General features: G+C 40.9%; 4 protein-coding genes across 5 annotated transcripts; 3 read left to right on the top strand and 1 right to left on the bottom strand.

Moving 5' to 3' along the window:
- The first annotated feature begins 2605 nt into the window (after window positions 1–2605).
- On the top strand, window positions 2606–28341 carry LOC139174439 (B-cell receptor CD22-like). The gene is made up of 11 exons (XM_070764805.1): window positions 2606–2727; window positions 6550–6607; window positions 6692–7105; window positions 10257–10544; window positions 11615–11887; window positions 14034–14303; window positions 15493–15906; window positions 19152–19445; window positions 23695–23970; window positions 26546–26809; window positions 28102–28341. Exons 2-11 carry the CDS (start codon window positions 6574–6576, stop codon window positions 28152–28154), a joined length of 2580 nt encoding a protein of 859 aa, XP_070620906.1. The 5' UTR covers window positions 2606–2727; window positions 6550–6573; the 3' UTR covers window positions 28155–28341.
- Window positions 28342–34139: 5798 nt separating this feature from the next.
- On the top strand, window positions 34140–67643 carry LOC139173877 (B-cell receptor CD22-like). Its single transcript, XM_070763751.1, has 13 exons — window positions 34140–34173; window positions 41409–41801; window positions 44188–44517; window positions 46543–46812; window positions 49984–50238; window positions 50924–51190; window positions 53343–53612; window positions 54767–55027; window positions 56542–56641; window positions 58174–58237; window positions 60215–60372; window positions 64173–64257; window positions 67105–67643. The coding sequence occupies exons 1-13, from the start codon at window positions 34140–34142 to the stop codon at window positions 67276–67278; spliced, it is 2661 nt and encodes an 886-aa protein (XP_070619852.1). The 3' UTR covers window positions 67279–67643.
- A 10579-nt stretch (window positions 67644–78222) lies between these two features.
- Window positions 78223–79170, top strand: LOC139174341 (G-protein coupled receptor 42-like). The gene has a single exon (XM_070764639.1). It carries the CDS (start codon window positions 78223–78225, stop codon window positions 79168–79170), a length of 948 nt encoding a protein of 315 aa, XP_070620740.1.
- A 14679-nt stretch (window positions 79171–93849) lies between these two features.
- On the bottom strand, window positions 93850–98368 carry LOC139173818 (free fatty acid receptor 2-like). 2 transcript variants are annotated; one of them, XM_070763659.1, is made up of 2 exons: window positions 98292–98352; window positions 93850–95095 (listed from the first exon to the last, which is right to left on the bottom strand). In XM_070763659.1, the coding sequence occupies exon 2, from the start codon at window positions 95082–95084 to the stop codon at window positions 94041–94043; it is 1044 nt and encodes a 347-aa protein (XP_070619760.1). In that variant the 5' UTR covers window positions 95085–95095; window positions 98292–98352; the 3' UTR covers window positions 93850–94040. The 2 variants fall into 2 exon arrangements, 1 of the variants encoding a protein (XP_070619760.1); XR_011560230.1 differs by lacking the exon at window positions 93850–95095 and adding an exon at window positions 96017–96100 and having other exon boundaries at window positions 98292–98368.
- Between the last annotated feature and the right edge of the window lie 25835 nt (window positions 98369–124203).

The raw sequence follows: 124203 nt of genomic DNA, 5'->3' as shown, positions 1-124203 counted from the left end.
AGTCTAGTCTCGTAGGGTATTCTGTTTCGAATGGAGGAGTGAATGGCTCTTCTGGTGAAGTATCTTTGGACATTTTCGAGGATGTTAATGTCTGAGATGCGATATGGGTTCCAAACAGCTGAGCTGTATTCGAGGATGGGTCTGGCAAAAGTTTTGTCAAGAATCATGTGGTACAACACTTAATGACTGTCATAGGGGTTAAATAAGCAATGAAGAAACAATCAATATTAATAAAAATCTTAGGATACAAGCAACACGTTACAGTCATACAGTCCTAAGTGGGAGGAAAGGGATGATAGGAATGATTCAATTTATTCAATTCAATTTATTAGATTTGTATGCCGCCCCTCTCCGAAGACTGATGAGAAAAACCTAGTAGAAATAGAAGTGTAGATTTAGTAAAAGGTCTGACAGTGTTGAGGGAATTATTTGTTTAGTAGAGTGATGGCATTCGGGGAAAAACTGTCCTTGTGTCTAGTTGTCTTGGTGCGCAGTGCTCTGTAGCGACGTTTTGAGGGTAGGAGTTGAAACAGTTTGTGTCCAGGATGCGAGGGCTCAGTTGATCTCTCTCACTCTGTGGAATTGCCCCTTGGCTATCTCTGGCGTAACATGTATACATGTACAGTATGTCCTGGCAGCAGAAGCTGCACATACTTTCAAGAGGACCTGTGGCTATTTCAGGTCAACCGTGTCCCTTTGATTCTGATGTTTCTCCTTTTGTTAATGATAACTCCACTGTTTGTTTTGTCAGGGCTCCAAAGAAGTTTGGGTTGAGGGAAGGAAGACTGCAAGAGCTGCATAATGGAGAAGATATTTTTTTAAAAAATATCTTAAATTGTAAATTATTAGATTTGTTATGAACTGTTTTTATTGAGTTGTGAGCCGCCCCGAGTCTACGGAAAGGGGCGGCATACAAATCTAATTATTATTATTATTATTATTATTAATAATAATAATAATAATAATAATAATAATGATGATGATGATGTTGTAGACAGTGATGGGCTCCTACAAGTACGGTCAGGTGTGCAGAACCGGTATGCCCACGTTTCACCAACAGTCTGCAGTCTGCATTGGTTGCCGATCAGTTTCCGGTCACAATTCGAAGTGTTGGTTATGACCTATAAAGCCTTTCATGGCATCGGACCAGAATATCTCCGGGACCGCCTTCTGCCGCATGAATCCCAGCGACCAGTTAGGTCCCACAGAGTTGGCCTTCTCCGGGTCCCGTCGACGAAACAATGTCATTTGGCGGGACCCAGGGGAAGAGCCTTCTCTGTGGCAGCCCCGACCCTCTGGAACCAACTCCCCCCAGGGATCAGAATTGCCCCCACCCTCCTTGCCTTTCGTAAACTTCTCAAAACCCACCTCTGCCGTCAGGCATGGGGGAATTGAAATATCTTCCCCAGGCCTATATAATTTATGTATGGTGTGTTGTGTGCATGTTTTTTAAATTATGGGTTTTTAACTTCGTATTATTAGATTTGTATTGTACATTGTCTCTATCACTGCTGTGAGCTGCCCCGAGTCTATGGAAAGGGGCGGCATACAAATTTAATAAATAAATAAAATAAGAAAAAAAATTGGTCAGGTATGCAGAACTGGTAGAAAAAAATTGATTTTTCTTCTTTTTTCCTCTCGGGGCTCTGGGTATGTTTTTCCTATCGCAGTAGGATACCTCGTCTTACAAACCCCTTGTCATACAAACTTTTCGAGATACAAACCTGAGGTTTAAGATTTTTCTGCCTCTTCTTACAAACTATTTTCACCTTACAAACCCAATGCCCGCCTCCAGACTTCCGTTGCCAGCGAAGCATCCGTTTTTGCACTACTGGGATTCCCCTGAGGCTCCCCTCCATGGGAAACCCCACTTCCAGACTTCCGTGTTTTTGTGATGCTGCAGGGGAATCCCAGCAGCGCAAAAAATGGGCGCTTCGCTGGCAACGGAAGTCCGGAGGTGGGGTTTCCCAGCGAGGGGAGCTTCAGTGAAATCGCAGCATTGCAAAAACTCATAGGTCTGGAGGTGGGAGGGGAGCCTCAGGAGAATCCCAGCAGCGCAAAAACGGGCGCTTCGGCTGGCAAAAGGGGTGAATTTTGGGCTAGCAGGCATTAATCGCTTTTCCATTGATTCCTATGGGAAACAATGTTTCGTCTTACAAACTTTTCACCTTAAGAACCTCGTCCCGGAACCAATTAAGTTTGTAAGACAAGGTATCACTGTATTTCTGTATGTAATAAAAACATTAAAACCATACAGCTCACTCATACCATACACAAAACTATAACATTCTATAACTATAACATTCCTGATCACGCATGCATGTGTTGGGGAGCATGGGGAAGTCGTGCATTTATGCATGGGAACATAGGCAGTATGGGGTGGGTGTGTCACAGGCGCATTGAATTATGGATGCCGGCATGCACATGTGCTGTCGTGGGCATGTGCGCTTTCGGCACGCGACAACAAAAAAGGTTAGCGGTCACTATTTTAATTTCTTCCTCTTCCATTTGAAAATATAATGATCTGATATAATGCCAGCTATTTAGTTGCCAATAACCGTCCTTGACTTAAGCACTTAAATGTTCCCCAGATATACAAACATTTGATTTAGGGGAAAAAAACATGCAGATGTAAACACACCACGGAACTTCCCTTTGCTGTTCTGTCCTATTTGCTAAATCTTCATTCCCAGAAAAGGACAGTGGATCTGAAATTCTGTTTCGCCGGTGAGTTAGTTCACCTTCATTTTATTTTACTTTCCTCCTGATAATCCAGTGTCCCACTAAATTATAAAAATAAGAGAATACGATTGGGAGGGCAAAGGTGAATTTGAGTTGTGGAAGCGTTCTCAGCATTTCCTTTCAACTGATCCTATTGGATGGGATGGATCAGATACATCAGGGTATTCAATACTATCCTATACTGTATAATATTTCATTTGTAGAAAATAGAAAGTTAGAAACATAGAAGACTGACGGCAGAAAAAGACCTCATGGTCCATCAAGTCTGCCCTTATACTATTTCCTGTATTTTATCTTACAATGGATATATGTTTATCCCAGGCATGTTTAAATTCAGTTACTGTGGATTTACCAACCACATCTGCTGGAAGTTTGTTCCAAGGATCTACTACTCTTTCAGTGAAATAATATTTTCTCACGTTGCTTTTGATTTTTCCCCCAACTAAATAATTTGAGAGTGTTTTATAGAAGATCTGGTGAATAATTCTCAGGCTGTTTTGCAGTTGAAATTTTCTAAATCTCATGTCATCTAGTGGAGAATAGAATAGAATAGAATTCTTTATTGGCCAAGTGTGATTGGACGCACAAGGAATTTCTCTTTAGTGAATATGCTCTCAGTGTACATAAAATAAAACATACATTTGTCAAGAATCATGAGGTACAATATTTAAATAATTGTCATAGGGGTCAAATAAGCGAAGGAAACAATTAATATTAATAAAAATCTTAAGGATACAATCAACAAGTTACAGCTATAGAGTCATAAGTGGGAGGAAATGGGTGATAGGGATGATAATAAAAAAACTAGTAGTAATAGCAGACTTAGTAAATTGTTTGACAGTATTGAGGGAATTATTTGTTTATGTCCAGGATGCGAGGGGGTTTGTAGATATTTTCGCAGCCCTCTTTTTGACTTGTGTAGTATACAGGTCCTTAATGGAAGGCAGATTGGCAGCAATTGTTTTTTCTTCAGTTAGAAGCCTGTAGATCAGTGTTCCTCAACCTTAGAAATATTAAAACATGTAGACTTTGATTCCCAAGATTCCCTAGCCACCAATGCCAGCTAGGGAATTTTGGCAGTTGATGTTCACATGACTTAAAGTTGCCAAAGTTGAGATATACTACTTTAGACTTTGATATATTGGATTCCAACTCTCATTATCCCTGATCATTGGACGCAATCAACAGAGCTTCTGCTTGTCTATGAGTGTCCATGACAGTCTCAAAATGGGTGAACAGTGCAGTCAGGCGGTAGGGAAAGCAAGTAGGATGCTTGGCTGCATAGCTAGAGGTATAACAAGCAGGAAGAGGAAGATTATGATCCCGCTATATAGAATGCTGGTGAGACCATATTTGGAATACTGTGTTCAGTTCTGGAGACCTCACCTACAAAAAGATATTGACAAAATTGAACGGGTCCAAATACGGGCTACAAGAATGGTGGAAGGTCTTAAGCATAAAACGTATCAGGAAAGACTTAATGAACTCAATCTGTATAGTCTGGAGGACAGAAGGAAAAGGGGGGACATGAGCGAAACATTTAAATATATTAAAGGGTTAAATAAGGTCCAGGAGGGAAGTGTTTTTAATAGGAAAGTGAACACAAGAACAGGGGGACACAATCTGAAGTTAGTTGGGGGAAAGATCAAAAGCAACATGAGAAAATATTATTTTACTGAAAGAGTAGTAGATCCTTGGAACAAACTTCCAGCAGACGTGGTAGATAAATCCACAGTAACTGAATTTAAACATGCCTGGGATAAACATATATCCATCCTAAGATAAAATACAGAAAATAGTATAAGGGCAGACTAGATGGACCATGAGGTCTTTTTCTGCCGTCAGACTTCTATGTTTCTATGTTTCTATGCAAATTTTCTTTTTTCTTTGTCTCAATCACAGAAAACAAGAGTGGAGACAAATGGCAAGATTCCTAGATTTTTGTAGATCAGGAATTCCAGTTTAGCTCATAAGATGACTGCTTCCTTGCATTCATCGGTTAGGTTCATAAATCACAGTAGGGTATAATATGATTTCTTTGCTTGGAATCTGGAACAATTCCAGAACTCAACTGTACATCATGAAGTAGGTCTTAGGTAGTTAAGCTCATTCTTGTTTTCTTTATAGTGTTTTCCTGAGACATTGAGACATACTGTACAGCTATTGTTGTGCTGAGATAATAGCAATGTGTTTTATAATAGGCAGGTTTGATATCACTTCAGCAAGATATTATAGACATTATAAGTCACTAGGGAGATGATTCTAATTCTCAGAGCTTTGAAGAATAACAGGATAATAAAGAAACTCAGAGATGCTTTCCCCCAGCTAATATTTTACAGAAAATCTGCATAATTCTTTCCATCAGCATTAGTGAGTTGTTTAGTTTACAGCATTCATTGAAAATATTATTAATATATTGTGTAGTTCAAGACTAATGGAATACATGTGCTTATTTTATTTATTTTTATTTATTTAATTTTTATTTATTTATTCTTTGTCCAATATACAATACATATGGAAGAGAATAGACATTAAGTAATATATATATCATGGCACTGGACCAGAATACTGTATCTCCGAGACCGCCTGCTGCCGCACGAATCCCAGCGACCGATTAGGTCCCACAGAGTGGGCCTTCTCTGGGTCCCGTCAACTAAACAATGTTGGTTGGCGGGCCCCAGGGGAAGAGCCTTCTCTGTGGCGGCCCTGGCCCTCTGGAACCAACTCCCCCCGGAGATTAGAACCGCCGCTACTCTCCTTGCCTTCCGTAAGCTCTTTAAGACCCACCTTTGTCGTCAGGCATGGGGGAACTGAGACATCTCCCCCGGGCATATACAATTTATGAATGGTATGTCTGGATGTATGTTTGTTTAGAAAATGGGGTTTTTAAAATATTTTTAAACAGTAATTTAGATTTGTCGTAAATTGTTTTTCACTTTGTTGTGAGCCGCCCCGAGTCTGCGGAGAGGGGCGGCATACAAATCTAAATAATAAATAAATAATAAATAAATAAATATAAAGATAGTGGGTAAAAAAGAAGAGAAGTAGATGAGAGGGAGAGAATATATATGATATATGAGAAAAGGAAAGACAATTGGACAGTGGACGTTAGGCACATCAGTGCACTTATGTACGCCCCTTTTACTGGCCTCTTAGGAACCTGGAGAGGTCAATCGTGGAGAGTCTAAGGGAGAAATGTTGGGGGTTGGGAGTTGACACTATTGAGTCCGGTAATGAGTTCCACGCTTCGACAACTCGATTGTTAAAGTCATATTTTTTACAGTAAAGTTTGGAGCGGTTAATATTAAGTTTGAATCTGTTGCGTGCTCTTGTGTTGTTGCGGTTTAAGCTGAAGTAGTCGTTGACCGGAAGGACGTTGCAGCATATCATCTTGTGGGCAATACTTAAATCGTGTTTTAGGCGCCGTAGTTCTAAGCTTTCAAGACCCAGGATAGTTAGTCTATTTTCTTAGGGTATTCTGTTTCGAGTGGAGGAGTGAAGGGCTCTTCTGGTGAAATATCTTTGGACATTTTCGAGAGTGTTGATGTCTGAGATGTGGTGTGGGTTCCAGACAGATGAGCTGTATTCGAGAATGGGTCTGGCATAAGTTTTGTAGGCTCTAGTCAGTAGTGTGCTTGTTTAATGATTTTTCTTGTCAAGGTTCCAGCAGAATTGCTGCTGTAGTAGGCAACACTTTGTTAAACATTTCCTTTTTAGCTAAACTTATGAGTTGGTCAAAATCACCTATCAGTGTATTCGCCATGAATGATGAAGGCCTTTGTCCACCATATGCTTTTCTTTCCCCAGAATTGGGAATTACATGATCTGACAATGAGGCATTTCCTTTGGATTTTGTTCTTTCAAGGTAAGGAAGCATATATTATATATAGGATTTATGTGTCAATACCAAAAAGTTGACCATGATTTGCCCTGTGTTTCTCCATTGTAGGGTTTTGCTGTTATGAATCCCCGCTGAGGATAAATCCCAATTCCTTGAAAGCCTGGGTAGGATCCTGTGTCTTAATCCCATGTCAAATTGAGGAAAGAATATATTCCAAGAAAATTGTTGCCACCTCTATAGTTTGGTATTTTCAGCCTGTTTTGAACATGACTTTATTTGACTACGTTGGCGGCGTCTTATACAATAATTCCAGAATCCCAAACGAGCAGGCAAACTTACCAAGCCTTGATTTTCAGGGGCGAGTGAGGTTTGTTGGGGATTTAACAAAAGGAAATTGCAGCTTGATGATTACTCAGCTCCAGAAAAAAGACCACGGCACATATGGGATAAAAGTGACTGCGATTGTGGAAAATCAAGCTTCTCCACAGATACTTTATACTTCAGCTACACTGAATGTTTCTGGTAAGAATTTTGCAGGATGCTTTTCATTTCTTCTCTGAACTTTATAGATATTGCGCCTTGATTTGGATATAATCTCCGTCATCTTGAAGTCTTGCTTGCAAGGTCTCCACTGAAGGTTTTCCACTCAGAAATGATGTTGAATTGCTATCATCAAGCAGAGAATGGGCATAGAAGCAGTGGAAGTGATGTGCCAGTGCCTGGAGGCTGTTGGGGTCTGGATGGGTGTCAACAGACTCAAACTCAACCCAGACAAGATGGAGTGGCTGTGGGTCCTGCCTCCCAAGGACAATTCCATCTGTCCATCCATAACCCTGGGGGGGGGGATTATTGACCCCCTCAGAGAGGGTCTGCAACTTGGGCATCCTCCTCAATCCACAGCTCACATTAGAGAAACATCTTTCAGCTGCGGCAAGGGGGGCGTTTGCCCAGGTTCGCCTGGTGCACCAGTTGCGGCCCTATCTGGACCAGGACTCACTGCTCACAGTCACTCATGCCCTCATCACCTCGAGGTTTGACTACTATAATGCTCTCTACATGGGGCTACCTTTGAAAAGTGTTCGGAAACTTCAGATCGTGCAGAATGAAGCTGCGAGAGCAATCATGGGCTTCCCAAGGTATGCCCATGTTACACCAACACTCCGCAGTCTGCATTGGTTGCCGATCAATTTCCGGTCATAATTCGAAGTGTTGGTTATGACCTATAAAGCCCTTCATGGCATCGGACCAGAATATCTCCGGGACCGCCTTCTGCTGCACGAATCCCAGCAACCGGTTAGGTCCCACAGAGTGGGCCTTCTCCGGGTCCCGTCGACTACGCAATGTCATTTGGCGGGACCCAGGGGAAGAGCCTTCTCTGTGGCGGTCCCGACCCTCTGGAACCAGCTCCCCCCCAGATATCAGAATTGCCCCCACCCTCCTTGCCTTTTGCAAGCTCCTTAAAACTCACCTCTGTCATCAGGCATGGGGGAATTGAAATTTCCCTTCCCCCTAGGCTTATAGAATTTATACATGGTATGCTTGTATGTATGAGTGGTTATTTAAATTGGGGTTTTTTAGATTATTTTTAATATTAGATTTGTTTACATTGTCTTTTATATTGTTGTTAGCCGCTCCGAGTCTTCGGAGAGGGGCGGCATACAAATCTAATAAATACAAATACAAATAGAGGGCTACTCATAGAGTAGAAATGCATTGGTCTACACCTTGCTGCAGACTGGCAGAAGTATGTGATTTATGGAGTTGCTGATGTTCAACGAATTTCTTCTTGTCTAATAGAATAGAATAGAATTCTTTATTGGCCAAGTGTGATTGGACACACAAGGAATTTGTCTTGGTGCATAATCCCAGCGGCCGGTTAGGTCCCACAGAGTTGGCCTTCTCCAGGTCCCGTCGACTAAACAATGTCGGCTGGCGGGACCCAGGGGAAGAGCCTTCTATGTGGTGGCCCAGACCCTTTGGAACCAGCTTCCCCTGGAGATTAGGATTGCCCCCATCCTCCTTGCCTTTCGTAAACTCCTTAAAACCCACTTCTGCCATCAGGCATGGGGGAACTGAGATATATCCCTTTGCCTATGTAGTTTTATGTATGGTATGTTTGTGTGTATGCTTTTTAAATATTAGATTTGTTACTGCATATTGTTTTATTACTGGTGTGAGCCGCCCCAAGTCTGCGGAGAGGGGCGGCATACAAATCTAAATAATAATAATAATAATAATAATAATAATAATAATAATAATAATAATATGCTCTCAGTGTATATAAAAGAAAAAGATACATTTGTCAAGAATCATGAGGTACAATACTTAATGATTGTCATAGGGGCCAAATAAGCAACGAGGAAACAATATTAATACAAATTTTAGGATACAAGCAACAAGTTACAGTCATACAGTCCTAAGTGGGAGGAAAAGGATGATAAGAATGATGAGAAAAAACTAGTAGAAATAGAAGTGCAGACTTAGTAAAAAGTCTGACAGTGTTATGGGAATTATTTGTTTAGTAGAGTGATGGCGTTCGGGAAAAAACTGTTCTTGTGTCTAGTTGTCTTGGTGTGCAGTGCTCTGTGGTGACGTTTTGAGGGTAGGAGTTGAAACAGTTTGTGTCCAGGATGTAAGATAGTGATTTCTGACAGTCTCAAAATGGGTGAGCAGTGTGGTCGGGCAGTAGGAAAGGCAAGTAGGATGCTTGGCTGCATAGCTAGAGGTATAACAAGCAGGAAGAGGGAGATTGTGATCCCCTTATATAGAGCACTGGTGAGACCACATTTGGAGTACTGTGTTCAGTTCTGGAGACCTCACCTACAAAAAGATATTGACAAAATTGAACGGGTCCAAAGACGGGCTACAAGAATGGTGGAAGGTCTTAAGTATAAAACGTATCAGGAAAGACTTAATGAACTCAATCTGTATAGTCTGGAAGACAGAAGGAAAAGGGGGGACATGATCGAAACATTTAAATATGTTAAAGGGTTAAATAAGGTTCAGGAGGGAAGTGTTTTTAACAGGAAAGTGAACACAAGAACAAGGGGGCACAATCTGAAGTTAGTTGGGGGAAAGATCAAAGGCAACATGAGAAAGTATTATTTTACTGAAAGAGTAGTAGATCCTTGGAACAAACTTCCAGCAGACGTGGTTGGTAAATCCACAGTAACCGAATTTAAACAAGCCTGGGATAAACATATATCCATTGTAAGATAAAACACAGGAAATAGTAAAAGGGCAGACTAGATGGACCATGGGGTCTTTTTCTGCCGTCAGTCTTCTATGTTTCTAAGATCAGAGCAAGAGCTTGAAGTCAATAAAGCAAATCCTAAAATATCTTGTTCTACTGGCTTTGAGTCTTTCCATCCCTTTCAACTTGATTACATTATCCTGTTGCATTAATAAACACACCATTTAGCATATTTGTTTGTTTGCTTGATTGATTGATTTATATGCCACCCTCTCCGAGGACTTGGGGCAGCTTAAGACATATAAAAAACAATTAAATATCTTACATCCAATTTTAAAATATACTGTGTTATTACTGTTGTGAGCCGCCCTGAGTCTGCGGAGAGGGGCGGCATACAAATCCAATAAATAAATAAATAAATTTATCAAGCCAGAGGTTTTTCTCCCTGTTTGTATCCTATTTTTTATTTTCTGGATGCAGATTTGTTTCCAAGCCCCACATTGGACATCTTGAAATGCCAAGAAAGATGGGCCCTGCGAGTGGTTTGTTCTGTGCCTTCCCATTGCCCAGAAGACCCAATAACAATGCATTTCAAAGGCCTAGAGAAATATTATTTGGCTCCAGTATCTATGACGATGGAGGATGGTGTACTGCGGAAGACAGTCACCATTCAACCAACCATGAGACCTCGGAAGAAAATAACCTGCCACTTGAGCAACAAGGACATGTCACAGAAATCATCCATCACTCAAGAGATAGACATTAAAAGTGAGTGTGAAGTTGGGAAGAAATGAGCAACCTTGGGTGGGTTTTTCTGACAAGAGTAGGAAGTTCAAAGCACATCTCATCAAGCTTGATTCCTGATTATGAACATGATCATGAAGTTACTTTTTTAATAACAGCTGAGATAGCATTTGACATGGTCTCTTTCAGATACTTTTTTTAAAAAATTACAGAATGACTGCAGATTTGGGAATACTGTACAGTAATATCTCGCTACTTCACGGTTCATCCTTTGCGGATTCGCTATTTCACGGGTTTTCAAAGGGTATTTAAATTCATTAAATCCATTAACAATTTTAAATCCATTAAAAGTGCATAAATTCTACAGTACTACTGTACTCTATTAAAGAAACTGGTAGGCTATCACATGTAGTTCCATTTGAGAAACATTATAGAATGACCGTTTAATGCAAAGGATGGGTTTTAAAAGTCCAAATATTCATTAAATACATAAAAAAATATCTTTCCTCTACTTCATGGAAATTCGTTTTTCGTGGGTGGTCTTGGAACGCATCGCACACGAAAAACGAGGGATCAATGTGTACATTATGTCCTGAAATATTACCACTGTTTTATCTTCCATTATTATTTTTTTTATTTTTTTTCTCCAACACAGAGTTAAAAACAATACATCGTTTCCAACACAAAATCAAGCTTATTGTCAAACATATGCAATTTTTTTCTTTTTACTTTGTAATCATTCAATGGAGTCTCTTATATTTCTTTTAAAATATAGCTTTTCTCTATCTAATATTAAAACATTACAATAATCTTTACATTAATCACTGGCTATCAAATTCACTTCTTATTTGAGTCTTACAAATCTGTTGAGCTCATTATTCCAAAAAGCAATTTTCTTATACAGTAATCCTTTAAACCAAGTAGATTATATATAAAAATAATTCTTTATAGTACAGCAAAAAATCTAATTAACCATAATTCTATATGTCTAATAAAATAGTTATTCCGATAAGAAAGTATATCATTATATAATAATATGTTTCATTTTCTATACACAATCTCCCTCTTTGACCTGTTGGCTTTTTCCTCTCCAGATTGTCCCAATGATGTCCAGGTTTTTATTGAGAATGATCTGCCCATAAGAGAAGGTGATAATGTCACTTTGAACTGCTCTGTGGGTAGTAGTAGCTCTAGCACCATCTGGTACAACTGGTGGAAGATTGATCTCCATGTAGCTATTTATAAATACAGCAGTTTGAAGCTGTTGACCTTCCCTGCAAGGTTTGGACCAGTGATATCTTATAAATGTGAAGCATGCAATATTTATGGCTGCACGTCATCTCCACTGCTCATTGTGGATATCTTCTGTGAGTATTGCCAATTAGTTAATTAGTGAAAAAGGTCTTTGTTCTGTCGGGCTCTCTGGTAGAATCCTCCCAAAAATGCACAGGTACAAATTTCAGACACACACACGTTTGAAAATTCAAAACAATGTTCTTTATAATGAAAATTCACTTAAACCAAGCCCTCTTTTGGGATAGCAAAGAGCACTCGTCTCCAAACAAACTGGTAATTTATACAAGTCCCTTATCAGTTCTGAGATACTTAGCTTGCAGCTGTGAGGCAACTCACAGTCCTTCTTCTTTCACAAAGTGAAACACACTTTGCCCTGGTTTAGTTTCAAAGCGGGGAAAAATCAGCACACAAAAGGTCAAAGTCAGTAAAGCAGTCACGAAACACAATGATCAGATAATCCTCCACAATGGCCAAACCCACAGTCTGCTATTTATAGCAGCCTCATTAATTACAACAGCCCCACCCAACCACATGTGGCCTCATTTTCTTTGATAATCTCTCAGTTGTTGTTGCCTATGCATCGCTCTCTGCATGCGTGGCTGTATCATTAACTCTTGTTCTGAATCCAAGGAGGAGCTAGATAATTGATTTCCTTCTGAGCTGTCTGCCCCACTCTCCTCCTCCCTGTCACTCATTTCTTCTTGGTCAGAGGAGCCTTCATCATCAGATTCCACCAGGGGCAAAACAGGCCTGCAGCATGTGGATGTCTCCCCCACATCCACAGTCCTTGGGGCAGGAGCTGGGCCAGAGCTAACCACAACAGTCTTGAAACATCAATTACTGGCAAATACATACATGTTCAGGAGATAAAGCCGCTAGAAGAGGGAGATTGTAAGTACTTCTCAATCAGTGGGAGTTAACTGGCACCCAAATGCAACCGGATTTTCCTCAATCTATTTAGATAGCAGAAAAATCGCAACATATCATGGGTAAAAAAAAATTAGAGGTTTATTGTTCTGCCTGGAGAGACTTACCTGGCACCTGTACTGTCTCTGTGTGTATGGGTGTTTTTGACTTATTGTTGACTCTTGGTTTCTACCTGGACTACTACTTGTATTTTTCTTGACAAAATTTCAGAAGAGTCTTGCTCAATGATGGGCTCTTACGGGTATGGTCAGGTATGCAGAACCGGTAGAAAAAAAATTGAATTTTTTTTTCTTTTTCCCCCCTTCTGGGCTCTGGGTATGTTTTTCCTATCGCAGCAAATGAGGTTGGATGTGTATAATTTTAGAAGAGCTGTGCGTACACTTTTTCATTTCATTTCATTTCATTTTATTGGATATGTATGCCGCCCCTCTCCGTAGAACTCGGGGCGGCTAACAACAGTAATAAAAACAGCGTGCGACAATCCAATACTAAAGAAGCTAAAAGCCCTTATTTTAAAACCAATCATGCATACAAACGTACCATACATAAATTGTGGAAGCCTACGGGGAAAGAATATCTTAATTCCCCCATGCCTGACGACAAAGGTGGGTTTTAAGAAGCTTGCGAAAGGCAAGAAGGGTGGGGGCTATTTTAATCTCTGGGGGGAGTTGGTTCCAGAGGGCCGGGGCCGCCACAGAGAAGGCTCTTCCCCTGGGTCCCACCAAACGACATTGTTTAGTTGACGGGACCCGGAGAAGGCCAACTCTGTGGGACCTAATTGGTCGCTGGGATTCATGCGGCAGAAGGCGGTCCCGGAGATAATGTATATTTTTGTGTGCCTGTATGTAACATGCATGTACATAGAATTAAATGATATATTTTGGATGTTCAGTAATAGTAAACAGATAGGAAAATTGTATCTCTTTGAGGTACCCTAACCCTAACCCAAACCCAATTTTTGGTGTGAGTGACATCAAGTTGGCCACATTTAAGACAGTCACATGACCTTTAAGCCACCCCCGATCACATGATCACCAAGCCAAGACCCATTGGGGGGTGGGGTGGGATGGGGTGGGGTGGGCAGGGTCAGCCAGTCCTTGCAACTACCGGTTTGAGAAAACCAGATGTAAAATGAACATCTAGTTCACCTGAACCAGTCCTAACTGGCTGAATCCCATCATTGGTCAGGGCCAACTCGTCGTTGGCCCCCAACGCATGAAACGCAAGCGAAAGAAAATGTATTTGCAGTTGGTGATGCTAATCTGAAGCCTTTGTTTTATTTCGCTCCAGTTGCTCCCAGAGATGTCAGCATTCAGAAAATTCCAGGAGGTCAGATTGATGAAGGCATGAACGTTGTGTTGCATTGCAAAGTGGGTGAAGCGAATCCCGCCAATCTCACTTATACGTGGTATAAAGGTGGAGAAATGATTTTGTTGGATTCTCCCCATGCGTACTTGAACCTTACAAACATAGACCCAGCACAAACCGGCAGCTACTGGTGCGAAGCCACTAACAGTGTGGGCAAAACATGTTCTCCAAGAATCACACTTCATGTTATCTGTGAGTAAAATCACTGTATGGCAATGGATGTAGGATCAAACCTAGTTCCTGTTAGTAATCTCTACTGGTGGATGCTTGTGTAGCTTTAGTGGGAGTTCCCTTTCTTGGCCGCTAAGGCAGGAATCATAACTTATTGCTTAAAAATTGGCAGCTGGTGGATGGAAGTCACATTTATTGATCCAAGATGGCACCGTCAAAGGCCGCCTTGGTGAAATGCTCTCAAATGATTTCTTCATTTTCTTCTTATGTACACTGAGAGCATATCTACCAAGAGAAATTCCTTGTGTGCCCAGTAAGACTTGGCTAATAAAGAATTCTATTCTATTCTATTCCATATTCTATCCTATCCTATCCTATCCCATTCCATTCCATTCCATTCTACCCTACCCTACCCTACCCTACCCTACCCTATTCTATTCTATTCTATTCTATTCTATCCCATTCCATTCTACCCTACCCTACCCTACCCTACCCTACCCTACTCTACTCTACTCTACTCTATTCTATTCTATTCTATTCTATCCCATTCCATTCCATTCTACCCTACCCTACCCTATTCTATTCTATTCTATTCTATTCTATTCTATTCTATTCTATCCCATTCCATTCCATTCCATTCCATTCTACCCTACCCTACCCTATTCTATTCTATTTTATTCTATTCTATCCCATTCCATTCCATTCTACCCTACCCTACCCTATTCTATTCTATTCTATTCTATTCTATCCCATTCCATTCCATTCCATTCTACCCTACCCTACCCTATTCTATTCTATTTTATTCTATTCTATCCCATTCCATTCCATTCCATTCTACCCTACCCTACCCTACCCTATTCTATTCTATTCTATTGGAAATGTTTGAATATACAGTACGTGTCATCAGGATTTGAAAAACCTTTTGAGTTTGTGATTTTCAAAGGCAGAGAAAGTCATACAAAGAGATATTTCAGAACCAGCGCATTGCAGTGTTCCCTACTGTGAGAAAAGACTATCATCAACAGTAAACACAGAACACCATTGGACTGTGTCAGGCATTCATCTCTAACATCTTATGAATTTTGGCCAAGGATACATTAAAAAAAAAATTAAGACACGTCATGTTTTCAAAAGTTTCCTCTTCTTAATGCGCAACGTTTAAGATGGATGACAAAAATATTTGTCAATCATAATCATTTCTCTAATGCAGGTTACCACTGTGATGAAAATCCAGTAAGCATAGTTCCTAATTCTTTGTTAGCTTGGGAAAAATCCTGCGTGGTGATTCCATGCCACATCAATCGAATGCTGAGTTTGGGAACAGTCAACATCACTGGCGTAGTGTGGAAATTTAAGCCCTTTGGCAACCACATCTCGAACGAGGAGAGAACCATCCTGTTGTACAACAGTTCTCAAACCTCTAGAACCATCACCACTGTATCTGACAATGCTTTATCGAGCCGGACGTGGTTCGTTGGGAATTTAACAAATAGAGATTGCAGCTTGCTGATCAATCGAGTGCGAACACTCGACAGTGGCACCTATGAAGTCAAGGCGATTGTTTCCGTTGACAAATACCCATGGCAATTCAAGCGGTTCCTTACTGCTACACTAAACGTTACAGGTAAGAAATGCTCAATGTGAGTCTCACCTGAAAGAAAATTCTGTTTTTTTCCCTTTTTTAAAAAAAGTACATAGTCATATTTACAGATGAATCTACATCGCATATACATTCCTATCAACATTGTCTTCTAGTTACTTTTAGATTTCTTGATGTTTTATTCCAATGCTTCTTTTAAGTTTCTTTTTTTTGTCCATTGGTACCATTTTGTCCAGGTTTCATAATAGTCCGATTCTTTTCGATTATTAAGTTCCATTGTCAATCTGTCCATCTCTGCACAGTCGTATATTTTCTTGATGATCTCATTGTCTTCAGGTATTTGCGGATTTTTCCAGTGCTGTGCAAATACAATTCTTGCAGCTGTTGTAATATGCAAGCTTAAATATTTTACGTTTTTAGAATAGTTACCTCTCATAATAGAAACATAGAAACATAGAAGACTGACGGCAGAAAAAGACCCCATGGTCCATCTAGTCTGCCCTTTTACTATTTCCTGTATTTTATCTTACAATGGATATATGTTTATCCCAGGCATGTTTAAATTCGGTTACTGTGGATTTACCAACCACGTCTGCTGGAAGTTTGTTCCAAGGATCTACTACTCTTTCAGTAAAATAATACTTTCTCATGTTGCCTTTGATCTTTCCCCCAACTAACTTCAGATTGTGTCCCCTTGTTCTTGTGTTCACTTTCCTGTTAAAAACACTTCCCTCCTGAACCCTATTTAACCCTTTAACATATTTAAATGTTTCGATCATGTCCCCCCTTTTCCTTCTGTCTTCCAGACTATACAGATTGAGTTCATTAAGTCTTTCCTGATACGTTTTATACTTCAGACCTTCCACCATTCTTGTAGCCCGTCTTTGGACCCGTTCAATTTTGTCAATATCTTTTTGTAGGTGAGGTCTCCAGAACTGAACACAGTACTCCAAATGTGGTCTCACCAGCGCTCTATATAAGGGGATCACAATCTCCCTCTTCCTGCTTGTTATACCTCTAGCTATGCAGTTACCTCTAGCGTATATTCTTTTTTTGTATTTGTTATTTGACACAACCAATTATTTATTTTTTCCCAGTATTTTCTTGTCTCTGGACATAACCACCATAGGTGAAAGAAGGTGCCTTGAGTGTTTTTACATTTCCAATACATTGGGCTGTAATTTTTGTGCATTTTAGCTAGTCTTTTGGGTGGAAGATGCCAACGGTATAGCATTTTATATTGGTTTTCTTTATATATTGTGGATTTTGTTAATTTAATATTTCTCTTCCAAATCTGTTCCCATTCCTCTCTATATATATTATGGCCAACATTTTTCGCCCAGGCAATCATTGTACCTTTAACTATCTCCTCTGGTCTTTCATATTCGATCAGATATTTATATATTTTAGATATTGCTTTTTCTTCCGGGCCTGTCAATAGTTTATCTAGTGGTTGGGTAATTCTTTCTATACCTGATTGTTCCATATCCTTTTTATATCTAGATTGAATTTGTAGGTATGTCCACCAATCTATATTTATATTTTGTATTATTAATTCTTCCCTACTTTTGAGTTTACAGTTTGTATCTAATATTTCTTTAGTATTTAATTTTTTTTGTCAATTCTATTGTATTTGGGTATATTAGAGCTTCCATTGTGGATAGCCAATTTGATATTTTTATATAGTGTTTATGACTTATCTCTTTCCATGTTTTGAGTAAAGACTGTCTGATTAGATGCCTATTAAAATATTTTGGTATTTTATCTCCTATGTCCCATAAGTAGGCATGCCAACCTTTATCCAAATCATGACCTTCCAATTGTAAAATTCGTTTATTATCAAGATTGATAATATTGGATTTATATGCTGCCTCTCTCTGAGGATTCGGGGTGGCTTACAACATACAAAAGAAACATTATTGTTGTTGTTGTTGTTACTATTATTATTATTACTATTATTTATTTATTTATTATTAATTAGACTTGTATGCTGCCCTTCTCGGGAGAATACAATAGAATATAATAGGCTAAATCCAATTAATTAAACTAAGTAAACTGGTTTAAAATCGCCAATTATATTAAAAATCAATCATAACCATTCAAACAGCAGCCATTTATTTATTTATTTATTCATACGGCAGAAGGCGGTCCTGTATTGTTGAGAGATCCCAGTGCTGACTTTGCAAGGGACTTTGTTTCCTACTCATCATGTACCAAGTCTCTGGGTGCTTTTGAGAATTAAAGTTTGGGTTATTACATTTCTCAGTTTCCTAAGTGTGTTTGTTTTGATCCTAACCCAGTTTGGCCTTGCACCTCTGTTTGAACAGATACAGGAAAGGACCACCCATTGTGCTCTTTATTGATAAGTACCATTGTTGAATAGTTTTTACTATTGAGAAGTTTTTCCAAATCTGAAATATTGGAGATAACGCAACTCATGAATTTTTCCTCATTCCTTTTCCCTAATAATAGTTTCATTACTTGGTGTTATGGTTGGCTCTGGCCCAGCTCCTGCCCCAATGAATGTGGAGGTGGATGCAGGGGAAACATCAACATGTCATAGGCCTGTTTTATTGCCGACAGAGTCAGGCAGTGACGTTTCCATGGAAGAAGAAGAAGAAGGTGGGAGTGACTTGGAAGAGGGGAGTTTGGCAGACAGCCCAGGAGGAGATCAATCATCCTTATCATCCCTGGATTCTGAACAAGAACTTATGACACATCCACGCATGTGTAGAGTGATGCATAGGAGAGAACAACTGAAGGATTATTACAGGAGATAAGTGTGGCCACCTGTGGTTGGGTAGGGCTGCTGTAATTAGTGCTACAGATAAAAGAGCAGCATGCTGGTTTAGCCTTGTGGCAGTTTATTTGATTCATAGTTTCATCAAGGTCGTGGTTTTTGCTGTTCAAGACTGTGTGTGGACTTTCTGGACTTTAGAATTGGACTCAATTTCCCAGTTAGTGGGTGAGCAATTGGATTGCATTTAACCTATGCCTTGTGTGTACCAGAAAATCCCTTTGACATTTAAAAAGGGAGCTGTTTCTGTTTTTCTGTTGATAAAGACTTTTGGTTTTCCTTCTATCGTGTGGTGTGTGTCTTTCTGGACTGATTACCCTGTAATTACGGGTGGTTGGGACACGCCGGCAGAACAACTTGGAGAGGAGTTTTATAGCCTCCTCCTTTATATTCCCTTCTTCTGATTCTAATTTCGGCTTCTTTTGTGCTCAGTCTAAAAGTATGCTATTGATTTTGCATTTTTCATTTGCAGAGTTACCTCCAGAGCCCATCCTGAAAATTGTTCCTGTGAACACCCAGGAGAAGAAGATAACCCAAGTGATATGTTCGGTACCTTACCACTGCCCTCATAAGATAGTAAACTTGACGATCAGTGGTTTAGAAGGGGAACACGTTCCACTACAAACAAGAACAGTTAGAAATGGAGTGATTCAGACTGCTCTGAGCTTTGAACCAACGTGGGAAGACAACGGCAAAATGCTGAGCTGTTTATTCAAGTCAGGAGCAGAAGTGTTATCTCAAAGCATGGTGAAGTTGGATGTAAGATGTAAGTGTACAGTGGGGAAGGAAATTGTCCTTTTGCACGATTTATTTATTTATTGGATTTGTATGCCGCCCCTCTCCGGAGACTCGGGGCAGCTAACAGCAATAATAAGACAGCGTATAACAATAATCCAATACTAAAAACAATTAAAACCCATTATAATAAAAAACCAAACATACATACATACATACCATGCATAAAATTGTAAAGGCCTAGGGGGAAAGGGTATCTCAATTCCCCCATGCCTGGCGGCAGAGGTGGGTTTTAAGTAGCTTACGAAAGGCAAGGAGGGTGGGGGCAATTGTAATCTCTGGGGGGAGTTGGTTCCAGAGGGCCGGGGCCACCACAGAGAAGGCTCTTCCCCTGGGTCCCACCAAGCGGCATTGTTCAGTTGACGGGACCCGGAGAAGACCCACTCTGTGGGACCTAACTGGTCACTTGGATTCGTGCAGCAGAAGGCAGTCCCTGAGATAATCTGGTCCGGTGCCATGAAGGGCTTTATAGGTCATAACCAACACTTTGAATTGTGACCGGAAACTGATCGGCAACCAATGCATTCTGCGGAGTGTTGGTGTAACATGGGCATATTTAGGAAAGCCCATGATTGCTCTCGCAGCTGCATTCTGCACGAACACTTTTCAAAGGTAGCCCCATGTAGAGAGCATTACAGTAGTCGAGCCTCAAGGTGATGAGGGCATGAGTGACTGTGAGCAGTGACTCCCGGTCCAAATAGGGCCGCAACTGGTGCACCAGGCGAACCTGGGCAAACGCCCCCCTTGCCACAGCTGAAAGATGGTTCTCTAATGAGAGCTGTGGATCGAGGAGGACGCCCAAGTTGCGGACCCTCTCTGAGGGGGTCAATGATTCTTCCCCCCAGGGTAATGGATGGACAGATGGGATTCTCCTTGGGAGGCAAGACCCACAGCCACTCCATCTTCTCTGGGTTGAGTCTGAGTTTGTTGACACCCATCCAGGCCCCAACAGCCTCCAGGCACCAGCACATCACTTCCATGATGGTGCTATCAGGACAGGATTTGGGACTAGAAGCTTAGGAATCCACTCAGCAAATGGACCAAAATGTCTCCAAGAATAGCATGGATAGTTCTGAAATTAATGTAGTCATATGCGTATGAAGAGGGGTCAACCAATAAAGAACATAATTTTGAACTATTTTTTTATTTTGTCCAATACACAATAATATACAATGAATCTTATAGAGATATAGTAGAGAAGATATAGGAGATATAGGAGAGACTACAGGACAGGGGACGGAAGGCACTCTAGTGTGCTTATTTACTCCCCTTACTGACCTCTTAGGAATCTGTAGAGGTCAACCGTGGATAGTCTAAGGGTAAAGTGTTGTGGGTTAGGGGATGATACTACGGAGTCCGGTAATAAGTTCCACGCTTCAACAACTCGATTACTAAAGTCGTATTTTTTACAGTCAAGTTTGGAGCGGTTAATATTAAGCTTGAATTTGTTGTGTGCTCTTGTGTTATTTTTATTTTATTTATTTATTTATTTTGTCCAATACACAATGAGAGTTTTAGTGGGTATACAGTATATATATATATATATATATATATGCACACACACATAGTAAAATACATGATGAAGGTTATAGAGGAGATACTCATAGTAAAATATATCTATGAAAGAATAGAAAAGAAGATATAGTAATAGAACATATCAATGAAAGAATAGAAGAAGAGATATGGGAATAGAAGAAAGGAATAGGAGATTGTTGTTGTGGTTGAAGCTGAAGTAATCTTTGATAGACAGGACATTGCAGCATATGATCTTGTGGGCACTACCTAGATCATGTTTAAGGCGTCGTAGTTCTAAGCTTTCAAGACCCAGGATTGTAAGTCTAGTTTCGTATGGAATTCTGTATTTTGGCTGATTTGGGGAACTGAGAAAGTTCTACTCAAGATGAGTTAAATTTCATGACTTTTTCAAACCTAGCAAAGTAGTAAGTCTCTTTAAAGTTGAGTTGACTCCAGTTGACTCTATTCACATATTCACACAATTTTCTAAGCAGCACTCTGCAAATAGTTTGCTAATTCTTCATCTAGTACACGGAGGTTGTCTGAGTTCTTAGTCTAGTGTACAATTCTGAACTTGACTTGGATGTCCAAGTGCCGCCTCTATGTTGGTTGAGGCAAGCAAGATTCCCTTGGATATAGTAGACAAGATATAGTAGACAAGATATAGGAGATATAGGAGAGACTATAGGACAGGGGACGGAAGGCACTCTAGTTCGCTTATGTATGGCCCATACATTTGTTGGGGGTCAAGGGAAAGGGAGGATTTTGCCTTCTCTTTCTGCTCAAAATCCCCATGTACAATTGGTGGGCCACTGTGTGACACAGAATGCTGGACTCGATGGGCTTTGGCCCGATTCAGCACGGCTCTTCCTATGTTCTGATATTTCAAAGATATCCCCCATCAGACTTATAAAAAGGCCTTTACACAGCCCTCATTTTTCAAGATCTGCTAAGGTCAGTAAGCATTACTTTCTACCGGGACTTCAGTGAGCTTGTACAAAAACCTGAAAGCTATGAAGCTCCAAGAATGAATCCTGCAAAGCTCAATGATATTGATAGTTCTCTGTATATAAAAAAGAGCTCATGCATACGCTATGCTAGATGTTCTGTTACAATTTAGTTCCTAAATTGGGGAAATAGCTTAGAAAGTGAGACGGTTTTTAAAAACACCATTTAAGCATAGTTCTCTTTTCCCATAATCTCAACGCGGTTCTCTTTTCCTGTACCGTAATCTCATCATATATGGGTTTTGCATTTGGCAATTTTTTTTCTGATGGGTGTAGACCAGGGGTCCCCAAACTTTTTACACAGGGGGCCAGTTCACTGTCCCTCGGACTGTTGTAGGGCCGGACTAAAAAAAACCACTATGAACAAATCCCTACGCACACTGCACATACCTTGTTTTAAAGTAAAAAACAAAATGGGAACGTACTATTTAGAGGGGGGAGAAGATCTGAAATTCATAAATGTTTATGAATTGTTTTTAATTTTCTTTTTTTAACATCTGATTGGCTATACAAGGTTTTCTTGGTTTATAGAAAAATGTATAAAGAAAGAAGGAAGCACTTTGGCATAATGGCTAATAAGTTAGAAATATAATATAACTTTTTGAAGGAACATTAAGGAGGGAATTTAATTAAAAGGAAATGAATGTAACTGGGAAAAAAAACCTTTTGCAACTTTTTTGATGATTGACATTAGTTATTAACAAAATACCACATTTTATTCATGGAAAATTAGATGGTACACTGTGTTGTTAGAATGTATGTTGAGAGAAAAATTTAAAAAAATTACCCCCCCCCAAAAAAAACAGTCCTTCCTTCCTCTGTCCCTCTATTCATTTCATTCTTCCTTCCTTGTTCCCTCCATTTCTCCTTCTTTCCTTCCTTCCTTCCCTCCTTCATTCCTCTCCAATTCTCCTTCCCTCCCTCTCTTTCCCTTTTCTTTCTTTCTCTCTTTATTTTCCCTGTGCTCTTGTCACTCACTGGCGAGCCGGATAAGTGGCCTCAGTGGGCCGCATGTGGCCCGCGGGCCGTAGTTTGGGGACCGCTGGTGTAGACCATAGAAGTTACGGTGAAGAAGGCAATGTGGGTTAAAAGGAGGATTTTTTTTTAAAAAAATTCAATCTCGACAACTCCCTTCAGCCACAATAATACACGGGCAAATAACAGATATAAACTCAAAGTAAACTGCTCCAAACATGATTGCAGAAAATACATCAGCATGAGTGGTCAATGCCTGGAATACACTACCTAACTCTGTTGTTACATCCTCAAACTCCCCAAGCTTTAACCTAAAACTAACTACTGTGGACCTCACCTCATTCCTAAGTGCATAAGTACACCAGCGTGCCTACCGTCCCTGTCTACTTTTCCGGTATTTGTAATTTCTTATGCATGTATTTTACCTGTTTATATTTACCTGTTTATATCTTATGTTCATACTTATAACTATTTTCTCATACATGCTTAACAGACTAATTAAATAAAAATAATAAAACTCAGCTGATCTTCAACACGTCTGCTGGGAAGTTCTGGGAGTTAAGATCCCAGATATTTTAAAACGTGGATTTAATAGGGAATCGTTTCAACTAGTTTATTTTTGCCAGGCAATGCATATTTGTATATTTATTAACATTATAATATATTTGTAACATATTGATGTCTATTTCCTCTACCAAAAGATGTATTGATTTCATTTTTCAGATGCACCCAAGGATGTCCAGCTTGTTATTTTAAATGAGCTGCCCATTAAGGAAGGAGATATCATCAGGATGAATTGCACTTATGGCAGTAGCAAGCCCAACAATAATTGGTACAACTGGTTTAAGTCAGATCCCTCTGTGATTGAATATAAATATAGTGGTCCAAAGGAAATGAACTACCCTGCAACATCTGGACCTTACAACACTACTTATGAATGTGAAGTATGCAACAGGATTGGCTGCACTCCATCGCCAGTAGTCACATTGGAGGTCCTCTGTGAGTAACACTCATTAATTGACAGGTTTGAGAACTTGAATCACCAAAGAAAGGAAATACAACAATGCTCCCTAGAACAGTGATTTTCGACGTTTTTTGAGCCGTGGCATATTTTTTACATTTACAAAACCCTGGAGCACATTGAGCGGGGGAGGGGGGGGCTAAAAAAAGTTTGGACAAAAAATTATCTCTCTCTCTTCCTCCTTTTTGCTCTATTTCTCTCTCCCTCCCTCTTTCTCTCCCTTCATCTTTTTTTCTCTCTCTCTTTCTCACTCTCTCTCTTTTGCTCTCTTTCTCTCTATCTTGCTTTCTTTCTCTCTTGCTCTCTTTCTCTCTCTCTCTTGCTTTCTTTCTCTCTTTCTTTCTCTCTTTCTTTCTTTCTCTCTCTCTTTCTTTCTCTCTTTCTCTCTCTCTCTCTTGCTTTCTCTCTCTCTCTCTTCCTTTCTCTCTTTCTCTCTCTCTCTTGCTTTCTTTCTCTCTCTCGTTCTCTTTCTCTCTCTCTTGCTTTCTTTCTTTCACTTTCTCTCGCTCTCTTTCTTTCTTTTTCTCTCCCTTGCTTTCTTTCACTCTCTCTTTCTCTCGCTCTCTCTTGCTTTCTTTCACTCTCTCTCTCTCTCTTTCTTTCTCTTGTTTTCTTTCTCTCTCTGAGCTTCGCGGCACACCTGACCATGTCTCATGGCACACTAGTGTGCCGCGGCACACTGGTTGAAAAACATTGCCCTAGAAGACATACGGTTTTGCAGGGAGGAAAGTTAAACCAGTTAGAGAATGCATAGTTAAGGTCAGTAGAAGCAGGGGTGAAATTGTTATTATTATTTATTAGATTTGTATGCTGCCTCTCTCCGTAGATTCGGGGCGGCAGCAGGTTCCAGCAGGTTCCGACAGATTCTGGAGAACTAGTAGTGGAAATTTTGAGTAGTTTGGAGCAGTGTTTCCCAACCTTGGCAACTTGAAGATATTTGGACTGCTGGCTGGGGAATTCTGGAAGTTGAAGTCCAGATATCTTCAAGTTGCCAAGGTTGGGAAAAACTAGTTTGGAGAACCAGCAAATACCACCTCTGGCTGGTGCCAGGGTTGAGAATGGATATTTTTCAATATTCTTCTGCCAGGAGTGGGAAGGGAATGGGGATTTTGCAGTAAAACCTACCTTGGAGTAGGGTGGGAACAGAGACTTTTGCGGTGGCCTTCCCCTGTGTCAGGCTGCTTCAATCGGAATTTAAGAAGAATAAAACTCAGAGTCCAGGTTGAACTTCAAAAGTGAATTGATCAAAAATCAGAACTGAAAGCAACGAAAATAAAGCAAAGACTGAGAAAAAGGCGCAATACAAGCACCTATCAAAGTATCCCACTTGACCCCCCCCTTTGGAGAATAGCCAATCCCTAGTGTCCATTTCTGTCAAGTGGACACATCTTCACAACCACGTCACACTTATGGAATGCGACTTCTAACTGTCTCCTCCTGGACACCTGTTTTCCAGGAAAATGAAAGTTATCCCACTCTATGTTAGGAAAGCAAAACTTATCAGGGCCTCCTGAAACCTTCCCCTCCCAAAAACCCCAAACCCACCCCCCTTTACTCATGGCAACGGAAGTATAATAGGAGTGTAAAAACATGTTTATTTTTACGTGAAAGGACCACCCTTTGCTTGCAGCGCCGCTGCGGTGTCCTTTCACGTAAAAATAACAATGTTTATTTTTACATGAAGACCTCCCTTTGAAGGAGCTGGGGAATCCCTCCCACGAAGAGATTCTGGGAGCGGAGTCTTGACGTCACTGGCAGGTTGCTAAGGACGCCAAGGTGATCACTTCTTGTATTCCATGGAATCCAGGAAGTGATCACCTTGGCATCCTTAGCAATCTGCCGGTGACGTCAAAGCTCCGAACGCTGAACCTGACCCCGAACTTTGCCCGAAGTTTCAAAAAATTTCGTGTTCGTGTTCGGCAAACAATGTTTATTTTTACGTGAAGACCTCCCTTTGAAGGAGCTGGGGAATCCCTCCCATGAAGAGATTCTGGGGGCAGAGCCTTGATGTCACCGGCAGGTTGCTAACGACGCTAAGGTGATCACTTCCTGGATTCCATGGAATCCAGGAAGTGATCACCTTGGCGTCCTTAGCAACCTGCCGGTGACGTCAAAACTCCAAACGCTGAACGCGACCCCGAACTTTGCCCGAAGTTTCAAAAAAAATTGGGTTTGTGTTCGGCATACCGAACACCGCAAAATTCGGTATGGACCCGAATTGTGCGGGTTCGGTTCGCCCATCACTACTAACCAGGGGATAAAATAATTTGCTAAATCTGACTAGAATAAGGATGCTAGCCAGATGAATATCTGGTAGGCAGATTTTCCCCCCCTATTTTCCTCCCCCAAAAATGTGTCTTATACTCTGTTGCGCCTTATACTCTGAAAAATACGGTAAGTCTAAGTGCTATTGCTATGTTAAAGAATTTGACTTTTCTGCAGTAGAATTAGGGGTTATAAGGTGGCATCATTTTCTGGTGCTCAGTTCCAGATGGTGATATGGAAAGGGCAGGTCATTACCATGTCAATCTTTTCCTTTATTCTGTCTTCTAGCTGCACCCAAGGAGGTGAAAATTTTGCAAAAGCCAGAAGGGCGCATCCATGAATTTGCCTCGGTTGATCTGAAATGTGAAGTGGAAACAGCAAAGCCCATAGTCCTGACTTTCAAATGGTATAAAAATGAAGAATTGCTGGATTTTACAGCCCATGTCCTGACCATCTTAAAGACAAGTCCCAACCATTCAGGCACCTATCACTGTGAAGCCGAAAACACTGTGGGCAGGTCACGCTCCCCGGCTTTTACACTGCATGTAGTTTGTGAGTAATCATTGTTCATACATCTAGTTGCTGTGCTTGAGATCTATTCAGTCATGAATTTGTTCCATCTCCGAGACCGCCTTCTGCTGCACGAATCCCAGCGACCAATTAGGTCCCACAGAGTGGGCTTTCTCCGGGTCCCGTCAACTAAACAATGTCGGTTGGCAGGCCCCAGGGGAAGAGCCTTCTCTGTGGTGGCCCCGACTCTCTGGAACCAACTCCCCCCAGAGATTAGAACTGCCCCTACTCTCCTTGCCTTTCGTAAGCTCCTTAAAACCCACCGTTGTTGTCAGGCATGGGGGAACTGAGACATCTCCCCCGGGCATATACAATTTATGCATGGTATGTTTGTATGTATGTTTGCTTAGTAAATGGTTTTTTTTAAATATTTTAAACTATAATTTAGATTTGTCATGAATTGTTTTATTTTGTTGTGAGCCGCCCCAGGTCTGCGGAGAGGGGCGGCATACAAATCTAAATAATAAATAAATAAATAAATAAATAAATGAATGAATGAATGAATGAATGAATGAATGAATGAATGAATAAATAAATAAAGTCAGCTTTAGCACATTATTTTATGCCCTGGTTAGGGCTTTAAAAAAACTTTATTCAGAGAGTGTAGCAATGAAAGAGTTGCAAGCCAGTAAGAACTGGGAATGTCCTTAGCTCCTGGAAATAAACATTTGGAGCAAATAGAGCAATGGGAAAAACCCTGCAAAGACTTAGGGCTTGGAAAACATTCTTCGCAGAGAGAAACAATTAAAGAACTTGCAAGGTAAGAGCTGAGAAGATCATTAGCAGCTATTTAGGGCTGGAAAAAAAGGCTACATTCAAAGAATAAGACACATCCAAATTATCAGCCTCTTTTAGGGAGGAAAAAGTTGGGTCTTATACTCCAAAAAATACATTCCTCTTTGTATTTTTTTTTTTTTTGGAAAAAATGAACATTGCAATGAGTTTGCATGCATTTCCTCTTTAAAAAATGCAATTTCCTCTTAATTTCCTCCTAAAATATACATTCATAATTTATACATAATCACAATTTTTCTGGTGGTGCCCTGAAAAAATGCCTTGGGGTATAAATGCTATTTTAGGGTGCCACTGATACTCTGGGCTCTGGGAGTAGGTAGCTACTAAATCTGATTTAACTGGTGCCTTTTTCAACTGCCTCTCTTTAATTCCTGATCTTGTGATAGTAACTGATCATCTATTGCTCTTTGAGGTTGTAGAATCTAACTGGCACTATCTTAATGGTAGAATTTACTTCTTTCTTTCCACTATACTTGAAGCTTCGAAGAGGAACAGAAGAATGGATAAAGACTCTGACATGGAGAACGAATGAATGGGCCCCATTAGAGCACCTGGAAGAAGTGAAATGGAGAAGAGAGAAAAAGAAATAGAATTTATGCTATTTTCTTGTGCAGTTGGATTTATTTTACTTTCTTCGTCCATTTTAACTGTTACTTGAACATGTTTTTAAAGAAAGAAAACTATAGTTTTTTTTAAAATAAAAAAGGACATTCTTAGAATCAGTGTCGGTGTGCTCTTTATATTGCTCAAAACCAATAAGAACTTGAAAGGTGTGCTGTCGGGCTCTCTGGTAGAATCCTCCCAAAAATTCACAGGTACAAATGTCAGACACACATACATTTGAAAATTCAAAACAATGTTCTTTATAATGAAAATTCACTTAAACTAAGCCCTCCTTTGGTAAAGCAAAGAGCACTTGTCTCCAAACAAACTGGTAATTTATACAAGTCCCTTATCAGTCCTGTGATACTTAGCTTGCAGATGTGAGGCAATTCACAGTCCTTCTTCTTTCACAAAGTGAAACACACTTTGCTCTGGTTTAGTTTCAAAGCGGGGGAAAATCAGCACACAAAAAGTCAAAGTCAGTAAAGCAGTCACGAAACACAACGATCGGATAATCCTTCACAATGGCCAAACCCACAGGCTGCTATTTGTAGCAGCCTCACTAATTACCACAGCCCCACCCAACCACAGGTGGCCTCATTTTCTTTGATAATAATCTCTCAGTTGTTGTTGCCTATGCATCGCTCTCCGCATGCGTGGCTGTATCATTAACTCTTGTTCCGAATCCAAGGAGGAGCTAGATAATTGATCTCCTTCTGAGCTGTCTGCCACACTCTCCTCCTCCCTGTCACTCATGTCTTCTTGGTCAGAGGAGCCTTCATCTTCAGATTCCACCGGGGGCAAACCAGGCCTGCAGCATGTGGATGTCTCCCCCACATCCACAGTCCTTGGGGCAGGAGCTGGGCCAGAGCTAACCACAACAAAAGGGCGGGTTTTTTGTACAAAATGTTGCCTATTTGCAGTCTATATAAGTGGATTCCAGGGTTTCACAAACTCTTCAACCCACCAACCCCTACACGAAGTTTCAGACTGTTTCGTGATTCCCAAACATTTTGTCAGTATTCTAAGTAATACACCTGTAGCAGTGATGGCAAACCTTTTTTCCCTCAGGTGCCGAAAGCGCATGGACACACACTATCATGCCTGTGTGAGTGCCCACATCCATAATTCAATGCCTGGAGAGCATGAAAATTTCCTCCCCTGCACCTCTGGAGGCCCCCTGGTGGCCAGAAAGAGCCCGTTTCCTAATTTCTGGTGCACCCTGTAGGGCCGTTTTTCACCTTCTCAAAGCTCCGGAGGCTTTCCTGGAGCCTGGGGGGGGGAAACACCCTCCACCATTCCTTCAGAGGCCCCCCGGAAGCCGAAAATGCCTTCCCAGAGCCTCCGTGTGAGCCAAAAATCAGTTGGCCCATGACCATATGGGTGCAGGAGCTGAGCTAGGGCAACGGCTTACATGCCGGCAGAAATGGCTCTGTGTACAACCTGTGGCACCCGTGCCATAGGTTCACCATTACTGACCTATAGCAAACATAACCCCGAGGCAGGTAGAGTCCTCAAAGAATAGTTTTATTTGGATAGATCATAGTGACACAGACTGGTGAAAACCAACTTTGAATAGTCTGGAGGACAGAAGGGAAAGGGGGGACATGATCAAAACATTTAAATATGTTAAAGGGTTAAATAAGGTCCAGGAGGGAAGTGTTTTTAATAGGAAAGTGAACAAAAGAACAAGGGGACACAATCTGAATTTAGTTGGGGAAAAGATCAAAAGCAACATTAGAAAATATTATTTGACTGAAAGAGTAGTAGATCCTTGGAACAAACTTCCAGCGGACGTGGTTGGTAAATCCACAGTAACTGAATTTAAACATGCCTGGGATAAACATATCTCCATCCTAAGATAAAATACAGAAAATAGTATAAGGGCAGACTAGATGGACCATGAGGTCTTTTTCTGCCGTCAGTCTTCTATGTTTCTATGTTCATGCAGATTCAACCTAATTAAAAAAGTTTTCTCCCTCCCCCAATCAGTCACATGGTCCAATCATGGTGCAATCTGGTTGCTTGGTAATGTCACTCCTCCCCTCTTCAGCCATCTGTGAGAATGTCCTTGGTTCCCAAGAGAAAATATTTTGTTTGGCTACAATCCAGTGGTGAAATCTACTCGCCTTTCCTACCGATTCAGAAGTGCATGCCTTGCGCAGGCTCCGTTCACACACACTTTTTTACCCTCTGCACATGTGCAGAATATTTTTTGCATGTTGAAGAGGTTAAAAAAAAGAAAATGGCGATGTCTGGGCAGGTGGGCAGAGCCTCGAACTGCTGCTGCTACCAGTTCGTTGAACCACCAGCCGCTAATGGCGGCTGCCAGCTTCACAGCCGCTTAAATAGGTCTTATTTTGGGGGGTCAGGCTTATATTCCATGCATGTGCAAATGATGTGATACTTTTGGGGTAAGTTCTATTTTTTGGGGAAACATGGTGTAACCTGATTAAAATTATAATACAATCTGGGGGCGAATAGTGAATGCTTTGGGGAACTCGGATTTATTATTATTATTATTATTATTTATTATTTATTGGATTTGTATGCCACCCCTCTCCGCAGACTCGGGGTGGCTAACAACAGTGGTAAAACAACATGAACAATCCAATTAATAAAAACAACTAAAAAACCCTTATTCTAAAAAACCAAACATACACACAAACATACCATGCATAACTTGTAATAGCCTAGGGGGAAAGGATAACTTAACTCCCCCATGCCTGGCGACAAAGGTGGGTCTTAAGTAATTTGTGAAAGACAAGGAGGGTGGGGGCCGTTCTAATCTCTGGGGGGAGTTGGTTCCAGAGGGCCACCACAGAAAAGGCTCTTCCCCTGGGGCCCGCCAAACGACATTGCTTGGTCGACGGGACCCGGAGAAGGCCAACTCTGCGGGGCCTTATCGGCCGCTGGTATTCATGCGGTAGAAAGCGGTTCCAGATGTATTGTGGCCCAATGCCATGTAGGGCTTTAAAGGTCATTACCAACACTTTAGTCATAGCTTTTCTCCAGCTTGGTCATTATTTGTCACAAACAGATTTAAGCAATTGGAAGATCCAACCCAATCTCCCCCCCAAAAAAATTCATTGTTAAACTGCAGTTGTCAAACAATAATTTTCTGAAGAAACATTAATCATGCAGGCAATTTAAATGATCAAGCATCAATTCAGACTTATTGAATTGCACCGTTTTGCAGCTTCAGTCTTTCCGGTACTTTCTGTCCAAACTAGATATAGGAAGTGGGTGAAATTAAATGAAAAAAAAACTATTTGTACACCCAGAAGTTTCTTTTTTATTCACTGGATGAACTTGGTAAATCTAACAGATGGTTTGCACACCTATATAGAAAGAAGAACTGGTTCTGAACATCATTTGTAAATAGTTTATTTTTGAGTTGAAGCAATCAGATTTTTTTTTCTAAAAGTGATAGAATTCTAAAACTGAAAGTCACTGAAACAACTACTCTGTCAATGGTCAAGCATCTCGGAGGGATGGCCTTCCAGATTCTCTTTGAAGACCTTTAGGAAAGAAGAAAACTAAGACCATGGAATCTGGCCCTCTCAATTCCTGGCAAACAGTTGGGGAAGAAATGGAGGTAGTGACTAGGGCTCCAAGATCACCACTACAACCAAGAAATTAAAAGGTGCTTACTCCTGGGGAGGAAAGCTATTGCAAACCTAGACAGCATACTAAAAAGCAGAGACATCACCCTGTCCACAAAAATGTGTATAATCAAGACTATGGTTTTTCCAGTTGCAACGTATAGCTGTGAAAGTTGGACCATAAGGAAGGCTAAGGACCAAAGAATTGAGACCTTTGAACTATGGTGCTGGAGAAGTCTCCTGCATGTCCCTTGGACTACAAGCTGATCAAACCGGTCAGTCCTAGAGGAGATCAAACCTGACTGCTCTTTAGAAGGCCAGATCCTGAAGATGAAGCTCAAACATTTTGGCCACCTAATGAGAAGGAAGGACTCACTGGAGAAGACTCTAATGCTGGGAACGATTGAGGACAAAAGAAGAAAGGACGACAGAGAATGTGGGGATTGAAATTTTTTCCCTTCCCCCTAGGTTTATAGAATTTATACATGGTATGCTTGTTTGTATGGTTGGTCTCTTAAATTGGGGTTTTTCAGATTACTTTTTAATATTAGATTTGTTACATTGTTTTCTTTATTGTTGTTAGCCGCCCCGAGTCTTCGGAGAGGGGCGGCATACAAATCTAATAGATAGATAGATAGATAGATAGATAGATAGATAGATAGATAGATAGATAGATAGATAGATCGATAGATAGATAGATAGATAGATAGATGAGAGATAGATAGATAGATAGATAGATAGATGATAGATAGATAGATAGATAGATAGATAGATAGATAGATAGATAAATAAATAAATAAATAATGTGTCTTCATTGAGTGAACCTAAGAGTGAACTCTTAGGTTCACTCAATGAAGAATCCTGTTCTGCCTTTTAAATTTCTAGCAACCACTAAACAGGGCGGGTAAATGCTCTTAAACTACTTGAGCTACCAAGATGAAACCAAGCTTGACTTTAGCGGATGCATGTAGATCTTGTGCCACTCAAGGGTGGAAAGAAGGAAGTAATAGTGACAGATGTGTGGAACCTGGAGACACAAACATTTTGACCATCGTAGAGAAGGGATTGCTGTGGTCTCTTGTCTCAGACTGCACTACTGAGACAACTAGGAGCAGGTTCTTCAGGAGCAGGTCCAAAACTTCAATCTTGCAAGATCCAGTATGATCTACAAGGCAAGTAACAATCTGTGGATGGGGTTTGCCTGTTTTATTTTCTAACATCATTTTAGTGGCATGAAAAAAATCAGCCTAAATGAAAGAAGGTTAACAAATTAGAAATAAATACAGATACAAAGAGATAGATAGATAGATAGATAGATAGATAGATAGATAGATAGATAGATAGATAGATAGATAATATAAATTGAAGGCAATAATACTACTGGACTGTATGAAACTGTAAATTAAAACGTAAAGAGTGATAAATGCATAGATTTTAATGGTATAACCATGGAAATAATGGATGTACTTATGATGTATAATATTATGCATATAAAAAGAGACTATACTATATGATTAAGAGAAAAAAACGCTTGTGTATATGTAAAATGGATTTGATACAACCACTATACTCCTGCTGCAAAATTGAAACTTTGATGTAGAATAAATGAAAATGTACAATAAAAACAGAATACCTCCGGAATCCCAGCGGCCAATAAGGTCCCACAGAGTTGGCCTTCTCCGGGTCCTGTCGACTAAACAATGTTGTCTGGCGGGCCATAGGGGAAGAGCCTTCTCTGTGGCAGCCCCGGCCCTCTGGAATCAACTCCCCCCAGAGATCAGAACTGCCCTCACCCTCCTTGTCTTTCACAAATTACTTAAGACCCACCTGTATCGCCAGGCATGGGGGAATTGAGACATCTCCCCCAGGCTTATATTGTGTTGCTTGGTTTTTAAATGATGGGTTTTTAGCTACTTTTAAAAAAAATATTAGATTTGTTACATTGTCATATTGTTATTATTATTGTTGTGAGCTGCCCCGAGTCTCCGGAGAGGTGTGGCATACAAATGTAATAAATTATTATTATTATTTAAAAAACCAGGCGGATAGACAGAAATATCACCTCGACTTTTGATCAATGGGATTGCTAAGAAATAGATCCCAAAAAGAAACAGCTAAGAAATTAGAAATTAAACTGTAACAGAATCACCCAAGGAGTGAAAAACCATTCTTAATTGGCATCTTTTCATAAGCATCCATTTAAAAAATAATAATAATCCTGTGTTGCCAACTTTATCAATGACCTATCGTATCAGTTAGTGGTACCTATAATCTGAATTCTCCTCTCTTTCCCTAGGCTTAAACTTACAATGAGGTGTTTCATATGGCTGTTCTTCCTTCCAGGTAACTGTTTAAACGCGTGTAAAATAAGTGTGTAGGGATGGGTGGGCGGGTAGAGGAGTGTCAGGGTTCTGTTAAGGGAGAAAAGGGAATTTAAATTACATTAGATTATAACAGAAGAGAGGTGGGTTTTTTGGTGAAGGCTGCCAAAATAGATTGCTGTACAAATAAAACATTAGATAAGTAATTGTTGTGATTCAGCCTGAGGCTCCTCAGGGACCGGCTGGATCACTGCCGGATCCATGCCCAGAGGAGGAGGACAGTGACCAGGAGGGGGAGGACCAGGCAGATGGGGGAGAGGAACATCAGGAAGAGGAGGAGGGAGAGCAGCCTGAGACCCCCGGGGGGGCTCTCCCCAGCTAGTAGCCTGGATTCATTGGATGAAGACGCACAAGCTATAATAGACATGAGGCAGCGACATGCAGCTCAAAGAAGGGACCAATTAGAAAGGTATTTACATCCCAGAATTGGCAACAGCTGGGTTTGGGTGTGGTTCTCCTCAGCAGGGTTGAAAAGGCAGGCCCGCCCTTACAGTCTTGTGGAGAGTTATCAATTGGGAGTCCTGTGACCTTGCTTCGATTCTCTGCGTCTCTGATCTTGGCTTGTGGCCTAGAAGTCTGGAAGACTTGGGGGAGGCGTGGGTTTTATTATCTCCAGCGTTGTTTTTGCCAGCAAGAATCCTGTTTTATTGCCTGGCCTTCGTGAAACCTCTGTGAAGCTTCAGAGTGTTCCTGTCTGTAAGAACAGTTTTTGTTACCTGTGTTTGCTTTCAAATATATAAACTGACTTTGCTTTTTACCAGTGTGTCTGGATACTCTTTTTGGTTGGTGTTGGCTTCTGGGGGAGACCCAGACAGAACAAGTAATGATAAAAAGTAGCCATAGAAGACAATAGTATAATGTTTCATCTTCCATTTCTGCTTTATGAGTTCACTGTAAAATATTCTTTGCAAAAGATTTTGTTTCTATGGGGCTTTCTTTTAGAACAGAAGAATGGTAGAGTTGGAAGGGAACTTGGAGATCTTCTAGTAGTCCAACCCCCTGTCCAAGCAGGCAACCCTATACCATTTCAGGTGGTTGTCCAATCTCTTCTTAAAATCCTCCAGTGTTGGAGAATTCACAACTTACTGGAAGCATGTTGTTCCACTTATTAATTGTTGTCCCTGTCAGGAAATTTCTCCTTAGTTCTAGGTTGTTTCTCTCCTTGATTATTAATTTCCATCCATTGCATCTGGTTCTGCCTGACACCCCACCCCCATTCTTTGTGTCAACCCCTAAATATTGGAAGACTGCTATCATGTACTTCTTCTTTTAAATTCAGGCTCTTCTCTAACTAGGAAATTTGGTGTAGATTTTAACTTGCTGGACTTAATCAACTGAATTTGGATGCTTTGTATTTATTTATTTATTCATTCATTCATTCATTCATTCATTTATTTATTTATTTATTTATTTATCTATCTATCTATCTATTTATTTTACTTACTTACTTACTTACTTACTTACTTACTTACTTACTTACTTACTTATTTACTTAGTCCAATACATAATACAAATTGAAGAGAAAGATATGTAATAATATAAGTAAAGAAAAGAGAAGAAGAAAAGATATAAAAGTATAGGTGAACATATTAGAAAGGAAGAAAAGATAAATGAGATAAGGAGAGACAATTGGACAGGGGACGGAAGGCACACTGGTGCACTCATGCACGCCCCTTACTGACCTCTAAGGAGCCTGGAGAGGTCAATTGTGGATAGTCTAAGGGAAAAATGTTGGGGCTTAGGGCTTGACACTACTGAGTCCGGTAATGAGTTCCACGCTTCAAGAACTCGGTTGCTGAAGTCATATTTTTTACAGTCAAGTTTGGAGCGGTTAATATTAAGTTTGAATCTGTTGCATGCTCTTGTGTTGTTGCGATTGATAGGGGAAAAATGCATCCAACTTCTTCCATAGGGCTATTCTGTGATATTTTCATAGTTTAATTACCCTATAGAAGTTTAGATGGTTGAGATTTTTTTTTTCTTTTGCTATCTAAATAAACAGTCACGAAGTTCAGGTAACCTCTGGACCATGGAGAGAAATTTAATACTTTTCAAAAATATTCTAACACAGTGTGGACCAAAACAATAACTGTGGGAATGTTATTGATAAATCACATGCTTTTGCAAACAGTAGCTTCCCTTGAAAATCTCCCACACGAATGGTTTCAAGATTGCACAAGTGTCAAAACAGCTACAAAATGTGTTGTTGCTACATTATGTAAACCCGCTAAAAATAGTAAAAGTTAATAGGAAAACCCCCAAACCAAACAAAAATATTTTGTAAGCTTCCTTGAAATAAGTCAAGAGTTTATTCATACTTACAGTTCCCTTTTTAAAAATATCATAATTATTACTGAGTTTGATTTAAACATGATGAATGAGAAAACCTAAACATACATATGTTTCATACTGTTCAAACCAAACTATATGCTAAAAGGCAATTAATCAGTAAAGTAAAATTCAAAAAAGAAGTAGAAAATCCCTAACTAAATCCACCTCAAAATAACCATTATTTATTTATTTATTTATTCTTTGTCCAATATACAATACATATGGAAGAGAATAGACATTAAGTAATATATATAAAGATAGAAAGTAAAAAAGAAGAGAAGTAGATGAGAGGGAGAGAATATATATGATATATGAGATAAGGAAAGACAATTGGACGCCCCTTACTGGCCTCTTAGGAACCTGGAGAGGTTCAATCGTGGAGAGTCTAAGGGAGAAATGTTGGGGGTTGAGAGTTGACACTATTGAGTCCGGTAATGAGTTCCACTCTTCGACAACTCGATTTTTTACAGTCAAGTTTGGAGCGGTTAATATTAAGTTTGAATCTGTTGTGTGCTCTTGTGTTGTTGCGGTTGAAGCTGAAGTAGTCGTTGAGCGGAAGGATGTTGCAGCATATGATCTTGTGGGCAATACTTAAATTGTGTTTTAGGCGCCACAGTTCTAAGCTTTCAAGATCCAGGATAGTTAGTCTATTTTCTTAGGGTATTCTGTTTCGAGTGGAGGAGTGAAGGGCTCTTCTGGTGAAATATCTTTGGACGTTTTCGAGAGTGTTGATGTCTGAGATGTGGTGTGGGTTCCAGACAGATGAGCTGTATTCGAGAATGGGTCTGGCATAGGTTTTGTAGTCTCTAGTCAGTAGTATGAGATTGCCAGAGCAGAAGCTACGTAAGATCAGGTTAACAACTCTGGAAGCATTTTTGGCGATATTGTTGCAGTGGGCTTTAGCACTTAGGTCGTTTGATATCAGTATTCCAAGGTCTTGTTATATGATAAATCAATACAACAAGTCTATATCTATTAAGCTAATAATAAAGTCATATTTATACAATTACAGTGTTCTCTCGATTTTTGCGGGTTCAAACTTCGCGAAAAGTCTATACCACGGTTATTCAAAAATATTAATTAAAAAATACATCATGGGTTTTTTCCCTATACCACGGTTTTTCCCGCCCGATGACGCCATATGTCATTGCCAAACTTTTGTTTGCCTTTAATAAATATTTTTTTAAATAAACTTTAATAAATAAACACGGTGAGTAATAATCTAAATGGTTGCTAAGGGAATGGGAAATTGCAATTTAGGGGTTTAAAGTGTTAAGGGAAGGCTTGTGATACTGTTCGTAGCAAAAAATGGTGTATTTAGAATAGAATAGAATAGAATAGAATTTTTATTGGCCAAGTGTGATTGGACACACAAGGAATTTGTCTTGGTGCATATGCTCTCAACGTACATAAAATAAAATATACATTTGTCAAGAATCATGTGGTACAACACTTAATGATTGTCATAGGGGTCAAATAAGCAGTGAAGAAGCAATATTAATAAAAATCTTAGGATATACGCAACAAGTTACAGTCATACAGTCAACATGGGAGGAAATGGGTGATAGGAATGATGAGAAAAACTAGTAGAATAGAAGTGCAGATTTAGTAGAAAGTCTGACAGTGTTGAGGGAATTATTTGTTTAGTACAGTGATGGCGTTCGGGAAAAAACTGTTCTTGTGTCTAGTTGTCTTGGTGTGCAGTGCTCTGTAGCGACGTTTTGAGGGTAGGAGTTGAAACAATTTGTGTCCAGTTTACAATTTACTTCCGCATCTCTACTTCACGGAAATTCGACTTTCACAGGTGGTCTCGGAATGCACCCCCCACGAAAATTGAGGGAACACTGTATAATAAATCACTGCCCCCCTCAGAGAAGGTTCGCAACTTGGGCATCCTTCTCGATCCACAGCTCACATTAGAAAAACATCTTTCAACTGTGGCGAGGGTGCATTCGCCCAGGTTCGCCTTGTGCACCAGTTGCGACCCTACTTGGACCGGGAGTCACTGCTCACAGTCACTCATGCCCTCATCACCTCGAGGCTCGACTATTGTAACGCTCTCTACATGGGGCTACCTTTGAAAAATGTTCGGAAACTTCAGATTGTGCAGAATGCAGCTGCGAGAGCTATCATGGGCTTTCCTAAATATGCCCATGTTACACCAACACTCCGTAGTCTGCATTGGTTGCCGATCAGTTTCCGATCACAATTCAAAGTGTTGGTTATGACCTATAAAGCCCTTCATGGCACCGGACCAGATTATCTCAGGGACTGCCTTCTGCTGCACGAATCCCAGCGACCAATTAGGTCACACAGAGTGGATCTTCTCCGGGTCCCGTCAACTAAACAATGTCGCTTGGCGGGACCCAGGGGAATAGCCTTCTCTGTGGTGGCCCCGGCCCTCTGGAACCAACTCCCCCCAGAGATTAGAATTGCCCCCACCCTCCTTGCCTTTCGTAAGCTACTCAAAACCCACCTCTGCCGTCAGGCATGGGGGAAATGAGATCCTCTTTCCCCCTAGGCCTTTACAATTTTATGCATGGTATGTCTGTATGTATGTTTGGTTTTTATATTAATGGGTTTTTTTAATCATTTTTAGTATTAGATTACTATTGTACACTGGTTTATTGTTGCTGTTAGCTGTTCTGAGTCTCCGGAGAGGGGCGGCATACAAATCCAATAAATAAATAAATAAATAAATAAATAGATAGATAGATAGATAGATAGATAGATAGATAGATAGATAGATAGATAGATAGATAGATAGATAGATAGATAGATAGATAGATAGATAAACAAACAAACAAACAAACATTGATTGATTGACTGACCTGACTGATAAAGTCAATTCAAAAGCTAATTATTGACAGATTTTGTGTAGTCAAATACTAGCGTTTGGTCCATCCTTGCTTTGAAGCTTATGTAGAGGTAGTGACTGCAATTGACACTGAGAACTGGGTCACTAAATAATGCAGTGTGTCCTGGTTGAAAAATACAGTGTGCCAAAGGAGCCACATGACCGAGAGATACTGCAACAGTTATATATGTGAGGATTCCTTGCAAAGTACTAACTTGGAATGGTCATTGCACATAGCAGGGGTTAAGTACAATCTACGCAGAAATACAGCTGACTCTAATGTACCTTTAAGAATATGATAGTTGCTGTAGGCAGCTAATATGGGAGCTGGTGGTAAGGAGACCTTCATATCATATGCTGCAACTTCCTGCCTGTTGGTGACTACTTCAGCTTCAACCACAACAACACAAGAGTACACAACAGATTTAAACTTAATATTAACCGCTCCAAACTTGACTGTTAAAAATATGACTTCAGTAACCGAGTTGTCGAAGCGTGGAAATCATTACTGGACTCCATAGTGTCATCCCCAAGCCCCCAACACTTTACCCTTAGATTATCCACGGTTGACCTATCCAGATTCCTCGTAAGGGGCGAGTACAAGTGCACTAGAGTGCCTTCCGTCCCCTGTCCTATTGCTCTCCTATATCTCCTATACCTTTCTTCTATTCCTATATCTCTTCTTCTATTCTTTCATGGATATGTTCTATTACTATATCTTCTTTTCTATCCTTTCTTAGATATATTTTACTATGAGTATCTCCTCTATAACCTTCATCATGTATTTTTCTATGTGTATATAGATATATACCCACTAAAACCCTCATTGTGTATTGGACTAAGTAAGTAAGTAAGTAAGTAAGTAAGTAAGTAAGTAAGTAAGTAAGTAAGTAAGTAAGTAAATAAAAAAATAAATAAAATGTTTTAAAGTAGCCTAATCTTCCGTTGTATCATGGAAGATAGGATTCCATCAACAAAAGCCAGAACAGTTTGGGCTTTGTGCAGGGAATGAGAAGGGAGAGATTTTGATATTTCTTTCAAGGAGCGCTGTCTTCTGCTCAAAGGTTTTTACCCATGTAGTAGGCTGTATTGCAATTCTCATTGTCATCTTCTCGTTTTTCACACCTCTCATCTTCCCTACTACCTTTTCCTACTGGTATTTATTTATTTATTCGATTTTTATGCCGCCCTTCCCCTTAGACTCAGGGCGGCTTACAACATGTTAGCAATTGCACTTTTTAACAGAGCCAGGCTATTGTCCCCACAATCCGGGTCCTCATTATGTTATGAAAGGTCAATTCTTCATGTATTTTATGATTTATGATCTATGATGTATCACTTTGTTGTTTGTGTGTACACTGAGAGCTTATGCACTGGAGACAAATTCCTTGTGTGTCCAATCTCTATTCTATTCTATTCTATTCTATTCTATTCTATTCTATTCCATCCTATCCTACCCTACCCTACCCTACCCTACCCTACCCTACTCTACTCTACTCCACTCCACTCCATTCCACTCTATCCTACCCTACCCTTCCCTTTCATGTCTATGTCTATGTCTATGTCTACGTCTATGTCTACTTCTACATCTACGTCTACGTCTCCCTCTATCTCTATCTCTATCTCTATCTCTATCTCTATATCTCTATTCTTTATTCTTCTAAATTGGTGTGCTTTGGAATTGTTGCATTTTTTTTTCTTTGTAATGCAACTCCCTCCGAGCCTATCAACGGCTTCTTGGGAACTCTTTTCAACTTTGTGATGAAGGAACAGTGACAAGGAAGGAAATGGAAAGACCTCCTTGAAGAAACCAAGCTATGGCTCGATCATTGCATTTCTTTATGATAGGGTCACTTTTTATCCACTTCCAACCTGGGAGTAAAATCTGGGATGGAGGGTTTTCACCGTGGAAGTAAGAATACACCACTTGTTGCTTTCTCAGTGCATTTTGTTTTGAGAGGTAAGGCGATGGATCTTAACTGAATATCATTATTTGATTTTCTTTTCAGGTTCTCTAGGTAGTCCATTTGAGATACTCCAAACCCTAAATGTTTGGGAGGGATCTTGTGTGATCTTTTCATGCAGCATCATAGAAGAGTATGAAACTCGACATGTCGACCCTGTGTCCGTTTATTGGTATTTTGAGCCTTTCTTTGATAATAGCCTAAACGATTTCAGTGGAGAGCTCTTATATACGAACAACCAGACAACAGCTAACGTCAATTCTAAGTTTAGTAATCGAGTGGAATTTATCGGTGATTTAAAAAAAAGAAACTGCAGTTTGAAAATTTCCCAGCTCCGCCAAACTGATAAAGGGATTTATGGGATCAGATTTTATTGGATAGCTGGACAATTGCAGGAACAAAGGAAATGGTTTTCTCGATTTCAAGTTGAAGTTCATGGTAAGTTTTTTTCTGAGATCTTCCTCTTCCTCTTTATTTTTCTCTGTCTCTGTTTCTCTTCTATCTCTCTTCCTATCTCTATCAGTACAAAACCTCCCTTCTCAAAACATCACTAACAAGCTTTGAACCTGCAACTTCCAGTCTACAAATGATTCCAGGCAATTAATTAGGATATAATATTATACCCTGATAAGACGGGGTGGCTGTGGGTTTTGCCTCCCAAGGACAATTCCATCTGTCCGTCCATTACCCTGGGCGGGGGGGGGAATCACTAACCCCCTCAGAGAGGGTCCGCAACTTGGGTGTCCTCCTCGATCCACAGCTCACATTAGAGAAACATCTTACAGCTGTGATGAGGGAGGCGTATGCCCAGGTTCGCCTGGTGCACCAGTTGGACCGGGAGTCACTGCTCACAGTCACTCATGCCCTCATCACCTCGAGGCTTGACTACTGTAATGCTCTCTACATGGGGCTACCTTTGAAAAGTGTTCGGAAAATTCAGATCGTGCAGAATGCAGCTGCGAGAGCTATCATGGGCTTTCCTAAATACGCCCATGTCACACCAACACTCTGCAGTCTGCATTGGTTGCCGATCAGTTTCCGGTCACAATTCAAAGTGTTGGTTATGACCTATAAAGCCCTTCATGGCACCGGACCAGAATATCTCCAGGACCGCCTTCTGCCGCACGAATCCCAGCGACTAGTTAGGTCCCACAGAGTTGGCCTTCTCCGGGTCCCGTCAACTAAACAATGTCATTTGGCGGGACCCAAGGGAAGAGCCTTCTCTGTGGCGGCCCCGACCCTTTGGAACCAACTCCCCCCAGATATCAGAGTTGCCCCTACCCTCCTAGCCTTTCGTAAGCTCCTTAAAACCCACCTCTGTCATCAGGCATGGGGGAATTGATACTTTCCCTCCCCCTAGGCTCATAAAATTTATGCATGGTATGCTAGTATGTATGATTGGTTTTTAAATTGGGGTTTTAAATTAACTTAAATATTAGATTTGTTTACATTGTATTATTATTGCTGTGAGCCGCCCCTAGTCTGTGGAGAGGGGTGGCATACAAATCTGATTAATAAATAAATAAATAAATATAACTTTGAAAAGTTACAACAAGAACATGGTGCTTTCCATCTATGCGTGCTTCACATACTCTGCTTTCCTAGTTAATCAGAAGGCATGTATCCAATAGGTTGGCCATATTTTTTCCAATGGGGATGAAAGATTGTCCAAAAACTTATCTATCTCGTTACCTGTGACTGCTCGACTGAAGCATAATTATAATATATTTGGTTTCCTGCCCTTCCATCTTTTCAACCAGGAGTGCTCAACCTGAGCCTTACTGCCACTGTGTCCTTCTCCAATATACTTTGGATTCAGAATCCAAAATCCCTTTAGATACAGTATTGCTTTTGAATTATAATCTTTAATATAGTAATGGGGAAGGTAGTAAATTAAATACACATGAAATGTAAAAGGTAGTTTTTTTGTTTTTGGCTTTCCTTTCCCCACTCCAGAGTTCATTCTGTGAGTATATGATAAAATACTGGTTTGAACGGGATAGATTTCTACATGAATAAATTTTCATTTGGTTAAAAAGCAATTCAACGAAGAAGACATTCCGACAAATTTAACCATCATTAGCAAAATTATGGAATGCGCCGAACTGTGAAAAATAACAATGGAAATTCAAAACAAAAATGATTCAGAGTTCTACAAGGCCTGGGAGAAATGGTTCAGATGGTTATCTAACTTTAAAGACAATAAAACAAAAACTAATTAAAATCTCTTAATATAAATCAAAATAAAGATATACACAATAGAAATTCGGACCAAAATCAATACAATCCCTGTCTGAGTTCAATCCATTTGATAATTATTAGGAACTTACTAATATCACAACCTACAATTACTTCTCACTAACAAAAATAACAAACATAATCAAACTAAGCCGTCACAATCCAAATGCCTGCTAGTTTGCAGATACCACCCCTCCTCTCTTTTTTCTTTCTCCTCTCTTTCTTTTTCTTTTCTTTCCATCCTCTTTCCTTTTCTATCCCACCTCCAACCACCTCTTCTTTCCACATTATTCTTGGACTATTAATTACTACAGCTATAAGATTATCCAAATAAGAATATTGAATACAAAATATTTACATATAGACAAATATTTGGAATGTATATACAATAATATATATAAGTTGCTGTATAAAAATACTGTTTACCCCAACCCCCTCCCACTTCTCTTTTTTGTATTCCCATCACCCTTTTCCCTGTATTCTTTTTTTTAATAGCCTAATAAAGTATATTTTTTTAAAAAAAAGCAATTCGACTGTATTCAGCATCTGTGTATAATATTTTCTTCCTTCAATTATTTGATTGCAGGAACCCCTTCAAAACTGATAGAAACAAAGTCCGTAATAATGACAGAAGACAGGGAGTATACAGTGAAATGTTCAATACCTTATCCTTGCTTTGATGAGCCTATAAAATTGTCTATCCAAGGATTAGATCGTGGGTTGTCCCCCAAAAAGACCACTGAAACATTTTCACTACACGACCGCCCAGGTCCCATCCAACTTCATTATTCTATTCTAAAGACTGAACAGCCTTTCGTGGCCACTTGGAAGGACCATGGGAAACAATTGACGTGCTTGCTAAAAACCCACGATGGGACAGAAACAAAGAAAACATTTGAAAATCTGGTGGTAAAATGTGAGTATACAATGGGATAAAGGCTGATGCAGGGATCGAGGGTATACTGAGAATATGGACAAATTGGCATTGCGGCGAAGGCGGAGTAACACTAGGACTCAGAAGGTTTGGGTATAATGGGGTCACTTTATTAAATCCATATCAATTAATTAATTAACCAATTAAATCACGTGACCTGCAGGGGTGCATAAATCAAAATGGGGGCGGAGTCAACTGTCACCAACCTCTTCTGAGCAACTCTCGGGCGAAAGCTCCTTGCCTGGGCGTAGGGGAGTGGTAAACTTACACCTGCCCCCTACCCCGCGCCACGCCCCCATGGCGTGTGGGATGGCTCACCCCTGGTCTCTGGTAAACCCCAGCCAGCGAGCCCCAGGTGCGACCCCCTCCCCATATCCAAGCTGGTTGAGCCCTGTAATACAAGAAGGAGATCGCCCCTCACCTCAATAGAGGTGCCCCTAAAGGAGATCACACAGTTGCTGCTTACATAGAAACATAGAAACATAGAAACATAGAAACATAGAAACATAGAAACATAGAAACATAGAAACATAGAAACATAGAAACATAGAAACATAGAAACATAGAAACATAGAAACATAGAAACATAGAAACATAGAAACATAGAAACATAGAAACATAGAAACATAGAAACATAGAAACATAGAAACATAGAAACATAGAAACATAGAAACATAGAAACATAGAAACATAGAAACATAGAAACATAGAAACATAGAAACATAGAAACATAGAAACATAGAAACATAGAAACATAGAAACATAGAAACATAGAAACATAGAAACATAGAAACATAGAAACATAGAAACATAGAAACATAGAAACATAGAAACATAGAAACATAGAAACATAGAAACATAGAAACATAGAAACATAGAAACATAGAAACATAGAAACATAGAAACATAGAAACATAGAAACATAGAAACATAGAAACATAGAAACATAGAAACATAGAAGACTGACGGCAGAAAAAGACCTCATGGTCCATCTACTCTGCCCTTGTACTATTTCCTGTATTTTATCTTACAATGGATATATGATTATCCCAGGCATGTTTAAATTCAGTTACTGTGGATTTACCAACCATGTCTGCTGGAAGTTTGTTCCAAGTATCTACTACTCTTTCAGTAAAATAATATTTTCTCATGTTGCTTTTGATCTTTCCCCCAACTAACTTCAGATTGTGTCCCCTTGTTCTTGTGTTCACTTCCCTATTAAAAACACTTCCCTCCTGGACCTTATTTAACCCTTTAATATATTTAAATGTTTCGATCATGTCCCCCCTTTTCCTTCTGTCCTCCAGACTATACAGATTGAGTTCATGAAGTCTTTCCTGATACGTTTTATGCTTAAGACCTTCCACCGTTCTTGTGGCCCGTCTTTGGATCCGTTCAATTTTGTCAATATCTTTTTGTAGGTGAGGTCTCCAGAACTGAACACAGTATTCCAAATGTGGTCTCACCAGCATTCTATATAGCGGGATCATAATCTCCCTCTTCCTGCTTGTTATACCTCTAGCTATGCAGCCAAGCATCCTACTTGCTTTCCCTACTGCGTTTTTAATAGGAAAGTGAACACAAGAACAAGGGGACACGATCTGAAGTTAGTTGGGGGAAAGATCAAAAGCAACATGAGAAAATATTATTTTACTGAAAGAGTAGTAGATCCTTGTAACAAACTTCCAGCAGACGTGGTAGATAAATCCACAGTAACTGAATTTAAACATGCCTGGGATAAACATAGATCCATTGTAAGATAAAATACAGAAAATAGTATAAGGGCAGACTAGATGGACCATGAGGTCTTTTTCGGCTGTGAGACTTCAATGTTTCTATGTTTCTATAATGGTGCACTTATGCACACCCTTAGAAAGGGGAAGAGGTCAATTGTAGATAGTCTAAGGTTAAAGGTTTTGGGGAACATTTGACCTTATAATTGTGTCAATCATTTTTTTCTCAATCATTTTTTTTCTTTTGTTTTAATTCTGTATTGTTTGTTTTCAGATGTTCCCAGAGGAGTTAAAGTGAAGGCTGACCCTGGAGGCCCAGTCAGAGAGGGAAACAGGCTCGATCTGGAATGTGAAATTGGCAGTAGTAACCCAGATGTGGTTTCTTATCAGTGGTTTAAGAATGATGAATACTGGAACAATTGGGCACAGACCGACAGAATAGTGTTTTATAGTTTAAAAGAAACAGATTCTGGCAGTTACAGATGTAAAGTTAATAACGTGATTGGACATATGGATTCCGAAGACCTGAAGGTCGATGTCCAGTGTAAGTTGATTAATTGCACCGGAGGTGGAATAAGAACACAGACACCAAGAGCTGGATTTTTTATTAAACTTTATTAAAGTTAAATGAACTTAAATGATTATCGTTAAATAACCAGGACCTGCAGGGGTCATAAAATATTTTGGGGCGGAAATAATTCACGAATAACCTTCCTGGGCAACCTATGGGCATCGCTCCTTGCTGAACAAGGTAAAGGTAGCACGCCTTCACCTGGATCCTGGCCATGCCCAGGCGTGTGGGAGGGCTCACCATCCCCTCCCCTTCCGGTTATTGGGATAGGTGAGTCCCAAAGTCAGCCCCTCTCCAATCGCCCAGGCCGGTGAGACACCATGAGCTCCTAACGAGGGGCTGTCCATCATCTTAAAAGATGCCCAAAGGAGAACACGCAGTTGCTAGCACTGCCCAATTTCCGCCCCTAACCTGCCAACCCCAGTGACCAAAGGGAAGCCAATTATCAAATTATGACTAAATGCGCTACACCCCCTAACCAGGCCAATCCTCACTCCCCAGTGTGGAATAGGTGAAAAAACGGTCACCGCTAAAATGCTGAGACCGCAAAAAAATCCTATTTGGCCCCCACGGGCGACCCTTTCTTGGCACACTGTAAGATAGGGAGGGCGGGCAGGTGTCCGTTTCTTCATGAGCCGGGGGTGAAGGAAGAATGCCTGTGGCGTAGCCCTATTTATAGGGCTCGCCCAGCACGCCCCCGGCAACACAGGCAGAGCAAGCGCGCGCAGCCCAGCAACAGCGATCTCGCGGTCCCCTGCGAGATCACAACATTCTTTATCGGGCTTGCCCAGCACACCCCCAGCAACAACGGGCAAGGGAAACACGCGCAGCCCGGCAACAGCGATCTCGCAGTCCCCTGCAAGATCGCAAATGCCAATCAGGTATTACTGCACCATGTTCTTCCTGGCCCCGGGGCAATTTTTGCCAGCCGCTAAAATCGGCCAACTGGCATTTGGTGCTGCTAAGCTCCAGTTCTCTCTTAAGTCCAGTTCTTCTGCAGATACTTTCAGCTGCTAAAAGGAAGGTCATGTTAAGTCATCTGCCAATAAGCCAACTAAATACTGTGAAAAATATGTCAGCTACAGATAGAGTAAGCTAACCCTAGAAATGTTTGCACGTTTTAATTTTCAAAAGTGGTTTATCTATAGACAATCCATGGCTTATACATTGTTCATGGTACTTTGGTTAAAAATGGGAGGGTTAGTTTATCCATGGATGGGCTTGGATGTAAGTTGATACAGAATATACGGGTCCTTTAAAAAAAACTATTACCATACATACTTTTATTTATTTATTTATTTATTTTGTCCAATACATAATACACATTGAAGAGAAAGATATGTAATAATATAAGTAAAGAAAAGAATAGAAGAAAAGATATAAAAGTATAGGTGAACATATTTGAAAGGAAGAAAAGATAAATGAGATAAGGAGAGACAATTGGACAGGGGACGGAAGGCACACCGGTGCACTTATGCACACCCCTTACTGACCTCTAAGGAACCTGGAGAGGTCAATCGTGAATAGTCTAAGGGAAAAATGTTTGGGGTTAGGGGTTGACACTACTGAGTCAGGTAATGAGTTCCATGCTTCGACAACTCGGTTGCTGAAGTCATATTTTTTACAGTCAAGTTTGGAGCGCTTAATATTAAGTTTGAATCTGTTGTGTGCTCTTGTGTTGTTGCGATTGAAGATGAAATAAGCCCATCCATAGATAAACCAAGCCCATTTTTTTTAGTGCCCATAGCTGGCAGTTCAATTCTCAATGGCTCAAGATTAATTTAGCCTTCCATCCTTCTGAGGTCAGGTAGATCGAGGACCTAGATTGTTGGCCAAAATGCTGATATTGCAAGCAGCTTAGAGAGAGCTGTGAAACATTGTGAAGTGATATAGAAGTCTAAGTGCTATGGCTATTGCTATTTTTGCAGAAACCAACTTTCCTGGGTTGTGGCAAAAAATGTTGGTAGCAAACAATGGTTTTGCTTAACCACTACAGTATTTGTTTAATGGTCATCTTAAAAAAGATCACTAAATCAGGGTGGGAGGGAGGGAAGGAGAGAGGGAGAGGGAGAGAGAGAGGGAGAAAGAATGGTGCAACAAAAATTGTAGGCTCAAGTACTATACTCTGCTTCTTGTCCTCGTGAAATTGATTTATTCCCTTGCCCCTTCAGCAGAAAGAAATTGCCAAACATTTGAAACAAAGTGTATACAGTGATACCTTGTCTTACAAACTTAATTGGTTCCGGGACGAGGTTCTTAAGGTGAAAAGTTTGTAAGACGAAACAATGTTTCCCATAGGAATCAATGGAAAAGCGATTAATGTGTGCAAGCCCAAAATTCACCCCTTTTGCCAGCCAAAGCACCCGTTTTTGCACTGCTGAGATTCCCCTGAGGCTCCACCTCTGGACTTCTGTGTTTTTGCAATGCTGCGATTTCACTGAGGCTCCCCTTGCTGGGAAACCCCACCTCAGGACTTCCGTTGCCAGAGAAGCGCCCGTTTTTTGCACTGCAGGGATTCCCCTGCAGCATCACAAAAACACGGAAGTCCGGAGGTGGGGTTTCCCATGGAGGGGAGCCTCAGGGGAATCCCAGTAGCGCAAAAATGGGTGCTTTGCTGGCAACGGAAGTCCGGAGGCAGGGCATCCCAGCGGCGGCAGAGGGTTTGTAAGGTGAAAATAGTTTGTAAGAAGAGGCAAAAAAATCTTAAACCTCGGGTTTGTATCTCGAAAAATTTGTATGATGAGGCGTTTGTAAGATGAGGTATCACTGTATATGGATAAATAAGAAGAAGTAAAAGTGAAAAGAATAGGAGAATAGTAGAAGTATGAATATGTTTTAAATTTTGTGTTAGATGTAGTTTATATATGAAGATTTACTATATAAGGTTAAATAAATTTCTTCTTTTCATTCAAAGTAATAAGTAAATTTAAAATATTAACGATGTATTCTTTTTTCTGCGTTGAAATTTATCTTCTAGAATAAGCGGGGAAATTGCAACCCCACCTTTATGTTAAATGTATGTTTGTCAGTTCGTCTATTTTATGAAAATTAATAAAATTTATTGAAAAAAAAAGAAAAAAAAAGAAATTGCCAAACATCTGCCTTACAAAAACCTAGAATCAATTTTGTTTTTCAATCCCCCAGATCCACCAAAAGTCAACATTGGAATGCTACCATCACCCATCTGTGAAAAGGACAAAGTGGTTTTGAGATGTTCAGCCACTGGCAACCCATCCGTCTTTGATTATGAATGGTACAAAAGCAGCACATCTGGTGTTATCACAGCTGACCCGGAACTGCCATTTGAGGAAATTGAACCCAAGGATTCTGATACCTATCATTGTGAGGTCCGCAACGAGATTGGCCGTTCAAAAGCCTCTGTCACACTGAATGTCCACTGTAAGTAGAAACAGATTCTGGCACTGGAAGTTATACACCACCACCACCCCCTGTTCTGCCGGCGTATCTCAACTGGTAATTCGTCCAGGAAGACACACACCACACGATAAAAGGAAAACCCAGAAGTTTTTATAAACAGAAAACAGAAACAGCTCCCTTTTTAAATGTCAAATGGATTTTCTGGTGCACACAAGGTATAGGTTAAATGCAGTCCAATTGCTCACCTAATAACTGGGAAATTGAGTCCAATTCTAAAGTCCAGAGAGTCCACACACACAATCCTGGACAGCAAAAACCACGATCTTGACAAAACTATGAATCAGATAAACTGCCATGAGGCTAAAACACCAGGCTGCACTTTTATCTGTAGCACTAATTACAGCAGCCCCACCCAACCACAGGTGGCCTCATTTTCTCTTGTAATAATCCTTCAGTTGTTGTCTCCTATGCATCACTCTACGCATGTGTGGATGTGTAATTAATTCTTGTTCAGAATCCAGGGATGATACAGATTACTGATCTCCTCCTGGGCTGTCTGCCAAACTCCCCTCTTCCCTGTCACTCACGCTTCCTTGGTCAGAGGAGACTTCGTCGGCAGATTCTACTAGGAGTAAAACAGGTCTGCTGAACTCTATAGTTTATCTACTGTGTAACAAAACAACAACCTATCAATTTTGTTTTGCAGATCGCCCCAAAGATGTCCAACTTTTTCATCTAAATCATTTGCCCATAAAGGAAGGAGACAAAGTCATTTTGAACTGCTCTGTGGGCAGTAGTTACCCCAGCAACAACAATTACAAATTTTTTTTGGGATCAAGCGGTAACATACGAAGAATTCTGTCCTCAACACTGACAATCTTCGCAGTACCTGCACCCCCCACTTCTTACAGATGTGAAGCATGTAATAGTGTTGGCTGCACTTTCTCCTCAAACATCACTTTGGATGTTCTCTGTAAGTAAGAACGATTATACAATGATTCATGATATTATTTTGTAGGTTTGTGGGATAATTGTTTGGGTAGAAGTTATGTATTTATTTATTTATTAGATTTGTATGCCGCCCCTCTCCAAAGACTCGGAGTGGCTCACAACAAGAAACAATACAAATCCAATACATTAAAACAATTTAAAGCCCTTAATATAAAAACAGTCATACATCTCATACAAACCATACATAAAGCAGAAACGGCCCAGGGGAATCAATTTCCCCATGCCTGACGACAGAGGTGGGTTTTGAGGAATTTGCAAAAGGCAAGGAGGGTGGGGGCAGTCCTAATCTCCTGGGGGAGTTGATTCCAGAGGGTCGGGGCTGCCACAGAGAAGGCTCTTCCCCTGGGTCCTGTCAGATGACATCGTTTCATCGATGGGACCCGGAGAAGGCCAACTCTATGACACCTAACCGGTCGCTGGGATTCGTGTGGCAGAAGGCGATCCCGGCGATATTCTGGCCCTGCTTTATAGGTCATAACCAACACTTTGAATTGTGACCAGGAACTGATCGGCAACCAATGCAAGTTATGGAGATCATGGTGGAATTGTATGTTCTCTTTTCTGCAGCCATATGTACCATTTATTCCAGACTTTATAGAACTCTGATTCCTCTTTGTCCTGTAACTCAGGGGTCATTTTCATCACAAAATAATATCATGAATCAATGAAAAAGAACAAAAAAATTCAAAATGACAAAATTCTTAACTCTAACCTAAGTTTAGAAATTTAAATTTCTATTCTATTCTACTCTACTCTATTCTATTAAGTTTAGAAATTTAAAATTCTATTCTATTCTATTCTACTCTACTCTATTCTATTCTTTTATAGAATTATAAACCTGCCTTACTTCAAGGAGCCCCAGGTGCGGTCTCACCTCTATTTTTCTCCACGGTAAAAGCCCTGGGAGAACAATTCCAAAGTCACTTAATAAAGCATCTGTAGCTGGAGATGTAGTTGAACCTGTCCCTCCTAGTCAAAATTCAATATTTCAACCAGAACCTCATATTGACAAAGCTCGGGGCATGGTAAAATCATTGTGGGGCATTGCCATCTTCAGTTTGTACAAGCAAACCAATTGAGCAAAAAAATGCTTTAGAGTGGTTTGGGGGTATGCCAAAAGTTGAGGATGCTTTAATTAAGGAGTATATAGTTTTGAGCTCACAAAGGAAAGTGGAAGCTATTAGTTGAGTTGTTCAGTGTGGCTAATGTGTGCCTCCGATGCTGGTCTCTCTGGGTAGATGTTCAACTTGGGCGTCCTCCTCGATCCACAGCTCACATTAGAGAAACATCTTTCAGCTGTGGCGAGGGGGGCGTTTGCCCAGGTTCGCCTGGTGCACCAGTTGCGGCCCTATCTGGACCGGGAGTCACTGCTCACAGTCACTCATGCCCTCAGCACCTCGAGGCTCGACTACTGTAATGCTCTCTACATGGGGCTACCTTTGAAAAGTGTTCAGAAATTTCAGATCGTGCAGAATGCAGCTGCGAGAGCTATCATGGGCTTCCCCCAAAATGCCCATGTAACACCAACACTCCGCAGTCTGCATTGGTTGCCGATCAGTTTCCGGTCACAATTCAAAGTGTTGGTCATCACCTATAAAGCCCTTCATGGCACCGGACCAGGGTATCTACAAGACCGCCTTCTGCCGCACGAATCCCAGTGACCGGTTAGGTCCCACAGAGTGAGCCTTCTCCGGGTCCCGTCAACAAAACAATGTCGCTTGGCGGGGCCCAGGGGAAAAGCCTTCTCTGTGGCGGCCCTGACCCTCTGGAATCAACTCCCCCCAGAGATCAGAATTGCCCCCACCCTCCTTGCCTTTCGTAACCTCCTTAAAACCCACCTCTGTCGTCAGGCATGGGGGAATTGAGACATTCTTTGCCCCTAAGCCTTTATAATTTATGCATGGTATGTTTGTTTGTATGGATGTTTAGTTTTATAATAGGGTATTTTAGTTGTTTTTAGTATTGGATTTGCATGATGTTTTTTATTATTGTTGTTAGCCGCCCCGAGTCTACGGAGAGGGGTGGCATACAAATCCAATTAATAAAATAAAATAAATAAATAAGAACAATAGGATATCACTTTCTGTGCTTGCATTTCTCCTTTTGTCCTATAGATGGCCCCAAAGATGTCAAGCTCAATCAAAAACCTTCAGGGTTGGTCCTCGAAGGCGCTTCTCTTCAACTGATATGTAGCGTGCGTATGGCCAACCCCAAGAAACTCAGCTACACCTGGTATAAAGATGGGCAACTTCTGCCACTGAACTCTACAGAAGATGTTCTACTCATCCAGAATGCCCAGCCAATGGATTCTGGCACCTACCATTGTGTATCAAAAAACAACATAACAAGTGCCAAGTCTCCAACTATTAGGCTGATAGTAAATTGTGAGTACAGATTCAGTGTATAGCAGGGGTACAAACAGCAGAGGGCTGCCTGCCGTTGGTGCTACTGATATGCTCCTGCCGGCGGGTGTGGATGGGCACAAGATATGGCCTCCTGCGCATGCGCAGAAGACAAATCTCATGCGAGGATGCTCTTGCACATGAGATTTTGGTGTTTTTCACTGATTTGTTCGCTACTGCACATGTGCGGAAGCAAAAACCCAGTGGAATTTTATTTATTTATTTATTTATTTATTTATTTATTTATTTATTTATTCTTTGTCCAATATACAGTACATATGGAAGAGAATAGACATTAAGTAATATATATAAAGATAGAAAGTAAAAAAGAAGAGAAGTAGATGGGAGGGAGAGAATATATATGATATAAGAGATAAGGAGAGAATATATAAGTACATATGATATATATATATAATATAGATAGATAGATAGATAGATAGATAGATAGATAGATAGATAGATAGATAGATAGATAGATAAGGAGAGAATATATATGATATATGAGATAAAGAAAGACAATTGGACAGGGGATGATAGGCACACGATAGGTTTCTCAGCTGGAACTACATGTGATATCCTACCAGTTTCTTTAATAGAGTTCAGTAGTACTGTAGAAGAATTTTATGAACTTTTAATGGATTTAATGGATTTAAGCCCCCTTTAAAAACCCATGAAATAGCGAATCCATGAAAGATGAACCGTGAAGTAGAGAGGGATTACTGTAGAAGCCTATTTTATTCATTCATTTATTTATTCATTTGTCCGATACACAATACATATGGAAGAGAATAGACATGAAGTAATATATATAAAGATAATATGTAAAAATAGAGGAGAAGATATATGAAAGGAAGAAAATATATATGATATATGAGATAAAAGAAAGACAATTGGACAGGGGACGAAAGGCACACTAGTGCACTTATGTACGCCCCTTACTGACCTCTTAGGAACCTGGAGAGGTCAATCGTGGATAGTCTAAGGGAGAAATGTTGGGGGTTAGGGGTTGACTCCATCTATGTCTCCATCTATGTCTCTTCCCGAGTCCTTATCAATTCCTTTGTCTTGCAACAGAGGCTGAGAATCAAATATACAAATGCTGGATTAAATCGAGTGACTCTTTCTTTTTCCGACAGATGGTCCTCGTAATGTTCATCTAACCCTAGACAAGAAAGCTGTTACTGAAGGCATGGATGTCTCTTTGAGATGTGATAATGATGCTTACCCATCAGTGAATACTTACAAGTGGTACATGAATGAAGAAGAGATCCTTCTGGAGCGTTCCAAAAACTTAATACTCAAGAAAATTAAGGTTGAGCAATCAGGAGAATATCTTTGCAAAGCATTACATTTTGTCTCTAATAAGGAATCACAGATCATCACCATTAGTGTATCCTGTAAGTATTTCCCTTGAAAAATATTGTTCCAGTTCCAGATAGTTGACTATCTTTGATTAAGAAATTCTTGGCAATGGAAAGACAACTAGTCAAACAGAACCAGGCAACTTCATGTTCTGAAAATATTTTGGAGAACAGCTCCAAATATTCTTGTTGGCTTGGAGATTCACGAGGGTAGAAATCAGGTTGGCTGATGCTAAAATACCTTTTTTTTAAATGAGCAACTCATGACTGAAGAATTCTCTATGAAGTTTAGTCTGTTTTCAGAGAGGGATTTATGTTTTCACACTTGGATTGAAGAGATAAATAGCAACAGCACTTAGACTTATTCTATTCTATTCTATTCTTGTTCTGTCGGGCTCTCTGGTAGAATCCTCCCAAAAAATTCACAGGTACAAAGTTCAGACACAATGTTCTTTATAATGAAAATTCACTTAAACTAAGCCCCCTTTTGGTATAGCAAAGAACACTCGTCTCCAAACAAACTGGTAATTTGTACAAGTCCCTTATCAGTTCTGTGATACTCAGCTTGCAGCTGTGAGGCAATTCACAGTCCTTCCTCTTTCACAAAGTGAAACACACTTTGCTCTGGTTTAGTTTCAAAGCGGGGAAAAATCACCACACAAAAAGTCAAAGTCAGTAAAGCAGTCACGAAACACAACGATCAGATAATCCTCCACAATGGCCAAACCCACAGGCTGCTCTTTATAGCAGCCTCACTAATGACCGCAGCCCCACCCAACCACAGGTGGCCTCATTTTCTTTGATAATAATCTCTCAGTTGTTGTTGCCTATGCATCGCTCTCCGCATGCGTGGCTGTATCATTAACTCTTGTTCTGAATCCAAGGAGGAGCTAGATAATTGATCTCCTTCTGAGCTGTCTGCCACACTCTCCTCCTCCCTGTCACTCATGTCTTCTTGGTCAGAGGAGCCTTCATCAGCAGATTCCACCGGGGGCAAAACAGGCCTGCGGCATGTGGATGTCTCCCCCACGTCCACAGTCCTTGAGGCAGGAGCTGGGCCAGAGCTAACCACAACAATTCTCTTCTCTTCTCCTCTCCTCTTCTCTTTAATCCTTTTTTAAAAAAAATATTATCCTTACTTAGAATTGAGTCTCTGCAAAGTTATATCTAGAATGAAAGCAAATAAATGACAGTACCTGGGGATGGGCTGCTGCCTGGACGGGGGTAGGGGATGCAGTGGGGTAGCGAAAATGGAGCTCCATCCCAGAGCACCCAATTTGCACTGAAAGATGTTGAAAGAAAATGCAGGGTGTCCTTCATAAGCCACGCCCACAGCGTGGTAGTAAAATAATTGGTAGCCCTTCACTGGCAGTACCTAAATGTTGTTCTATCGTTTACTGCCTTTGAATTCCTCTGAGCATGCAAACTATATGAATAGAAATAGACGGGGGGCGTTAATTGGCATAGGTTTGATGAGCAAATAAGGCTGGGGATTCAAGCTGGCACAAAATCAAATTGAGATCCTGTTATTTTTCATTTGTACTGTGCAGACAGCAGAGCTACAGTGATGAAACAAACGTTGATTAGCCTTGGCTTTGTTCTTGCCTTAATTATCTTCCTGGGGTTGCTGATTTATGGCTTGAAGAGACGGTAAGTGACAGTCAATGGCCTGCAGGCAATGATCAACTATAGTCATGACGGTCACCATTCTACTGATAGAGTAGGGTGCCCTGCAGATATGGAAGACAGTGGGGAAAGTCACTTTTTCTAACGCAGACTTTTGCTTAGGAATAGTTTCAACATCCTTTGCTCCATAATTGGCTGATGGGGGGACAGTTCAAAAGGAAGACATATGATGAGTATTGCATTGGCAGTTCTGTGTTAGCAAAAACTTCAGAAGGGAAGGATTTAGGGATCGTGATTTCTGACAGTCTCAAAATGGGTGGTCGGGCAGTAGGGAAAGCAAGTAGGATGCTTGGCTGCATAGCTAGAGGTATAACAAGCAGGAAGATGGAAATTATGATCCCGCTATATAGAGTGCTGGTGAGACCACATTTGGAATACTGTGTTCAGTTCTGGAGACCTCACCTACAAAAAGATATTGACAAAATTTAACGGGTTTTTACACCTTGCATTTGGTGGTAAGCCGCCTAGAATCCTCCAAAAGTGGGGCGGCATATAAATCTAATCAACAAATTATTATTATTATTTATTAGATTTGTATGCCGCCCCTCTCTGCAGACTCGGGGCGGCTCACAGCAGAGATAAAACAATATATAATAACAAATCTAATATTAAGTCTAAAATAACAATCCTACATTAAAAGCCTAAGAACCCCATTATATATAAAAAACATACACACAAGCATACCATACATAAAACTGCATAGGCAAGGGGAGATGTTGGGAGGTTCGGTTATTGCAACGCTCTCTACATGGGGCTACCTTTGAAAAGTGTTCGGAAACTTCAGATCGTGCAGAATGCGGCCGCGAGAGCTATCGTGGGGCTTCCTAGATTCGCCCACGTTTCTACAACACTCCGTGGTCTGCACTGGCTGCCAATCGGTTTCCGGTCACAATTCAAAGTGTTGGTAATGACCTTTAAAGCCCTACATGGCACTGGACCAGAATATCTCCGAAACCGCCTTCTACCGCACGAATCCCAGCGGCCGATAAGTTGGCCTTCTCCGGGTCCTGTCGACTAAACAATGTCGTTTGGCGGGCCCCAGGGGAAGAGCCTTCTCTGTGGCGGCCCCAGCCCTCTGGAATCAACTCCCCCCCAGAGATTAGAACGGCCCCCACCCTCCTTGTCTTTCGCAAGTTACTTAAGACCCACCTATATCGCCAGGTAGGGGGAACTAAGACCTCTCCGCCAGGCTTATTATATTTCATTTTTGATGTGTATGTGCTGCATGGTTTTTAATTGTTGAGGTTTTTATATATTTTATTATTAGATTTGTTCCATTGTTATACTGTTTTTATTATTGTTGTGAGCCGGCCCGAGTCTTCGGAGAGGGGCGGCATACAAATCTAATAAATTGAATTGAATTGAAATTCTGGTAGGACTGGGTCCATCTCACAGCAACAGCAGCATGTTCCCAGTGGCCTCACAGCATCCATTCCTGTGAACGGGTTCCCAAACCACGAGCAATGGTGACTAATTCTGTTTCTCTCCTCTTGCAGAAAGAAAACAATACACTCGGATGTTGGCACTACACAGAGGGCAGGCTCCTTCATTGTGAGGAAGGTTAAGAATCACCTTCTATTGTTTTCTATGGTACAGTAGACGTGGAGAGGGCATTAAGGAGGAATCGTAGGTCTTTTAGCTTCCTTCCAGTTCTAATACCCTAAATGTTCTGTACTGTGTTCAGTTCTGGAGACCTCACTTACAAAAAGATATTGACAAAATTGAACGGGTCCAAAGACGGGCTGCAAGAATGGTGGAAGGTCTTAAGCATAAAACGTATCAGGAAAGACTTCATGAACTCAATCTGTATAGTCTGGAGGACAGAAGGAAAAGGGGGGACATGATCGAAACATTTAAATATGTTAAAGGGTTCAATAAGGTTCAGGAGGGAAGTGTTTTTAATAGGAAAGTGGACACAAGAACAAGGGGACACAATCTGAAGTTGGTTGGGGGAAAGATCAAAAGCAACGTGAGAAAAGATTATTTTACTGAAAGAGTAGTAGATCCTTGGAACAAACTTCCAGCAGACGTGGTTGGTAAATCCACAGTAACTTAATTTAAACATGCCTGGGATAAACATATATCCATTGTAAGATATAATACAGGAAATAGTATAAGGGCAGACTAGATGGACCATGAGGTCTTTTTCTTCCGTCAGACTTCTATGTTTCTATGTTTCTATAATGGTGCACTTATGCACACCCCTTAGAGACCTCTTAGAAAGGGGAAGAGGTCAATTGTAGATAGTCTAAGGTTAAAGGTTTTGGGGACTATGAGGTCTTTTTCTGCCGTCAGTCTTCTATGTTTCTATGTTTCTATGTTCCTACTTCTTCCAAATCCAGCGATCCTGTTACTAGCCTATAATACTTCTTCTCTATTTAGTGACTGAGAACGAGATAGCATCCCTGTAACCTGCAATGGTTGGGTAGGAAAGAACATAGAAACATAGAAACATAGAAGACTGACGGCAGAAAAAGACCTCATGGTCCATCTAGTCTGCCCTTATACTATTTCCTGTATTTTATCTTACAATGGATATATGTTTATCCCAGGTATGTTTAAATTCAGTTACTGTGGATTTACCAACCACGTCTGCTGGAAGTTTGTTCCAAGGATCTACTACTCTTTCAGTAAAATAATATTTTCTCACGTTGCTTTTGATCTTTCCCCCAACTAACTTCAGATTGTGTCCCCTTGTTCTTGTGTTCACTTTCCTATTAAAAACACTTCCCTCCTGGACCTTATTTAACCCTTTAACATATTTAAATGTTTCGATCATGTCCCCCCTTTTCCTTCTGTCCTCCAGACTATACAGATTGAGTTCATTAAGTCTTTCCTGATAAGTTTTATGCTTAAGACCTTCCACCATTCTTGTAGCCCGTCTTTGGACCCGTTCAATTTTGTCAATATCTTTTTGTAGGTGAGGTCTCCAGAACTGAACACAGTATTCCAAATGTGGTCTCACCAGCGCTCTATATAAGGGGATCACAATCTCCCTCTTCCTGCTTGTTAAACCTCTAGCTATGCAGCCAAGCATCCTACTTGCTTTTCCTACGAGGGAGGAAAAAGAGAAGGGAAAGGAAAAAGAGGAGAAGGAGAAGGCAGAGGAGAAGAAGAGGAAGAGGAAGAAGAGGAAAAAGAAGGGGAGGGGAAAGGAGAGGGAGGCAGATAGAAGGAGGGAAGGAGGGAGGAGAAAGAGAGCATAATGACTTCTAGATTGGAACTGTACTGTGGAAGTAATGAAGGATATTGAGAATGAGTGCTCTCTCTCTCTCTCGTCTAACTTATAGCAATCTTATAGAATTGAAAAGTGAGAAGAAATTAATAGATCATTTTGAGCTTTCAAAAGAATCAAAGGGGGACATCCATGCAACAAACAGGTCATGAATGGATACAATTCGACCAGCACCCAGATTTTTATTTTCCAACAAGCTGCACCGATCAAATTCTTCCTCTTTACTGCAGCTAGGAAAATTGGAGATCTAGTAGTCTTCCCGAGCTAGGATATTGCAATTTTTCCCCCTCCCTTTCCCTTAGGCCAAGCGAGAAGCACCCCATCATAACAACTCCAGACCAAACGGTGATAGAAGAGAGAGCCACCTCGACTGCCGGAATGAGGAGCAAGATGGCACCATTTCATACGCAAGGCTCCAGTTCGCCCACACTGGGTTACAGGACCGTACTGTTTATTCCAGGTATGTTGAAGAAGTGATCAAGGTTGTAAGAGATCACAAGGGATACACTGCTGGCTTCAGCTTTTACAAGATTATTGATAGGTTCTGCCTGTTTCCTTAATTTGCCTACTGCTTCCTCTTCACCTTTCAGTGATGGGCTCCTACGGGTATAGTCAGCTATGCAGAATTGGTAGAAAATTTTTGATTCCCCCCCCCCCTCCTCTTTTCTCCTTCTGGGCTCTGGGAATGTTTTTCTTATTGCAGTAAATGTGTATAATTTTAGAAGAGCTGCACATGCATGTGTGTGTGTACATACACATACAGTTTATATAGTAGATAATGTATATTTTTGTGTGCCTGTGTGTAATATGTATGTACATATATTATTATTATTATTATTATTATTATTATTATTATTATTATTATTATTATTCAGTACAACACAGCAAACGAGATCACTATGCTGGATTTCGTATTTCATCACCAGTCGAGCGCTTCCCAAGCACCTAGGACTGCGTGATGTAGCGGCGAATTATGTTTGCCGATCCCAGTAAAGCAGCCTTTTGCAATTGACAGATGGAGATTTTGTCAATTCCAATGGTTTTCAAATGTCCGCTGAGATCCTTTGGCACTGTGCCCAGCGTGCCAAGTACCACTGGGACCACTTTCACGGGCTTATGCCAGAGTCGTTGCAGCTCAATATTATTATTATTATTATTATTATTATTATTATTATTATTATTATTATTATTACTACTATTACTATTACTATTATTACTATTATTATCATTATTATTATTTATTAGTTTTGTAGGCCGCCCCTCTCCGTAGACTCTCCGTACATATATACATAGAATTAAACAGGATATTTTGGATATTCAATAATAGGGAAATTGATAGGGAAATTGTAGCTCTTTGAGGCAAGGAGAGGCCAGGCACCCTAACTGTAACCCTTGACGAGAGTAACATCAAGTTGGCCACCTTTAAGCCAGTCACATCACCTTTAAGACACCCCTGGTCACATGATCATCAAACCACTCCCACCTGGTCACATGGCTGGCAAGCCACACCCACAAAGTAAGCCACAGTGTGGTAGTAAAAATTTTTGCAGCCCTTCACTGACCATGGTCCCACAGTCCATTTTTTGCCACTCCCTTTGGACCTCCGGCATCTTCTAGGAGACAGAGAAGATGGACAAACAGGGCTTCACCTTACTCATTTGGAGAGAAAATGTGAAGAGCCGGAAGGAGAAAAAAGAACAGCCACATGATCAGGAACTTATACGTCTTGATAATGTCCTCTCCACCCCACAACTGATGCCACCCTTGGTATTAATTCTGGTTCAATGCAGAGTGTAAGGTCCAGCCTCTTCCCTTTATTCAAGAAAGTAAAGACTCTTGAAACTTGGCCTTTCAAAAGGAACCTTTTATTGAAAAGGGGAGATAGCAGGACAGAATCAAAGTAGGCTCCGACGTCCCCCAGGCAAAACACATAGAATAAAAGAAATTAGAATCCCCTCCCAACAATCCAGTGTGGACTCAGCCAATCCATAGGTGTGAAGATGTTATTGTACTGGCCGCTCTGAGAAAGGGATAAGGGAATTTTCTTAGGGCCATTCTTTGACGGACTTCCCGTGATGTAACCCACATAATCCACGGTTCCCCAAAAGGTGAGATATTTCTAGTAAGAGAGAAACATTAGGACAGGGGACGGAAGGCACTCTGGTGCACGTATGCACGCCCCTTACTGACCTCGGGAATCAGGAGAAGTCAACAGTGGATAGTCTAAGGGTAAAGTTTTAGGGGTTGATACTACAGAGTCTGGTAGTGAGTTCTATGCATCAACTACCCGGTTACTAAAGTTGTATTTCCTACAGTCGAGTTTAGAGCAGTTCGCTTTAAGTTTGTATCTGTTGTGGGCTCATGTGTTGTTGTGGTTGAAGCTGAAGTGGTCGTTGGCAGGAAGCTTCAGCACCAGGGCAATGGTTATAAATCAGGTTAAAGGTTATAAAGGAATACAAAGCATGAAAAAGGGTACACATATAGAAAAGAATAAATAAATAGAACGATTCAAATATCCCCCTCCTCTTCCCTTGACAAATGGTAGATACACAGATCTGGCCTTGAATTCAAGATAAACTCCTTTAGATTAGGGATCTGCCATTCTTAGAAAGGGGGTGTTTGGATTCAGTGAAGGAAGTACAACTTATGTCCAAAATCCTTTATCAAATGCCCAATGCTGCTCTTCTAACCAGTTGAATGAGTATTGTGTGCTTCCTTTTTCTTAGTAGTGGAAGTCACTTCTGAGCATCTGCAGGCTGATGTGGTCAGCTGAGGTCGCTTTGCAAAAGCAGAGTGACTTACTTCCACAGGATGTTACACGTGGTCAGTCTGAAGATGATCAGTTGTGATTCACACAGGGCTCCGTTAGACCTCCATGAGGCTAACTAGATCTACAAAACAGCAAATTATTGCCTCCTCGGATGCTGAAATTCCATGCAGGAGAGATCTATCTTTGAAACCATAGCCATATTTTTCAGTGTGTTCACTTTAGTTCCAGTCTGTGAAGAAAGATAGCAAAGTTCTTGTGGATCCTAATTTTTTTTTTAAAGGAAATTTAAGTGGGGGTGTACAAAAATTTACAAAATAGAAGTCAGCTAGAGACACAAATTTATCTCCTATTATGACATCGTAAGAACTTTTCTTTTATATTTTTATATATAGTATACAGTGATACCTCGCCTTACAAACGCCTCGTCATACAAACTTTTTGAGATACAAACCTGGGGTTTAAGATTTTTTTGCCTCTTCTTACAAACTATTTTCACCTTACAAAACCACTGCCACCACTGGGATGCCCGACTCCGGACTTCCGTTGCCAGCGAAGCACCCGTTTTTGCGCTGCTGGGATCGCAGCATCGCAAAAACACTGAAGTCCTTGAAACCCTACCGCTGGACCCCTGTGTTTTCGGGATGCTGCAATTTAACTGAGGCTCCCCTTGTTGGGAAACCCCATCTCCGGACCTCTGTGTTTTAGTGATGCTGCAATTTCACTGAGGCTCCCCTCGCTGGGAAACCCCACCTCCGGACTTCTGTTGCCAGCAAAGCGCCCATTTTTGCGCTGCTGGGATTCCCCTGCTGGGATTCCCCTGCAGCATCGCAAAAACACAGAAGTCCAGAGGTGGGGTTTCCCATGGACGGGAGCCTCAGGGAAATCCCAGCAACGCAAAAACGGACGCTTCGGCTGGCAAAAGGAGTGAATTTTGGGCTTGCATGCATTAATCGCTTTTCCATTGATTCCTATGGGAAGCATTGTTTCATCTTACAAACTTTTCACCTTAAGAACCTCATCCCGGAACCAATTAAATTTGTAAGACAAGGTATCACTGTATCTATATATACAGTGTGTGTGTGTGTGTGTGTGTGTGTGTATTAAAAAAGTTATTTTGAAGAGAAGAAACAAATGAGACACAATTTGAGAGAAGAGAAGAAACAAATGATAGCCTTAGACACAAATTTGTCTCCAGTTATGACATCAAAGGAACTTTACTTTTCTTTTAATATATATACAGTGTATGTCTCTCTCTGTGTGTATGTGTTTGTGTGTGTGTATTTAAAAAGGTATTTTGAAGACAAGAAACAAACGAGGCACAGCTAGAGTCACAAATTTGTCTCCTGTTATGACATCAAAGGAACTTTACTTTCTTTTAATATATATACAGTGTGTGTATTAAAAAAGTTATTTTGAAGAGAAGAAACAAATGATAGCAAGCCCATCAAATAATCTCACCCATGTCTTCTTGATGTCTTCTTTGATTACAGCGTCATGCCACCAAAAGTGGGACTAGATTCCTCAGAGAACAGTGCGATCTACAGTGTAGTAAAGAAACCTGCATTGCACCCCAAGGTACATATCCTTTGAGCCAGATCCCTCTGGGTTATGAATGGGGCTGGGTGTGGGTGGCATTGTTGACCCTGTAACTCAGATAATGCTGGAGTTGCAGATCTCAGAATGCTCAGCCAGCACATATGGAAGGTATCTATTTGGAGAAGGCAGGAGGTCCTCTTTCATTCATGTTTTCATTCCAGAGATAGGAAGGTTTGAGTAGACCATGCAGATGAACAGAGATAAGTCTCCTACAAAGTGATCCATTCCTAATGCCATTTTTGGTTATATTTGTTTGTTTGTTTATTCATCTATTTATCTATCTATTTATCTATCTATTTATCTATCTATTTATCTATCTATTTATCTATCTATTTATCTATCTATCTATTTATCTATCTATCTATCTATTTATCTATCTATTTATTTATCTATTTATCTATCCATAGAAACATAGAAACATAGAAGATTGACGGCAGAAAAAGACCTCATGGTCCATCTAGTCTGCCCTTCTACTATTTTATCTCAGGCATGTTTAAATTCAGTTACTGTGGATTTACCAACCACGTGTGCTGGAAGTTTGTTCCAAGCATCTACTACTCTTTCAGTAAAATAATTTTTTTTCACCTTGCTTCTGATCTATCCCTCAACTAACCTCAGATTATGCCCCCTTGTTCTGGTGTTCACTTTCCTATTAAAAACACTTCTCTCCTGAACCTTATTTAATCCTTTAACATATTTAAATGTTTTGATCATGTCCCCCTTTCCCTTCTGTCCTCCAGACTATATAGATTGAGTTCATTAAGTCTTTCCTGATAAGTTTTATGCTTAAGACCTTCCACATACCTAATACTGCTTCCTCCTTCCATCCATCCATCCATCCATCCATCCATCTATCCATCCACCCACCCACCTAAACAGTCACTCACATTCATTCTGTTTAAACTCAAAGGTATATGAGTAGAATACCAATGCTCAAATGGCCCCAAGCCTGCTGGCAAAGACGAGTTTTTAAAGCCTTACGAAAGGCCAGGACAGTAGGGGTGGTATGAATCTCTGGAGGGAGTTGGTTCCAAAGCACCGGGGCTGCCACAGAGAAGCCTCTACCCCAGGTCCTGCCAGGCAACATTGCCTAGCTGACGGGATCTGGAGAAGGCCAACTCTGTGGGACCTGACTGGTCGCTGGGATTCATAAGGCAGGAGACGGTCCCGTAAATAACCTGGTCCTAAGCCATGTAGGGCTTTAAATTGCGTTCAGAGATCAATTGATAGCCAATACAGCTACCGATGCAATAATATTATTTTCTATCAATTTCCTATTTTAAAGACCAGGGCCAGAATGACCAGATGGGACCTTCATCCGATGTGTTTGGACTACAACTTCTATTATCACTAGGCAGCTTCTTAGGAGATGTGCTGTCTTGAGATGATGAAATTTGAAATCCAGCTTATGAGAAAGTCATGGTCTTTTGATCCAGCTTCTTCTTTTCAGATTTTTTTGTTGTTCTTATTATTGGTACAATTTATGAGAAACGATCGCCCTTGAAATAGCTATTCATTTCTTTTAAAAAGAGAACGATGTGTTCCCCTTTTTCTGGGCTGAGTTGCTCTACCCTCTGGTGTGGTCCCAGGGGTGTTTTCTCTTCATGTTCTTCCCTCTTGGGCTTGGCTGCTTTTATTTTCATAAAGTCCCTGTAGCTTTTTTTAGCAACGCGTAAAGCAGAAATTGAATCATGGACAAGGACGGGCAGTTTGGGCTGATTTCCCATGTTCCCAGCATGAAATCTTCTTAAGTCCATTTCTGCATGAGCATGTAGATTTATTTGTTTGTTTGTTTGTTTGTTTGTTTGTTTGTTCGTTCGTTCGTTCGTTCATTCATTCATTCACTCATTCATTCACTCATTCACTCATTCACTCATTCACTCATTCATTCACTCATTCACTTATTTACTTATTTACTTATTTACTTATTTACTTATTTACTTACTTACTTATTTACTTATTTACTTATTTATTTACTTATTTACTTATTTATTTATTCATTTATTTATTCATTCATTCATTCATTCATTCATTCATTCACTCACTCACTCACTCACTCACTCACTCACTCACTCACTCACTCACTCACTTACTTATTTAGTCCATTACACAATGAGGGTTTTAGTGGGTATATATCTATATACACATAGTAAAATACATGATGAAGGTTATAGAGGAGATTCTCATAGTAAAATATATCTAAGAAAGAATAGAAAAGAAGATATAGTAATAGAACATATCAATGAAAGAATAGAAGACGAGATATAGGAATAGAAGAAAGGAATAGGAGATATAGGAGAGCAATAGGACAGGGGACGGAAGGCACTCTAGTGCACTTGTACTCACCCCTTACTGATGTATTTGAAAAAAATTGAAGGTCGGCAAAGATCTTTATTTATAACGGACATGCACATTTTTTTCCAACACATTTTCTGTGTTGACATATTTATTATTTATTTATTTATTTATTTATTAGATTTGTATGCCGCCCCTCTCTGTAGACTCGGGGCGGCTCACAACAACAATAAAACAATTCATAACAGATCTAATAATTTAAAAAACATTTAAAAATCCCATACTTTAAGTTTGTATCTGTTGTGTGCTTGTGTGTTGTTGTGGTTGAAGCTGAAGTAGTCATTGACAGGAAGGACGTTGTAGCCTATGATTTTATGGGCTATGCTTAGATCGTGTTTAAGGCGACGTAGTTCTAAGCTTTCTAAACATAGGATTGTAAGTCTTGTTGCATAGGGTATTCTGGAGGAGTGGTCTTAATGTTCCTTCGAATCTAATATCCTCTACCTAAACAAATCCCTTCTGTTGTTTTAGAATGACACCAAGGTGGACTATGAGAACGTGACGAAGAAAGACGAAGAAGAAGAGGAGGAACTGCACTATTCTTCCTTGGTGAACCTAGCGTCACACCCCCGTCCCATCAACCTTGACTTAGAAACAGATTCCGAATCCGAAGATAGCATCCAGTATGCAACTCTGAAGCACTGACCTACTCAACTTTGCAGAGATAAAGACTCCCCTGCTAGGGAGCCGAGAGGGATTAGAGTTGGGTGTGTTCTAAAAAGCTTTCTTTTTACAGCCAAGAATATCAGAGTTCTGCAGGCAAAAGAAGAAATGTCAAATAGGATGAAGGGCTAATAAAGCCGTATTTATATTGGATGTCCAAGTCAACAACAAGAGAAGATATATGGGTGGTATAATGGTCAACTTTCAACATAGGACCGAGAAAAGCTTGCTCTTCTCTGCCCGATATTCAATCCACCACTTAGAAACTATTATAGAGGAGCTCAAACTTCTTCATATGCATGCTTTTTTTTTTTCAAGAGGCAATTGGACTTTCTTGGTTCTTCTTTGAAGATGTTTCGCTTCCTATCCCAGAAGCTTCTTCAGCTCCAAAAGCATTTTGGGGACAACTATGACTTGGATGACTGAGCATCTCCATAGACTTGTTCATATAGTTGGGTTTTTTCAGTTCTCAAAATCCTTTTCAATCCTTGCTGGGTACGGTGGTTTTTTAAAAGGAAAAGAAGGGTCCATATACCCATGTTTTAATGCTATAATACAGGTAAACCAAGCCAATTTGGAAATCTGCTTCCTCTTAGAAACATAGAAACATAATGACCACAGCCGCACCCAACCACAGGTGGCCTCATTTTCTTTGATAATAATCTCTCAGTTGTTGCTGCCTATGCATCGCTCTCCACATGCGTGGCTGTATCATGAACTCTTGTTCTGAATCCAAGGAGGAGCTAGATAATTGATCTCCTTCTGAGCTGTCTGCCACACTCTCCTCCTCCCTGTCACTCATGTCTTCTTGGTCAGAGGAGCCTTCATCAGCAGATTCCACCGGGGGCAAAACAGGCCTGCGGCACGTGGATGTCTCCCCCACATCCACAGTCCTTGGGGCAGGAGCTGGGCCAGAGCTAACCACAACACAAAACCTATGCAGAAAATCAGAAAGAAAGCTACCTATGCTGACTTGTTCCACTAGTACTTGACTTATGGCCATAGCTGAGCCCGTAGTTAAGCACAGCAGTTGTTAAGTGAGCTTTGTTCCATTTTATGACATTTTTTTGGCCACAGCTTTTAAGCAAATTGCTGCAGCTGTTAAGTGAATCATATTGTCACTAATTGAGTTTGCCTTCCCCTGTTGATTTTTCTTGTCCGAACCCAGCTGGCAAGATTACAAAGGGTGTATCACGTGATCCCAAGACATTGCATTCATCATAAATACATGACAAGTTGCCAAGTGCCCAAATGTTGATCACATGAGCAGGGGGATACTGCAATGGTCTTGTGAAAACTGGCCGTAAGTTCCTTTTTTTTCATTGTAACTTTCAAACAGTCACTAAATGAATGGTTATAAGTCGAGGACTATCTGTGGCTCATTCTGTACCACTGAGAATGTATATTTTTGTAAATTCAATAAAAATTATTTTATAAAGAAACATAGAAGACTGACGGCAGAAAAAGACCTCATGGTCCATCTAGTCTGCCCTTATACTATTTCCTGTATTTTATCTTACAATGGATCTATGTTTATCCCAGGCATGTTTAAATTCAGTTACTGTGGATTTACCAACCACGTCTGCTGGAAGTTTGTTCCAAGGATCTACTACTCTTTCAGTAAAATAATATTTTCTCATGTTGCCTTTGATCTTTCCCCCAACTCTTCAGCCAATTTATTAAGTACCAGAGAAAGTTAGTACTGCATTTTTCGGAGTATAAGAGCTGAAAATTTGGGTGTGTCTTATACTCCTAATGTAGTTTTTTTCGGAGCTTTCTTCCCCAGCCCTAAGGAGGTGCTAACAAATTTTCCAGCTTCCTATTTCCTCTGAAGCAGTTTTTCCTGCCCTAAGACTTTGCAGGCTTGTTTTCATTCCTACTCTCTCTGAAAATTCTTTTTCAGCCCTAACCAGGGTATAAAATAACATGATGAAACTGAACAGCTAAGGACGCTAGCTAGATCAATACTTGGCAGGTAGATTTTCCCTATTTTCCTCCCCCAAGACTAAGGTGTGTCTTATACAGTGGTACCTCTACTTACAAACTTAATTCGTTCCATGACCAGGTTCTTAAGTAGAAAGGTTTGTAAGAAGAAGCAATTTTTCCCATAGGAATCAATGTAAAAGTAAATAATGCATGTGATTGGGGAAACAACAGGGAGAGTGGAGGCCTTGTTTCCTCCTAGGAGATTCCTAGAGAGGCCCCACGGAGGCTTCTCCCTGCCTTTCCCAGCACTGTTTCCTCTCAGGAGATTCCTAGAGATTAGATTAGAGTAGATTTATTGGATTTATATGCCGCCCCTCTCCGCAGACTCGGGGCGGCTCACAACAATGGTAAAAAACAGTACATAGTAACAAATCTAATATTTAGCAATCTAAATTACAGGTTTAGGTTAAAAAGTCCAAAAAAAAAAGAAACCCCAATATATAAAAAACAAGCACACAATAGAATCATACACAAAAACTACATGGGCAAGGAGGAGATGTTTCAATCCCCCCATGCCTGATGGCAGAGGTGGGTTTTAAGGAGTTTACGAGGGTGGGGGCAATCCTAATCTCTGGGGGGAGCTGGTTCCAGAGGGTCGGAGCCACCACAGAGAAGGCTCTTCCCCTGGGTCCCGCCAGACGACATTGTTTAGTCGACGGGACCCGGAGGAGGCCAACTCTGTGGGATCTAACCGGTCGCTGGGATTCATGCGGCAGAAGGCCCCACGGAGGCTTCTCCCTGCCTTTTCCAGTTACAGTTTCGGAGGCTCGGGTTTGTAAGTGGAAAATGGTTCTTGAGAAGAGGCAAAATAATCTTGAACACCTGGTTCTTATCTAGAAAAGTTCATACGTAGAGGCGTTTGTAGGTAGAGGTACCACTGTACTCTGAAAAATATGGTAATTTGAAGAATGAAGGTAGAGTTGGTACCTGTCTCCTTGTCAAATGCTAAGCGTGTACATGGAATTGCTTTTGTGAGCAATTCTTAATTCCCTGGGTAAAGCACATTTGGAATACTGTGTTCAGTTCTGGAGACCTTACCTACAAAAAGATATTGACAAAATTGAACGGGTCCAAAGACGGGCTACAAGAATGGTGGAAGGTCTAAAGCATAAAACGTATCAGGAAAGACTTAATGAACTCAATCTGTATAGTCTGGAGGACAGAAGGAAAAGGGGGGACATGATCGAAACATTTAAATATGTTAAAGGGTTAAATAAGGTTCAGGAGGGAAGTGTTTTTAATAGGAAAGTGAACACAAGAACAAGGGGACACAATCTGAAATTAGTTGGGGGAAAGATCAAAAGCAACATGAGAAAATATTATTTTACTGAAAGAGTAGTAGATCCTTGGAACAAACTTCCAGCAGACGTGGTAGATAAATCCACAGTAACTGAATTTAAACATGCCTGGGATAAACATACAGTGGAACCCCGACATAAGAGCTGCTCTACTTAAGAGCAACTCGAGATAAGAGCTGGGAGGGGAGAGATATTTTTGTTCTACTTACAAGCCCAAATTCGAGATACAAGCGCCAAGGAGCTGTCTCCTGAAGCCAAACGCTAACTTCCGCGTTCGGCTTCAGGAGACAGCTGTGAAGCGGCGCGCGTGTTTTAAAAGGTTGCAGCCGGCCTGGGGTGCTCGGGGGGGTGCTTGCAGCTTTCTTTCTTGCTCTTTTTCTTTCTCTCTTTTACCTTCCCTTCCTCTATTTCTTCTTTTCTTTCTCCTTCCCACCTTCTTCCCTCCCTCCCTCCCTTCACTCATTCCTCTCTTACTCTCCCGTTTCATAAGTTTCCTTGCTTCCTTCCTCTGTTCCTGTCCCTTCCCCCTTTCTTTCTTTCTTTCTTGCTTTCTTTCTTGCTCTTTTTCTTTCTCTCTTTTACCTTCCCTTCCTCTATTTCTTCTTTTCTTTCTCCTTCCCACCTTCTTCCCTCCCTCCCTCCCTTCACTCATTCCTCTCTTACTCTCCCCTTTCATAAGTTTCCTTGCTTCCTTCCTCTGTTCCTGTCCCTTCCCCCTTTCTTTCTTTCTTGCTTTCTTTCTTGCTCTTTTTCTTTCTCTCTTTTACCTTCCCTTCCTCTATTTCTTCTTTTCTTTCTCCTTCCCACCTTCTTCCCTCCCTCACTCCCTTCACTCATTCCTCTCTTGCTCTCCCCTTTCATAAGTTTCCTTGCTTCCTTCCTCTGTTCCTGTCCCTTCCCTCTTTCCTTCCTTCCTTCCCACCCTCCGTCCATTCATTCACCCATTCCTCTCTTGATCGCTTAAAGCCGGTCCCTGGTGCAAAAAGGGTTGGGGACCTCTGTCCTACAGGATTGGGTGGCAGAGAAGTTGAACATATGTAAATTTAAAAGTTTAAGAAAGTTTACAAGTTAAGTGAAAGAAACTTCATTATTCATTTATATGTACATGTACATTTCTTCATTAAAAACATGTCTTTCTGCATAATTTAGACTAACTTTGTGAGTTTTTTGAGGGCTGGAACCAATTAAAATTATTTACATTAATTCCTATGGGGAAAAGTCGTTCGAGATAAGAGCTGCTCGACTTAAGAGCCCAGGTCCGGAACGAATTAAACTCGTATCTCGAGGTACCACTGTATATCCATCCTAAGATAAAATACAGGAAATAGTATAAGGGCAGACTAGATGGACCATGAGGTCTTTTTCTGCCGTCAGTCTTCTATGTTTCTATGTTTCTATCTTTCATCAACAAGTTTTAGTGGCACTTAAAGATACCAGCCATCAGCAAATCAACAAAGATCATTGGAGGGAAGGAGTTGGGGTGTGGAGAGCGGACCATGCCTGCCACTTAGAGGGAAGGCAAACAACAGCTGTAGGCAGGGGAGGTCAAACAGTAAGTCGGTCAATATTCTCCTTTCATTGGCTAGATAACTGTCAGGGAACTCATTATGGGCCCCATTTTCCCTCTAACCAATCCTGACCTTTGGGACATTTTATCAGATAACATCATCCTGTTTGCTTTTGCGCCACGCAATTCTGCAACAGGTTGATCTGCGGTGGAAGTCTGGTTGATTGACGAGGCTGTTTTTGTTGACAGAATAGAGTCCACACAGTTAAATGTAGTGTAGCAAAATGCTCAGCTATCTGGGGAAGACAAACCTAAGAGCTGAATGCTTCCAGAAGATGCTGATTCCGATATTATTATTATTATTATTATTATTATTATTATTAAACTTCTCAAAACCCACCTTTGTTGTCAGGCATGGGGGAATTGAGATATTTCCCCCGGGCCTATATAATTTATGTATGGTATGTTTGTAGGTATGTCTGCTTAAAAATGGGGTTTTCTTAACTACTTTAAATTTTAAATTGTAAATTATTAGATTTGTTATGAATTGTTTTATTATGTTGTGAGCCGCCCCGAATTTACGGAAAGGGGCGGCATACAAATCTAATTAATTAATTAATAATAATAATAATAATAATAATAATAATAATAATAATGATTATTATTATTATTATTATTATTATTATTATTATTATTAATTGGTTTTGTATGCCGCCCCTCTCCGTAGACTCAGGGTGGCTAACAACAGTAATACAAAACAGCATGTAAATCCAATACTAAAAGAGCTAAAAAAACCTTATTTGTAAAACCAAACATACATACAAACAAACAAACATACCATACATAAATTGTAAGGGCCTAGGGGGAAAGAATATCTCAGTTCCCCCATGTCTGATGGCAGAGGTGGGTTTTAAGGAGCTTACAAAAGGCGAGGAGGGTGGGGGCAATTCTAATCTCCAGGGGGAGTTGGTTCCAGAGGGCTGGGGCCGCCACAGAGAAGGCTCTTCCCCTGGGTCCCGCCAAACGACATTGTTTTGTTGACGGGACGCGGGGAAGGCCCACTCTGTGGGACCTAACCGGTCACTGGGATTCGTGCGGCAGAAGGCAGTCTCGTAGATACCCTGGTCCGGTGCCATGAAGGGCTTCAGATACCTTCAGAAACTCCAGAGCTTCATGTTCTGTACCAAAATAACAATGGCACTTAGACTTACCATATTTTGGAGTATAAGACGCACCTGAGTATAAGACACACCTTAGTTTTTGGGGAAGAAAATAGGGAAAAGAATCTGCTTACGAGGTATCCATCGGGCTAGCATCCTTAGTCTGGTTACCTTCAACGCATTGTTTTATCCCCTGGTTAAGGGCTTAAAAAAACCTTTGCTCTGAGAGAGTAACAATGAAAGAGCTTGCAAGCCAGTAAGAGCTGGGAACACCATTAGCACCTGGAAAGAAACCACTCAGAGCAAGTACAGCAATGGAAAAAACCCTGCAAAGACTTAGGGCTTGGAAAACATTCTTCTTTGCACAGAGTTAACAACGAAAGAGCTTGCAAGCCAGTAAGAGCTGGGAATATTTTTAGCACCTGGTTAGGGCTGGAAAGAAACATTCGGAGCAAGTAAAGCAATGAAAAAAAAACCCTACAAAGACAGGGTTTGGAAAACATTCTTGGTAGAGAGTAACAACGAAAGAGCTTGCAAGCCGATAAGAGATGGGAACATCGTTAGCACCTGGTTAGGGTTGGAAAGAAACTTACTCGGAGCAAGTTAGAGCAATGAAAAAAATCCTGCAAAGACTTAGGGCTTGGAAAACATTCTTCACAGAGAGAAACAATGAAAGAGCCTGCAATGTTTATTTTTACGTGAAAGGACCGCCCTTTGCTTGCAGCGCCACTGCGGCGTCCTTTTTCGTAAAAATAACAATGATTATTTTTACGTGAAGACCTCCCTTTGAAGGAGCTGAGGAATCCCTCCCACGAAGAGATTCCAGGGGCGGAGCTTTGACATCACCGGCAGGTTGCTAAGGACGCCAAGGTGATCGCTTCCTGGATTCCATGGAATCCAGGAAGTGATCACCTTGGCATACTTAGCAACCTGCCGGTGACATCCAAGCTCCAAATGCCGAACACAACCCCGAACTTTGCCTGAAGTTTGAAAACATTTCGGGTTCGTGTTCGGCATACCGAACAACGCAAAATTCGGTACGGACCCGAATTGTGCGGGTTCAGTTCGCCCATCACTAGTCCTAAGTCAAGGACTATCTGTATCTATCTGGCTCACCACACCATCTTCTCAATTAGGAGATAAATCTTTGAGATAAATACTATCTCCCCTCAAAAACAAAAAAACAAAACAAACCCAGGTCATTTCACTTTTGAAAAGAACAGTTTCTCTCTTTCATATTGCCGATTTCCCAATTAAAAGGGAAGTGCCGATCACCAACCGGCCAGAGTTATATTTACGGATTCAAGCGTGGGTTACGTTTAAAGAGAAGATTTTGTCCTTCCTGGTAGATTCGGTTTAATAGAATAAACTTTCCACCAGTCACTGGAGCATGTTTCCTTTCTGAAGAACTCAATCTATTTTTACACTTAGGCAGAAATAATATAATATGACATGTTACTTAAATTCTCTCTCTCTGTGTGTATATGCCGATCAGTGAAGGGTCGCACTTACCATTCCCTACCGGATTGGTCCCAGAGGCCGGCGTGGGCACACTCACGGGCAACGGCGGTCACATGCACCCCTCACCCTTCTGCACATGTGTGGAAGCAAAGAAAACAGTGAAAATTGCCAAAATCTTGCATATTTGCACGCGCATGATATTGGCGATTTTTGCAAAGTAAAGAAAGGCCCAAAATCGCCGATTTTCACCAATTTTTGCCCTTTGTTTGCTGCCGCGCATGTGCAAAAGCAAATTCTTGAACAGATGTGTGGGGGTGCATGAAAGGGACACACAAATGCACACGTAATGCCATGTCTGCTAGCGGATCGGTGATCCCAGGCGTACCAGGGGCAGACTGGTGTCTACGTGTAATAGTTTAAAAAGGCATTGGTCAGTTTCTCATAGTAATCTACAGAGGTTGAACATGTAATGCAGATACACACATATTGGTGGGATTTAGGGGAAGAGCCTTCCCTGTGGGGGCCCCGGCCCTCTGGAATCAGCTCCCCCAGGAGATTCGCACTGCCCCCACCCTCCTTCCTTACCGAAAGAGTTTAAAAACGCATCCTTGTCGCCAGGCCTGGGGTCATTGGATCTTTCCCCTTGACCAACAAGTGTATCTAGTATGATTTATTGAGTGAATGTTAGTGAATGTTTTAAGTTAGATTTTTAAAAGTTTTTTAAGTACATTCATTGGATCAATTGTATTATTGTGTCTTTTATATATGCTGTGAGCCTCCCTGAGTCCTTGGAGAGGGGCGGCATACAAATCCAATTAAACTAAAATTAAACTAAAGTAAACATACCATGTTTCTCTGAAAATAAGACCCAACCAAAAAATAAGCCCTAGCATCATTTTTCAGGATGTTCTTAATATAAGCCCTACCCCAGAAATAAGCCCCAGTTAAGATCGTCAACCAGGTTAAGACTTAACCAGAAAATATGAGCTAATGTAGCTTTTGGAGCAAAAAAAAAAAAGTAATATAAGACCTGGTCTTATTTTGGGGAAAACATGGCATACACAAAGGATCTGAATCTATTGTACATCATTAATATCTATAACTAATATTAGTAACTGTTTTTGTGTCTGTCTCTCTCAAAGATTCCTGGCCACAGAGAAACATGTTACACTTTTTAAAAAACTACCCTGTTTTAATTCAACATTAAAAAGATTGTTAATGCAATGTGCTGATAAGAACACAACATAAAACCAACAGGAATTGTTTACAGTGTAAGCTTTACCCGCAGGGTGTTGGTGATTAAACAAAAAGTACAAATATTGGCCACAATGATGTCTGATGGTATAACTCCCCCTCTTTTTTTTTACACTTAGCACAATGTACATAAAGAGGTGTGTGGTTTGGATTTCATAATTATGGTTGCCATTCTTGCCTTTTTTGACCCACTCCCTTTCAATTCCCTCAATTGTTCAGGATCCATTTAAAAGGAAGAATTAGTTCTTGGGTAACGGCCCTAATTGTGTCGTTGTAATCCATCATGGTTATAAAAAGGGAAAGTCAGTAAATGAACATTGTACAGTGGTACCTCTACCTAAGAATGCCTCTACTTACGAATTTTTCTAGATAAGAACCGGGTGTTCAAGATTTTTTTGCCTCTTCTCAAGAACCATTTTCCACTTACAAACCCGAGCCTCTGAAACTAATTGGAAAAGGCAGGGAGAAGCCCCCGTGGAGCCTCTCTAGGAATCTCCTGGGAGGAAACAGGGCTGGAATAGGCAGGGAGAAGCCTCCTTGGGGCCTCTCTAGAATCTCCGGGGAGGAAACAGGGCCTCTACCCTCCCTGTGGTTTCCCCAATCGCATATATTATTTGCTTTTACATTGATTCCTATGGGAAAAATGGCTTCTTCTTACAAACTTTTCTACTTAAGAACCTGTTCATGAAATAAATTAAGTTCATAGGTAGAGGTACCACTGTAGTTGTAAGGGTCAACACTAGTAAACCAATTGTTCCCTCTGGCACAATTTTGCCGAAAAATCAAATATATATATATTTTCCCTGGTGCAGAGCTGAAGGGATTGGATACTGTAGCCTAGAGGATAATTCTCTGCCTTACAAGGCAAAGGTTGCAGGTTCAAGTCCCAGTGGGTATGGCTAGCTGATGAGGCCAAAATAAGGCTGAAATAGATCTATCCTAGTCTTCCCCTTTTAAAGTTACATTTTAACTACTTCCTGTAACTATCTGTGCTTTCACCCAAAATATTGTGCCCATGTATGTGCTATGATCTTAATTCAGGGGGAATCATAAAAAACTATGCAAAAATAAAACCCCATTAATGTTTAAGCTTTGGGATATTAGAGAATTCCAGTATCAGATGGCCTGCATTGGCTGCTGATCAGTTTCCGGTCACAATTCAAAGTGTTGGTAATGACCTTTAAAGCCCTACATGGCATTGGACCAGAATACCTCCGGAACCGCCTTCTACAGCACAAATCCCAGCGGCCGATAAGGTCCCACAGAGTTGGCCTTCTCCGGGTCCCGTTGACCAAACAATGTTGTTTGGCAGGCCCCAGGGGAAGAGCCTTATCTGTGGCGGCCCCGGCCCTCTGAAATCAACTTCCCCCAGAGATTAGAACGGCCCCCACCCTCCTTGTCCTTCGCAAATTACTCAAGACCCACCTTTATCGCCAGGCATGGGGGAACTGAGACATCCTCCCCCAGGCTTTTATATTTTATGTTTGGTATGTATGTGCTGGATGATTTTAAATTGCTGGGGTTATAGATATGTTTTATTTTTAATATTAAATTTGTTTCACTGTTATATTGTTTCTATTATTGTTGTGAGCCGCCCTGAGTCTTCGGAGAGGGGCGGCATACAAATCTAATAAATTATTATTATTATTATTATTATTATTATTATTATTATTATTATTATTATTCCTCATTTGGAATTGATTAATTCTTTTTTCGGGGGGGGGGGGGTTATTATGTTTTTTAAAAAATGTTCTTATTACTAATTATTTGACTTGTTTATTGTATGTACTATTTATCGTTGTAAGCGCCCTGAGTCCCACTGGGATTGGGCAGCATAGAAGTCAAATAAATTAAATTTCCAGAGTTGTAGGAGTGGAGCAACAACCCAGCTTCTAAGAGATTCGGGCTTCTTTCTTCATCACTTGTTCCGTCTTCCGGTTCCCCGGATTACCCAGGCATACAGACAAGGCCAGTGGTCTATGAGAAAACTTTGCATGACTTTCTGAGGTTTATGGCTTTAATTGTTCTGGCTCACAGTTGCTTTCGCTGAGCAATGTTTCACGGTCCATTTCACCAAAGAGCTGCCTTGTTCCATGCTCCTTCCATATGCTCTTGCTCACTCACTCGCTCACTCACACAACTATTTAACAGCTAAACAGCTGAGACCTCCTCGGCACTCCTTATGCTGTCTGAAAATAGACGGGAGAAATAATCAGACACGCCAAGCTTTGCTCCTTCCCATTTATGGATGCTGGCTAGGATGGCGATCTGGGAGGTCATTTCTTTGGTGGTCTACGGGGCAACCATCCTCTTGGGCTTGCCCTCCAACATCCTGGCCCTTTACATCTTCTATTGCCGTGCCAGGGTTCGCTTGACCCCCAACCTCATCTACATGATCAACCTTTGCCTCTCTGACTTGGTCTTCATCCTTTTCCTACCTCTTAAGATGCTGGAGAAAGGAAAGACGGACTGGACAATGCCTGGATTCTTGTGTCCTCTTTACAACCTGGTTCATTTTGGCACAATTTACACCAGCGCCTGCTTCCTGACGGCGGTGAGCGCGGGGCGGTTTTTGGGGGCCGTTTACCCCCTCCATTATCAAGCTTACAAGAAGCCTTGCTACTCCTGCCTGGTTTCCGTGGGCATCTGGTGCTTGGTGGGATTCCACGGCATCCTCCTCTTTGCTCTGGAGACCTCCAGGGACACCAACTCCAGCCTTTTCGCCGGGAACAGCTCTTCCTGCTACCGCAACTTCAGCCAAGACCAGCTGGCTCTGTTGGTCCCTGTGCGGCTGGAACTCTCCGTCGTCCTGTTCTTTCTCCCTTTGCTAATCACGGCTTTTTGTTACGCCGGGTGTATCCGTGTCTTGGTTGGGTCGCACCTCCACCTGCGGAAGAAACGCCGTGCCGTGCGGGTGGCCGTGGCCACTTTGTCGGTTTTCGTCCTCTGCTTCGGCCCTTATAACATATCCCACGTCGTAGGCTTCGTCCAACGGAAGGACGTTTGGTGGCGCACTGTAGCTCTGCTTCCGACCGCCTGCAACGCTTTCCTGGACCCCCTCATCTTCTACTTCCTCTCCTCTGTCATGGACGATGGGATTGTTCAGGTTTGGCGCTCGCTGAGAAACAAGTATAGCTCCATCCGGATGAAGATTGTCTTGGCTCATGGAAAAGCAAAGGCCCAACAGGGAGACAGTGGCGTTGCCTGAATTCTTCGTTTTGCATGGATGACCTCTGTCCTGTGGTCTCTAACCTATGGGATTAGACCGTCCTGCTTTAACCATTGAGGAAAGGAGTTGGTCTTCTCAACATTCCCAAGGAAAAACAAATGTAAGGTGTATTGTAGGCATAGTATGCAACTGTACAGGTAAAGGGCTACCAAAAGTTTACTACCACACTGTGGGTGTAGCTTATGCAGGATGCCCTGTATTTTCTTTCAACATCTTTCAGTGCAAATTAATGGCTCTGGGGTGGAGCTCCATTTTCACTACCCCACTGCGTCCCCCCCCCTGTCCAGGCAGTAGCCCACCCCTGCTGCTGTCTGGCCAAGCTATAAGCTAAAAAATGTACACAGGGGAAGGACCAGCTAAAGAAATGTTGTCTTATGTCTGTTTCTTTTTTAAAAAATTCTCAGTGCCTTTACCTGGCCCTGAAAAGACAGTAGTTGAACTCAATATCTCTAAGTAAGCCCAGTGAAGGGCTACCAAAATTTTTACTACCACACTGTGGGCGTGGCTCATGCATTTTTTTTTTCAACATCTTTCAGTGCAAATTGGGTGGGCCTGCCCCACTCAAGTGGAAACCGGTCTTGCAAAGATGAATAGCAGAAACAGTGGAGAAGTGAGAACAGTCGACAGCAACCTCCTGTTCGCATTTTTGGAATTAGAGTGGAAAGATGAATTTGGACAACAGACTTGGTGTAAACAGCCAGGAGAGTTATGCATTCTGGGATCTTTTATTTTTCGCTGGGAAATAGTCTGCAGAAACCGACTTCACCACTGGGGTGTGGGCATGCATTTCTCAAGAGCTAAGTAGCTCACAACTTTGAAGGTGATCAAATGCATTTTATCTGTGCCAGCGGGGCACAAATAATGGTTTATTTAAAATATACTGGGGGGGGTGGGGAGGGAGAAACCTGACAGAGGATCCTTGACTTTTATATTTTAATAATATGTCTTATGTAAATGAAGATTTTTTTCCTTTTTGAGTAGGGAAATTATATCTTGTATACATGGGAAATAATATTGCAGGTTCTTCCTTACAGCCAATGGCCGTTAACAGCAAAAAGAACAGAGGGATGAATAAAATCTTTCTTTTTCGCTCTTCCTTAGATGTCTTCTTCCTAATATTTGGTGCTGGAGGAAGCCTTCCGTTTCTGTATACAGTGATCCCTCGAGTTTCGCGATCTCGATCTTCGCGAAACGCTATATCACGATTTTTCCACCCGATGACGTCACTCTCTTCCTTCCTTTCTCATCTTTCTTTCTCTCTCTCTTTCTCTATCTTGCTTCTTCCTCTCTCACACTCTCTTCCTCTCTCTCTCATCTCTTTCTTTCCTTCTCTCTCTTTCTCTATCTCTCCCCCTCTTGCTGGCGAGCGGCGGGCGGCGGGCGGGCGAGCGGGGGCATCAGCGAGGAGCCGGGGTTTCCCCTTTGCGTGGGCGGCTGGGAAACCCCGATCTTCATCTGCTCGCTGCTGCTGCGCTACCGAGCAGATCAGCTGCTGGGCGGCCGAAGGAACCTTCCCTGGGTCTTCCCCCTCTTGCTGGCGGGCGGGCGAGCGGCGGGCATCAGCGAGGAGCCGAATCGGGGTTTCCCCTTTGCGTGGGCGGCGGGGAACGCAAACTCCACCATCTACGCATGCGCGGCCATAGAAAAAAGGGCGCGCATGCGCAGATGGTGTTTTTACTTCCGCAACCCTACATCGCGAAAAATCGATTATCGCGAGGGGTCTTGGAACGGAACCCTCGCGATAATAGAGGGATCACTGTAGTGGGTTTATGTAGAGCAGAGGTCTCCAAAATTGGTAACTTTAAGACTTGTGGACTTCAACTCCCAGAATTCTCCAGCCAGTTTAGCCGGGAGTTGGAGGTCCACAAGTCTTAAAATTGCCAAGTTTGGGAAGGAAATGTGATGTAGAGGAAAAACAGGGAGACTTTTCAATCCATTCCTTCTCAGTTTAACCTATATCAGAATTTTCAGGAAAAGCAGAAGAAGGAAGCTGTGGCCTTCACCTTAGTTGTTGTTATTGTTGTTGTTGTTGTTGTTGTTGTTATTATTATTATTATTATTATTATTATTATTATTATTATTATTTATTGGATTTGTATGCCGCTCCTCTCTGCAGACTCGAGGCGGCTAACAGCAATGATAAAAAACAACATGTAACAATCCAATTTAATAAAACAACTAATAACCCTTATTATAAAAACCAAACATACACACAAACATACCATACATAACTTGTAATGGCCTAGGGGAAGGAATATCCTAACTCCCGCATGCCTGGCGACAAAGGTGGGTCTTGAGTAACTTGGGGCCATTCTAATCTCTGGGGGGAGTTGATTCCACAGGGCCGGGGCCACCACAGAGAAGGCTCTTCCCCTGGGGCCCGCCAAACGACATTGTTTAGTCGACAGGACCTGGAGAAGGCCAACTCTGTGGTACCTAACCGGTCGCTGGGATTCGTGCGGTACAAGGCAGTTCCGGATGTATTCTGGCCCAATGCCATGTAGGGCTTTAAAGGTCATTACCAACACTTTGAATTGTGACCGGAAACTGATCGGCAGCCAGTGCAGGCCGCGGAATGTTGCAGAAACGTGGGCGAATCTAGGAAGCCCCACGATGGCTCTCGCGGCCGCATTCTGCATGATCTGAAGTTTCCGAACACTTTTCAAAGGTAGCACCATGTAGAGAGAGTTCCTGAATGAAAGAAGGGACAGGCAACTAGTAAATAACAAAAGAATAGTATGGGGCAGTCAGTGCACTCAGGTGGATGTTTGCACAAACATGAGCTTTTCCCCCAACACAAAATATTTCTCTTCTTGAGAATGGCAGGCTAGCTTCTGTGAGGTTGCAAAAGGGGTTGGAATGAGGTCCAGAGGAGCTAAATGGATTCTCACTTACAGCTTTAGCTACATCAATATCATAGGAGGAAGGGAACCAGAGGTCTCCTGCTCACAGATGTCTTCTACTCACTTGATTCCACTCTCAAATTGCTCTTGTGTTATTAGTCATCGTAAGATGGGCAATTTGTATTTTTCAGAGTATAAGATGCACCTTTTTCCTCCCTAAAATAATGCACTTGGGGAAAAGGAATCCTCAATCTGAGTATTGTATTGGCAGTTCTGTGTTAGCAAAAACTTCAGAAGAGAAGGATTTAGGGGTAGTGATTTCTGACAGTCTCAAAATGGGTGAACAGTGCAGTCAGGTGGTAGGGAAAGCAAGTAGGATGCTTGGCTGCATAGCTAGAGGTATAACAAGCAGAAAGAGGGAGATTATGATCCCGCTATATAGAGTGCTGGTGAGACCACATTTGGAATACTGTGTTCAGTTCTGGAGACCTCACCTACAAAAAGATATTGACAAAATTGAACGGATCCAAAGACAGTCTACAAGAATGGTGGAAGGTCTTAAGCATAAAACGTATCAGGAAAGACTTCATGAACTCAATCTGTATAGTCTGGAGGACAGAAGGAAAAGGGGGGACATGATCGAAACATTTAAATATGTTAAAGGGTTAAATAAGGTGCAGGAGGGAAGTGTTTTTAATAGGAAAGTGAACACAAGAACAAGGAGACACAATCTGAAGTTAGTTGGGGGAAAGATCAAAAACAACATGAGAAAATATTTTACTGAAAGAGTAGTAGATCCTTGGAACAAACTTCCAGTAGACGTGGTAAATAAATCCACAGTAACTGAATTTAAACATGCCTGGGATAAACATATATCCATCCTGAGATAAAATACAGAAAATAGTATAAGGGCAGACTAGATGGACCATGAGGTCTTTTTCTGCCGTCACTCTTCTATGTTTCTAAAAGAGGTTGAAAATTCAGGTGCGTCTTATACTCTGAATGTAGCTTTTTCTGAAACTCCCCCCCCCAGCCCTAACTAGGTGCTAACGATCTTCCCAACTCTTCCCTTGCAGGTTCTTTCATTGTTACTCTCTGTGAATAATGTTTTCCAAGCCCTAAATCATTGCAGGTTTTTTTTAATTGCTCTAACTTGCTCCGAGTAAGTTTCTTTCCAATCCTAACCAGGTGCTAACGATGTTCCCATCTCTTACCGGCTTGCAAGCTCTTTCATTGTTACTCTCTACCAAGAATGTTTTCCAAACCCTATCTTTGTAGGGGTTTTTTCATTGCTTTACTCTCCGAATAAGTTTTTTTTAAGTCCTAACCAGGGGATAAAATAATGTGCTGAAGCTGACCAGATTAAGGATGCTAGCTAGATGAATATCTGGTAAGCAGATTCTTTTCCCAATTTTCCTTCCCAAAAACCAAGGTGTGTCTTATACTCCAAAAAATATGGTAATAGATCACATTTGGTGAGAAGCTAACAGCATTCAGTGAATCTTTGGCATTTAGTCATGCCAGCCACATGACCATGGAGATGTCTTCACACAGCCCTGGTTCTTCGACTTTGAAAAGGTGATGAGCACTGCCCCCTAGAGTCAGAAACAAATAGCATGCACAGTATGTGTGTATATATATACACACACATTAATATAATAATAATAATAATAATAATAATAATAATAATAATAATAATAATAATAATAATAATTATTATTATTATTATTATTACTATATTAATAATAATAATAATTATTATTATTATTATTATTATTATTATTATTATTATTATTTATTAGATTTGTATGCGGCCCCTCTTTGATCTTAGATAGGTAAGTAGGTAGGCAGGTAGGTAGGTAGATGATAGATAGATAGATAGATAGATAGATAGATAGATAGATAGATAGATAGATAAGATAGATGATTGATGGATGGATGGATGGATGGATGGATGGATGGATGGATGGATGGATGGATGGATGGATAGATAGATAGATAGATAGATAGAGAGAGAGAGAGAGACAGACAGACAGACAGACAGACAGACAGACAGACAGACAGACAGACAGCTCTTTCTATTATAATCACCTGTCCAAATACTTGGACATTTTTAAAAAATAATGATTATTATTCCTCCACCTTTGGTTTTTGTTCCTCCTAACATGATAAGGTGACAGATGACATCATCTGTCAGCTGTGACGAGAGGGGCATGGACCCAGGTTTGTGGCCCTATTGGGACAGGAAGTCTTTACTCAAAGTCACTCGTGCCTTTATCACCTCAAGATTCGACTACTGTAATGCTCTCTGCATGGGTCTACCTTTGAAGAGTGTTTGGAAATGGCAAATTGTGCAGAACGCAGCCATGCGAGCGGTCATGGGCCTGCCCAGGCATGCCCATATCTCTCCAATACTCCACGGTCTGCATGGGCTGCTAATTGGTTTCAGGACTCAATTCAAAGTGTTGGTTATGACCTATAAAGCCCTACATGGCACGGGACCAGATTACTTGTAGGACTGCCTACTGCCGCATGAATCCCAGTGACCAGTTAAGTCCCACAGAGTCGGCCTTGTCCAGGTCCCGTCAACTAGACAATGTCATTTGGTGGGACCTAAGGGGAGAACTTTCTCGGGGGGTGGGCTCTGGAATCAGCTCCTCCCCCCCAGAGATTCATACTGCTCCCACCCTTCTCGCCTTCTGTAAGAGTCTTAAGACTCATTTATGCTGTCAGGCTTAGGTTGATTAGATCTTAATCCCTGGCCAATGAATGATTGTATGGTTGCTGTATGAATTAGGGATTTTAGATAGCTATGTAATTTTAATTCAGTTGGATTGATTTTAGTGTAATTTACTGTTTTTTATATGTTGTAAGTCGCCCCGAGTCTTCGGCGGCATGGAAATCCAATAAGTAAGTAAGTAAGTAAGTAAGTAAGTAAGTAAGTAAGTAAGTAAGTATGTAAGAAAGTAAGAAAGTAAGTAAGTAGATAAATAAGTATGTATGTATGTAAGTAAGTAAGTAAGTAAGTAATTAAGTAAGTAAGTAAGTAAGTATGTAAGAAAGTAAGTAAGTAAGTAAGTAAGTAAGTAGATAAGTAAGTATGTATGTATGTAAGAAAGTAAGTAAGTAAGTAAGTAAGTAAGTAAGTAAGTAAGTAAGTAAGTAAGTAAGTAAGTAAGTAAGTTATTGGAATATCCAGATCATAGAGATGGGGCAATACCATATCAACCAACACGTTCTGGTGTTTTTCTTTAGAATGTAAATTACTTTTCTTGGTTTCAACTGCTTCCTCATTTGGTCAAAACTTTAATTTGGGTGAATAAGTGATTCCTTTTTTTGGCCAATCCTATTTCTCAACTATGTCTGAAAGTAACTCAAACTTTTATACGTATGTGTTTGGGGCTGGGTGGAAGAAGCATTGGATTAATTTTTTAAAAAAAATATCATATCAAATCTATCTATCTGTCCGTCTGTCTGTCTGTCTGTCCATCTGTCCGTCCATTCGTCTGTCCATCCATCCATCCATCCATCCATCCATCCATCTATCCTATCTATCTATCTATCTATCTATCTATCTATCTATCTATCTATCTATCTATCTATTTTTCCTTCCTTCCTTCCTTCCTTCCTTCCTTTCCATATAATCAAATACCGTGCTATCTTTGATAGTTCACAATGAACCACATACCGTCAATATCTTCTGTTCATTTCAAGAAGGGATTAGCTAAATAAAGTTGATTTTATTTTTTTGGCCTGTAAGATTGAAAAGTCTGTTACATAGCATTTTTCTTTCTTGTCCTCACCCCCTCTGCCATTTTTGGAACATGGCTAGTTGAAAAGCTATTAGGTATACTGTATTGGTAATCTGTTCATTACTCTAGGTTTAACAGTCTCCTCAAACTCTCATGAAGCTACCTGAGGCCAGCAATACCAGGGTCAGCAATAACGGGCTGTGTGGAATGGTAATCTATATTGCAAGTCAGATAGTATTTATATGTATGAGTTTTATGTAGGTTGAATTAATATCATATCAGTTCTCAAGATAGTTTTAAATTTTTGGCATTCTGTATTCGCCTTACTTTAAATATTGCTCCTCTACATCAGGAACCCCACTGTGATAAATTGAGAAATTACCGGAACAGTTTTCACAAAAATCTCATGTGTTTCCTTTTCAGGACAACTTCCCTTGCAGCATAGAAGACACTAATATGAGTTTCACAATGTTTTATTTGGGTTTCTGAACAATCATAATGCGACTATGGGGGCAAATTGTGGATAAATATCAAACAAATCTGGCCTATTTCACAAAAAATCCTGATCTGGAGCATTAAGCAGGACTTTGAAAGAAGAACTTTGAGTACATGTCTATGCTATCTATCATTACCCAAACTCGCATGGTTAGTATCTCTGTAGTAGGTCCCAGTGGCCATTCGTTCCATTGCTGAAAGTGTGGTTTACCAATTGAGAAAGAGGATATTGTTATGCAAACAAGCAGTTGCAAGCTTCCCCATTGTGATGGTGAAGACTTAGAAAGAAATTCAGGGATAAAGAGTTTCGAAACTAATAACACCTCAGTTGCTACACAGAACTCCGTTAAAACCATGCTTGGAAGCAAAATCATATTTTTATTGATTGCCCAAAAGTCAAAAATTGCCCCTCCAAAGACGGGCTACAAGAATGGTGGAAGGTCTTAAGCATAAAACGTATCAGGAAAGACTTCATGAACTCCATCTGTATAGTCTGGAGGACAGAAGGAAATGGGGGACATGATCGAAACATTTAAATATGTTAAAGGGATAAATAAGGTCTAGGAGGGAAGTGTTTTTAATAGGAAAGTGAACACAAGAACAAGGGGACACAATCTGAAGTTAGTTGGGGGAAAGATCATAGCAACATGAGAAAATATTATTTTACTGAAAGAGTAGTAGATCCTTGGAACAAACTTCCAGCAGACGTAGTAGATAAATCCACAGTAACTGAATTCAAACATGCCTGGGATAAACATATATCCATCCTAAGATAAAATACAGAAAATAGTATAAGGGCAGACTAGATGGACCATGAGGTCTTTTTCTGCCGTCAGACTTCTATGTTTCTATGTTTCTCTCCAAGTTTGGTTTTTATGATTCATCACCATCACTACACACATTGGCATCGTCATCACCAGAGATGGGTTCCTCTTGGTTTGGACCGGTTTACCCGAACCGATAGCAAACCGCTAGTGACATCATGGCAATGCTCTCTACATGGGGCTACCTTTGCAGAGTGTTTGGAAACTACAAATTGTGCAAAATGCAGCCACACCAGTGGTCATGGGCCTCCCTAGACATGCCCAGGTTTCTCCAACACTCCGCAGACTGCATTGGTTGCCGATTGGTTTCTGGACACAATTCAAAGTGTTGGTTATGACCTATAAAGCCCTTCATGGCATCGGACCAGAATACCGATGGGACCACCTTCTGCTGCATGAGTCCACTGAAGCTGACTGTAGATCTGTAGGTCAGTGGTTCAAATCTCATCACCGGCTCAAGGTTGACTCAGCCTTCCATCCTTCCGAGGTGGGTAAAATGAGGACCCGGATTGTGGGGGCAATATGCTGGCTCTGTTAAAAAGTGCTATTGCCAACATGTTGTAAGCTGCCCTGAGTCTAAGGAGAAGGGCGGCATAAAAATTGAATAGATAGATAGATAGATAGATAGATAGATAGATAGATAGATGATAGATAGATAGATAGATAGATAGATAGATAGATAGATAGATAGATAGATAGATAGATGATAGATGATAGATGGATAGATGGATAGATGGATAGATAGATAGATGATAGATAGATAGATGATAGATAGATAGATAGATAGATAGATGATAGATATATAGATAGATAGATAGATAGATAGATAGATGATAGATAGATAGATAGATGATAGATAGATAGACAGACAGACAGACAGACAGATAGATGATAGATAGATAGATAGATAGATAGATAGAAGATAGATAGATAGATAGATAGATAGATAGATAGATAGATAGATAGATAGATAGATGATAGATGGATGGATAGATGGATAGATAGATAGATAGATGATAGATAGATAGATAGATAGATGATAGATAGATAGATGATAGATAGATAGATAGATAGATAGATAGATGATAGATAGATAGATAGATGATAGATAGATAGATGATAGATAGATAGATAGATAGAAGATAGATAGATAGATAGATAGATAGATAGAAGATAGATAGATAGATAGAAGATAGATAGATAGATAGATAGATAGATAGATAGATGATAGATAGATAGATAGAAGATAGATAGATAGATAGATAGATAGATAGATAGATAGATAGATAGATAGATAGATATTCCCTGGGGTCACAAATAAATATTCCCTGCCCCCCCCCCCCAGTGGGGCCAATCCCACTATTTGAGAAGCACTGGTAGATCAAAGTGTCACTTTCATATTTGCTTCAGGAGGCCTTACATGGGAGTGGGGTGGGAAACATGCTTAAAATCTTGATAAATAGGACAGTCAAATGGGAACAATTGCAAGGTACATGATGTACAAGATGTGTTTGCCAAAACCCATCCCTGAAAGTAATCTTGACACATTGATTTTCAATAAGAATGAACACAACCGCTAAGAAAAATAGCCATACCATTTATTTCAGCATAGAAAAATAGACACATTGGAGGCCTAAAGCTTCTGCACACAGGCAGCTACTTCAACAATTATCACTCAAAAAAGCACAAAGATCTTTCTTTCCGTATGGTGTCAGGCAGATGTGGCTTCTTCTGAATCTCTGCAGGTTTTATCTACCACAATCTAGTTGCATACAACGTCCCACCAAAACCAACCAGGTGAAGTACGTTATGTTGGTCCCAGGATGATGTATGGGAACATGGCAATTGATGCTTCTCACAAAACTGAAAACTGGATTCAGGAGATTCTAAGTAATCTCACATCAGTGTTGACTTAGGGCCCTGATTTTAAAAACACCAAACAAACCACACCCAACCCCAAAAGTAGAGCTAGGTTAGTGAAACCTCCAGGCAATCATGACCTTCTGGAGATGTTGTTTTATGCTGGTGGAAGGGTGTTACTGTCCTAATCACTCCCTGTCTTACTCTGAGATTTAAAAGTTGGGATAGCTGCCTCTTAAGGCCAAAGAACTAAACAGCTAATCAGAAATATAATTAAGGCAAAGATGCACGAATCCCAGCGACCAGTTAGATCCCACAGAGTTGGCCTTCTCCGGGTCCCGTCGACTAAACAATGTCATCTGGCGGGACCCAGGGGAAGAGCCTTCTCTGTGGCGGCCCCGACCCTCTGGAACCAACTCCCCCCGGATATCAGAGTTGCCCCCACCCTCCTTGCCTTTCGTAAGCTCCTCAAAACCCACCTCTGTCGTCAGGCATGGGGGAATTGAAATTTTCCCTTCCCCCTAGGCTTATAAAATTTATACATGGTATGTTTGTATGTATGATTGGTTCTTTAAATTGGGGGTTTTTAAGATTATTTTTAATATTAGATTTGTTTACATTGTCTTTTTATTGTTGTTAGCCGCCCCGAGTCTGCGGAGAGAGGCGGCATACAAATCTGATTAACAAATAAATAATAAATAAGAACCCTTGAGTTTCAGAGGAGCTTACACAAACAATTCCTTCAAACAAAGATACCATACTGTACAAATATTTTTAAGAGATACTGAGCCATCGCAAGCTTTGTGGCTGTCAGAGGAGTGGAGCTGTAGCCATCGAGTGCTAAAAGAAAAGAATGACCAGAACCGCATGTGGCTCTTTGTGGCCCTCTGCTGTGGCTCTCTGTTGGGTGATGCCATCGCTGGCTGGCTCTGCCCCTTGCCCTCCCCTTCCAGTCATTCCTTGCCTGGCCTGAGAAAGTAAGGGCAATGGCAGGGGATGGAAAAGCAGCCGGGGCTGGTTCTCCGGCACTTCAGTCTTGGTGGAGCTTTTTCTGGCCCTTGTTGGTGTTGAGCGTGCCTTGATTGTTTGAGGACACACACAACCTGCTCTCCACCCAGAGATACTGGCCTGACCTGGTTTTGGTAACATGAGGGCTCACAGGGTAGGGTTAGGATCCAGGAGGAAGTGATGATGGAAAGGGAGGCAGGCCCGCAATGCCCAGCCACAGGTCTACAACTTGCACAAGGGACTATCGCTGCCTGGGAGATGTTTTTCAGTGAAAGCCGCCAGCAGCATCGCTCCATTGGAGGAATAAAGAAGCTCAGGGCAGCAGGAAAAGAGAGCTAGCCCCGCCAAACCTCACACGTCCACTCCGGGGGTCAGGCTCACAGAAAGCCAGAGCACCCTCACCAATCACCTTCGGGACTCCCTTCTGCTGCACGAATGCCAGCAACTGATTAGGTCCCACAGAGTTGGCCTTCTCCGGGTTCCATCGACAAAACGATGGGAAGAGCCTTCTCTGTGGTGGCCCCGGCCCTCTGGAATCCACTCCCCCTGGAGATTAGGACTGCCCCCACCCTCCTTGCCTTCCGTAAACTCCTGAAAACCCATCTATATCGCCAGGCATGGGGAAATTGATATACCCCATGGCTGTTTCGTTTTTATGTATGGTTTTTTTGGGGTCGCATGATTGTTTTTAATAAGGGTTTTAAAACTGTTTTTAATATTCAATTTGTATTTTGTACTGCTTGTTGTGAGCCGCTTCGAGTCCTCGGAGAGGGGCGGCGTACAAATCTAATAAATTATTATTATTATTAATTAATGATGCTCATCCATCAGCCCATCTGCCCCTCTCTGTATCTCTTTCTCTCTCTTTCTCTCTCTCTGTGTCTCTCTCTATGTTTGTTTGTGTGTGTGTCTCTCTGTGTGTATCTCTGTATCTCTCTCTGTCTCTTCTCTCCCTCTCTCAGAAAGCCCAGGCTGGGCCAACCTGGTGAGCTCCCCTTGGGGCTCTTCACTACTCCTTTTCTTTCCTCTTGTCAACTTTTTGGAAATCTGAGCTGGCTGAGCAACAAATACAAGCTGCGGTGGAGGCTTCCCTTCAGGGGGAACCCTCTTCCTCTTCCTTCTTTTCCTCTCACAACCACAGCTAGCCAGAGAGAGATACACAAACAAAGAAACACACCCACACACAGAGATACAGAACGATACAGAGAGGGAGGGAGGTAGAAGGGGGAGAGAGACACACACAGAGAAAGGAGGAGGTAAAGAGAGACATAGAGAGACACACAGAGATATAGAGAGAGAGGGGAGAAAGGGCAGAGGGGGGAGAGAGAGAAACAGAGAGAGATACAGAGCGAGAGGGGAGTGGGAGGGTTAGGAGAGAGTGGGAGGAAGATATATATATATATATAACTATATCTACAGCAGCACGAAGCTTACAACTTCAGCCTGATGATGGTGAATGTGATTTCACCGAAAAGTCGCATAGACACTCAAAATATTACACGGGGCAAAACCCGAACTCAGAACAATCTACATATATATATACATGTATTTATTTATGTCAGATCACCCTGGTATAATGAAGGAACGTCACAGCTCCTTTTTGCCTCTAGGTCCAACCCAGGACCATTTCTGTTCTGTCTGGGTTCCCCCAGACCTCAACACCAACTGGAAAAAACAGCCAGACACGCTGGTAAAAGCAAAAGTACTTTATAGCTTGAAAAATAAACACAGAGAAAAACCTGTTCTTCCCAACAGGCAGGCTAGGAGACTTTACAGCAGAGTCCTGATGTCCAGACAATACAGCAAACTTCTTGCTGGCACACCCACCACTGTAGAGCATAAGGCCCCCACCTTTTTCCCCCAAGGTTTCAGTAGTCAAAGTCACAAACCAGAATTCCAAGACGCCAAAGATCACAGCCAGGTCCCAGGACTCCCAAAGATAATACTCCACAAGCCAGGAAGGGTGGGTCTGCCTTTTAGCCTTTCCAGAGAGCACCACACCCAAACCCAGCTGTTGCCTCTTTAGTGCTGAAAGTACCTAGCCAATTGGTCCCTTCTTTGTGTTGCTCTTCTCTGTCGCAGATCGATTATTGCTTGTGCATTTTCCTCTAAGGAATCCAGGCTGCTTGCTGGGGAGAGCTCCCTCTTGGGGGCCTCTGGCTGTTCCCCCTCTTCCTCAGCCTGGGATTCCTCCTCCTCGTCTGCCTGCACCTCCTGTTCCTCATCCTCCCCCTCTGAGCAGGAAACCGACAGAAGATCAGCCGTTCCCTGAGGGGCCTCGGACGGAATCACAACAATTTCAAGGCAGTTAATTTATTTACAGCCGACAACTATATTCTGTATGTGTCAAATGTCTCCCTTAATTTTAAAAATTCCAGCTAAAAAAATAAATTAACTGCCTTGAAATGGTCCTGGGTTGGGCCTAGAGGCAAAAAGGAGCTGTGACGTTCCTTCAATATACCAGGGTGAGCTGACATAAAAAAACATATAGCCCCTCCCTGGTACAGAGCTGGAGGGATCAGGTCTGGTGGCTCAACTGCTAATTCTCTGCCTTACAAGGCAGAGGCTGCCAGATCGAATCCCAGTAAGGAAGGGTGTGGCTAGCTGATGAGGCCAGAACAAGGCCGAAATGGGACCATCTTAGTCTCCCTTAATTTTAAAATTCCAGCTAAAAACATTTGATACACACACACACCGATACACAGAGATGGGGGAGGCACACAAACACACATACACAAAGGGAGAGAGAGACACACACACACAGAAATACAGAGAGAGGAGAAAGGAGAGGTGGAGAGAGAGACAGAGAGATACAGAGGGGGGAAATAGGAAGAGTGGCGGAGACACCTACAGAGAGAGGGAGAGAGAGGGGGGAGAGAGGGGGAGAAAGAGATGTCAAAAGGATTTTGTGGTTCCCAGTGTTTTTTAACAACTGGTTTTCTGCCCTAATGACCGGCTGGGTAGGCAGGGCTAGGGGAGTCATGTGACTGGGTGGAAGTGAGTGATATCAAGTTAGACATGCCCACTCAGGTTTTGTGGCTCCCGGTGTTTTTTTTTCTGTGCTAAATGGGTCCAAATGACTTTTTCAGTAAGATTGTAGACCCCTGATCTAACTGGTCTTGGGCTATAAACAGTACCAGCCCATTATGACCAAACAAAAGCACCTAGTGAAATTTTTTTAAGGAGATGGGCATTGTAAAAACTGCTATGAGAAAATAATCATTGTATTATCAATGTGTACCATTGTATCCATTCATCTGGTGGGAGAAGAAATCCGACCCAGTGATCCAGCTGGTTGTCCTTATGTAGCACAGTTTACCTGTGACAAAGTCTCAAATATTCTTCGTGAAGTCTGGAGTCTTTGGCAAAAAAGGGAACATGGAATTCTCCGAAAGTCTTGAAAGTCTGAGAACTATAAGCAGATGTCATCTTATCTTTGATGATAGTCAAAATAATTCAAAGCAAGTCAGGAGCAGCGGGCAAGTTTTCCAAACATGATCTGAACATTAGTTGTTGCCGCTCAAAATGAAATTTCTTCAGGCGTTACTTTAAATTTGATATCCCTTGGATATATTTGGCATTGGGATCATTGTTTAGCTTAGATCAGCGATGGCATGTGGAGCCCGATCTGTTGGCACGCAAGCCGTTGCCCTAGCTCAGCTCCAATGGGCATGTATGTACGGGCAAGCTGATTTTGGCTTGCACAGAGGCTCCAGGAGGACATTTTTGGCTTCCAGAGAACCTCTGGGGGGATCGGGGAGGGTGTTTTTAGCCTTCCCCAGCTCCAGGGAAGCCTTTGGAGCCTGGGGAGGGCAAAACATGAGCCCACTGGACCCACCAGAAGTTGGGAAACAGGCTGTTTTGCGCCTCCAGAGGTACTCCAGGGTGTGTGGGGTGTTTTCTCCCTCCCCAGGCATTGAATTATGGGTGGGGCACTCACGCATTCCACGGTAGCAGCCAAGCATGCTCTTTTGGCACCCGACAGAAAAAAAGGTTCACCATCCCTGGCTTAGATGTTCTTGGGAATCAAAAGTTTCGTCTCTGTGTAATGAGACTTTTCTGAGCCATCACTCGTCTAATGTCATAGATGGTTCCAGGGTTGCAAAAGGGGTGGGGGTACTAGATCCTGCCAGTATACTGGGGATGTTTCCAAGAGATAGCTCACCAGCTTCTTCCTTTTTGGTGTTGTCCCTACAAGACTTGCAGCACCATGGACAGCAGGGGGATGCACGATTCCGGAATTCCTTGCAGATGCCAACCCAACACTCCGTAAGTGTCCTCCGAATGGTGGAGGAAGAGAAGAAGAAAATGACAGGGTCCAACACTGTATTGAGAGACGTCAGGCAGAAGGTCACTGTTCTCCAATCTGGGCTCTTGTTATTCACAAAGCCAACAACGTGGGAGATGTTGTACGGAGCAAAGGCCAGAGTGAAATTGAGCAAGGTGGCCACAGCTAAGCCCATGGCCCTTTGCTTCTTCTGGGGCTTGATGTTTGGCATGGCGTACAAGATGCGGATCACGTTGACATAGCAGGAAACAGTGACAAAGAAAGGAAGTAGGAAGAGGACAAAGAAGAGCTCCAGGCGGAAAGGGAGGACAATGGCAAGCTGTTCTTTGGAGAACTTATAGTAGCAAGTGACGTTGTCCATCTGACTCCACGAACTTGTACGGTGATAGTGGACAATGAAGATAATGCAACCGCAATGGAAACAAGCCAAAAACCAGAAGAAAAGGCTGGCGATTTTTGCGTAGGTCGGTCTGCGGTTCAACTTGTGCTTAACGGGGTAGGCGATGCATAGGTAGCGCTCGATGCTGACCCCCATGAGGAACAGCGTGCTGATGTAAATGCTGCTGTAGAAGAAGAAGTTTGCCAACGGGCAAATAAACGAAGGAAGAGGCCACGTGAAACATTCAGCCACTTCTGCCATCTTGAAGGGCAAGAAGAACAGAAGGAAAAGGTCGGAAATGGTCAAGTTGAGCAACAGGATGTCTATGGGGACCGGCTTGCGACGCACCTTCCTCAGGAAAGAGTAGCAGGCCAGAAAGTTGCACGGGAGACCAATGATGAAGGTAATGATATAGATAGCGAGGACTATGGGTTTGTCCTCCATGTTCTCAGATTCTGTAAAGGAATGTGACATAATCAGATGTTTTAAAACACGACAACAAAAGTGTTTCTTATTCCTCAAGGCTACATAAAAACATAAGCACAAATAAAGAGCCATGCTGAATCAGGCCAAGGCCCATCAAATCTAGCATTCCGTGTCACAGTTGGACAGACAGACAGACTGATAGATAGATAGATAGATAGATAGATAGATAGATAGATAGATAGATAGATAGATTGATAGACAGACAGACAGACAGACAGACAGACAGACAGATAGACTGACAGACAGACAGACAGACAGACAGACAGATAGATAGACTGACAGACAGACAGACAGACAGACAGACAGGAAGATAGCTGAGATAGATGGATAGTGTTCTGTCAGGCTCTCTGGTAGAATCCTCCCGAAAATGCACAGATACAATTTCAGACACACAAACATTTGGAAATTCAAAACAATGTTCTTTATACCGAAAATTCAAATAAACTAAGCCCTCTTTTTGTATAGCAAAGAGCACTGGTCTCCAAACAAACTGGTAATTTGTACAAGTCCCTTATCAGTTCTGAGATACTTAGCTTGCAGCTGTGAGGCAATTCACAGTCCTTCTTCTTTCACAAAGTGAAACACCCTTTGCTCTGCTTTAGTTTCAAAGCGGGGAAAAATCAGCACACAAAGGTCAAAGTCAGTAAAGCAGTCACGAAACACAACGATCAGATAATCCTGCACAATGGCCAAACCCACAGGCTGCTATTTCTAGCAGCCTCACTAATGACCACAGCCCTCCCAACCACAGGTGGCCTCATTTTCTTTGATAATAATCTCTCAGTTGTTGTTGCTCCGAATCCAAGGATGAGCTAGATAATTGATCTCCTTCTGAGCCGTCTGCCACACTCTCCTTGCATGTCTTAAGAGCAGCGAGGATTATATTTGCACAATAATGGAGAAATGAAGACACATCATGAGACAAAGAGATAATTAGGAAGAGACTGGATTGTGCAGAATTGGACAGACGTGCGCTGAAGATTAAATAGAAAAAAGACACAGAATATTATCAAACATGGACTTTATTTTATCAGTGTTTGGAAAAAAGAGATGGCGATTAAGAATGTAACCTGTACTCTTAAACAAATTAAATAACACAGACAACACAATGTTTATTAAGCACTAACAAAATGTACCGCTTCCTCCAAAACAAGACATCCCCTGATAATAAACCCAATTGGGCTTTTGAGCAATAAGGCCAAGTGCTTATTTCAGAGTTCAAAAAAATATAAAACAGGATCTTATTTTTGGCAAAACACAGTAAACAATAGAAAATCAATAACTGTGGATAATGGTATTAAGAGCCACTGAAAAATCAGGAGGGATATAACAGTCACGTCTTAGTTTTGCCTTAAATAATCCATGAGAATACCAATGTAAACTCTGACCTCATTCTAAGTCTTTTTCAGGACCCATTGTCAGATGACAATGAGACAGACATTATCTAAATAATTTGAAATGTTGTTGTTACCAGTGGAATACATACAGAGCTAATAATCTAGTATTAAATGTTTTGTTAATATCACTTGGTGTTCTGATTTGTATATTTTGGGGGGTTTGACCCCTATTAAGTCTACGGAGAGGGGCGGCATACAAATCTAATAAATAAATAAATAATTTAACCTGTACTGCTGCTACTGGAATTTAAATGCAAATAATATATCATTGAATCACCATTAGCTGTTCTGCAGCAAAAACCCTATTTGGTTTCTCTGTTTGGTACCAACACTGTTCATGTTATTAATATCAATCAGCCTTTCATACCAGAAAATTCCTCCTACTGAATTTCGAATGTTCCATTAGAGAATAGAAGAAACTTTATTCTCCAATTTTTGGCTTGGAATTCTAAACTCTTCGGAATAAAATTTGAGGCCCTAACATCCCATTGCATGATTCAAAAGGAAGACTGTTTGAGACCATTGCAAAGAAAAGAGAAGAATTTTATTAGCATATTGTGCCAAGAAGGCTTCAAGAGTTGTAAACCTAATCCTACGTAGCTTCTGCTCTGGCAATCTCACACTACTTACCAGAGCTTACAAAACTTTTGCCAGACCCATCCTCGAATACAGCTCATCCATTTGGAACCCATATCTGCATCTCAGACATTAACACCCTTGAAAATGTCCAAAGATACTTCACTAGAAGAGCCCTTCATTCCTCCACTCGAAACAGAATATCCTACGAAAATAGACTTTCAACCCTGGGCCTAGAAAGCCTAGCACTAAGACGCCTTAAACAAGATCTAAGTATGGCCCACAAGATCAGACGCTGCAATGTCCTGCCTGTCGGCGACTACTTCAGCTTCAACCGCAACAACACAAGAGCACACAGCAGATTTAAACTTAATATTAACCACTCCAAACTTGACTGTAAAAAATATGACTTCAGTAACCGAGTTGTTGAAGCGTGGAACTCATTACCGGACTCCCCAAACCCCCAACACTTTACCCTTAGATTATCTACGGTTGAGCTATCCAGATTCCTAAGCGGTCAGTAAGGGGCGAGTACAAGTGCACTAGAGTGCCTTCCGTCCCCTGTCCTATTGCTCTCCTATATCTCCTATACCTTTCTTCTCTTCCTATATCTCTTCTTCTATTCTTTCATTGATATGTTCTATTCCTATATCTTCTTTTCTATTCTTTCATAGATATATTTTACTATGAGTATCTCCTCTATAACCTTCATCATGTATTTTACTATGTGTATGTATACATATATATACCCGAACTCAGAACAATCTACATATATATATACATATACCCACTAAAACTCCCATTGTGTATTGGACTAACTAAGTAACTAACTAACTAACTAACTAACTAACTAACTAACCAACCAAACAAACAAACAAACAAACAAAATAAATAAATAAATAAATAAATAAATAAATAAATAAATAAATAAATAAATAAATAAATAAATAAATAAATAAATAAAAAAAATAAAATAAAATAAAATAAAATAAAATAAAATAAAATAAAATAAAATAAAATAAAATAACATAAAATATTTATTCTGTCATCTTTCACACATTCTTATAATCCCAAATAATTCCTATCAGTTTCTAGTAATTTCAGTACTAACCCTTTCTCTGACTACATCTCATTTCGAACATATATTTGCTTTTATATTGAATTCCCACCACATTTCTATTTAAAATCTTACCTGTATTGTAGTGAAATGGGATCACAAACCTCTAGTACTGATCCAGTTGAAGGATATCAGTACCTACACGAGAAAGTGAAAGCATCTGTCAGTGACAGCTGAGAAATGAAGTTATACAGAAACTGTGGTCATTAGCAGTAAAAGAAGGAACTTTTTACCAAGAATAAGTTGAAATATGCTCTGGAGGAAGTTTTAAATGATGCTGCAAAACTCCTCAATTGCACAATTTGCAACCCTTTTTTTATTCCTCATTCGGTTTGGGGTGCAAATCAAATTTGGGTGAGAATAAAAGTCTTATCAGGTTAACCTACAATTGGGAAGGGTGTGTCAACACAAATTGCTCAAAAAAGTCAAGATGCTAAACACCGTCATTTATTGAAACCCCTCCTATTTTTTTGTATGTGTTGTAAATGTCGTAAGGGAAGATAAAAGTAGGACCAGTTTATAATTTTTGAATGTCAAAATGGAAGAGGATATAATTAAATGAATAGTTATTTGGGCTCAACATTTTGAATACACTGAAATATTTTGGGGGGGGAGAATTTGGGAGCAAAATTACAAACTGAGGATGGCAGCATCAGATAAAGAAAACGTTTACAAAATATTCTATAGATGACCTCCGGCAAGATTGGAAAAAATATTAGCCAAATGTATCAGCAAAACTTTGGAAGTGTAAACATGATCAAGGGATTTTCTACCATAGGTGATGGACATATCCAGAAGCGAAGAAGTGGGGTTTTTTTGGGGGGGAGGGGAAATTAAAAAATGGTTAGAGGAAATTATAGAACAAAAACTAGAATTGAAACCAGAATTATTTTTGTTGGGAATCATAATAGTATATCTATATCTATATCTATATCTATATCTATATCTATATCTATATCTATATCTATATCTATATCTATATCTATATCTATATCTATATCTATATCTATATCTATATCTATATCTATATCTATATCTATATCTATATCTATATATCTATATCCCTATCCCTATCCATACCCCAATCCATATCTATACCTACACCTATACCTACACCTATACCTATATCTATACCTATACAGTCATACCTCGTCTTACGAACCTAATTGGTTCCAGGGGGAGGTTCGTAAGACGAAAGGTTCGTAAGAAGAAACATTGTTTCCCATAGGAAACAATGTAAAGTCAATTAATCCGTGCAACCAAACCCCCCCCCCCCCCCGCAAAAAAACGCTGCCGCCCGGCTGTCACCTTTTAAAACAGCCTGGGGGCTTCTCAGCGACCTCCCGAACGCCAAACGCCAAACCCGAACTTCCGGGTTCGGCATTCGGGAGGCAGCCAAGAAGCGCCCAGGCTCTTTTAAAAGGTGTCAGCTGGGCGGCGGGGCTTCCCAGCAGCCTCCGAACGCCGAATGCGGAAGTTTGGGTTTGGCGTTCGGCTTCGGGAGGCTGCTGGGAAGCCGCCCGGCTGTTTTAAAAGGTGACAGCCGGGCTGGGGGGCTTCCCAGCAGCCTCCCGAACCCCGAACTTTTGCCGAACTTCCGGGTTCGGGAGGCTGCTGGGAAGCGCCCCAGCCCGGCTGTCACTTTTTAAAACAGCCGGGGGGGAGGGGGGCTTCCCAGCAGCCTCCCGAAGCCGAACGCCAAACCCAAACTTCCGCGTTCGGCGTTCGGAGGCTGCTGGGAAGCCGCTTGGCTATTTTAAAAGGTGACAGCCGGGGTGGGGGGCTTCCCAGCAGCCTCCCGAACCCCGAACCCAGAAGTTCGGCAAAAGTTCGGGGTTCGGGAGGCTGCTGGGAAGCCCCCCAGCCAGGCTGTCACCTTTTAAAACAGCCGGGGGGCTTCCCAGCAGCCTCCCGAACGCCGAACCCGGAAGTTCGGGTTTGGCGTTCGTAACACAAAAAAAGTTCGTAAGAAGAGGCAAATTTTTTCTGAACCCCGGGTTCGTATCTCGAGTTGTTCGTAAGACGAGGGGTTTGTATCTTGAGGTACCACTGTATCTCTATCTCTCTGTGTGTATGGTGAGAGGAGGAGAACCTATGGTCTAGAGGTTAAAGCTACTGCCTTAAAGGCAGACTCCCCAAGTTTAAATCCCGGTAAGGGTATGACTAGTTGATGAGAGCAAAATAGCTTGAAATAAATCTATGTTACTCTTCTTTCTTATCAGCAAAAATATGTTATACATATATGTGTGTATGTGTTTATATGTGTTTGTGTGTATGTGGATGGATGGATGGGTGGATATAACATATTTTTGCTGATAATAAAAAGGAAGGAAAACTAGATCTATTTCAGGCTTATTTGCCTTCATCAGGTAGCCACACTCTTGCTGGGATTTGAACCTGGGGCTCTGCCTTGTAAGGCAGTGGCCTTAGCCTCTAGGCTACAGGTTCATCTCCTGTATCCCTATATATATATATATATATATAGAGAGAGAGAGTGATAGGTTGATAGTTTAAATAGTGGACATAAATTATTGGTATATTAAGATAGATGTCAAGGTGTAAATGCAAATAGAAATTATGAAGTGTACGAACATAAGTTAAAAGAAGAAATGAAATAAGTTTTGTCACTGATAATGGACAGCTGTAAAAGCAAATTTATGATTTCAAATGTTTCAATAAAAACTATTTTATTAGGAGCCACAAAGGGGGAAAAGAGGTCAAGGTAGGATATGCTGTCCTTTATTGACACCCCTCCTATTTTTTATATGTATTGCAAAAGTCATAAGAGAGGATAAAAGTGGGATTTTTAAAAATCCTTATATCCACAGGGATTTTCCAAAGCTTCAAGTTATTCTATCGTCCCAGCGCAACATCAATTCTGTAGAATAGCAGATAGGTTTGCACAATGCGACTCAGCTACGTTAATATTGCGCAATTCACAGTAGGCGTGCCCTGGGAACCTAATCATTGTGTTAGTATGCCATGGGAAACTATGAGTCTGAACCCACAATATGAGGCAACCATAGCAACAATATCTGCATGTGGCAGAACCTGGTTCACCTTGGCTGATCTCAGAAAAGTTAAGCAGGATCCGACTTTTGTAGGATGGAAGATCCAAGGGGCTCTGGACTAGAATGAGAACTTTAAAAATCACCTGGAAGTGAGCCATAACAAAACACTTCCATATTGATTTGATTTGATTGGATTGGATTGGATTCATTGATTTGATTGGATTGGATTGGATTGGATTGATTCGATTGATTCGACTGATTGTTTTTTTAATGCCGCCCTTCCCCTTAGAGCAATAGCACATTATAACAGAGCAAGGCTATTGGCCCCACAATCCGGGTCCTCATTTTACCCACCTCGGAAGGATGGAAGGTTGAGTCAACCTTGAGCCGGTGATAAGAATTGAACTGCTGACCTGCAGATCTAGCTGTCAGTTTTAGTGACTGGGATAAATGTGATCGAATGGTTTAAATGACATGGGTTTCCAGGTTTGTTAAATTTGATTTTAGCATGGTTAAGGGATTTGTTTTAAATTGGCTTAGGTTTAAGTTTCAATTTCTACTGTTTATCTCATGTATTTATCTTTATTTATTTATTTATTTATTTGCTTGCTTGCTTGCTTGCTTGCTTGCTTGCTTGCTTGCTTGCTTGCTTGCTTGCTTGCTTGCTTGCTTGCTTGCTTGCTTGCTTGCTTGCTTGCTTGCTTGCTTGCTTGCTTGCTTGCTTGCTTGCTTGCTTACTTACTTACTTATTTATTTAGTCCAATACATAATACACATTGAAGAGAATAGATATGTAATAATATAAGTAAAGAGAATAGAAGAAAAGTCTACAGAGAGGGGCGGCATACAAATCCAATAAATAAATAAATGAATGAATGAATGAATGAATGAATGAATGAATGAATGAATAAATAAATGAAAGATATAAAAGTATAGGTGAACATATTTGAAAGGAAGAAAAGATAAAGGAGATAAAGGAGAGAGAATTGGACAGGGGATGGAAGGCACACTGGTGCACTTATGCACGCCCCTTACTGACCTCTAAGGAACCTGGAGAGGTCAATCGTGGATAGTCTAAGGGAAAAATGTTGGGGGTTAGGGGTTGACACTACTGAGTCTGGTAATGAGTTCCACGCTTCGACAACTCGGTTGCTGAAGTCATATTTTTTACAGTCAAGTTTGGAGCGGTTAATATTAAGTTTGAATCTGTTGCGGGCTCTTGTGTTGTTGCGGTTGAAGCTAAAGTAGTCATTGACAGGTAGGACGTTGCAGCATATGATCTTGGGGGCAATACTTAGATCGTGTTTTAGGCGACGTAGTTCTAAGCTTTCTAGACCTAGGATTGATAGTCTGCTTTCGTAGGGTATTCTGTTTATGTTGTAATCCGCCCTGAACCTCTGGAGAAAGGCAACCTAGAAATAATGTGCATGGCCACCAGAAACCAGAAGATCATCTTCCTAGCATGTTCATGCGCACTGGGTAATTCCTGCAAAATGCAACAGGTAGATGGCTCTGCATGCCATTTCTGGCATGTGTGCCATAGATTCGCCATCAGACCTCTAGTGCTTAGTTTGGGTCCCCCAAAGAAAATAAGACCCAGTCTTATTTTGGGGGAAAACATGATCTTTTGCAAAAAGCCAAAAAATAAAATAAATCCAACAACAACAACCCAACTAAACCCCATAGTCTTGTGGCTTATAAAAAAAAACTTATTAATATTATTATCAGAGAGATTTTGATCAGTTACCAAAATTTTTACAACCACACTGTGGGCATGGCTTATGCATTTTCTTTCAACCTCTTTCAGTGCAAATTGGGTGCTCTGTGGTGGAGCTCTATTTTCGTTATCCCACTGTGTTCTCTCCCATTCAGGTGCTAATCCACCTCTGATTTTGATGTGTTACGAGTTTGGGACACAATTGATGATGAATGGAAGAGAACATAAAAAGGGAAAGGAAGAGACAATCTGAAACATGTGCATCAAATTAAAGAATGACCCTATAGATGTGGCTAAAGCAACATATATTTTAAATGATTACTTGTGCAGTGATGCTCAGAATGGTCGGTGGCAAAAAGAAACGAGGCCACAAACATACATCACAAAATGTGGAGAAATCTGGCTCGTAAAACCATGGAGAATTGGATATGATTGAATAGGCAACATCACCATCATCACTTTAAAGCCCTACATGGCATTGGACCAGATTACCTCCGGAACCGCCTGCTACTGCACGAATTCCAGTGACCGATAAGGTCCCACAGAGTTGGCCTTCTCCGGGTCCCGTCGTCTAAACAATGTCATTTGGCAGGCCCCAGGGGAAGAGCCTTCTCTGTGGCGGCCCCGGCCCTCTGGAACCAACTCCCCCCGGAGATTAGAACTGCCCCCACCCTCCCTGTCTTTCGTAAACTACTCAAGACTCACTTGTACCGCCAGACATGGGGAGTTAAGATATTCCTTCCCCCTAAGCCATTACAAGTTATGCATGGTATGTTTGTGTGTATGTTTAGTTTTATAATAAGGATTTTTAGTTCTTTTATCATTGGATTGTTACATGTTGTTTTTATCATTGTTGTTAGCCGCCCCGGAGATACAAATCCAATAAATTATTATTATTATTATTATTATTATTATTATTATTATTATTATTAATTATTATTATTAATTTTGTAATATGAAGTATAACAAAACCTGCTGTTGGGGTCATGCACACAGTAGATGCAGGATACAATTTTTAAAATACTTCTCATCTCATTCCAGAATCTTTCCTCCTGTTTTTTTTTTTGCTTTGAAAAAAGAGAATTTTATATTTATATATAATGTGAAGTAGAATGAGAACTTTAAAACATCCACCATTAATGTCACAGTACATCTTTCATTGCTAGCATCGCTTTGTAGCACAAAGGGAAACTATTTGCTTGCAGGCAATTTAGTATTGGCTTGAGTATTGAAGGATATATGCAGAATTTCAGAATGAAAGATGCGAACCCTGGAAGAATGTCAGTATTAAGCAAGCAGCTTGCTTCCTGTAGTCTAAACCAGAAATACATAGAAGAATGTACAACGCAGGCAGGTTAGGGTGAATCAGCTACTTTTTCTGAGTTTTCAAATAAAAAGAGAAGTTGCTGTGGTTTCCAAACTATTTTAACCCTTTTTCCAAGAAGCAAAATGACCACACAGTGAAAAAAACCCAAAAGACTGAAAAATGATGCCTTCAATAATCTTAGTTTAAATCAGTGATTTACAGTGATAACAGTGAGTTACTGTTATACTGTCAACACAAAAATGACTCATACTTAGCATCCTTCCTTTATAAGCTACTGGGGTCTGTAGATCAGTCTGTAATCTACATCTTATGGTTTAAACAGTACAAATAATCTGAAAAACCTGGTGTACAAAACCACCAATATCATAAGATGATAAGAACTTAAGAAGAGCCGTGCTGAAATCGGGCCGAAGACCATCGTGTCCAACATTCTGTGTCACACAGTGGCCCACCAATTGTCCATGGGGATCTTGAGCAGAAACATAGAAACATAGAAGATTGACAGCAGAAAAAGACCTCATGGTCCATCTAGTGTGCCCTTATACTACAGTGTCCCCTCAATTTTCGCGGGTTCGAACTTCGCAAATGGCCTATACCACGGTTTTTCAAAAAATATTAATTAAAAAATACTTCATGGGGTTTTTTCTATACCACGGTTTTTCCCCATCCGATGACATCATATGTCATTCCAAACTAATAATTTTTGCAAATAAATAACAAAAAATAATAATTATTGTTAATAAATAATTATGTTTATAAATATCAGGATCACTAAGTGTCTTATTCAATGGTGTGTACCAGTAATAATGGTGAGTAAATGGTTGTTAAGGGAATGTGGGTTAAATTTAGGGGGTTAAAGTGTTAAGGGATGGTTTGTGATACTGTCCATAGCCAAAAATGGTGTATTTACTTCCACATCTCTACTTCGCGGAAATTCAACTTTCACGGGTGGTCTCGGAACGCATCCCCGCGAAAATCGAGGGAACACTGTATTTACCAACCACGTTGGTAAGAGAAGGCAAAACCCTCCCTTTCCCCTGACCCCCAACAAATGGGACCCAAGGGAATCCAGCCTGCCTCAACCCACATAGAGGAGGCACTTGGACATCCATTTCAATATCCATTGCCATGACTTTCTGCAAACATGAGCATTATGTGACTGCTCATATGATACATACGTCGCTGCTAATCACACTCGGCAAAGAATATTGGGGTTGGTTGCCAGCTTACTAAAAGGAATAACCTGGGCTGCTTTTGTGCTTTTGCCTTGCCTTTATAAAAAAAAAAGTGGGGGAGTAAGATGGGGATGATAACACCATTAGATAATGCATATTCAAACCAATTTCATATCATAGAAGAGTGGATTAAAGTCCCAAGAAAGCAGTCTGCAACTGAAACATAGAAACATAGAAGACTGACGGCAGAAAAAGACCTCATGGTCCATCTAGTCTGCCCTTATACTATTTTCTGTATTTTATCTTAGGATGGATATATGTTTATCCTAGGCATGTTTAAATTCAGTTACTGTGGATTTACCAACCATGTCTGCTGGAAGTTTGTTCCAAGGATCTACTACTCTTTCAGTAAAATAATATTTTCTCATGTTGCTTTTGATCTTTCCCCCAACTAACTTCAGATTGTGTCTCCTTGTTCTTGTGTTCACCTTCCTATTAAAAACACTTCCCTCCTGGACCTTATTTAACCCTTTAACATATTTAAATGTTTCGATCATGTCCCCCCTTTTCCTTCTGTCCTCCAGACTATACAGATTGAGTTCAATAAGTCTTTCCTGATACGTTTTATGCTTAAGACCTGAATATTGGAAAAAGCTTCTAAGAATCAATAGGCAGTGGAACCGATTATCCAGAAAGGTGCTGAGCAATTTTTCATTAGACACAGAGAAAGCAGCTGTCTGTCTAGGATGCTTAAATTAAAGCAAGCCTGCCCCAAAAGCCAACACAGTTCTAGGCTGCATAAACAGAGGGACAGAATCGAGATCATGTGAAGTGTCAATACCGCTTTATAATGCCTTGGTAAGGCCACATTATAAAGTATTAATACCACTTTATAATGCCTTGGTAAGGCCACACTTGGAATATTACATCCAGCTTTGGTCATCGCAAGACAAGAGGCCTAAGAGGAAAGGTTGAGAAAGTAGAGGCCTGTGAAAAAAGTAGAGAAAGATCCTAATGGTCAAATTCCCGAGAGAAACTTCATCACCCTGAACTGAGTTAAAGAGCCACCCTCCACAGTCCAGATCCATCAGCATAGAGTCTCAACTCTAGAAAGAGTACAGAGACGAGCAACAAAGATGATTAGGAGACTGGAGACTGAAACATATGAAGAAAAATTGCAGGAACTGGGCATGGCTAGTGTTCTGCCGGGCTCTCTGGTAGGAGCCTCCCGAAAATTCAAGGGTACAAATTTCAGACACACACACGTTTGAAAATTCAAAACAATTCAAAACAATGTTCTTTATTCCAAAATTCAAAATAAACTAAGCACTCTTTTTGTATTGCAAAGAGCACTCATCCCAAAACAACCGGGTAGTCTGTAAAATTTCCCTTAAGCAGTCAGTAAGTACTTAGGTAGCAGCTGTGAAGAAACATCACACCCCTTCTTCTTCCAACGAAGTGAGACACACACACACACACGTTGCTCTGCTTTGGTTTCAAAGGCGTGAAAAATCAACAAAGTCCAGAAAACAGCAACACACAATTCCTGAAGAACTGCGATCAGATACTCTTTCACAACAGCCAAACCCACACGCTGCTATTTATAGCAGCAGCCCTAATTACTGGAGCCCCACCCAACCACAGGTGGCCTCGTTTTCTCTCAATTGTTGTCTCCTATGCATCACTCTACGCATGCATTGATGTGTCATTAATTCTTGTTCAGAGTCCTTGATTGCAGAAAATACGACTTCTGAAATAGATGTTGTATTTATAGATGAAAATGTCTGGAACACTTTACCGGATCCTGTTGTTAGTTACTCTAACCCCTATACCTTTTACCTTAAATTATCTACCATGGACCTTCCATGTTTCTTAAGAGGTCCCTAAGGGGTGCATATACAGTAAGTGCATGAGCATCCTGCCCTACTGTGCCCATTTCTATGTACTCATTTTATATGTTTATGGCTATGTTTTGCTTCTTAATATCCCTTTACAGCGTGCCTTCCTTTCTCTGTCCTTAAAGTTCTTCATTTTTACTAGTTGCATGTATTTGAATATTATTATTTTTCAAATTTTTGTCTTTTACTAGTATCATGTATCTTACTATTATCATATCTTCACTTGACAAAACAAATAAATAAAAATAAATAAAGTAAATGTGTCCTGTCTCCTTGCACTTACTGATAAATGAATGAATGAATGAGAAACAATGGGTGGAAACTAATCAAGGAGAGAAGCAACTTAGAACTAAGGAGAAATTTCCTGACAGTTAGACAAAGAATCAGTGGAAGAACTTGCCTCCAGAAAATGCTCCAACACTGGTAGCTTTTGGAAAGATGTTGGTTTCCTGCCTAAGCAGGGGGTTGGACTAGAAGACCACCAAGGTCCCTTCCAACTCTGTTATTCTGTTAACCTGGGATTGAACGAAATGGTTTACACAAAAAAAGTACAAAGAACCAGGAAGAATACAACGAGTTTCAGAGCACGTTCTTTATGGGGAAGCACTCAACATTTCCACATGCTTCTTATCTGTTACTAAAATGCTGAGTTCGAAAGCCACCAGTCTGTTTCACTTGATTGATTTAGCAACCTTGGGTGAGGTAAGAAAAACCATTCGAAGCTCCACAACCCCCAGAGATGATAAGGCTGAACTTTATGACCCTGGGTGAGAGCTGAATTTCAGGTTAAGAATTCCTCACAACTGAAATCTACCGCATCGTTTCATCCATCCTAAAATAATATCTTTAAAAAAAAACTGGGCTGAAATGTTGACTTCATCCATTCCGGTAATATCATGATGTTACCCGTTATATTTCCTATGACCCCACTTGCAAAAATATATGGCTAACACTTAGACTAATAGCAATAGCACTTAAGACTTAAATACATGTTTTTACAGCTCTCTCTAAGTAGTTTACAGAGACAGCCTCTTGCCCCAACAATCTGGTTCTTCATTTTACTGACTTCAGAAAGATGGAAGGCTAAGTCAACCTTGAGCTGGTCAGGCTCGAACTCCTGGCTGTGTTACATAGAAACATAGAAGACTGACGGCAGAAAAAGACCTCATGGTCCATCTACTCTGCCCTTAGACTATTTCCTGTATTTTATCTTACAATGGATATATGTTTATCCCAGGCATGTTTAAATTCAGTTACTGTGGATTTACCAACCACGTCTGCTGGAAGTTTGTTCCAAGGATCTACTACTCTTTCAGAGTCATCCTGCAATTCTTCATTGTAAGCATTGTGCCACCACTGTTTTTTTCTCTCTCTCTCTCACACACACACACAAACACACACATTTTTCTTTAACATATGTAGATATTTAATAGACAGTGTATTGTCTGGGTCATTTTACATATACATAATAATAGTAATATTAATATTCTTTACTTGTATATAATAGTATTCTTCCAATTTCTAATTTCTATTTTTGTTGTCTAACTATTGGTAAAGCAAATGCCAAGTTAAAAAAAATATTCTGTGTCCTCTTTATCCTTAATCTTTAATGTTAACCTATCCATTGCCTCATATACGTTTCCTTTATTATATTTTTCTGGAAAAACACCTAACAAAAATATTCTAAATTTATATGTTGCCTGATCATTTTCTCTAACTATGTATGTATTTTCATCCAAATTTTATTTTTGCCTTTGGCACGTCCACCACTTATGATATGGGCCACCACCGTTTCTGAGATGAGGTGATTCCATGTGCATATTGCCATTTGATGAGATCGTGCAAGTACATTTATTTATTTATTTATTTTTATTTATTTATTTTGTCCAATACACAATGAGGGTTTTAGTGGGTATATATCTATATACACATAGTAAAATGCATGATGAAGGTTATAGAGGAGATACTCATAGTAAAATATATCTAAGAAATAATAGAAAAGAAGATATAGTAATAGAACATATCAATGAAAGAATAGAAGAAGAGATATAGGAATAGAAGAAAGGTATAGGAGATATAGGAGAGCAATAGGACAGGGGACGGAAGGCACTCTAGTGCACTTGTACTCACCCCTTACTGACCTCTTAGGAATCTGGATAGGTCAACCATAGATAATCTAAGGGTAAAGTGTTGGGGGTTTGGGGATGACACTATGGAGTCCGGTAATGACTTCCACGCTTCGACAACTGGGTTACTGAAGTCATATTTTTTACAGTCAAGTTTGGAGCGGTTAATATTAAGTTTAAATCTGTTGTGTGCTCTTGTGTTGTTGTGGTTGAAGCTGAAGTAGTCGTCGACAGGCAGGACGTTGCAGCATATGATCTAGTGGGCAATACTTAGATCATGTTTAAGGCGTCTTAGTTCTAGGCTAAAGAAAATATAGGGCGTCCTGCATAAGCCACGCCCACAGTGTGGTAGTAAAAGTTTTGGTAGCCCTTCACTGCCTCTTCGTACGGGAGAACATGGCATGCACCTATAAAGTCACACATTCTTTATATAGTATAGGAATATACTGTACTATAGGAATATGCAGAGCATTGTTCTTGTCCACCTCAACCCTTTAGAGCAGCCTATCATATGTGATTAGAGAGCCTTCCAGAAGGCTGTTATGACTTGGCTCTTCATCCAAGCATTGACCTATGTAGGGATGTGGTCCAGCTGTGAGGATGTTTGCCTTGGCTTTTCGAGGGAAGCATACTGTGGTTTTTAATCATGCTTCATTTCATTTCATCTCATCTCATGTTTGATTTGATTTGATTTGATTTGATTTGATTTGATTTGATTTGATTTGATTTGATTTGATTTGATTTGATTTGATTTGATTTGAATGCCGCCCCTCTTTGAAGACTCGGGGCGATTTACAGCCTATAATATAAAACAATAAAATATAAAGACAAATCTAATTAATTAAAACGACATAATCTAAAATCCCAATATATTAAAAATCAATCATACAGATTCGAATCTCAACCATACATCACATTTATTGGCCAGGGGGCCAAGATCTAATTGCTCCAAGCCTGGCGACATAAGTGAGTCTTAAGACTCTTGCAAAAAGCAAGGAGGGTGGGGGCAGTGTGAATCTCTGGGGAAAGATGATTCTAGAGGACCGGGGCTCCAACAGAGAAGGCTCTTCCCCTTGGCCCTGCCAAGCGACATTGTCTGGTTGACGGGACCTGGAGAAGGCCAACTCTGTGGGATCTAACCAGCCACTGAGACTATCTATCTATCTATCTATCTATCTATCTCTCTCTCTCTCTCTCTCTCTCTCTCTCTCTCTGTCCGTCCGTCCGCCCGCCGGCCCACCCACATACTTACTTACTTACTTACTTACTTACTTACTTACTTACTTACTTACTTACTTACTTACTTACTTACTTACTTATTTATTTATTAGATTTGTATGCCGCCCCTCTCCGTAGACTCGGGGCGGCTCACAACACAATAAAACAGTTCATAACAAATCTAATAATTTAAAATTTAAAATATTTTTAAAAACCCATTATTAAGCAGACATACGTACAAACATACCATACATAAATTGTATAGGCCCGGGGGAGATATCTCAGTTCCCCCATGCCTGACGACAAAGGTGGGTTTTGAGGAGTTTACGAAAGGCAAGGAGGGTGGGGGCAGTTCTAATCTCTGGGGGGAGTTGGTTCCAGAGAGTCGGGGCCACCACAGAGAAGGCTCTTCCCCTGGGTCCCGCCTATGGATTGTTGCAAGCCATTCAAGCCATCGTGTGAGATAAATAGCCATTCAAATTGTTCAGTGTGTAACTGTACAATTTGGAGTCTGTTTTCTCCCCATTTTGTGGACTGATTTCCCTCTTCGATATGAAGATGCAAGATGGCCACAGCAAGTAGTCTTATTAAATGCAAGAGGGGAACAAAGAGGGCAAAACCATTACCACTCCTTTAAACATATTGATTATCTGGAGTTTCATAACAGTAGAAAATATAGCATTTTATGGTTGAAAAACAGTAGAAAATATAGCAGCTTCCAAGGTCTGAATGCAACCAGATACAACTGGTTTCCAAACTCATTAACTCCTTGATTGCCCCCCCCTTCTTTACAATGTTAGCTGAATTTCCCAGGGCTCAAATCAATATTACAAGTACAATTGAGAAAATGTCCCCGCTGAACATCAAATTGAAAACCTTCCACTTATACATAATTGCATTCAATAAAGTACACACTGTTGATTTGTTCTGCCTGATGGTTGATGAAAAGAGGAGAAAAGGCTGAGCCGTGGCGCATTGAAGGGAAAGACTTAAGGAAAGGTTTAAGAAGGAGTAAAAAGCATCTCTCAGGACAGTGGATGGCAAATGAATGAATTGACAAGTAATAGCGGTCTGCATTGGTTGCCGATCAGTTTCCGGTCACAATTCAAAGTGTTGGTCATCACCTATAAAGCCCTTCATGGCACCGGACCAGATTATCTACAAGACCGCCTTCTGCCGCACGAATCCCAGCGACCGGTTAGGTCCCAGAGAGTTGGTCTCCTCCGGGTCCCATCAACTAAACAATGTCGTTTGGCGGGACCCAGAGGAAGAGCCTTCTCTGTGGCGGCTCCGACCCTCTGGAGTCAGCTCCCTCCAGAGATTAGAACTGCCCCCACCCTCCTTGCCTTTCGTAAACTCCTCAAAACCCACCTCTGTCGTCAAGCGTGGGGGAACTGAGACATCTCCCCCTGCCTATGTAGTTTTTTTTGTGTATGATATGACTGTATGTATGTTTTTTATATATTGGGGTTTCCTGTTTTTTAGGCTTTTTAAATGTATTATTGTTATTTTAGATTCTAACTATTAGATTTGTCATTGTATATTGTTTTTATCATTGCTCTGAGCCGCCCCGAGTCTACGGAGAGGGGCGGCATACAAATCTAATAAATAATGATAATAATAATAATAACAACAACAACAACAACAACATGAGAAAAATTGGAAAGAGGAGGAAAACAGCACATACCGTACTTTTCAGAGTATAAAACATACCTTTTTCCTCCCTAAAAGAGGGTGATAATTTGGGTGCATCTTATACTCTGAATGTAGCTTTTTTTCTAGCTGCTAATGATCTCTTACCTTGCAGGCTCTTTCATTGTTACTCTCTGCAAAGAATGTTTCCCAAACCCTGTCTTTGTGTGTGGGGGGGTGTTCATTCTCTACTTGTTCTGAATAAGTTTCTTTCCAGCCCTAACCAGATGCTAACAATGTTCCTAGCTCTTACCAGCTTGCAAGTTCTCTTATTGTTACTCTCTGCAAAGAATGTTTTCCAAGCCTTAAGTCTTTCCAGGGTTTTCTTCATTGCTCTAACTTGCTGTGAATAAGTTTCTTTCCAGTCCTAACCAGGTGCGAACAATGTTCCCAGTTCTTACCAGCTTGCAAGCTCTTTCATTGTGGCTCTCTGTGAAGAATGTTTTCCAAGGTCTAAGTCTTTGCAGGGTTTTTTTCCCCCATAGCTCTACTTGCTCCAAATGTTTCTTTCCAGGAGCTAATGATGTTCCCAGCTCTTACTGGCTTGCAAGCTCTTTGATTGTTACTCTCTGAATAAAGATTTTTTTTAAGCCCTAACCAGGGGATAAAATAATGTGTTGAATCTGACCAGACTAAGGACACTAGCCAGATGAATACCTGGTAAACAGATTATTTTTTTCGTATTTTCCTCCCCAAAAACTAAAGTGTGTCTTATACTCCAGTGCGTCTTATGGTATTTGAGGATAGAGACTGTTTTCTTTCACTTTGCTAGGGTTACAACTGCAAGGTAAGGATGCCATAAAACTTTGTTCTTAAGAAAATATCTATGCTGTTTAGTGGGAAAGAACATAGAAGAGATACATTATTGTTTTATTCTAGGTTGCCTTTCTAACTTTGCAATTTAGTCTATATTTCTGGGCAGGGGTGGGTTCTAACTGTTTTTACTACTTGTTCTGTGGGCATGGTTTATTTTGTGGGTGTGGCTTGCTGATCATATGATGGTGGCGTGGCTTCATTATCATGTGACTGAGTGGGTGTGGCCATAAAATTAATCCAGAGAGTCGAATGCCAACATTTTCTGCAAAGATTCCCTTCAGCCAACTCCTGAAATGGGACAAAAACATTATATTGGACATAGTATAGTTCCCTCTTCCCAGTGCAAGTCCTGTCCCTGGTTTTTATTTTTGTTTTTGATAAAGGAAGGCGTGACAAAACAAGAAAAGGGAGGTACTGACTTATTTGGAGCAGAATGCGTCTAGTTTGCTTGATCATTGCATGACACATTTTGCTGTTTTTGATAACGTTGGAAGAAAAGGAGAATGAGGAGAGAGAGAAAGTAGTTAGAATCTACTAGTTAGTAGTCTTATGTCCAGCTGCCAGTAGGTGGAACCAGCAACATTTAAAAAGGTGAGATTCCAGTAAGAATTTTGATTTTGGAGGGGAAAAGGATTCCATCCAGTTGATACCTTGGAATAAAATAAGTTATCTTGTTATTCAGATTAGTAGCAGTGGTGGGTTCTTTGCCATGGACCAGGGCTGTTGATTTTGGTTTTTTTTGACTAGCCTTATAAGAACATGCTTTTTGCTCAAAAATTGAAAGAAACCGAGACCCCAAAAGAAACAGAAAAGTGTCTCAAATCCCCCATGCCTGGCGGTATAGGTGGGTCTTGAGTAGTTTACGAAAGACAAGGAGGGTGGGGGCAGTTCTAATCTCCAGGGGGAGTTGATTCCAGAGGGCCGGGGCCGCCACAGAGAAGGCTCTTCCCCTGGAGCCTGCCAGACGACATTGTTTACTCGACGGGACCCGGAGAAGGCCAACTCTGTGGGACCTAATCGGCCGCTGGGATTTGTGCGGTAGCAGGCGGTTCCGGAGGTACTCTGGTCCAATGCCATGTAGGGCTTTAAAAGTCATAACCCACACTTTGAATTGTGACCGGAAACTGATCGGCAGCCAATGCAGGCCACGGAGTGTTGTAGAAATATGGGCGAATCTGGGAAGCCCCACGAAGGCTCTCGCGGCTGCGTTCTGCATGATTTGAAGTTTCTGAATACTTTTGTGTTCGGAAATAATGAAACTAGTTAAGATATTCTTATAAACAGAGAAAGAATATCAGAAAACAAGCAAGCATTTATAAAGTTGGATGTTACGATTATGTCTATTTCTGTCTGTCTGTCTAACCCCAAAGAGAAGTAACTTTTTTTCCTGTGCTTTAGAGAAAAGGAATATGAATGTAAGATGTGATTAAATTGCCTCCGACAGGGAGAAGAAGTTGCAATGCACCTAGACTACTGCTCATCTGTCTGGAACCCATACCACATCTCAGACATCAACACCCTTGAAAATGTCCAAAGATATTTCACCAGAAGAGCCCTTCACTCCTCCACTCGAAACAGAATATCCTACGAAAATAGACTAACAATCCTAGGCCTAGAAAGCCTAGAACTACGACGCCTAAAACACGATTTGAGTATTGCCCACAAGATCATATGCTGCAACATCCTACCGGTCAATGACTACTTCAGCTTCAACCGCAATAACACAAGAGCACGCAACAGATTCAAACTTAATATGAACCGCGCCAAACTTGACTGTAAAAAATATGATTTCAACAACCGAGTTATCGAAGCATGGAACTCATTACCGGACTCAATTGTGTCAAACCGTAACCCCCAACACTTCTCCCTTAGACTCTCCACGATTGACCTCTCCAGGTTCCTAAGAGTCCAGTAAGGGGTGTTGTACATAAGTGCACTGGAGTGCCTTTCCTCCCCTGTCCAATTGTCTTTCCTTTCTTTCACCTATCTTATATATTCTCTTCCTTTCATATATCCTCTCCTCTAAGTTCACTTTCACCCTCTTTTATATTATCACATGTCTATTTTCTTCCTATGTATTTATGTATTGGACAAATGAATAAATTTTTTAAAAAATGCTTCTTCTGCCATTCAGCCTAAGAGTAAGTCTCTCATTTTTGCTGTTAAGAAGACCAACATTCCTTGGAGCAACAGTGGAAGACACCCACACAACCCAATAAAGAACCAGGAAAAAAAATCCACTCACTTGATCCATTGCAGCTGATGGGAGTCTCTAGATCAGTTGATCTCTGCCTCTGGAACAGCAGGTGAAAATGAAGGATGGCAGATTAAAAAAGAATCAGATTTTCTGACAAAAATCTTTTAAAAAAATAAGGGACATGTACTCATGAAGCTTTACAAGCTGGAATGGAAACTTAAAACTAAGCAAAGATGGCCTGTGATTTGTCTGTTTACATTCAGGCTCCTGGGTTTTTATCTCTCCTACATTGTGTGATTATACTGAGTTTCTTTCCCATGATTTATTACTTGGGAGATACAAATAAATAATATTCTCACTAGGATGGCAACCCCATCTCCTACACACACACACACACATACACACACACACAAAAACACACTTTGTTTGTGAACCATGGCAACTTTAAGACAGGTGAACTTCAATTCTTAGCATCTCACAGCCAGCATATGCTGGTGAGAAAAGCTGGGAATTGATGTCCACAAATAGGGCAACAGTTTCTGAATCAATGTACAGTGGTACCTCTGCTACCTAAGAACTCCTCTATTTGCAAAGCTTTCTAGATAAGAACCGGGTGTTCAAGATTTTTTTTGCCTCTTCTCAAGAACCATTTTCCACTTAAAAACCCAAGCCTCTGAAACTGTAACCGGAAAAGGCAGCGAGAAGCCTCCGTGAGGCCTCTCTAGGAATCTCCTGGGAGGAAACAGGGCCTCCACCCTTCCTATGATACTTAAGAACCTGGTCATGAAACAAATTAAGTTCGTGTCGTGGTTAGCTCTGGCCCAGCTCCTGCCTCAAGGACTGTGGATATGGGGAAAACATCCACATGCTGCAGGCCTGTTTTGTGCCCCCCCCCGGTGGAATCTGCTGATGAAGGCTCCTCTGACCAAGAAGACATGAGTGACAGGGAGGAGGAGAGTGTGGCAGACAACTCAGAAGGAGATCAATTATCTAGCTCCTCCTTGGATTCAGAACAAGAGTTAATGAAACAGCCACGCATGCGGAGAGCGATGCATAGGCAACAACAACTGAGAGATTATTATCAAAGAAAATGAGGCCACCTGTGGTTGGGTGGGGCTGTGGTCATTAGTGAGGCTGCTATAAATAGCAGCCTGTGGGTTTGGCCATTGTGGAGGATTATCTGATCCTTGTGTTTCATGACTGCTTCACTGACTTTGACCTTTTGTGTGCTGATTTTCCCCCGCTTTGAAACTAAACCAGGGCAAAGTGTGTTTTACTTTGTGAAAAAAGGACTGTGAATTGCCTCAGAGCTGCAAGCTAAGTATCACAGAACTGATAAGGGACTTGTACAAATTACCAGTTTGTTTGGAGACAAGTGCTCTTTGCTATCCCAAAAGAGGGCTTGGTTTAAGTGAATTTTCATTATAAAGAACATTGTTTTGAATTTTCAAACGTGTGTGTGTCTGAAATTGTATCTGTGCATTTTTGCGAGGATTCTACCAGAGAGCTCGACAGAACAGTTCGTAAGTAGAGGTACCATTGTACCTTAAATTGGGCTAACTTTTGGATGCATCCAGGACCCATGATCCTTGTGGAATTGAAATTTGGCAAAGTTGTGGTCACTTCACTGATCGTCATTTCCAAAAATCCCTGCCACTTTCTCTACATGGAACATTAATGGAGAAGCCAGCAGGAAGTTTGTTTGTATTTATCTATTTAATTTTGTCCACAAGTAGAAGGAAAAAATCTTTTGAAATTGGTTTTTTCCTAGGTTTTTGATAGAGTATGGGTCATTTTTTAGATCGTTTCCATCCAGCTTGTATTTGATGTTCCGGTTTTTATTGCCAATGTGTAGGACTGAGCATTTGTTAGCAGAGATTTGGAGTTGCCACTTGTTTGACCATTCAGATCCATAATCTAGGTCGTTTTGTAGGGTAGTAGAATTGTCTGTAGTGTTTTACATCATCAGCAAAGGGGACACAGCTGCTTATAATATGATGACAAAGGTTGTTTATGTAAAGTAGGAAGAGTGATGGTCCTACAATGCTGCCTTGGGGAACACCACTGTTATCTGGTGCAGGGCTTGATATAGCATTTCCAATTTTGGTTACTTCTTACCTGTTTGATAGGAATGCACCTATCCACTTGACAAATTTCTGTTAAAACTAAGTTTTTACTTGTGCAAAGATCCATTTTTCTGGATCTTTGCACAAGTAAAAACTTAGTTTTAACAGAAGTTTGTCGTGTACCACAGAATCAAAGGCTTTGCAGAAGTCTATATCGATTGCATCTATCAATCTCTCCACAATCCAGGCATATTTTGAGCTCTGCATGGAGCTCACGAGAGCATGCACATTGTAATGTGGATAGGTTGGACCATGAACACAGTTTATTATGGTAAATTGGAAGCTCTCCTGCTTTTGTGCCTGCCTGTGGTCATTCTGTTTCTCTAAAGGAAATATCTCTGAAATGATTAAATAGTTCAAGGATTGTCTAGTATCAATCAATCAATATCAACTTTATTTGATTAGTCAATCGACCATATCAAAGCGAGGAAAAGGACCACATCGGTCATCATAAAACTGTGACTGGTTAAAATGCAATAAAATTGACTAAAATAGAGGGAATTTGAATAAATAATAAGTTAAAATGCAGTATAATATGCTAAAATTGAGTAGTAAAACATGAGAATATAACTCGTGCAAAGGATTATATTAAACAAATCTAAGATACTGATATAAAATATTCTTAAGTGAGTTCATCTCCTTTGCATGCCACCCCAATATGTTCTATAAAACGTATTCTCATCTGAACAGCCCTGACTATAAACTTAGCGGTTCTAGAAACTACATATATATTTGTACCCTGAAGAAAATATGATAATTGTTTATTACAGTCCCAGTGTATGATTTTGTCAAGTAGGGGCTGTAAATACTGAAGTCTTACTGAGGAGTATAGTTTACAATTGAGTAGCACATGTGCAATGTCTTCTATTTCTGGTGCACCGCAAATGCATGTTCTCTCAAAATATGGTACTTGGTGGAATCGTCCACATTTGACCATAGAATCTAACTGCTCAAATCTTGCTCTAGTATAGGAGGAATCTACAATTCTCACCAACATTTCTTCCTGGGCTTTTGTTTAAATTATCTCCACTTATTTCTCAGCTGGAATCTGGATATTAAAATTCTTGCAGTTCGAAGAATCTATATTAGATTTTGTCACTATTCCTTCATGCCTTGCTCCTTCTCTGCTTTAGACTATCACCAAATATGGCTTCAGGGAGCTTTACAAGTTTTAACTTTAAAAACACAAAATATCATAGGCAAGGCAGACTTCAAATTTATGAGATTCACATGCTTTTAAAAATAAAAGCAAGCCAAGTCAATGCGGGAGCCCAATTCACTTAACAACTGGGTTACTAATTCCTCAACAGCAGTGATTCCCTGATTGAAATGGGCCAAAACTCAAAGAGCACCTTGATTGGAAACTTCAATCAATCATAAGTGTTAATACCATTTTATAATGCCTTGGTGAGGCCGCACTTGGAATACTGCATTCAGTTTTGGTCACCACAATGCAAAAAGGATGTTGAGACTGTACAAAGAGTGCAGAGAAGAGCCACAAAGATGATTAGGGAACTGGAGTATAAAACATATGAAGAACGGTTGCAGGAACTGGGGCATAGCTAGTTTAATGAAAAGAAGGACCAGGGGAGACATGATAGCAGTGTTCCAGTATCTCCTGGGCTGCCACAAAGAGAGAGTCAAACTATTCTCCAAAGCACCCGAGGGTAGGAAAAGAAGCAATGGGTAAAAACTAAACAAGGAGAGAAGCAACTTAGAATTAAGGAAGAATTTCCTGACAACAATTAATCAGTGGAACAACTTGCCTCTAGAAATTGTGAATGCTCCAACACTGGAAGCTTTTACGAAGAGATTGGGTAACCGTTTGTCTGACGTGATGTATGGTTTCCTACCTAAGCAGGGGGTTGGACTAGAAGACCTCCAAGGCCCCTTCCAACTCTGTTATTCTATTATATTCTAATATCTTAGACAGAGGACCACACTGAGAGGCCCGAACACAATAATGACATATTGAAATTGATGCAACCATCTCTCTTTTAAAAGTCACAGGTATGGCATCACTTGCTTAAAACGGGACAAGCCATTTTAAGCAAATAGTTTGGGGTTGCCATGGGCTCATTTTTGCTCACTGGGGACCTGAATATCTGGCTCAGGATATTCCTCCTGGCTCTTTTCTAAATAATGGCTTTCTAAATGATGTTACCTAGTTAGGGTAATGAAATCTCTGCAAGAAAACAAAGCAAGCTCAGGGAGGACCGAGGACCACTCACAATGATTCTTGACCCACAGATCTGCAGGACAGAATTTGGCCATGCTTTAAAGTGACCAGATTTTAAGACTGGGAAAGAGGGACACCATTGAGCAGGGGGGGGAGTTAAGCCAAAAAAAATTCTTTCTCTCTCTTTCTCTCTTTCTTCCTCCCCTTCTCTCTCTTTTTCTTTTGCTCTCTCTGTCTCTCTCTCTCTCTCCTTTATTTATTATTTGATTTTATTTTATTTATTTATTTTGTCCAATACACAATGAGGGTTTTAGTGGGTATATATCTATATACACATACTAAAATACATGATGAAGGTTATAGAGGAGATACTCATAGTAAAATATATCTAAGAAATAATAGAAAAGAAGATAAAGTAATAGAACATATCAATGAAAGAATAGAAGAAGAGATATAGGGATAGAAGAAAGGTATAGGAGATATAGGAGAGCAATAGGACAGGGGACGGAAGGCACTCTAGTGCACTTGTACTCGCCCCTTACTGACCTCTTAGGAATCTGGAGAGGTCAACCGTGGATAATCTAAGGGTAAAGTGTTGGGGGTTTGGGGATGACACTATGGAGTCCGATAATGAGTTCCACACTTCGACAACTCGGTTACTGAAGTCATATTTTTTACAGTCAAGTTTGGAGCGGTTAATATTAAGTTTAAATCTGTTGTGTGCTCTTGTGTTGTTGTGGTTGAAGCTGAAGTAGTCACCGACAGGCAGGACGTTGCAGCATATGATCTTGTGGGCAATACTTAGATCTTGTTTAAGGCGTCTTAGTTCTAAACTTTCTAGGCCCAGAATTGAAAGTCTAGTCTCGTAGGGTATTCTATTTCGAGTGGAGGAGTGAAGGGCTCTTCTGGTGAAGTATCTTTGGACATTTTCAAGGGTGTTAATGTCTGAGATACGATATGGGTTCCAAACAGATGAGCTGTATTCGAGGATGGGTCTGGCAAAAGTTTTGTAAGCTCTGGTAAGTAGTGTGAGATTGCCAGAGCAGAAGCTTGCTTTCTCTTTCTCCCTTGCCCTCTCTCGCTTTCTCTCTCTCTTGCTATCTCTCTCTTTCTCTCTCTTTCTCTCTTTCTCACTCTTTCTTTCTCCGTCCCTCTCTCTCTGTCTCTTGCTCTCTCTTTCTCTTGCTCTCTCTCTTGCTCTCTCTCTCGCTTGCTGTCTCTCTTTCTCTCTCTTCCTTTCTTCTCTCTCTCTCGCATGTTCTTTGCAATAATGTTTACTGCCTGGCATGTTTCTAAATATTTGCATTGGTGGCAAGAGTCCGATAGCATATTGCCACTTCTCTGTCCCTTGGGCATGTTATCTTTCTTCCATGCCTTTTTCCCTCTTCCACGAACGGCCTAGATTTCCATCCAGTGGAAACCAAAGGTTTGAATACGGAGGTCAGGAAGAGGACAACAGATGTTATCTTAACATTTCTCCCTTCTGCTCACGCTAGGAATGCAAACACGTTGTCAAAATAGGACAATTGTTCACTACTCTCAAGAACCACACATTTGCATGGATGTAAACCCCAAAGTGGGCTCAGCAAGCCACAGCTGGTTTGTGCACATTATGCTGCACAGCTAGGCCAGCGGACTTAACTAGACAACAGGATAAAGGCATAACTCTATATCACATGATATGCAACACGGGCCATTGTATATGCGCTTTCTAAAGTAAAGAAAGCTAGTGAATGAGTTGCCTTTGGCAACAAGGAGGTAACCACTTTTCCATTTCCTTCCCTATTCTGTGCAATTGGTCTAGACCAGGCGTCGGAAACCTTAAACACTCAGAGTGTTTTGGAGCTGTTTCCCACACAAGTGAAAACACCGGGAGCCACAAAACTCTTTCCGCGACTATTTCTTGAGTGGTCACAAATCTAGCATATCCAGTGGTACCTCTACCTAAGAACGCCTCTACTTACGAACTTTTCTAGATAAGAGCCGGGTGTTCAAAAAATTTTTTGCCTCTTCTCAAGAACCATTTTCCACTTACAAACCCGAGCCTGCGAAACTGTAACCAGAAAAGGCAGGGAGAAGCCTCCATGGGGCCTCTCTAGGAATCTCCTGGGAGGAGACAGGGCCTGAAAAGGCAGGGAGAAGCCTCTGTGGGGCCTCTCTAGGAATCTACTGGGAGGAAACATGGCTGGAAAAGGCAGGGAGAAGCCTCTGTGGGGTCTCTCTAGGAATCTCCTGGGAGGAGACAGGGCCAGAAAAGGCAGAGAGAAGCCTCTATGGGGCTTCTCTAGGAATCTAGAGAATGATGATACCCAGTTATACATGTCCACCTCATATCCAGTCAGCGAAGCAGTGGAAGTGATGTGCCGATGCCTGGAGGCTGTTAGGGTCTGGATGGGTGTCAACACTGACAAGACAGAGTGGCTATGGGTTTTGCCTCCCAAGGACAATTCCATCCATCCGTCCATTACCCTGGAGGGGGATTATTGACCCCCTCGGAGAGGGTCTGCAACATGGGCATCCTCCTCGATCCACAGCTAACATTAGAGCACCATCTTCCAGCTGTGGTGAGGAGGGCGTTTGCCCAGGTTCACCTGGTGCACCACTTGTGGCCCTATTTAGACCAGGAGTCACTGCTCACAATCACTCATGCCCTCATCACCTCGAGGTTTGACTACTGCAATGCTCTCTACATGGGGCTACCTTTGAAAAGTGTTCGGAAACTTCAGATCGTGCAGAATGCGGCCGCGAGAGCAATGATGGGCTTTCCCAGATATGCCCATGTCTCGTCAACATTCCACTGCCTGCTCTGCCAGAACCTGCTGGATTTCACCCCTGGTTGAGTCTGTCTCATATACAGTGGTACCTCTACTTACGAACTTAATTTGTTCCTTGACCAGGTTCTTAAGTAAAAAAGTTTGTAAGAAGAAGCAATTTTTCCCATAGGAATCAATGCTTCCGGTTTGGTGGAGATCGCGGCGGGACGTGTCTGGCAGGGCTCTGCCAGGCGAATCCTTTCTACCCCCTCCGAAGGTCGCATTTGCGATCGGATCGGGCCCGGATGGCCCGATCCATGAACAGGGGGCTCTCCTCTGCCCGAGGACCCATCGCCAGGACTCCGGAGGCAGCGGTTCGCCCCGCAGCTTCGGAGACGGGAGAACCGCTCCTCCTCGACTAGGAGGATCGGCCAGCGCTTTCTCCCCTCACTCAGGGGGAAGAATAGAATCAAAGAAGCGAAAGTATAAATATCTACATCTACATTGAAAAAGAATATAGCAGAGAAAGGACCTAAGGTAAAAATCCCCATTGTGTTTCGTGTTTAAAGCCTGAAGATCGTAAAAGTTCTAAGTAAAAGTTTTTTTTTCTCTAGGGCGAAAGTGAAAGTTTTTTCTTGTTTAAACCCATCCGCAAATAACAGCCGGATCTAATTCTTTTTTTCACTTTTACTTTTCCATCTTGAACGTGAATTTTGGAACCTATAAAATAATTTTCTGACTTTATGGTTTAATAAAATAGTTTAAATTTGACATGACTATTTAGAAAATTTTAACTGCTAAAGGAAATTCCTAGGGATGACCAGAATTTGTTGCTGATAGATTTTTAAAATCATAACGTTCTGGACTTAATTTCTGAAGCGGAGGAATACAGTCTTGCTGCCTTTTTTTTTTTTGCTGCTCCTTTTTACAATATGAAATAATTTAATAACTATGAACTAAATGAAATCTAGAAGAGATTGAAATTACTTCTTTTTTGGATTACTTATTGTTGGATTAACCTATTTGGAATACTTGCTGAGCCTTTTGGATTATTTGCTGACACCTTTTGGATTATCTGCTGAGAACTCTTTGGTTTAGTTCAACCTCAGCGAGAAACCAAAAAACCTATTAAATGACAACGAATAAAGACTTAAAAATCTTTTCCGTAAATGTTAATGGACTTAACGAACCAAGAAAAAGGAAGCAAATTTTTTCTAAAATTAGAAACCAAAATGCCCAGATTGCAATACTACAAGAAGTTCATATTAAAAAAGATAACCAAAAATTACTGTTGAATCCCAAAATTGGAAAAATGTATGCTGCATTAGCAGACCAAAAAAAAAGAGGTGTAGTGATGTATGTCAAGAATTCTATAAATTCCAAACAAATATATAAGGATAAAGAGGGTAGGATATTGATTGTACAAGTAGATATTGAACCTAGACCTCTAGTGGTTGTTTCTATTTATGCTCCCAATGAAGATCAAATGACATTTTATAAAAATTTACACCAAACAATAATAGATTTAGCTATTGATAATTTATTGATAATAGGTGATTTCAATGCTATCACGAATAGACAATTAGACCACTCAGGAGGGGGAGGTAATAAAAAAAGGGGAAAAGGTAAAAAAACAAGAAGAAATTTGTTACCTAGTACTTTTCAAAAAATGAAAGCGGAATTACTACTAAGCGACATTTGGAGGGAAAGACACCCTCACAAAAGGCAATTTACCTTTTATTCCAATCCTCA

Source organism: Erythrolamprus reginae, chromosome 11 (genome assembly GCF_031021105.1).
Source record: "Erythrolamprus reginae isolate rEryReg1 chromosome 11, rEryReg1.hap1, whole genome shotgun sequence".
Lineage (NCBI taxonomy): Eukaryota > Metazoa > Chordata > Lepidosauria > Squamata > Dipsadidae > Erythrolamprus > Erythrolamprus reginae.
The sequence above is the reverse complement of the archived record's forward strand: the minus strand, read 5'-3'. Positions and strand labels throughout refer to the sequence as shown.

What these genes read in the sequence shown, in the direction of transcription:
- LOC139173818 (XM_070763659.1), bottom strand. Translation starts at nt 95,084, where the DNA reads ATGGAGGACAAACCCATAGTCCTCGCTATCTATATCATTACCTTCATC.
- LOC139174439 (XM_070764805.1), top strand. Translation starts at nt 6,574, where the DNA reads ATGAGGCATTTCCTTTGGATTTTGTTCTTTCAAG. An exon ending in AGCTACACTGAATGTTTCTG is followed by an intron (nt 7,106 to 10,256) that starts GTAAGAATTTTG and finishes TTCTGGATGCAG; the next exon opens with ATTTGTTTCCAAGCCCCACA. An exon ending in TGCTACACTAAACGTTACAG is followed by an intron (nt 15,907 to 19,151) that starts GTAAGAAATGCT and finishes TTTCATTTGCAG; the next exon opens with AGTTACCTCCAGAGCCCATC.
- LOC139174341 (XM_070764639.1), top strand. Translation starts at nt 78,223, where the DNA reads ATGGCGATCTGGGAGGTCATTTCTTTGGTGGTCTACGGGGCAACCATC.
- LOC139173877 (XM_070763751.1), top strand. Translation starts at nt 34,140, where the DNA reads ATGAGGTGTTTCATATGGCTGTTCTTCCTTCCAG. An exon ending in ATTTCAAGTTGAAGTTCATG is followed by an intron (nt 41,802 to 44,187) that starts GTAAGTTTTTTT and finishes ATTTGATTGCAG; the next exon opens with GAACCCCTTCAAAACTGATA. An exon ending in GCTCCTTCATTGTGAGGAAG is followed by an intron (nt 58,238 to 60,214) that starts GTTAAGAATCAC and finishes CCTTTCCCTTAG; the next exon opens with GCCAAGCGAGAAGCACCCCA.